This window comes from Stegodyphus dumicola, chromosome X1 (assembly GCF_044657685.1).
Source record: "Stegodyphus dumicola isolate Sdum_Otavi_A_Nest chromosome X1, ASM4465768v1".
Classification (NCBI taxonomy): Eukaryota; Metazoa; Arthropoda; class Arachnida; order Araneae; family Eresidae; genus Stegodyphus; species Stegodyphus dumicola.
The window spans coordinates 215,940,349-216,084,527 of NC_140780.1; the positions used below are offsets into that span (position 1 = coordinate 215,940,349).

The 144,179-nt window shown below is 34.5% G+C and overlaps 2 protein-coding genes across 5 annotated transcripts; both read left to right on the plus strand.

Moving 5' to 3' along the window:
- Positions 1-59,081: 59,081 nt before the first annotated feature.
- Positions 59,082-120,174, plus strand: LOC118181024 (uncharacterized). Of its 3 annotated transcripts, none has more exons than XM_085808457.1 (4): positions 59,082-59,299; positions 114,756-115,088; positions 118,455-118,714; positions 119,797-120,174. In XM_085808457.1, exons 2-4 carry the CDS (start codon positions 114,762-114,764, stop codon positions 119,966-119,968), a joined length of 759 nt encoding a protein of 252 aa, XP_085664583.1. In that variant the 5' UTR covers positions 59,082-59,299; positions 114,756-114,761; the 3' UTR covers positions 119,969-120,174. The 3 variants fall into 3 exon arrangements, with proteins under 3 accessions (XP_085664583.1, XP_085664581.1, XP_085664582.1); XM_085808455.1 differs by lacking the exon at positions 59,082-59,299 and adding an exon at positions 112,555-112,708; XM_085808456.1 differs by lacking the exon at positions 59,082-59,299 and adding an exon at positions 112,635-112,783.
- A 12,551-nt stretch (positions 120,175-132,725) lies between these two features.
- Positions 132,726-137,297, plus strand: LOC118181025 (uncharacterized). Of its 2 annotated transcripts, none has more exons than XM_085808459.1 (3): positions 132,726-132,796; positions 133,558-134,057; positions 137,011-137,297. In XM_085808459.1, exons 2-3 carry the CDS (start codon positions 133,567-133,569, stop codon positions 137,177-137,179), a joined length of 660 nt encoding a protein of 219 aa, XP_085664585.1. In that variant the 5' UTR covers positions 132,726-132,796; positions 133,558-133,566; the 3' UTR covers positions 137,180-137,297. The 2 variants fall into 2 exon arrangements, with proteins under 2 accessions (XP_085664585.1, XP_035205989.1); XM_035350098.2 differs by having other exon boundaries at positions 132,762-132,886.
- The last annotated feature ends 6,882 nt before the right edge of the window (positions 137,298-144,179 follow it).

Consider the following 144,179-nt stretch of genomic DNA (forward strand, 5'->3'; position numbering starts at 1 on the left):
TTCTTTCAGATGGTGGTGTTGTAGCATTTTTAATAAATCTAAAGATCCAAGATACGACCTTTATGATCTTTTCGAATTTTGAAATATTGTCAAAAAGGTTAAATTTATCTGTATTCGTGTTATTGCTGGCTGAAACCACAGTTCGTTTTCTCTCTCCATTTACTATATCGAAGTCAGTATGTTCTCCATCTGCAATAGGCCACTCTTGTGGAGGTCGATAAATCCAATCTGGTCCTTTCCACCATTCGGATTTCCTCAATTCTTTTGCAGAGCAACCGCGTGATGGCAAATCCGAAGGATTAAACTTTCCGAGAATGTGATGCCAGTTATCTGGGTTACTCAATTTTCGAATCTCATTTACTCGATTGGCTACAAAAGTGGACCAATTTTCTTTCTGTTTTATCCAAAAGAGAGCATTTTTGGAATCCGTCCAGTAAAAAACTGGAACCTCTTTTAATTTCAAGTCTTCTCTTATTGTATGAGAGAGCCTTGCTCCAATAGTGCAAGCGAGTATCTCTAGTCGAGGTATGGTGTGTGCTTTTAGCGGAGCAACTCTTGCTTTAGATTGTATCAATTGACAAGTGACTCCACGTTCACCGCTGTGTTTAAGAAAAATGCAGGTCGCATACGCGTCCTTGCTTGCGTCCGAAAATACATGCAGAGTGGTACTCTCGTCTATTTTGGGAAGCAATCTAGGAATTTTGATGTCTTTCAAATATTTTAACTGAGATGACCATGTGAAAAATTTCCTTGCTAGATCATTCGGCAGATTAGTATCCCAGTTAATTTTCTGTTTCCAGCACTCTTGCAGAATCAATTTAGGCATGAGAGTAACTGGACTAGTAAACCCAATTGGGTCAAAGATTTTACTCAATTCGGAAAGAACAGATCTTTTGCTCAATACAGGGTTTTCTTCATATTTTACGTGACAAGACAAAGTATCGTCAAACAAGTCCCATTTCAATCCCAATACTGACACAACATCTTCATAATCTTTATCAGAAAGGTTTAGAATTGAAGTTTCATTTTTAAGTCTATTATGTTTCCAATCTCTTAGGTCAAATTTTGCAGTAGCCATTATTTCTCTAGATCCTTTGATAAATAAGTTTAATTCTTCAATTGATTCCACAGTCGCTACGCAGTTATCCACATACATGGCTTTTTTAGCTTTGAAGCTATTTCCTGATGATGTTTTGGTACATTTTCCAAATGGTAGTTAATCGTGGCAGCGAGTAAAAAGGGGCTGGCGTTTACGACGATCCGCTGGATTCACACCTATCTGAAGAAATGCTCTTTTTATATCCGAAATAACTCCATACTTCCCCTCTCGAAATTTTGTCAAAATTTTGGGGATCAATGCAAGATAATTAGGACCCTTTTCCAGGCAGTCGTGCAGAGATACCGAATTTTTCTCCTTTGCAGATGCGTCGAACACTGGTCGAATTTTGGTAGTCGAATTTTCCCGAAACACTGCTCTATGTGGCAGATAATGCCCTTTGATCTTTTCTGCCTCCGCAATATCGATAGGTTCAATTATTCCCTCTTCTACCCAATCCTTTAAAACAGTTTCGTAGGCTTCTAAGGAATTCTTAGTCTGAAGGGTTCTCACGCAAGACTTCAGACGCTTTTCTGCAAGGATTCTATTATCTGGCAACTCAGGATGAATTTGAAGCCATGGAAGTGATACCTTCCAGCGTCATCTCTTTCTAAAGTACGGATGAAATAATTTTCTGTAGCCTTTTGTATTTCTTGTTTTGTTTGCGAAAGAGCTTGTTCAGTTATTCCGATAGAATCAAGAGACCACAAGTCACAAATTTTTCTGTCACTAATGTGTAGTGATAAAAGAATTTCATTAAAATTCTTTCCCTTTACCCTTGTTCTCCCTAATATTGTCCAACCAAGGTGTGTATTCGTCGCTACTAAACTCTCCGTTACGTGTTTTGTTTCCCCTGTAAAGAGTTTTCCGGCATAATCTGCTCCTACAAGTATGTGTATTTCGTTAGGGTGTTCTTCAAATAAACAAGAATTCTCATTAGTTACATCACTGGGAAAAATTTTGTAACCTCTAAGTTTCTTTAAGCATTCCCTATCCTCCAATTTTGGAATATGTGAGCATATGGTTTTTTTGCCTCAAAACTTCCATTTCGCATGTGAATCCTGTTTCTGGATTATTTAACTTAATCAGATACTTGTTGTGATTTTCCCTTTTTTCTGTCCCTCCAAAAAGCCCATGAGTCACACTTTCCTGACCTAAAGATTTTAGTTTTAATTTCTCCGCAAGAAATGTGCTGATATATGATCTGCTACTTCCGGTATCCAGAATTATTCGTATAAAATTGCTTTCACCATCTCCGTAAACATTGACAATTAAAGTTTGTAAGATTACACTTTCATAGGACGAATTATACGTTAAGGCCTTATTTTCAATTTGTTCTTCCTTAATTTCTCCGTTTTCGGTTTTAAAACACATTATAGTGGCATGTCGTTGTTTACATAATTCACACCTTATTCTAGAAGTGCAATTAAAACTAAGATGCCGTGGGTGTAAACAGCGATAACATATTTTTTTCGCTTTGCATTTCTCCCTCTTTTTCTCAGTAGACCATAAAGATGCTTGTTTACACGTTATAGACTCGTGATCAGAAGAGTCGCAGAAAACACATGGTGTTTGTCCCCCCCGCAAACTTGCGTTCGTCAACTCCGAAGCTGTGTGTTTCGCAATAGGTCTGGTTTCACTCAGTTTGTTATGCTTTTGCGGCGCCGCCTTTGGCTGGACCGTCTGGAATGTACGTTCCCGCGCAACTAACTGTTCAGAAAGAAATTCCACTAGGTGATTCAAATCGTAATTTGATTTTCGAACTGTTTTATTATATTCCAAAACCAAATCTGCGGGCAATGTTTTAAGCAAAATAGGTGTTAATAAAGCTCCATATGTTTCTGAGGTCATATTTAATGATTCAAGACATCGAATATGTTTCTGTATATAATTGAATAACTTACGGAAATTTTGAATGTCATTAGAATCCTTTAGAGGTCTTATTTTCAGTAATTTATCTATATGCGCGTTTATCAGTACATCTTTATTTCCAAATCTATCTGTGAGGAGTTTAACTGAAGTTTCGTAATTTTCTTCGGTTAAATCGAAACCGTCAATGGTGTTATAAGCAGTGCCTCCCAAAAAGGATTTCAAATAATTAAATTTGCTTATAGCGTCAAGCGTTTTATTTTGGTGTATGGCTGATGAAAAAGTGTTCCAAAATGTCAGCCATTCGCAGCTCTCGCCATAAAACTTCGGAATCGTAAGTTTAGGAAGCTTCACATTATGATTTTCGATTTTAACGTTTTCTATAATACTTTCACTTAACTGTTCAGTGCTTCTTAACACACTAAATTTTAGTTGTTCTATATTAATTTCTTTCAATTTTTTGTTAGCTTTGTATTTAAATGTAGTTATTCTTTCACGATATTCGTCAACACCGTTTAATTCCTGGTCTAGATCCTTTATGTCTATTAATTTTTCTATATCGGCATCTATTTGTTTTAATTCGTTCGATTTTTCATTTAAGAGTTCTAAGGAAATTTCTAGTTCCTCTGCATTCACTTCTGTTTTTGGTAATTCAGTTTCGATTCGGCCAATTAATTTTGTAACGGCAGCCCTTATGTGGCCGCGTTTCCTTTTCAATGTATCGATGAATTCCGTCGTTATTTAATATTCAACAAGTATCAGCAATTAAATAATTATTTATGCTTATGTATCATCTATATAACTGATATCAATTTAGACAGTTTCAATAGTTAGGAAAACAGCAGTTACTGGCAGTCCCTGTTCGGGCGCCATGTTAAAAAATTTATCAACTTTGTACTATTAAATTTTATCAACTTTGTACTATTAAAATTTTTAGATCATTAAATAGATAAGTGAAAGTTCACTTACCTTCTAAATAGGGCTGCCCTCAACTGCCTGCTTTTCCTTCTTGTCGGTATCCGTCTCTATGATGAACTTCGATTCACTGCGAAACACAGCTATAAACTTTTTAAGAAATTTTAATTCGTATGAAAGATATCTACAAAATATTTACAAGTTATAATGATTACAAGCATAATTTATACGGAGACGGTCTATCGTTATACATCTGTTAGACGCGTCAGCCGTTCAACTGACTACTTTTAGTCTCTTTCGCCAGAGGGCGTTCGTGGAAGTAAAGTTCTAGTAAGCAAACGCGACACTCCCACCTTGAGGTCCAGTATCAACAGAGGATGGACCTCAACTGACCTGTAGTTCAAGTTTTTTGAGATTTCGTCATACGTCGGGATCTGTACCTCACTTGCATATCTGACTCAGGTGTAAAGTTGAGTTCAAGAGGTATGAGGTTCTTAGTAGGTCTTATAATCTCCCCTTGTGCAGTTTTCAGTTTCACTAATCTAATGTATCCGTCCTGGGATGGAAAAATTTCCAGGATTCTAGCTAAGGGCCAGTTTATCCTTTTTTCGTTGTTGGACACAATTACAAGATCACCAACTTTCACAGAAGATGGTTCACGGATGAATTTTGAGCTTTGTTTTAGTTGCCCTAAATATTCTGATCGAAATCTTTTTCGTAAATCTTTTCTCAATTTGGCTCTGTAAAGGTATCTTTTATTGATGTACGAGTATTTAGAATCCAAAAGATCTAATTCAGGAACTCCAGTCTCTGGAATTTCTGTTAGAAACATTGCTGGGGTAAGAGCTCTTAAATCCTTTACGTCTTCTGACAAATACGTGAGAGGACGGTTGTTCATAATGCTCTCGCAATCACAAATGATTGTCAACAATTCTTCGTAGTTCAGAGAAGATTTTCCTAGTACCTTTCGAAGAATTCTCTTTAGTGCTCCAATTAATCTTTCCCACCACCCTCCCCACCATGGCGAGGAAGGGGGAATAAATTTCCATTCAATTTTCTTAACTGTTGCATTTTCTAAGATAGAATTCCAATTTATGGTCTTAAACAAATTATTTGATCCAACAAAATTGGTTCCATTGTCAGAGTATACAGTGACAGGTCTATCCCTTCGAGCGATGAATCGCCTGAACGCGTGCAGGAAACTTTCGGTTGATAGAGATGAGACTAGCTCTAAGTGAACTGCTCTATATATTGCGCAAGTAAAAATGACGATCCATGTTTTTTGGCCTCCTTTTAAAATTAAGGGACCCGTCAGATCAACACCAATAATCTCAAAAATTAAAGCATCTCTTATTCTGTCTTCAGGTAGTGGCGCTTGAGGAGTCTTATATGAATCAGAGTCGAACCATCGACATCGTACACAGTTTTGGATAACCTTGCGTACTGTCTTCCTATTCTTTATGATCCAATATTTTTCACGCAAAGCGCATATAACGAATTGTACTCCAGCGTGACTTAGCCTTTCATGTTCAGATTTGATCAGTTTTAAGACTAATGGATGTTCTGAGGGAAGTAAAACTGGGTAACGAAAGTCAGCGTCATCGTCTCTCTGAAAGATACGTGTCTTCACTTTTATAAGGCCATTGGAGTCCATAATAGGTTCTAGAGCACGTATTCTTTTATCTTTTAATCCTTCAAAAGATTCTCGTTGGATCAGTCGGAAAACCACTGTTTCAGCTCCTTTTAGTTCTTCGACTGAAATTCTCCCATGAGTTCTTTCAGATGGTGGTGTTGTAGCATTTTTAATAAATCTAAAGATCCAAGATACGACCTTTATGATCTTTTCGAATTTTGAAATATTGTCAAAAAGGTTAAATTTATCTGTATTCGTGTTATTGCTGGCTGAAACCACAGTTCGTTTTCTCTCTCCATTTACTATATCGAAGTCAGTATGTTCTCCATCTGCAATAGGCCACTCTTGTGGAGGTCGATAAATCCAATCTGGTCCTTTCCACCATTCGGATTTCCTCAATTCTTTTGCAGAGCAACCGCGTGATGGCAAATCCGAAGGATTAAACTTTCCGAGAATGTGATGCCAGTTATCTGGGTTACTCAATTTTCGAATCTCATTTACTCGATTGGCTACAAAAGTGGACCAATTTTCTTTCTGTTTTATCCAAAAGAGAGCATTTTTGGAATCCGTCCAGTAAAAAACTGGAACCTCTTTTAATTTCAAGTCTTCTCTTATTGTATGAGAGAGCCTTGCTCCAATAGTGCAAGCGAGTATCTCTACTCGAGGTATGGTGTGTGCTTTTAGCGGAGCAACTCTTGCTTTAGATTGTATCAATTGACAAGTGACTCCACGTTCACCGCTGTGTTTAAGAAAAATGCAGGTCGCATACGCGTCCTTGCTTGCGTCCGAAAATACATGCAGAGTGGTACTCTCGTCTATTTTGGGAAGCAATCTAGGAATTTTGATGTCTTTCAAATATTTTAACTGAGATGACCATGTGAAAAATTTCCTTGCTAGATCATTCGGCAGATTAGTATCCCAGTTAATTTTCTGTTTCCAGCACTCTTGCAGAATCAATTTAGGCATGAGAGTAACTGGACTAGTAAACCCAATTGGGTCAAAGATTTTACTCAATTCGGAAAGAACAGATCTTTTGCTCAATACAGGGTTTTCTTCATATTTTACGTGACAAGACAAAGTATCGTCAAACAAGTCCCATTTCAATCCCAATACTGACACAACATCTTCATAATCTTTATCAGAAAGGTTTAGAATTGAAGTTTCATTTTTAAGTCTATTATGTTTCCAATCTCTTAGGTCAAATTTTGCAGTAGCCATTATTTCTCTAGATCCTTTGATAAATAAGTTTAATTCTTCAATTGATTCCACAGTCGCTACGCAGTTATCCACATACATGGCTTTTTTAGCTTTGAAGCTATTTCCTGATGATGTTTTGGTACATTTTCCAAATGGTAGTTAATCGTGGCAGCGAGTAAAAAGGGGCTGGCGTTTACGCCGAATACAATCCTTCGGTGCCGATATATAGTCAGTTTTTCAGGCTGTCCTTTCTCCCACCATAGGAACCGGAGAAAATCTCGATCCGCTGGATTCACACCTATCTGAAGAAATGCTCTTTTTATATCCGAAATAACTCCATACTTCCCCTCTCGAAATTTTGTCAAAATTTTGGGGATCAATGCAAGATAATTAGGACCCTTTTCCAGGCAGTCGTGCAGAGATACCGAATTTTTCTCCTTTGCAGATGCGTCGAACACTGGTCGAATTTTGGTAGTCGAATTTTCCCGAAACACTGCTCTATGTGGCAGATAATGCCCTTTGATCTTTTCTGCCTCCGCAATATCGATAGGTTCAATTATTCCCTCTTCTACCCAATCCTTTAAAACAGTTTCGTAGGCTTCTAAGGAATTCTTAGTCTGAAGGGTTCTCACGCAAGACTTCAGACGCTTTTCTGCAAGGATTCTATTATCTGGCAACTCAGGATGAATTTGAAGCCATGGAAGTGATACCTTCCAGCGTCATCTCTTTCTAAAGTACGGATGAAATAATTTTCTGTAGCCTTTTGTATTTCTTGTTTTGTTTGCGAAAGAGCTTGTTCAGTTATTCCGATAGAATCAAGAGACCACAAGTCACAAATTTTTCTGTCACTAATGTGTAGTGATAAAAGAATTTCATTAAAATTCTTTCCCTTTACCCTTGTTCTCCCTAATATTGTCCAACCAAGGTGTGTATTCATCGCTACTAAACTCTCCGTTACGTGTTTTGTTTCCCCTGTAAAGAGTTTTCCGGCATAATCTGCTCCTACAAGTATGTGTATTTCGTTAGGGTGTTTTTCAAATAAACAAGAATTCTCATTAGTTACATCACTGGGAAAAATTTTGTAACCTCTAAGTTTCTTTAAGCATTCCCTATCCTCCAATTTTGGAATATGTGAGCATATGGTTTTTTTGCCTCAAAACTTCCATTTCGCATGTGAATCCTGTTTCTGGATTATTTAACTTAATCAGATACTTGTTGTGATTTTCCCTTTTTTCTGTCCCTCCAAAACGCCCATGAGTCACACTTTCCTGACCTAAAGATTTTAGTTTTAATTTCTCCGCAAGAAATGTGCTGATATATGATCTGCTACTTCCGGTATCCAGAATTATTCGTATAAAATTGCTTTCACCATCTCCGTAAACATTGACAATTAAAGTTTGTAAGATTACACTTTCATAGGACGAATTATTCGTTAAGGCCTTATTTTCAATTTGTACTTCCTTAATTTCTCCGTTTTCGGTTTTAAAACACATTATGGTGGCATGTCGTTGTTTACATAATTCACACTTTATTCTAGAAGTGCAATTAAAACTAAGATGCCGTGGGTGTAAACAGCGATAACATATTTTTTCGCTTTGCATTTCTCCCTCTTTTTCTCAGTAGACCATAAAGATGCTTGTTTACACGTTATAGACTCGTGATCAGAAGAGTCGCAGAAAACACATGGTGTTTGTCCCCCCCGCAAACTTGCGTTCGTCAACTCCGAAGCTGTGTGTTTCGCAATAGGTCTGGTTTCACTCAGTTTGTTATGCTTTTGCGGCGCCGCCTTTGGCTGGACCGTCTGGAATGTACGTTCCCGCGCAACTAACTGTTCAGAAAGAAATTCCACTAGGTGATTCAAATCGTAATTTGATTTTCGAACTGTTTTATTATATTCCAAAACCAAATCTGCGGGCAATGTTTTAAGCAAAATAGGTGTTAATAAAGCTCCATATGTTTCTGAGGTCATATTTAATGATTCAAGACATCGAATATGTTTCTGTATATAATTGAATAACTTACGGAAATTTTGAATGTCATTAGAATCCTTTAGAGGTCTTATTTTCAGTAATTTATCTATATGCGCGTTTATCAGTACATCTTTATTTCCAAATCTATCTGTGAGGAGTTTAACTGAAGTTTCGTAATTTTCTTCGGTTAAATCGAAATCGTCAATGGTGTTATAAGCAGTGCCTCCCAAAAAGGATTTCAAATAATTAAATTTGCTTATAGCGTCAAGCGTTTTATTTTGGTGTATGGCTGATGAAAAAGTGTTCCAAAATGTCAGCCATTCGCAGCTCTCGCCATAAAACTTCGGAATCGTAAGTTTAGGAAGCTTCACATTATGATTTTCGATTTTAACGTTTTCTATAATACTTTCACTTAACTGTTCAGTGCTTCTTAACACACTAAATTTTAGTTGTTCTATATTAATTTCTTTCAATTTTTTGTTAGCTTTGTATTTAAATGTAGTTATTCTTTCACGATATTCGTCAACACCGTTTAATTCCTGGTCTAGATCCTTTATGTCTATTAATTTTTCTATATCGGCATCTATTTGTTTTAATTCGTTCGATTTTTCATTTAAGAGTTCTAAGGAAATTTCTAGTTCCTCTGCATTCACTTCTGTTTTTGGTAATTCAGTTTCGATTCGGCCAATTAATTTTGTAACGGTAGCCCTTATGTGGCCGCGTTTCCTTTTCAATGTATCGATGAATTCCGTCGTTATTTAATATTCAACAATTCAACAAGTATCAGCAATTAAATAATTATTTATGCTTATGTATCATCTATATAACTGATATCAATTTAGACAGTTTCAATAGTTAGGAAAACAGCAGTTACTGGCAGTCCCTGTTCGGGCGCCATGTTAAAAATTTATCAACTTTGTACTATTAAATTTTATCAACTTTGTACTATTAAAATTTTTAGATCATTAAATAGATAAGTGAAAGTTCACTTACCTTCTAAATAGGGCTGCCCTCAACTGCCTGCTTTTCCTTCTTGTCGGTATCCGTCTCTATGATGAACTTCGATTCACTGCGAAACACAGCTATAAACTTTTTAAGAAATTTTAATTCGTATGAAAGATATCTACAAAATATTTACAAGTTATAATGATTACAAGCATAATTTATACGGAGACGGTCTATCGTTATACATCTGTTAGACGCGTCAGCCGTTCAACTGACTACTTTTAGTCTCTTTCGCCAGAGGGCGTTCGTGGAAGTAAAGTTCTAGTAAGCAAACGCGACACTCTCACCTTGAGGTCCAGTATCAACAGAGGATGGACCTCAACTGACCTGTAGTTCAAGTCTTTTGAGATTTCGTCATACGTCGAGTTCTGTACCTCACTTGCATATCTGACTCAGGTGTAAAGTTGAGTTCAAGAGGTATGAGGTTCTTAGTAGGTCTTATAATCTCCCCTTGTGCAGTTTTCAGTTTCACTAATCTAATGTATCCGTCGTGGGATGGAAAAATTTCCAGGATTCTAGCTAAGGGCCAGTTTATCCTTTTTTCGTTGTTGGACACAATTACAAGATCACCAACTTTCACAGAAGATGGTTCACGGATGAATTTTGAGCTTTGTTTTAGTTGCCCTAAATATTCTGATCGAAATCTTTTTCGTAAATCTTTTCTCAATTTGGCTCTGTAAAGGTATCTTTTATTGATGTACGAGTATTTAGAATCCAAAAGATCTAATTCAGGAACTCCAGTCTCTGGAATTTCTGTTAGAAACATTGCTGGGGTGAGAGCTCTTAAATCCTTTACGTCTTCTGACAAATACGTGAGAGGACGGTTGTTCATAATGCTCTCGCAATCACAAATGATTGTCAACAATTCTTCGTAGTTCAGAGAAGATTTTTCTAGTACCTTTCGAAGAATTCTCTTTAGTGCTCCAATTAATCTTTCCCACCACCCTCCTCACCATGGCGAGGAAGGGGGAATAAATTTCCACTCAATTTTCTTAACTGTTGCATTTTCTAAGATAGAATTCCAATTTATGGTCTTAAACAAATTATTTGATCCAACAAAATTGGTTCCATTGTCAGAGTATACAGTGACAGGTCTATCCCTTCGAGCGATGAATCGCCTGAACGCGTGCAGGAAACTTTCGGTTGATAGAGATGAGACTAGCTCTAAGTGAACTGCTCTATATATTGCGCAAGTAAAAATGACGATCCATGTTTTTTGGCCTCCTTTTAAAATTAAGGGACCCGTCAGATCAACACCAATAATCTCAAAAATTAAAGCATCTCTTATTCTGTCTTCAGGTAGTGGCGCTTGAGGAGTCTTATATGAATCAGAGTCGAACCATCGACATCGTACACAGTTTTGGATAACCTTGCGTACTGTCTTCCTATTCTTTATGATCCAATATTTTTCACGCAAAGCGCATATAACGAATTGTACTCCAGCGTGACTTAGCCTTTCATGTTCAGATTTGATCAGTTTTAAGACTAATGGATGTTCTGAGGGAAGTAAAACTGGGTAACGAAAGTCAGCGTCATCGTCTCTCTGAAAGATACGTGTCTTCACTTTTATAAGGCCATTGGAGTCCATAATAGGTTCTAGAGCACGTATTCTTTTATCTTTTAATCCTTCAAAAGATTCTCGTTGGATCAGTCGGAAAACCACTGTTTCAGCTCCTTTTAGTTCTTCGACTGAAATTCTCCCATGAGTTCTTTCAGATGGTGGTGTTGTAGCATTTTTAATAAATCTAAAGATCCAAGATACGACCTTTATGATCTTTTCGAATTTTGAAATATTGTCAAAAAGGTTAAATTTATCTGTATTCGTGTTATTGCTGGCTGAAACCACAGTTCGTTTTCTCTCTCCATTTACTATATCGAAGTCAGTATGTTCTCCATCTGCAATAGGCCACTCTTGTGGAGGTCGATAAATCCAATCTGGTCCTTTCCACCATTCGGATTTCCTCAATTCTTTTGCAGAGCAACCGCGTGATGGCAAATCCGAAGGATTAAACTTTCCGAGAATGTGATGCCAGTTATCTGGGTTACTCAATTTTCGAATCTCATTTACTCGATTGGCTACAAAAGTGGACCAATTTTCTTTCTGTTTTATCCAAAAGAGAGCATTTTTGGAATCCGTCCAGTAAAAAACTGGAACCTCTTTTAATTTCAAGTCTTCTCTTATTGTATGAGAGAGCCTTGCTCCAATAGTGCAAGCGAGTATCTCTAGTCGAGGTATGGTGTGTGCTTTTAGCGGAGCAACTCTTGCTTTAGATTGTATCAATTGACAAGTGACTCCACGTTCACCGCTGTGTTTAAGAAAAATGCAGGTCGCATACGCGTCCTTGCTTGCGTCCGAAAATACATGCAGAGTGGTACTCTCGTCTATTTTGGGAAGCAATCTAGGAATTTTGATGTCTTTCAAATATTTTAACTGAGATGACCATGTGAAAAATTTCCTTGCTAGATCATTCGGCAGATTAGTATCCCAGTTAATTTTCTGTTTCCAGCACTCTTGCAGAATCAATTTAGGCATGAGAGTAACTGGACTAGTAAACCCAATTGGGTCAAAGATTTTACTCAATTCGGAAAGAACAGATCTTTTGCTCAATACAGGGTTTTCTTCATATTTTACGTGACAAGACAAAGTATCGTCAAACAAGTCCCATTTCAATCCCAATACTGACACAACATCTTCATAATCTTTATCAGAAAGGTTTAGAATTGAAGTTTCATTTTTAAGTCTATTATGTTTCCAATCTCTTAGGTCAAATTTTGCAGTAGCCATTATTTCTCTAGATCCTTTGATAAATAAGTTTAATTCTTCAATTGATTCCACAGTCGCTACGCAGTTATCCACATACATGGCTTTTTTAGCTTTGAAGCTATTTCCTGATGATGTTTTGGTACATTTTCCAAATGGTAGTTAATCGTGGCAGCGAGTAAAAAGGGGCTGGCGTTTACGCCGAATACAATCCTTCGGTGCCGATATATAGTCAGTTTTTCAGGCTGTCCTTTCTCCCACCATAGGAACCGGAGAAAATCTCGATCCGCTGGATTCACACCTATCTGAAGAAATGCTCTTTTTATATCCGAAATAACTCCATACTTCCCCTCTCGAAATTTTGTCAAAATTTTGGGGATCAATGCAAGATAATTAGGACCCTTTTCCAGGCAGTCGTTCAGAGATACCGAATTTTTCTCCTTTGCAGATGCGTCGAACACTGGTCGAATTTTGGTAGTCGAATTTTCCCGAAACACTGCTCTATGTGGCAGATAATGCCCTTTGATCTTTTCTGCCTCCGCAATATCGATAGGTTCAATTATTCCCTCTTCTACCCAATCCTTTAAAACAGTTTCGTAGGCTTCTAAGGAATTCTTAGTCTGAAGGGTTCTCACGCAAGACTTCAGACGCTATTCTGCAAGGATTCTATTATCTGGCAACTCAGGATGAATTTGAAGCCATGGAAGTGATACCTTCCAGCGTCATCTCTTTCTAAAGTACGGATGAAATAATTTTCTGTAGCCTTTTGTATTTCTTGTTTTGTTTGCGAAAGAGCTTGTTCAGTTATTCCGATAGAATCAAGAGACCACAAGTCACAAATTTTTCTGTCACTAATGTGTAGTGATAAAAGAATTTCATTAAAATTCTTTCCCTTTACCCTTGTTCTCCCTAATATTGTCCAACCAAGGTGTGTATTCGTCGCTACTAAACTCTCCGTTACGTGTTTTGTTTCCCCTGTAAAGAGTTTTCCGGCATAATCTGCTCCTACAAGTATGTGTATTTCGTTAGGGTGTTTTTCAAATAAACAAGAATTCTCATTAGTTACATCACTGGGAAAAATTTTGTAACCTCTAAGTTTCTTTAAGCATTCCCTATCCTCCAATTTTGGAATATGTGAGCATATGGTTTTTTTGCCTCAAAACTTCCATTTCGCATGTGAATCCTGTTTCTGGATTATTTAACTTAATCAGATACTTGTTGTGATTTTCCCTTTTTTCTGTCCCTCCAAAAAGCCCATGAGTCACACTTTCCTGACCTAAAGATTTTAGTTTTAATTTCTCCGCAAGAAATGTGCTGATATATGATCTGCTACTTCCGGTATCCAGAATTATTCGTATAAAATTGCTTTCACCATCTCCGTAAACATTGACAATTAAAGTTTGTAAGATTACACTTTCATAGGACGAATTATTCGTTAAGGCCTTATTTTCAATTTGTTCTTCCTTAATTTCTCCGTTTTCGGTTTTAAAACACATTATAGTGGCATGTCGTTGTTTACATAATTCACACCTTATTCTAGAAGTGCAATTAAAACTAAGATGCCGTGGGTGTAAACAGCGATAACATATTTTTTTCGCTTTGCATTTCTCCCTCTTTTTCTCAGTAGACCATAAAGATGCTTGTTTACACGTTATAGACTCGTGATCAGAAGAGTCGCAGAAAACACATGGTGTTTGTCCCCCCCGCAAACTTGCGTTCGTCAACTCCGAAGCTGTGTGTTTCGCAATAGGTCTGGTTTCACTCAGTTTGTTATGCTTTTGCGGCGCCGCCTTTGGCTGGACCGTCTGGAATGTACGTTCCCGCGCAACTAACTGTTCAGAAAGAAATTCCACTAGGTGATTCAAATCGTAATTTGATTTTCGAACTGTTTTATTATATTCCAAAACCAAATCTGCGGGCAATGTTTTAAGCAAAATAGGTGTTAATAAAGCTCCATATGTTTCTGAGGTCATATTTAATGATTCAAGACATCGAATATGTTTCTGTATATAATTGAATAACTTACGGAAATTTTGAATGTCATTAGAATCCTTTAGAGGTCTTATTTTCAGTAATTTATCTATATGCGCGTTTATCAGTACATCTTTATTTCCAAATCTATCTGTGAGGAGTTTAACTGAAGTTTCGTAATTTTCTTCGGTTAAATCGAAACCGTCAATGGTGTTATAAGCAGTGCCTCCCAAAAAGGATTTCAAATAATTAAATTTGCTTATAGCGTCAAGCGTTTTATTTTGGTGTATGGCTGATGAAAAAGTGTTCCAAAATGTAAGCCATTCGCAGCTCTCGCCATAAAACTTCGGAATCGTAAGTTTAGGAAGCTTCACATTATGATTTTCGATTTTAACGTTTTCTATAATACTTTCACTTAACTGTTCAGTGCTTCTTAACACACTAAATTTTAGTTGTTCTATATTAATTTCTTTCAATTTTTTGTTAGCTTTGTATTTAAATGTAGTTATTCTTTCACGATATTCGTCAACACCGTTTAATTCCTGGTCTAGATCCTTTATGTCTATTAATTTTTCTATATCGGCATCTATTTGTTTTAATTCGTTCGATTTTTCATTTAAGAGTACTAAGGAAATTTCTAGTTCCTCTGCATTCACTTCTGTTTTTGGTAATTCAGTTTCGATTCGGCCAATTAATTTTGTAACGGCAGCCCTTATGTGGCCGCGTTTCCTTTTTAATGTATCGATGAATTCCGTCGTTATTTAATATTCAACAATTCAACAAGTATCAGCAATTAAATAATTATTTATGCTTATGTATCATCTATATAACTGATATTAATTTAGACAGTTTCAATAGTTAGGAAAACAGCAGTTACTGGCAGTCCCTGTTCGGGCGCCATGTTAAAAAATTTTATCAACTTTGTACTATTAAAATTTTTAGATCATTAAATAGATAAGTGAAAGTTCACTTACCTTCTAAATAGGGCTGCCCTCAACTGCCTGCTTTTCCTTCTTGTCGGTATCCGTCTCTATGATGAACTTCGATTCACTGCGAAACACAGCTATAAACTTTTTAAGAAATTTTAATTCGTATGAAAGATATCTACAAAATATTTACAAGTTATAATGATTACAAGCATAATTTATACGGAGACGGCCTATCGTTATACATCTGTTAGACGCGTCAGCCGTTCAACTGACTACTTTTAGTCTCTTTCGCCAGAGGGCGTTCGTGGAAGTAAAGTTCTAGTAAGCAAACGCGACACTCCCACCTTGAGGTCCAGTATCAACAGAGGATGGACCTCAACTGACCTGTAGTTCAAGTCTTTTGAGATTTCGTCATACGTCGAGTTCTGTACCTCACTTGCATATCTGACTCAGGTGTAAAGTTGAGTTCAAGAGGTATGAGGTTCTTAGTAGGTCTTATAATCTCCCCTTGTGCAGTTTTCAGTTTCACTAATCTAATGTATCCGTCGTGGGATGGAAAAATTTCCAGGATTCTAGCTAAGGGCCAGTTTATCCTTTTTTCGTTGTTGGACACAATTACAAGATCACCAACTTTCACAGAAGATGGTTCACGGATGAATTTTGAGCTTTGTTTTAGTTGCCCTAAATATTCTGATCGAAATCTTTTTCGTAAATCTTTTCTCAATTTGGCTCTGTAAAGGTATCTTTTATTGATGTACGAGTATTTAGAATCCAAAAGATCTAATTTAGGAACTCCAGTCTCTGGAATTTCTGTTAGAAACATTGCTGGGGTGAGAGCTCTTAAATCCTTTACGTCTTCTGACAAATACGTGAGAGGACGGTTGTTCATAATGCTCTCGCAATCACAAATGATTGTCAACAATTCTTCGTAGTTCAGAGAAGATTTTCCTAGTACCTTTCGAAGAATTCTCTTTAGTGCTCCAATTAATCTTTCCCACCACCCTCCCCACCATGGCGAGGAAGGGGGAATAAATTTCCATTCAATTTTCTTAACTGTTGCATTTTCTAAGATAGAATTCCAATTTATGGTCTTAAACAAATTATTTGATCCAACAAAATTGGTTCCATTGTCAGAGTATACAGTGACAGGTCTATCCCTTCGAGCGATGAATCGCCTGAACGCGTGCAGGAAACTTTCGGTTGATAGAGATGAGACTAGCTCTAAGTGAACTGCTCTATATATTGCGCAAGTAAAAATGACGATCCATGTTTTTTGGCCTCCTTTTAAAATTAAGGGACCCGTCAGATCAACACCAATAATCTCAAAAATTAAAGCATCTCTTATTCTGTCTTCAGGTAGTGGCGCTTGAGGAGTCTTATATGAATCAGAGTCGAACCATCGACATCGTACACAGTTTTGGATAACCTTGCGTACTGTCTTCCTATTCTTTATGATCCAATATTTTTCACGCAAAGCGCATATAACGAATTGTACTCCAGCGTGACTTAGCCTTTCATGTTCAGATTTGATCAGTTTTAAGACTAATGGATGTTCTGAGGGAAGTAAAACTGGGTAACGAAAGTCAGCGTCATCGTCTCTCTGAAAGATACGTGTCTTCACTTTTATAAGGCCATTGGAGTCCATAATAGGTTCTAGAGCACGTATTCTTTTATCTTTTAATCCTTCAAAAGATTCTCGTTGGATCAGTCGGAAAACCACTGTTTCAGCTCCTTTTAGTTCTTCGACTGAAATTCTCCCATGAGTTCTTTCAGATGGTGGTGTTGTAGCATTTTTAATAAATCTAAAGATCCAAGATACGACCTTTATGATCTTTTCGAATTTTGAAATATTGTCAAAAAGGTTAAATTTATCTGTATTCGTGTTATTGCTGGCTGAAACCACAGTTCGTTTTCTCTCTCCATTTACTATATCGAAGTCAGTATGTTCTCCATCTGCAATAGGCCACTCTTGTGGAGGTCGATAAATCCAATCTGGTCCTTTCCACCATTCGGATTTCCTCAATTCTTTTGCAGAGCAACCGCGTGATGGCAAATCCGAAGGATTAAACTTTCCGAGAATGTGATGCCAGTTATCTGGGTTACTCAATTTTCGAATCTCATTTACTCGATTGGCTACAAAAGTGGACCAATTTTCTTTCTGTTTTATCCAAAAGAGAGCATTTTTGGAATCCGTCCAGTAAAAAACTGGAACCTCTTTTAATTTCAAGTCTTCTCTTATTGTATGAGAGAGCCTTGCTCCAATAGTGCAAGCGAGTATCTCTAGTCGAGGTATGGTGTGTGCTTTTAGCGGAGCAACTCTTGCTTTAGATTGTATCAATTGACAAGTGACTCCACGTTCACCGCTGTGTTTAAGAAAAATGCAGGTCGCATACGCGTCCTTGCTTGCGTCCGAAAATACATGCAGAGTGGTACTCTCGTCTATTTTGGGAAGCAATCTAGGAATTTTGATGTCTTTCAAATATTTTAACTGAGATGACCATGTGAAAAATTTCCTTGCTAGATCATTCGGCAGATTAGTATCCCAGTTAATTTTCTGTTTCCAGCACTCTTGCAGAATCAATTTAGGCATGAGAGTAACTGGACTAGTAAACCCAATTGGGTCAAAGATTTTACTCAATTCGGAAAGAACAGATCTTTTGCTCAATACAGGGTTTTCTTCATATTTTACGTGACAAGACAAAGTATCGTCAAACAAGTCCCATTTCAATCCCAATACTGACACAACATCTTCATAATCTTTATCAGAAAGGTTTAGAATTGAAGTTTCATTTTTAAGTCTATTATGTTTCCAATCTCTTAGGTCAAATTTTGCAGTAGCCATTATTTCTCTAGATCCTTTGATAAATAAGTTTAATTCTTCAATTGATTCCACAGTCGCTACGCAGTTATCCACATACATGGCTTTTTTAGCTTTGAAGCTATTTCCTGATGATGTTTTGGTACATTTTCCAAATGGTAGTTAATCGTGGCAGCGAGTAAAAAGGGGCTGGCGTTTACGCCGAATACAATCCTTCGGTGCCGATATATAGTCAGTTTTTCAGGCTGTCCTTTCTCCCACCATAGGAACCGGAGAAAATCTCGATCCGCTGGATTCACACCTATCTGAAGAAATGCTCTTTTTATATCCGAAATAACTCCATACTTCCCCTCTCGAAATTTTGTCAAAATTTTGGGGATCAATGCAAGATAATTAGGACCCTTTTCCAGGCAGTCGTGCAGAGATACCGAATTTTTCTCCTTTGCAGATGCGTCGAACACTGGTCGAATTTTGGTAGTCGAATTTTCCCGAAACACTGCTCTATGTGGCAGATAATGCCCTTTGATCTTTTCTGCCTCCGCAATATCGATAGGTTCAATTATTCCCTCTTCTACCCAATCCTTTAAAACAGTTTCGTAGGCTTCTAAGGAATTCTTAGTCTGAAGGGTTCTCACGCAAGACTTCAGACGCTTTTCTGCAAGGATTCTATTATCTGGCAACTCAGGATGAATTTGAAGCCATGGAAGTGATACCTTCCAGCGTCATCTCTTTCTAAAGTACGGATGAAATAATTTTCTGTAGCCTTTTGTATTTCTTGTTTTGTTTGCGAAAGAGCTTGTTCAGTTATTCCGATAGAATCAAGAGACCACAAGTCACAAATTTTTCTGTCACTAATGTGTAGTGATAAAAGAATTTCATTAAAATTCTTTCCCTTTACCCTTGTTCTCCCTAATATTGTCCAACCAAGGTGTGTATTCATCGCTACTAAACTCTCCGTTACGTGTTTTGTTTCCCCTGTAAAGAGTTTTCCGGCATAATCTGCTCCTACAAGTATGTGTATTTCGTTAGGGTGTTTTTCAAATAAACAAGAATTCTCATTAGTTACATCACTGGGAAAAATTTTGTAACCTCTAAGTTTCTTTAAGCATTCCCTATCCTCCAATTTTGGAATATGTGAGCATATGGTTTTTTTGCCTCAAAACTTCCATTTCGCATGTGAATCCTGTTTCTGGATTATTTAACTTAATCAGATACTTGTTGTGATTTTCCCTTTTTTCTGTCCCTCCAAAAAGCCCATGAGTCACACTTTCCTGACCTAAAGATTTTAGTTTTAATTTCTCCGCAAGAAATGTGCTGATATATGATCTGCTACTTCCGGTATCCAGAATTATTCGTATAAAATTGCTTTCACCATCTCCGTAAACATTGACAATTAAAGTTTGTAAGATTACACTTTCATAGGACGAATTATTCGTTAAGGCCTTATTTTCAATTTGTACTTCCTTAATTTCTCCGTTTTCGGTTTTAAAACACATTATGGTGGCATGTCGTTGTTTACATAATTCACACTTTATTCTAGAAGTGCAATTAAAACTAAGATGCCGTGGGTGTAAACAGCGATAACATATTTTTTCGCTTTGCATTTCTCCCTCTTTTTCTCAGTAGACCATAAAGATGCTTGTTTACACGTTATAGACTCGTGATCAGAAGAGTCGCAGAAAACACATGGTGTTTGTCCCCCCCGCAAACTTGCGTTCGTCAACTCCGAAGCTGTGTGTTTCGCAATAGGTCTGGTTTCACTCAGTTTGTTATGCTTTTGCGGCGCCGCCTTTGGCTGGACCGTCTGGAATGTACGTTCCCGCGCAACTAACTGTTCAGAAAGAAATTCCACTAGGTGATTCAAATCGTAATTTGATTTTCGAACTGTTTTGTTATATTCCAAAACCAAATCTGCGGGCAATGTTTTAAGCAAAATAGGTGTTAATAAAGCTCCATATGTTTCTGAGGTCATATTTAATGATTCAAGACATCGAATATGTTTCTGTATATAATTGAATAACTTACGGAAATTTTGAATGTCATTAGAATCCTTTAGAGGTCTTATTTTCAGTAATTTATCTATATGCGCGTTTATCAGTACATCTTTATTTCCAAATCTATCTGTGAGGAGTTTAACTGAAGTTTCGTAATTTTCTTCGGTTAAATCGAAATCGTCAATGGTGTTATAAGCAGTGCCTCCCAAAAAGGATTTCAAATAATTAAATTTGCTTATAGCGTCAAGCGTTTTATTTTGGTGTATGGCTGATGAAAAAGTGTTCCAAAATGTCAGCCATTCGCAGCTCTCGCCATAAAACTTCGGAATCGTAAGTTTAGGAAGCTTCACATTATGATTTTCGATTTTAACGTTTTCTATAATACTTTCACTTAACTGTTCAGTGCTTCTTAACACACTAAATTTTAGTTGTTCTATATTAATTTCTTTCAATTTTTTGTTAGCTTTGTATTTAAATGTAGTTATTCTTTCACGATATTCGTCAACACCGTTTAATTCCTGGTCTAGATCCTTTATGTCTATTAATTTTTCTATATCGGCATCTATTTGTTTTAATTCGTTCGATTTTTCATTTAAGAGTTCTAAGGAAATTTCTAGTTCCTCTGCATTCACTTCTGTTTTTGGTAATTCAGTTTCGATTCGGCCAATTAATTTTGTAACGGTAGCCCTTATGTGGCCGCGTTTCCTTTTCAATGTATCGATGAATTCCGTCGTTATTTAATATTCAACAATTCAACAAGTATCAGCAATTAAATAATTATTTATGCTTATGTATCATCTATATAACTGATATCAATTTAGACAGTTTCAATAGTTAGGAAAACAGCAGTTACTGGCAGTCCCTGTTCGGGCGCCATGTTAAAAAATTTATCAACTTTGTACTATTAAATTTTATCAACTTTGTACTATTAAAATTTTTAGATCATTAAATAGATAAGTGAAAGTTCACTTACCTTCTAAATAGGGCTGCCCTCAACTGCCTGCTTTTCCTTCTTGTCGGTATCCGTCTCTATGATGAACTTCGATTCACTGCGAAACACAGCTATAAACTTTTTAAGAAATTTTAATTCGTATGAAAGATATCTACAAAATATTTACAAGTTATAATGATTACAAGCATAATTTATACGGAGACGGTCTATCGTTATACATCTGTTAGACGCGTCAGCCGTTCAACTGACTACTTTTAGTCTCTTTCGCCAGAGGGCGTTCGTGGAAGTAAAGTTCTAGTAAGCAAACGCGACACTCTCACCTTGAGGTCCAGTATCAACAGAGGATGGACCTCAACTGACCTGTAGTTCAAGTCTTTTGAGATTTCGTCATACGTCGAGTTCTGTACCTCACTTGCATATCTGACTCAGGTGTAAAGTTGAGTTCAAGAGGTATGAGGTTCTTAGTAGGTCTTATAATCTCCCCTTGTGCAGTTTTCAGTTTCACTAATCTAATGTATCCGTCGTGGGATGGAAAAATTTCCAGGATTCTAGCTAAGGGCCAGTTTATCCTTTTTTCGTTGTTGGACACAATTACAAGATCACCAACTTTCACAGAAGATGGTTCACGGATGAATTTTGAGCTTTGTTTTAGTTGCCCTAAATATTCTGATCGAAATCTTTTTCGTAAATCTTTTCTCAATTTGGCTCTGTAAAGGTATCTTTTATTGATGTACGAGTATTTAGAATCCAAAAGATCTAATTCAGGAACTCCAGTCTCTGGAATTTCTGTTAGAAACATTGCTGGGGTGAGAGCTCTTAAATCCTTTACGTCTTCTGACAAATACGTGAGAGGACGGTTGTTCATAATGCTCTCGCAATCACAAATGATTGTCAACAATTCTTCGTAGTTCAGAGAAGATTTTCCTAGTACCTTTCGAAGAATTCTCTTTAGTGCTCCAATTAATCTTTCCCACCACCCTCCCCACCATGGCGAGGAAGGGGGAATAAATTTCCATTCAATTTTCTTAAATGTTGCATTTTCTAAGATAGAATTCCAATTTATGGTCTTAAACAAATTATTTGATCCAACAAAATTGGTTCCATTGTCAGAGTATACAGTGACAGGTCTATCCCTTCGAGCGATGAATCGCCTGAACGCGTGCAGGAAACTTTCGGTTGATAGAGATGAGACTAGCTCTAAGTGAACTGCTCTATATATTGCGCAAGTAAAAATGACGATCCATGTTTTTTGGCCTCCTTTTAAAATTAAGGGACCCGTCAGATCAACACCAATAATCTCAAAAATTAAAGCATCTCTTATTCTGTCTTCAGGTAGTGGCGCTTGAGGAGTCTTATATGAATCAGAGTCGAACCATCGACATCGTACACAGTTTTGGATAACCTTGCGTACTGTCTTCCTATTCTTTATGATCCAATATTTTTCACGCAAAGCGCATATAACGAATTGTACTCCAGCGTGACTTAGCCTTTCATGTTCAGATTTGATCAGTTTTAAGACTAATGGATGTTCTGAGGGAAGTAAAACTGGGTAACGAAAGTCAGCGTCATCGTCTCTCTGAAAGATACGTGTCTTCACTTTTATAAGGCCATTGGAGTCCATAATAGGTTCTAGAGCACGTATTCTTTTATCTTTTAATCCTTCAAAAGATTCTCGTTGGATCAGTCGGAAAACCACTGTTTCAGCTCCTTTTAGTTCTTCGACTGAAATTCTCCCATGAGTTCTTTCAGATGGTGGTGTTGTAGCATTTTTAATAAATCTAAAGATCCAAGATACGACCTTTATGATCTTTTCGAATTTTGAAATATTGTCAAAAAGGTTAAATTTATCTGTATTCGTGTTATTGCTGGCTGAAACCACAGTTCGTTTTCTCTCTCCATTTACTATATCGAAGTCAGTATGTTCTCCATCTGCAATAGGCCACTCTTGTGGAGGTCGATAAATCCAATCTGGTCCTTTCCACCATTCGGATTTCCTCAATTCTTTTGCAGAGCAACCGCGTGATGGCAAATCCGAAGGATTAAACTTTCCGAGAATGTGATGCCGGTTATCTGGGTTACTCAATTTTCGAATCTCATTTACTCGATTGGCTACAAAAGTGGACCAATTTTCTTTCTGTTTTATCCAAAAGAGAGCATTTTTGGAATCCGTCCAGTAAAAAACTGGAACCTTTTTTAATTTCAAGTCTTCTCTTATTGTATGAGAGAGCCTTGCTCCAATAGTGCAAGCGAGTATCTCTAGTCGAGGTATGGTGTGTGCTTTTAGCGGAGCAACTCTTGCTTTAGATTGTATCAATTGACAAGTGACTCCACGTTCACCGCTGTGTTTAAGAAAAATGCAGGTCGCATACGCGTCCTTGCTTGCGTCCGAAAATACATGCAGAGTGGTACTCTCGTCTATTTTGGGAAGCAATCTAGGAATTTTGATGTCTTTCAAATATTTTAACTGAGATGACCATGTGAAAAATTTCCTTGCTAGATCATTCGGCAGATTAGTATCCCAGTTAATTTTCTGTTTCCAGCACTCTTGCAGAATCAATTTAGGCATGAGAGTAACTGGACTAGTAAACCCAATTGGGTCAAAGATTTTACTCAATTCGGAAAGAACAGATCTTTTGCTCAATACAGGGTTTTCTTCATATTTTACGTGACAAGACAAAGTATCGTCAAACAAGTCCCATTTCAATCCCAATACTGACACAACATCTTCATAATCTTTATCAGAAAGGTTTAGAATTGAAGTTTCATTTTTAAGTCTATTATGTTTCCAATCTCTTAGGTCAAATTTTGCAGTAGCCATTATTTCTCTAGATCCTTTGATAAATAAGTTTAATTCTTCAATTGATTCCACAGTCGCTACGCAGTTATCCACATACATGGCTTTTTTAGCTTTGAAGCTATTTCCTGATGATGTTTTGGTACATTTTCCAAATGGTAGTTAATCGTGGCAGCGAGTAAAAAGGGGCTGGCGTTTACGCCGAATACAATCCTTCGGTGCCGATATATAGTCAGTTTTTCAGGCTGTCCTTTCTCCCACCATAGGAACCGGAGAAAATCTCGATCCGCTGGATTCACACCTATCTGAAGAAATGCTCTTTTTATATCCGAAATAACTCCATACTTCCCCTCTCGAAATTTTGTCAAAATTTTGGGGATCAATGCAAGATAATTAGGACCCTTTTCCAGGCAGTCGTGCAGAGATACCGAATTTTTCTTCTTTGCAGATGCGTCGAACACTGGTCGAATTTTGGTAGTCGAATTTTCCCGAAACACTGCTCTATGTGGCAGATAATGCCCTTTGATCTTTTCTGCCTCCGCAATATCGATAGGTTCAATTATTCCCTCTTCTACCCAATCCTTTAAAACAGTTTCGTAGGCTTCTAAGGAATTCTTAGTCTGAAGGGTTCTCACGCAAGACTTCAGACGCTATTCTGCAAGGATTCTATTATCTGGCAACTCAGGATGAATTTGAAGCCATGGAAGTGATACCTTCCAGCGTCATCTCTTTCTAAAGTACGGATGAAATAATTTTCTGTAGCCTTTTGTATTTCTTGTTTTGTTTGCGAAAGAGCTTGTTCAGTTATTCCGATAGAATCAAGAGACCAAAAGTCACAAATTTTTCTGTCACTAATGTGTAGTGATAAAAGAATTTCATTAAAATTCTTTCCCTTTACCCTTGTTCTCCCTAATATTGTCCAACCAAGGTGTGTATTCGTCGCTACTAAACTCTCCGTTACGTGTTTTGTTTCCCCTGTAAAGAGTTTTCCGGCATAATCTGCTCCTACAAGTATGTGTATTTCGTTAGGGTGTTTTTCAAATAAACAAGAATTCTCATTAGTTACATCACTGGGAAAAATTTTGTAACCTCTAAGTTTCTTTAAGCATTCCCTATCCTCCAATTTTGGAATATGTGAGCATATGGTTTTTTTGCCTCAAAACTTCCATTTCGCATGTGAATCCTGTTTCTGGATTATTTAACTTAATCAGATACTTGTTGTGATTTTCCCTTTTTTCTGTCCCTCCAAAAAGCCCATGAGTCACACTTTCCTGACCTAAAGATTTTAGTTTTAATTTCTCCGCAAGAAATGTGCTGATATATGATCTGCTACTTCCGGTATCCAGAATTATTCGTATAAAATTTCTTTCACCATCTCCGTAAACATTGACAATTAAAGTTTGTAAGATTACACTTTCATAGGACGAATTATTCGTTAAGGCCTTATTTTCAATTTGTTCTTCCTTAATTTCTCCGTTTTCGGTTTTAAAACACATTATAGTGGCATGTCGTTGTTTACATAATTCACACCTTATTCTAGAAGTGCAATTAAAACTAAGATGCCGTGGGTGTAAACAGCGATAACATATTTTTTTCGCTTTGCATTTCTCCCTCTTTTTCTCAGTAGACCATAAAGATGCTTGTTTACACGTTATAGACTCGTGATCAGAAGAGTCGCAGAAAACACATGGTGTTTGTCCCCCCCCGCAAACTTGCGTTCGTCAACTCCGAAGCTGTGTGTTTCGCAATAGGTCTGGTTTCACTCAGTTTGTTATGCTTTTGCGGCGCCGCCTTTGGCTGGACCGTCTGGAATGTACGTTCCCGCGCAACTAACTGTTCAGAAAGAAATTCCACTAGGTGATTCAAATCGTAATTTGATTTTCGAACTGTTTTATTATATTCCAAAACCAAATCTGCGGGCAATGTTTTAAGCAAAATAGGTGTTAATAAAGCTCCATATGTTTCTGAGGTCATATTTAATGATTCAAGACATCGAATATGTTTCTGTATATAATTGAATAACTTACGGAAATTTTGAATGTCATTAGAATCCTTTAGAGGTCTTATTTTCAGTAATTTATCTATATGCGCGTTTATCAGTACATCTTTATTTCCAAATCTATCTGTGAGGAGTTTAACTGAAGTTTCGTAATTTTCTTCGGTTAAATCGAAACCGTCAATGGTGTTATAAGCAGTGCCTCCCAAAAAGGATTTCAAATAATTAAATTTGCTTATAGCGTCAAGCGTTTTATTTTGGTGTATGGCTGATGAAAAAGTGTTCCAAAATGTCAGCCATTCGCAGCTCTCGCCATAAAACTTCGGAATCGTAAGTTTAGGAAGCTTCACATTATGATTTTCGATTTTAACGTTTTCTATAACACTTTCACTTAACTGTTCAGTGCTTCTTAACACACTAAATTTTAGTTGTTCTATATTAATTTCTTTCAATTTTTTGTTAGCTTTGTATTTAAATGTAGTTATTCTTTCACGATATTCGTCAACACCGTTTAATTCCTGGTCTAGATCCTTTATGTCTATTAATTTTTCTATATCGGCATCTATTTGTTTTAATTCGTTCGATTTTTCATTTAAGAGTTCTAAGGAAATTTCTAGTTCCTCTGCATTCACTTCTGTTTTTGGTAATTCAGTTTCGATTCGGCCAATTAATTTTGTAACGGCAGCCCTTATGTGGCCGCGTTTCCTTTTCAATGTATCGATGAATTCCGTCGTTATTTAATATTCAACAATTCAACAAGTATCAGCAATTAAATAATTATTTATGCTTATGTATCATCTATATAACTGATATCAATTTAGACAGTTTCAATAGTTAGGAAAACAGCAGTTACTGGCAGTCCCTGTTCGGGCGCCATGTTAAAAAATTTATCAACTTTGTACTATTAAATTTTATCAACTTTGTACTATTAAAATTTTTAGATCATTAAATAGATAAGTGAAAGTTCACTTACCTTCTAAATAGGGCTGCCCTCAACTGCCTGCTTTTCCTTCTTGTCGGTATCCGTCTCTATGATGAACTTCGATTCACTGCGAAACACAGCTATAAACTTTTTAAGAAATTTTAATTCGTATGAAAGATATCTACAAAATATTTACAAGTTATAATGATTACAAGCATAATTTATACGGAGACGGTCTATCGTTATACATCTGTTAGACGCGTCAGCCGTTCAACTGACTACTTTTAGTCTCTTTCGCCAGAGGGCGTTCGTGGAAGTAAAGTTCTAGTAAGCAAACGCGACACTCCCACCTTGAGGTCCAGTATCAACAGAGGATGGACCTCAACTGACCTGTAGTTCAAGTCTTTTGAGATTTCGTCATACGTCGAGTTCTGTACCTCACTTGCATATCTGACTCAGGTGTAAAGTTGAGTTCAAGAGGTATGAGGTTCTTAGTAGGTCTTATAATCTCCCCTTGTGCAGTTTTCAGTTTCACTAATCTAATGTATCCGTCGTGGGATGGAAAAATTTCCAGGATTCTAGCTAAGGGCCAGTTTATCCTTTTTTCGTTGTTGGACACAATTACAAGATCACCAACTTTCACAGAAGATGGTTCACGGATGAATTTTGAGCTTTGTTTTAGTTGCCCTAAATATTCTGATCGAAATCTTTTTCGTAAATCTTTTCTCAATTTGGCTCTGTAAAGGTATCTTTTATTGATGTACGAGTATTTAGAATCCAAAAGATCTAATTCAGGAACTCCAGTCTCCGGAATTTCTGTTAGAAACATTGCTGGGGTGAGAGCTCTTAAATCCTTTACGTCTTCTGACAAATACGTGAGAGGACGGTTGTTCATAATGCTCTCGCAATCACAAATGATTGTCAACAATTCTTCGTAGTTCAGAGAAGATTTTTCTAGTACCTTTCGAAGAATTCTCTTTAGTGCTCCAATTAATCTTTCCCACCACCCTCCCCACCATGGCGAGCAAGGGGGAATAAATTTCCATTCAATTTTCTTAACTGTTGCATTTTCTAAGACAGAATTCCAATTTATGGTCTTAAACAAATTATTTGATCCAACAAAATTGGTTCCATTGTCAGAGTATACAGTGACAGGTCTATCCCTTCGAGCGATGAATCGCCTGAACGCGTGCAGGAAACTTTCGCTTGATAGAGATGAGACTAGCTCTAAGTGAACTGCTCTATATATTGCGCAAGTAAAAATGACGATCCATGTTTTTTGGCCTCCTTTTAAAATTAAGGGACCCGTCAGATCAACACCAATAATCTCAAAAATTAAAGCATCTCTTATTCTGTCTTCAGGTAGTGGCGCTTGAGGAGTCTTATATGAATCAGAGTCGAACCATCGACATCGTACACAGTTTTGGATAACCTTGCGTACTGTCTTCCTATTCTTTATGATCCAATATTTTTCACGCAAAGCGCATATAACGAATTGTACTCCAGCGTGACTTAGCCTTTCATGTTCAGATTTGATCAGTTTTAAGACTAATGGATGTTCTGAGGGAAGTAAAACTGGGTAACGAAAGTCAGCGTCATCGTCTCTCTGAAAGATACGTGTCTTCACTTTTATAAGGCCCTTGGAGTCCATAATAGGTTCTAGAGCACGTATTCTTTTATCTTTTAATCCTTCAAAAGATTCTCGTTGGATCAGTCGGAAAACCACTGTTTCAGCTCCTTTTAGTTCTTCGACTGAAATTCTCCCATGAGTTCTTTCAGATGGTGGTGTTGTAGCATTTTTAATAAATCTAAAGATCCAAGATACGACCTTTATGATCTTTTCGAATTTTGAAATATTGTCAAAAAGGTTAAATTTATCTGTATTCGTGTTATTGCTGGCTGAAACCACAGTTCGTTTTCTCTCTCCATTTACTATATCGAAGTCAGTATGTTCTCCATCTGCAATAGGCCACTCTTGTGGAGGTCGATAAATCCAATCTGGTCCTTTCCACCATTCGGATTTCCTCAATTCTTTTGCAGAGCAACCGCGTGATGGCAAATCCGAAGGATTAAACTTTCCGAGAATGTGATGCCAGTTATCTGGGTTACTCAATTTTCGAATCTCATTTACTCGATTGGCTACAAAAGTGGACCAATTTTCTTTCTGTTTTATCCAAAAGAGAGCATTTTTGGAATCCGTCCAGTAAAAAACTGGAACCTCTTTTAATTTCAAGTCTTCTCTTATTGTATGAGAGAGCCTTGCTCCAATAGTGCAAGCGAGTATCTCTAGTCGAGGTATGGTGTGTGCTTTTAGCGGAGCAACTCTTGCTTTAGATTGTATCAATTGACAAGTGACTCCACGTTCACCGCTGTGTTTAAGAAAAATGCAGGTCGCATACGCGTCCTTGCTTGCGTCCGAAAATACATGCAGAGTGGTACTCTCGTCTATTTTGGGAAGCAATCTAGGAATTTTGATGTCTTTCAAATATTTTAACTGAGATGACCATGTGAAAAATTTCCTTGCTAGATCATTCGGCAGATTAGTATCCCAGTTAATTTTCTGTTTCCAGCACTCTTGCAGAATCAATTTAGGCATGAGAGTAACTGGACTAGTAAACCCAATTGGGTCAAAGATTTTACTCAATTCGGAAAGAACAGATCTTTTGCTCAATACAGGGTTTTCTTCATATTTTACGTGACAAGACAAAGTATCGTCAAACAAGTCCCATTTCAATCCCAATACTGACACAACATCTTCATAATCTTTATCAGAAAGGTTTAGAATTGAAGTTTCATTTTTAAGTCTATTATGTTTCCAATCTCTTAGGTCAAATTTTGCAGTAGCCATTATTTCTCTAGATCCTTTGATAAATAAGTTTAATTCTTCAATTGATTCCACAGTCGCTACGCAGTTATCCACATACATGGCTTTTTTAGCTTTGAAGCTATTTCCTGATGATGTTTTGGTACATTTTCCAAATGGTAGTTAATCGTGGCAGCGAGTAAAAAGGGGCTGGCGTTTACGCCGAATACAATCCTTCGGTGCCGATATATAGTCAGTTTTTCAGGCTGTCCTTTCTCCCACCATAGGAACCGGAGAAAATCTCGATCCGCTGGATTCACACCTATCTGAAGAAATGCTCTTTTTATATCCGAAATAACTCCATACTTCCCCTCTCGAAATTTTGTCAAAATTTTGGGGATCAATGCAAGATAATTAGGACCCTTTTCCAGGCAGTCGTTCAGAGATACCGAATTTTTCTCCTTTGCAGATGCGTCGAACACTGGTCGAATTTTGGTAGTCGAATTTTCCCGAAACACTGCTCTATGTGGCAGATAATGCCCTTTGATCTTTTCTGCCTCCGCAATATCGATAGGTTCAATTATTCCCTCTTCTACCCAATCCTTTAAAACAGTTTCGTAGCCTTCTAAGGAATTCTTAGTCTGAAGGGTTCTCACGCAAGACTTCAGACGCTTTTCTGCAAGGATTCTATTATCTGGCAACTCAGGATGAATTTGAAGCCATGGAAGTGATACCTTCCAGCGTCATCTCTTTCTAAAGTACGGATGAAATAATTTTCTGTAGCCTTTTGTATTTCTTGTTTTGTTTGCGAAAGAGCTTGTTCAGTTATTCCGATAGAATCAAGAGACCACAAGTCACAAATTTTTCTGTCACTAATGTGTAGTGATAAAAGAATTTCATTAAAATTCTTTCCCTTTACCCTTGTTCTCCCTAATATTGTCCAACCAAGGTGTGTATTCATCGCTACTAAACTCTCCGTTACGTGTTTTGTTTCCCCTGTAAAGAGTTTTCCGGCATAATCTGGTCCTACAAGTATGTGTATTTCGTTAGGGTGTTCTTCAAATAAACAAGAATTCTCATTAGTTACATCACTGGGAAAAATTTTGTAACCTCTAAGTTTCTTTAAGCATTCCCTATCCTCCAATTTTGGAATATGTGAGCATATGGTTTTTTTGCCTCAAAACTTCCATTTCGCATGTGAATCCTGTTTCTGGATTATTTAACTTAATCAGATACTTGTTGTGATTTTCCCTTTTTTCTGTCCCTCCAAAAAGACCATGAGTCACACTTTCCTGACCTAAAGATTTTAGTTTTAATTTCTCCGCAAGAAATGTGCTGATATATGATCTGCTACTTCCGGTATCCAGAATTATTCGTATAAAATTGCTTTCACCATCTCCGTAAACATTGACAATTAAAGTTTGTAAGATTACACTTTTATAGGACGAATTATTCGTTAAGGCCTTATTTTCAATTTGTTCTTCCTTAATTTCTCCGTTTTCGGTTTTAAAACACATTATAGTGGCATGTCGTTGTTTACATAATTCACACCTTATTCTAGAAGTGCAATTAAAACTAAGATGCCGTGGGTGTAAACAGCGATAACATATTTTTATCGCTTTGCATTTCTCCCTCTTTTTCTCAGTAGACCATAAAGATGCTTGTTTACACGTTATAGACTCGTGATCAGAAGAGTCGCAGAAAACACATGGTGTTTGTCCCCCCCGCAAACTTGCGTTCGTCAACTCCGAAGCTGTGTGTTTCGCAATAGGTCTGGTTTCACTCAGTTTGTTATGCTTTTGCGGCGCCGCCTTTGGCTGGACCGTCTGGAATGTACGTTCCCGCGCAACTAACTGTTCAGAAAGAAATTCCACTAGGTGATTCAAATCGTAATTTGATTTTCGAACTGTTTTATTATATTCCAAAACCAAATCTGCGGGCAATGTTTTAAGCAAAATAGGTGTTAATAAAGCTCCATATGTTTCTGAGGTCATATTTAATGATTCAAGACATCGAATATGTTTCTGTATATAATTGAATAACTTACGGAAATTTTGAATGTCATTAGAATCCTTTAGAGGTCTTATTTCCAGTAATTTATCTATATGCGCGTTTATCAGTACATCTTTATTTCCAAATCTATCTGTGAGGAGTTTAACTGAAGTTTCGTAATTTTCTTCGGTTAAATCGAAACCGTCAATGGTGTTATAAGCAGTGCCTCCCAAAAAGGATTTCAAATAATTAAATTTGCTTATAGCGTCAAGCGTTTTATTTTGGTGTATGGCTGATGAAAAAGTGTTCCAAAATGTCAGCCATTCGCAGCTCTCGCCATAAAACTTCGGAATCGTAAGTTTAGGAAGCTTCACATTATGATTTTCGATTTTAACGTTTTCTATAATACTTTCACTTAACTGTTCAGTGCTTCTTAACACACTAAATTTTAGTTGTTCTATATTAATTTCTTTCAATTTTTTGTTAGCTTTGTATTTAAATGTAGTTATTCTTTCACGATATTCGTCAACACCGTTTAATTCCTGGTCTAGATCCTTTATGTCTATTAATTTTTCTATATCGGCATCTATTTGTTTTAATTCGTTCGATTTTTCATTTAAGAGTTCTAAGGAAATTTCTAGTTCCTCTGCATTCACTTCTGTTTTTGGTAATTCAGTTTCGATTCGGCCAATTAATTTTGTAACGGCAGCCCTTATGTGGCCGCGTTTCCTTTTCAATGTATCGATGAATTCCGTCGTTATTTAATATTCAACAATTCAACAAGTATCAGCAATTAAATAATTATTTATGCTTATGTATCATCTATATAACTGATATCAATTTAGACAGTTTCAATAGTTAGGAAAACAGCAGTTACTGGCAGTCCCTGTTCGGGCGCCATGTTAAAAAATTTATCAACTTTGTACTATTAAATTTTATCAACTTTGTACTATTAAAATTTTTAGATCATTAAATAGATAAGTGAAAGTTCACTTACCTTCTAAATAGGGCTGCCCTCAACTGCCTGCTTTTCCTTCTTGTCGGTATCCGTCTCTATGATGAACTTCGATTCACTGCGAAACACAGCTATAAACTTTTTAAGAAATTTTAATTCGTATGAAAGATATCTACAAAATATTTACAAGTTATAATGATTACAAGCATAATTTATACGGAGACGGTCTATCGTTATACATCTGTTAGACGCGTCAGCCGTTCAACTGACTACTTTTAGTCTCTTTCGCCAGAGGGCGTTCGTGGAAGTAAAGTTCTAGTAAGCAAACGCGACACTCCCACCTTGAGGTCCAGTATCAACAGAGGATGGACCTCAACTGACCTGTAGTTCAAGTCTTTTGAGATTTCGTCATACGTCGAGTTCTGTACCTCACTTGCATATCTGACTCAGGTGTAAAGTTGAGTTCAAGAGGTATGAGGTTCTTAGTAGGTCTTATAATCTCCCCTTGTGCAGTTTTCAGTTTCACTAATCTAATGTATCCGTCGTGGGATGGAAAAATTTCCAGGATTCTAGCTAAGGGCCAGTTTATCCTTTTTTCGTTGTTGGACACAATTACAAGATCACCAACTTTCACAGATGATGGTTCACGGATGAATTTTGAGCTTTGTTTTAGTTGCCCTAAATATTCTGATCGAAATCTTTTTCGTAAATCTTTTCTCAATTTGGCTCTGTAAAGGTATCTTTTATTGATGTACGAGTATTTAGAATCCAAAAGATCTAATTCAGGAACTCCAGTCTCCGGAATTTCTGTTAGAAACATTGCTGGGGTGAGAGCTCTTAAATCCTTTACGTCTTCTGACAAATACGTGAGAGGACGGTTGTTCATAATGCTCTCGCAATCACAAATGATTGTCAACAATTCTTCGTAGTTCAGAGAAGATTTTTCTAGTACCTTTCGAAGAATTCTCTTTAGTGCTCCAATTAATCTTTCCCACCACCCTCCCCACCATGGCGAGCAAGGGGGAATAAATTTCCATTCAATTTTCTTAACTGTTGCATTTTCTAAGACAGAATTCCAATTTATGGTCTTAAACAAATTATTTGATCCAACAAAATTGGTTCCATTGTCAGAGTATACAGTGACAGGTCTATCCCTTCGAGCGATGAATCGCCTGAACGCGTGCAGGAAACTTTCGCTTGATAGAGATGAGACTAGCTCTAAGTGAACTGCTCTATATATTGCGCAAGTAAAAATGACGATCCATGTTTTTTGGCCTCCTTTTAAAATTAAGGGACCCGTCAGATCAACACCAATAATCTCAAAAATTAAAGCATCTCTTATTCTGTCTTCAGGTAGTGGCGCTTGAGGAGTCTTATATGAATCAGAGTCGAACCATCGACATCGTACACAGTTTTGGATAACCTTGCGTACTGTCTTCCTATTCTTTATGATCCAATATTTTTCACGCAAAGCGCATATAACGAATTGTACTCCAGCGTGACTTAGCCTTTCATGTTCAGATTTGATCAGTTTTAAGACTAATGGATGTTCTGAGGGAAGTAAAACTGGGTAACGAAAGTCAGCGTCATCGTCTCTCTGAAAGATACGTGTCTTCACTTTTATAAGGCCCTTGGAGTCCATAATAGGTTCTAGAGCACGTATTCTTTTATCTTTTAATCCTTCAAAAGATTCTCGTTGGATCAGTCGGAAAACCACTGTTTCAGCTCCTTTTAGTTCTTCGACTGAAATTCTCCCATGAGTTCTTTCAGATGGTGGTGTTGTAGCATTTTTAATAAATCTAAAGATCCAAGATACGACCTTTATGATCTTTTCGAATTTTGAAATATTGTCAAAAAGGTTAAATTTATCTGTATTCGTGTTATTGCTGGCTGAAACCACAGTTCGTTTTCTCTCTCCATTTACTATATCGAAGTCAGTATGTTCTCCATCTGCAATAGGCCACTCTTGTGGAGGTCGATAAATCCAATCTGGTCCTTTCCACCATTCGGATTTCCTCAATTCTTTTGCAGAGCAACCGCGTGATGGCAAATCCGAAGGATTAAACTTTCCGAGAATGTGATGCCAGTTATCTGGGTTACTCAATTTTCGAATCTCATTTACTCGATTGGCTACAAAAGTGGACCAATTTTCTTTCTGTTTTATCCAAAAGAGAGCATTTTTGGAATCCGTCCAGTAAAAAACTGGAACCTCTTTTAATTTCAAGTCTTCTCTTATTGTATGAGAGAGCCTTGCTCCAATAGTGCAAGCGAGTATCTCTAGTCGAGGTATGGTGTGTGCTTTTAGCGGAGCAACTCTTGCTTTAGATTGTATCAATTGACAAGTGACTCCACGTTCACCGCTGTGTTTAAGAAAAATGCAGGTCGCATACGCGTCCTTGCTTGCGTCCGAAAATACATGCAGAGTGGTACTCTCGTCTATTTTGGGAAGCAATCTAGGAATTTTGATGTCTTTCAAATATTTTAACTGAGATGACCATGTGAAAAATTTCCTTGCTAGATCATTCGGCAGATTAGTATCCCAGTTAATTTTCTGTTTCCAGCACTCTTGCAGAATCAATTTAGGCATGAGAGTAACTGGACTAGTAAACCCAATTGGGTCAAAGATTTTACTCAATTCGGAAAGAACAGATCTTTTGCTCAATACAGGGTTTTCTTCATATTTTACGTGACAAGACAAAGTATCGTCAAACAAGTCCCATTTCAATCCCAATACTGACACAACATCTTCATAATCTTTATCAGAAAGGTTTAGAATTGAAGTTTCATTTTTAAGTCTATTATGTTTCCAATCTCTTAGGTCAAATTTTGCAGTAGCCATTATTTCTCTAGATCCTTTGATAAATAAGTTTAATTCTTCAATTGATTCCACAGTCGCTACGCAGTTATCCACATACATGGCTTTTTTAGCTTTGAAGCTATTTCCTGATGATGTTTTGGTACATTTTCCAAATGGTAGTTAATCGTGGCAGCGAGTAAAAAGGGGCTGGCGTTTACGCCGAATACAATCCTTCGGTGCCGATATATAGTCAGTTTTTCAGGCTGTCCTTTCTCCCACCATAGGAACCGGAGAAAATCTCGATCCGCTGGATTCACACCTATCTGAAGAAATGCTCTTTTTATATCCGAAATAACTCCATACTTCCCCTCTCGAAATTTTGTCAAAATTTTGGGGATCAATGCAAGATAATTAGGACCCTTTTCCAGGCAGTCGTTCAGAGATACCGAATTTTTCTCCTTTCCAGATGCGTCGAACACTGGTCGAATTTTGGTAGTCGAATTTTCCCGAAACACTGCTCTATGTGGCAGATAATGCCCTTTGATCTTTTCTGCCTCCGCAATATCGATAGGTTCAATTATTCCCTCTTCTACCCAATCCTTTAAAACAGTTTCGTAGCCTTCTAAGGAATTCTTAGTCTGAAGGGTTCTCACGCAAGACTTCAGACGCTTTTCTGCAAGGATTCTATTATCTGGCAACTCAGGATGAATTTGAAGCCATGGAAGTGATACCTTCCAGCGTCATCTCTTTCTAAAGTACGGATGAAATAATTTTCTGTAGCCTTTTGTATTTCTTGTTTTGTTTGCGAAAGAGCTTGTTCAGTTATTCCGATAGAATCAAGAGACCACAAGTCACAAATTTTTCTGTCACTAATGTGTAGTGATAAAAGAATTTCATTAAAATTCTTTCCCTTTACCCTTGTTCTCCCTAATATTGTCCAACCAAGGTGTGTATTCATCGCTACTAAACTCTCCGTTACGTGTTTTGTTTCCCCTGTAAAGAGTTTTCCGGCATAATCTGGTCCTACAAGTATGTGTATTTCGTTAGGGTGTTCTTCAAATAAACAAGAATTCTCATTAGTTACATCACTGGGAAAAATTTTGTAACCTCTAAGTTTCTTTAAGCATTCCCTATCCTCCAATTTTGGAATATGTGAGCATATGGTTTTTTTGCCTCAAAACTTCCATTTCGCATGTGAATCCTGTTTCTGGATTATTTAACTTAATCAGATACTTGTTGTGATTTTCCCTTTTTTCTGTCCCTCCAAAAAGACCATGAGTCACACTTTCCTGACCTAAAGATTTTAGTTTTAATTTCTCCGCAAGAAATGTGCTGATATATGATCTGCTACTTCCGGTATCCAGAATTATTCGTATAAAATTGCTTTCACCATCTCCGTAAACATTGACAATTAAAGTTTGTAAGATTACACTTTCATAGGACGAATTATTCGTTAAGGCCTTATTTTCAATTTGTTCTTCCTTAATTTCTCCGTTTTCGGTTTTAAAACACATTATAGTGGCATGTCGTTGTTTACATAATTCACACCTTATTCTAGAAGTGCAATTAAAACTAAGATGCCGTGGGTGTAAACAGCGATAACATATTTTTATCGCTTTGCATTTCTCCCTCTTTTTCTCAGTAGACCATAAAGATGCTTGTTTACACGTTATAGACTCGTGATCAGAAGAGTCGCAGAAAACACATGGTGTTTGTCCCCCCCGCAAACTTGCGTTCGTCAACTCCGAAGCTGTGTGTTTCGCAATAGGTCTGGTTTCACTCAGTTTGTTATGCTTTTGCGGCGCCGCCTTTGGCTGGACCGTCTGGAATGTACGTTCCCGCGCAACTAACTGTTCAGAAAGAAATTCCACTAGGTGATTCAAATCGTAATTTGATTTTCGAACTGTTTTATTATATTCCAAAACCAAATCTGCGGGCAATGTTTTAAGCAAAATAGGTGTTAATAAAGCTCCATATGTTTCTGAGGTCATATTTAATGATTCAAGACATCGAATATGTTTCTGTATATAATTGAATAACTTACGGAAATTTTGAATATCATTAGAATCCTTTAGAGGTCTTATTTTCAGTAATTTATCTATATGCGCGTTTATCAGTACATCTTTATTTCCAAATCTATCTGTGAGGAGTTTAACTGAAGTTTCGTAATTTTCTTCGGTTAAATCGAAACCGTCAATGGTGTTATAAGCAGTGCCTCCCAAAAAGGATTTCAAATAATTAAATTTGCTTATAGCGTCAAGCGTTTTATTTTGGTGTATGGCTGATGAAAAAGTGTTCCAAAATGTCAGCCATTCGCAGCTCTCGCCATAAAACTTCGGAATCGTAAGTTTAGGAAGCTTCACATTATGATTTTCGATTTTAACGTTTTCTATAATACTTTCACTTAACTGTTCAGTGCTTCTTAACACACTAAATTTTAGTTGTTCTATATTAATTTCTTTCAATTTTTTGTTAGCTTTGTATTTAAATGTAGTTATTCTTTCACGATATTCGTCAACACCGTTTAATTCCTGGTCTAGATCCTTTATGTCTATTAATTTTTCTATATCGGCATCTATTTGTTTTAATTCGTTCGATTTTTCATTTAAGAGTTCTAAGGAAATTTCTAGTTCCTCTGCATTCACTTCTGTTTTTGGTAATTCAGTTTCGATTCGGCCAATTAATTTTGTAACGGCAGCCCTTATGTGGCCGCGTTTCCTTTTCAATGTATCGATGAATTCCGTCGTTATTTAATATTCAACAATTCAACAAGTATCAGCAATTAAATAATTATTTATGCTTATGTATCATCTATATAACTGATATCAATTTAGACAGTTTCAATAGTTAGGAAAACAGCAGTTACTGGCAGTCCCTGTTCGGGCGCCATGTTAAAAAATTTATCAACTTTGTACTATTAAATTTTATCAACTTTGTACTATTAAAATTTTTAGATCATTAAATAGATAAGTGAAAGTTCACTTACCTTCTAAATAGGGCTGCCCTCAACTGCCTGCTTTTCCTTCTTGTCGGTATCCGTCTCTATGATGAACTTCGATTCACTGCGAAACACAGCTATAAACTTTTTAAGAAATTTTAATTCGTATGAAAGATATCTACAAAATATTTACAAGTTATAATGATTACAAGCATAATTTATACGGAGACGGTCTATCGTTATACATCTGTTAGACGCGTCAGCCGTTCAACTGACTACTTTTAATCTCTTTCGCCAGAGGGCGTTCGTGGGAGTAAAGTTCTAGTAAGCAAACGCGACAGAAAGCATGTTTTGATGTCCATCAAACAAAAAGTGGAATTGCTGCAAAAAATGGTTAAAGGCATGAAGAAAGTGACAGAGAGGTGATTTGTTTCTCTAACCATTCCGAAATCTGTTGATCAGTTTCGCGCTGCTCTGCGGGAGAGGGGGGGGGTACGTCGCAGCGTGTAATGAACTGGAATTTGATCTGTCAGCACTATCCTCATCTTCAGGGCAGATGTTTTTATTTTATTCGGCTTATAATTCCTCACTAAATGTAGTATTTCATCTCGATGTACTCCGTCTTTGATATGATTTAAATCAAATTCATCATTATAAATATTACAAATACACATGAAATAGTTTTCTGGTTGCAATTTTCTAATTTCGACTATGCGTAATGTATGCTTTACGCATGCACACGTTGAAAGAAAAGTTTAATAAAGTAAACAAATAGATATTAAACTTTTTTTTGTAAATTTTGATACCCTTTAGATCATAATTGCTCTTTATTTCATATTTTTAATTTTATTAATTTCTGCATGCCATCTTAAAAGATTTAAACTGATGAGCTATAATACAAAAAAACCGATAATCTGAAATCGCCGAAGAGTCCAAATTAAAGACTTTTAACTGTTTATGATAACCAAGTGAGCACCACAGCATTTAATGGGTTAATATATGACATAATTACACAGATTGGAATTTGCTAGCAAGTTTGCCCTTGAAACAGAAAAGAAAATTAAAAATCCTGCTCCAGAGGACATTCCAGCTGGCACCTTTATGAAATTTATATACTACTGTTACGAAATAATTTGATCCAGTTTTGTGAAATTAACAAAATATATGGCATTAATGAACTATACAATCATGTGATGCATATTTTAACTTTGAATGTCAAAACAGAATAGGGACTTTTTTTTGGCACTGTGGCTGATTCTTACCTTTAGTCATAAAGATGCAGTGGCGTAGCGAGGAGGGGGCAAGGGGGTGCATGATGCCCCGGGCGCCGCTCGTAGAGGGGCGCCAAATGGTCTCCAAACAAGATTTTCCTGAAAATTTCAGTTTTTATTTTGATCGATTTCTGGAAAATATATTTAAAATTAATAACTGTTGTAATATAATTAATTATTTATTTTCTTGAGTTTTCTGATAAAACGTGTAATAAAATGTTTGCAGTACATCAACCAAAACATTCTTTCTGACCACTTTATTTCTCCAAAGAAGAGATATATTTTTATTTCTTTAAACGAAATGCATGTATATCTCCCGCTTTTTATTTTAAAACGATAACACGACCTTGTCCGGAATTTCTCAAACATATTTAATTTTCAAAATCCGATTCCATAATCTGGAAATGACATTTTGGGAAAATCCTAACGCTTCCGCTACAATGGATTGCGTTTGACTCTCCTGTAAACGACTGATGGCCTTCCTGGCTACCGATTCAACTAAGTCATCTTGCTGAGACATCGTATATTCACTGCTACGAAGCATTCAACGCTTGTCAATTGTTTTTAATCTCCTTTTACAAAAGGAATACTGCAAGTGGCTCCTTACTCCTTATCTAAAACGCATAGTTTTCGACGTCCCAGACTAAATTTGCATATTCGCAACTTTGTAAACGTTATAGTTTTCCTTTATAATCTCTTCTATTTCCTTTTGTTCAAAAAGGTTGTCGATTATATGGTTATTTCATACCGAACCCACAATATTCCCTAATTGTTTTGAGCAGTGAATGTGACTGCATGGCGTTACTCCGCAGTAGAAAAGAAACGGAACCTAAAAGTCCACTACAGATCTATGGAGAAAATGTTTTTCAAAACCTAAGAGTCGCACTTCAAATACTCCTTACTAATTCATTATCAAATGCTAGCTATAAATGTTCGTTCAACAAATTAAAATAAATTTTCACATATTTACAATCAACGATGGGACAAGATCCCCTAAGTTATCTAGCATTTTTAAGTGTGCAAAGAGAAAAAGTTGAAATGATCGACTTCGATGAAGTAAATGATAAATTTGCTTCATCCAAGGTAAGAAAAATGTATACATAGTAATTAATTGTATTCATGTATTATATTATTATTAATAAATATAAGTTTCCGACCAAGTCGAGGTGCACGTGATTGAAGCGAGATGAGGGGAAGTAAAACTTTTTAAGTTGGCTGGTGGTGTGTCTGACAATTTTAGATCTTTGGCACTCATGTCCAGTTGCCTATGTCCTTTCGCATGCTAGGCCATACGAAACGTTGCTGTATCAGTTTCCTCGAAGCCTTGATGCCAGGATGTGACAGACGATGTAACTGACTAAAAATGGCATGCCAAAACCCGGAGGGAACATAAGGTTGAAATCTTGAATCCTGAACATTACAATAAAGTGATTTTTCAGGTGACAGCTGCATAGGCTGCAAGTTGAGATTGGTGGAAGATTTGCTTTTCGAAAGAGGTTTGTAGTTCTGAATCCCGGTGTTGCTTATCCGCAAGGGCAGCAAAGTTTAATTGGCGAAGGAACGGCTAGTTCTTCAATAGGAGACAAGGTGTCTGCAATATTCTGCGAACCCTCAATATAACGGATATCTGTTGAAAATTGCCCTATGAAGTCTAGGTGTCTCATTTGACCAGGAGAAGCTTTATCTGAACGCTGTTGAAAAGCATACGTTAAGGGGTTTTGATCCGTGAAGATCATGAAAACGCGTCCCTCTAGCATATGTCAAAAATATTTGACAGCTTCATAAGTTCCTAATAACTCGCGATCGTAAGTGCTGTATCTGGTTTGTGCTGGTCAGAGTTTTCAGAAAAATATGAAAGTGGTCTCCATAATTCTTGATCGTTTTGTTGTAAAACTGCTTCTATACCTGTTGTTGATGCGTAAACGTGTAGAAATATTAGGTTATTTTTTGGAAGCAGAAGAGATGAAAAATATGCAACGCCTTCGCCGGGAACCGAGCAGCGGACCTCTGGAGTACCGGCGGCCCAGCCTGCAGAACCACTACACCACGAACGCACGCTAGGAAAGCGGGAGAAATACCTTATATACTCTCCTTTTTAAAGGGCGACTGGGGCTTTAGGGGACCCAATTGCCAAATTCTGGGTGTGCAGAATCCTCATCCAACACCCCTTTTAGTTCGGGCGCCACTGTAGAGACATTAGGATACTTAGAAGCAAGAGAGATTGAAAAATTAGCAACCGTCTTCGCCGGGAATCGAATCGCGGACCTCTGGAGTACCGGCCCAGCGTGCAGACCCACTACACCACGAAGGCACGCTAGGAAAGCGGGGGAAATACCTTATAAACGTAGAGTGATAATGGCTTAAATACTGAAGGATACTACAAATTTGTTGCCGAAAGTAAATCATTCTTGCATTTTTGGAACGCTTCGCGAGATTCTCTGGTCCAGGTTATAACACGTTTATCGTTTTTCTTGCTTCCAACCAAAAAGGAATTTAGAGATGCTTGTTTGGTTGCTGCATGAGGTAAGAAAAGTCGATAAAATTGAGCATAGCAAGAAATCTTCTTAAGTCCTTCACTGTAGATGGTTCGGGCATATCGTGGATAGCAGTGACTCAGGAAGGGGTCGAACGGCATCGGCGGAAATTTCATGACCAAGAAAGGATGCACTTGGTTGGTCAAAAACGCATTTGGAAGGATTAAGACTGACACCTTACCTTTGAAAACGTTCAAAAACTATTCTCAAATGTGATAGGTGTTCTTGCTTTGAAGAGGAGGCGATTAAGACGCCATTAAAATAAGATACACAAAAGTCGAGGCCGATTAACACCTGATTCATGAAGCGTTAGAACGTTTGAGCAGCACTGCATAATCCGAAACTTAAATAGTCCAAAAGGCGTAATAACCGCAGTTTTTGTAATATCATCTGTGTTAAGGGGCACTTGGTGATACGCCCGCTCAAGATCAAGGGTTGTAAAAATAGTTTTTCCCTCTAAAATTTGCATACAGTCTTGAATGTGCGGGACTGGGTAACGATCAGGAATTGTAGCCGCATTTAACTGGCGATAATCGCCACTTACCATTTCGTTTCCGAACTAGATGGAGCGGACTGGCCCATGAACATTCTGAAGGATGGCAAATTCCCTGTTCCATCATGTATTGAAATTCCTCTTTGGCGGCTTTAAGCTTGTCCGAAGGTAAGCGTCTTGCTTTAGCGGCAATTGGAGGTCCGTTAGTTTCAATATAATGTAGTACATCGTGCTTAGGTTCGGAAATACCCATAACTGGGCGCGTGATTGTAGAGAATTCTCTGAGAAGTTCATGCCATGGGGAGTTACCCGAAATCACTTTAATGCTCAAATCTTGACTGTTGCGAATTACTTCCGGATAAGTTAAGTTGGTTTTGGAATCTATCAAACGGTGATTCTTAAGATTGACAAGCAAAGAAAATTTTTGTAAAAAGTCAGCTACAATAATAGAACTTGAAACAATAGCAATAATGAATGGCCATTGGAAGTTGCGGCGCAATCCTAAATCGACAGATATCAGGCGTTCACCAAAAGTTTGAATTGTAACTTGGTAAGATGCTTTTGTTCGTAAAAGTGTGGTTTGACGACAGAAACATCAGCCCCGGTGTCTACAAGAAACCTTAAGCCCGAATTATTTTCGATGACGAAACGGCGTGCAAAATTCCGTCCGCTGTCGTTCACGACTTCGAGCAACGGTCCTTCTCGTTTCCCTGGTCGTTATAACGACACGGTGGGCGGCATTTGTTTGCCTTGTTTCCAAATTTGCGGTGGTTAAAACAAATACCCGGAGGAGGGCTTTCATAACGTTTCCTCAGTGGTTTCATAACGTGTATTTCGACCACGTGATGATGAGCGGTTGCGCTGAAAATGTTCAGCTTGGATGGCTACTAACTGAGCAACCTGTTTGGACAAATCATCAATTTGAGCCTGTAACGCCACAATACCTGGACCAGGAGCCTGCGCTGCGTGTATTTGCGCTGGAATGGCTAGCTCGTGAATTTTATCAGTGATTTCGAGAAGATTTTAAGTGGCTCTCTACTGGCCGCTAAAATCGTTTGCATGTTAGATGGGAGTCTATTCATCGATAATGTTTTAAGAATGCTATCCGTTAGGTTACTGGCGGCTAATTCTGACATTTTAGACAGCAATTGAGAAGGCCTCATATCACCCAACTCTAAATCGTGCAACAGCTGCTTGATTTTAACTGCCTTGGATTCTTCATAAACACAAACATTTTTTTTTTTAAGTTTTGTATTTGTCCATCGCCGGTGGATTCAAAATTATTTCACGAGCTGATTGCAGTACCTCTGATTCTAACGCGGCGATGGCAGTATAAAATTGAGTTTCGTCGGCAGTAATGTGACTCAATTTAAAGTGCGCATCCAATTGAATGAACCATAACAATGGGTCTCGGCGACAAAAAGGAGGTGGCTTAACAACCACTCTCGCCATTTGTGAAGCAGCATCGTTTTCAACCACTTTAGATCAATCAAATATGCTCAATAATAATATGTATAGAAAAATAATCAATATGTATATAGTGACACAGTTTTTTGGTACTTGAAATCAGAAAAATTGGCGGTTCAAATGCAGCAGACGATACATATATCCGTTGAAATTATGACAGAAATATGTTGACTCACTCGAATGGGGCACAACGCTTGAAATCACAGGTGAAATGTCTTACTTGCATCTCATCACACTGGATAACTTACTGTTGCTCAGAATTTTGACATATAAACACCATATTCGTGCAACATTGAAAGTTGCTATTCATAATAAATACGGGTTACCAATTATGGTAGTATAATTTGAGACAGATCGTTAAATAATAATAACAATTGAATAGAATAAATATCATTTTATTTTTGCTTGCTATGGGTTACCAGACTGGCCGAGTTGAGTTGTAGTAGGCAAGTTGCCACATATCTATTTATCTATAATGTATATTAAACTTTTAATTGTTTAAAAATTGTACTTTTTAAAAACACTTATATAAATATGTAAAATAAATAACACGTTTTTAACTAATTCTAGATCGTCGTATGTCTGATTTTTCCGCCGACACAGATGCATTTCCGAATCCAAGGCTAGTGTACTTAGGTAGTGGCTATTCTTAATATATTTTTGAGTATTTTATGGCAGATTCAGCATTTTATTATTATTTGCATTATTTTCATATTATGAATGTGTTCTATACATTATATTACTGAAAGTTTTTTGTGGGGGGCGCCAAAAAGATTTTTTGCCCCGGGCGCCAGTTATGTTTGCTACGCCACTGTAAAGATGATTATTATGATGCATGTTGCTTTATCGAAGACCTGCCAATGATGGATTACTATATCCCCCCCACTTTACAGTGCTGAAATTTATTAAAAATATTTCCCTCATTTTCCACTTTTTTCAATACATTATTAGAATGAGCTTTCCTATAGTTTAAAATGTATTTGTTGATGTGGTAATCATTGTCTTACTTACAAAGACAAAATCCCATAAATACATACAAAGGTTACATTGAAGCTTTCTTCTTGTAATTTATTACCTTAATGCCAACTTAACACAACTGTTGAAACACAGTGAAGCAAGCACAAACTGACATTCATTCTATGATTTCAGCTGCATACTCAACTTCTCGCCTACGACTCTGCAGTTGTGCAATTCTAAGATGTTTCTTCAAGTAAAAAATTGGTCGATGTGTACATGGATACCGAGGATGTGTAATTCTTAAAAATGCGCCAAGCAGTGGGTGATTCTTCATTGTTTTTCTTGAAGTCCTGTTTTAGATATTTTTGCATGTTTACAGAATTAATTCAAATTTGTAACCGGCGATATGATGAGCACGAAAACAATCGATTTGGCAATTTTTTAAAAACTCACCAATCTGGACCATAATATCTAGTTTTACCATATTGCTGTTGTGAAAAGACATGTTTGAAGATGAGTACAAGTTTAACAATTTAAAAATACTGTAATCCTAAAAATAAATCATATGGACCATGGCAGACAAAAAAATAAAAAAGGCACTGCAAAAGCATATGGTTAGACATGGCCAGAATCTCATAAAAAATAGCATACATTAGCTTCCTGGCAAAACATACTTTGGCTCAACTTCGATGTTAATGTTTCTGGTTAAATAGAAGCAACATTAAAACTGGTTTGCAGTAAATGCTGCCAAATGAACACATAACTGAAATATTTGCTGATATTAAGAAAAATATTAATTTGTTCAGCTAGACATTTAGCACCAATGCTCATCCAATAACAACAAAATTATAAATTTGTTCACAGAATGTAATAAGAAATTTGTGTAAATAAGTACATAAGCAGCAGAAAAAAAAAGGCACATCAATATCACTGCCACACCACACAATTATGTTTGAATAAGAAAATAGAGTTATGCGCACAGCATTGAAAGAATACCTTTGAAGTACACCATATTCATTTCTTACCCTGAATCGAGCAGAACCATGTAATTATTTAATCTGCAACTACATTCTGAAATTTAATAATACACACAAATTATATACATTTAATACACATTTTGTACTGAAATTAAATAATTACAAATATAGTTTTTACTAACCTATACATGCAGAAATTCAGGGAAAAAAGATCGCCAGATCGCATTCACTAGTTTGCTTTAAAAAAATGAATTAACATAAATAATTACAATTGAAAACCTATTCATTTAAGCAAATAATGGATTATAAATTTTAATTTTACCTTACAATCAAGAATGAGAATAGCCGCATCACACCCACACCACGCTACATACAGGCAAGAGAACATTTAACTGGGCTTAATAACAAAACAACCACATCACAGCAAAAGCTACTGCTTCTTGCTGCAATTTTTAATTTCGCTACAAATAACAGAATAATACTAGAATTGCTTACAATAAATGTACATAGAATGTTAGGCTTTTGGTATTAATATTACACGCTCTAGCTCGGCTGAAGTTAATATGTTAACGTTTCTGGCTAAGCATGTTCAACTAGATGCATTATTAAAGCTGATTTCCAATAAAGTCTGGAAAGTTGAGCGCAGATAACCAAAATATTTGCTCAGCCAGATATTTAACATTACTATTAATACGATATCAAAGAGAACATGAAAAAATGAGTATATTTGTTCAAAAGAACACAGAAATAGAAGAATATATTACATTTCGCAGTATTTAATAAGAAAAATGGGTGAATAAGTACATAAACGACACGATTTTTTTTTTCTTCCTTTTAACTGCACACACACACCGATAAACTATATACAATTCATAAATAATTTTGTATTCAAAGTTAATTAAATATTTACAAAATCAAAAATAATTCTTACCTATACATTCAGCAGAAAAAGAATTATGCCTATAATTGCGGTCTGTGCAAAAAAAAAAAAAAAAAAAAAAAAAAAAAAAAATAATGATTAAAATTAATCAAAAAGACAATTAAATTAAAAAAAGACTATTCATTTAAGTGGGAAAAGCATTAAAATTTTAATTTATTTGAATTTCAACTTAAAATTTGGAACAATAGATATCACTCGTATACTCAACACTACACCATCCGACGACGTTCGAGAACAAAATGGCGCTCGATTCGCATGGCACATTGGAGGCATGTTCATGCGCAGATGGTCTCTGCGCAACCAGTCGTACGTTTAGCATTTTTACCATGTTTGAGCTAGCCGTCCGACGTCGTACGGGTAGACACTTCCGGGTCGCGTATTTCCAAACCCTACCCCACTTTTCGAATTTTTGACGTCACGGAAATATCGACTAGTTTCACCTGGCAAAACGGCGTACCCCACTTTTGACTACTACGGCGCGTTTTCGAAAGAATTGTGGTGTCGTCATGTTGATTAGTGTGTTTGGGTGCTAATTGTGAGATTTTCGCAATTTAAATTATTATGAGTGGAAATTTAAGCAAAATCTTTACTGAATGGTTATTGTTTATCGCCGTAGTGTACTTGAGGAAAGAGGAGAATAATTCACTGCTGATGCATTAACCGTATGAAAAATTTGAAAGACTCGGCAATAAATGTGATGCATTCATCGCAAAATTCAGAGAAGCCAGTAAAACAAACGAGTGTTCTCAAAACTTATCCACATCTGAAGTTATCAGGTTCAATGTTCCGTCTTACCTTCTTCGGGAACATGCAAGGACCTGACTCGGAACAGAGAGCTTACTAAAGCTATGTTCAAAAATTGTGGGAAGTAGACAGGATACACAAGAAGGGTGTACAAAACCCTTTATTTTCTCTATTTACAATAACTTCCGTACTTCGGAAATACACAGACCCGCTACTTGGGGTCAAAACGTAAAAGTATAAAAATAAAACTAAACTCTAATTTAACTTTAAAATAATAAACGTGGAAGATTGGCCTTATATTAACAGGAAGCCGTATGTAGTACAGAGAACTGTGAACACTACAATACGTTTAAAAATTATCAAGAGGATTAAAACCTCTGGCCTGGAAGGCGAACAGCAACTGCGTAACTTCTAAGGTAAGCGGCCTGCTTCGACTCACTGCTTCCTCTCTCTCGCTTGGCAAAAAGCCACAACTTAAATACTTGGCGTTCGCCAGACAAACTTTGCATAAATACATTAACGCTTATAATTCTGGCCGGAAGTAGAAAATAAGAAGTGATAGTAAAGATTTAAAATAAAATAAACGTTAGTAAAACTTAAGATCCTTACAAAGTCACTATACAAATATTGTATGTGTGCCAACACAGATATTTTGATAAATAAATAAATTAAAAAAAAAACTTGCAGAAAACTTTAGATCAAAAAATAAGAAAGAATTGCAGTGCCTCTGTGTGCTTAAAAACTACGAAGCATTCTGCAGACTTTTATACCAAAATCAAGGTTGACAAATAGATTAATAAATTTTAATGTTTCTTTTGGTGTATATATTTCAAAAGTATTAAAATAACTTGGACAGTTGTTTAATTGCTTAAAACAGCAATAAAGTTCATTTATAAAGATATACAAGGAACTTCATAATTATCAAAATATTTCATTGCTTTGGTGAAAAACTAAAATTACCTAACTTTTATAACATTAAGTATCTTCGTAACTGTAGTATTATGCTCTGTTTTATAACTTTATTCATTTGTTATACATTAAAATATTTTCTATTTTATTTACTAAATGTGTAATCAATTATCAGGATTACTAAATGTGTTAAGAATTTCCATACATGCTTGTGCAGTGTGATTGCATATTTGTGTAATGAACTTTGATTTTCATGAACGAAAAAGAAATACAATCTCCGAATACGTACTTTTTTGTTTTCCAGTTCCTGTGTTTAGCTGTAAAAGTAAATTCAGTTCAAGTGTGTGTCTGTGCAATTTTGACGATATAAATACTGAAATGAGTGTACAGTAAAAATTCAACTAAAAAACATCCGGAAAGCTCTGAAATTTTGGATAGTCGAGCATATAAAAAATGAAATACTGTAATAAGTGAATGGAAGAATAAACTACTAGTCTAAAATCATAAAAACAGTTCATCTTATTTGTATCAACTTGACTATCAAAAGCCAATATTTAATATTATGCACGATTTTGAAAAAAATGTATGCTGCTGATCTTTGGAATATGATAACGAGTTATTTTTACAATGGTTGTTAAGACTGCAAATTGAGACTTTAAATATATACAATAGTAATCTGAAAATTTGAAGTTGTAATTTTATATCCAACTATCTCTGCCAAATAACTTCCATGTTTTAAGCAATTAAAATACATATTTTTAACCACTTGTTATTAATTTTATAAAGTAAATTCTATAATTTAAATTTTATTTACTTTCATCTATTTTTAATGTTTGCCATTATAAATTTCATACTACTTTTTTAAGATTTCATTGTTGCTAATTAAACTTTCTTTACAATTTATTTAGTTATTTTATACGTACATTTATATTTTATGTAAGAAAGGGATTTATGTGCAATAGATATATAGTAAAAATCATTTAACACAAAACAGAGGGGACTGAAATATTTTTTCGTGTTAAAGAATATTGAGGAAAAAAAAAAAGAACATATATTCAACAAAATTAAGCTTATTAGAGTACACATTATTTATATAGATATGTATATATGCATATTTTTAATAAAAATCAATGAAACAAAAACATCCACAAGAACTTAATCGAATTTAATACAAAATTTTCAAGTTTTTTAGAAAACAAAACATTTATTGAGTTTTGGGAAAATAATCTGATATTTTTCTTTGCATTGTCTTTTATCAAATTGTTCAATGTCGAACATTTTGTTATTCATTTCACCATTGGAATGTGCGTCTATATAATTGTCCATACTTTTTATGATGTTCCTCATTTAAGATGATGTGGGAACAGGAACTGCATTATTCATTTATTTTCGTCATCAGAATCTGCATCAATGATATTTTTTTACCTTTGAACAAACTCTAAAATAACTTTGTCTGCCATAATTAAGGCTGTACACACATTATCGTAAACTACTGCAACAAATTCTTCCGATAGACAGTAAGACAGTTCATTAATACAGAAACTTTCTCAAACATTTCATTAACTGTAGCTCAGTTTCAATATCCTACTTCTCCATTTCTTTTGGTGCCAAAGAATGATACTTTTGAGAATCGTGTGTAATGAAAATAATTTTCATTCATCCTTAGAATCCCTGAATTCCGTGCAATGCATCATATGCACCAAACTCACTAATTTTTACTCACACTACCATGTACTCGTCACCAAATTCTAAAGCTAACTGATGAGAGATGAGATGTTTGTAGAGGTGGAAGGCAAAAGTAGCATAGATAAACAAAACTGGCTTGTATCACAGGCTATTCCGAGGGTATTTCAAAGTCAAATTAGCCTCTTTTCTAAGGAAACGTGAAACCACCTCTCTTTCATTTCACATCCCGCTTAAATCTCCCCTGCGATGCCAGTGTTTTCTGTATTTTGTTCATTTCCAGAAAGGATACCTTTTCATGTTAAGCAATTTTTGTTGTAAGAGAAACAAAATGCATGAAAATACATAGTAGTTTGTCGGAACCGTTGCATTATTTCGTGTTAACCAATATTTCGCCTTAAGCGTTTTCACGTTAAACGCATTCCACTGTATACAGATGTGTTTGGAGTATGTATATACAAATATTTTTTAAAGGAAAATTTATAAACCTTCCAAAAATTTTCTTGCATTATGCTGCTAAAAATTGATCAGTAAATATACAAAGAAAGAAATTTAGAACCAATTTTTCAGAAAGAATAAAAATTGAAATTCAAATTAACTTGATAAAATCCTGTAAATGTAGAATATCAAATATTCTTTTTAGACTAGTAAAATCTTTTTAAAAGATATTTTTAATGATTTTACTTTCTCCCCCCCTTATTTTCCTTTGCTACTGCTGTTTGATAAGAGGTTGTAGTAAAGTTTTGTATTAAGATTATTTTGAACTTTCAAAGATTTTCCACTGCAGGATTATAATTTTTTCTACATTTTTAAGGGCATGTTTTCATTTTTTTTTTGGAAGATTCTTTTTAGATTAGAAAAATATTTTTAAATTGGAAGATTATTTCTAATGATTTTCCTTCGCTTTGAGGAGGACTAGAATTTTCAGGTGAACTATTAAGATAAAAAATATATTGAAATGGTTCATCAGCTGATTCTGGATACAGAAAAGCAAGGATTTTGTTTTAGAAGAGGAAATGTAATTAAATTCGACATACCTCCTCTTGACGATATTATGTTGAAGGTGGTTGCATTCCTCGCCTTTCTTGTTCTTTTATACTTCTTTTTTGTTTTTCTTGTGATGGTTTATTTTAACATGTTGACTGCTGTGGGGATCACCGGTGACCAGCACTCGATTTGGCTACAGCGTCCCAGGTGCCACCGGCAATGCGACCAATAGTAAAATACAAACTTAGAATAAATATTGATACTGATAAATTTTTAAATAGTACCATTGTTGCTATAATGGTTTGAAGAATAATAAATCGTAAAAATTTAAATTATAAATCACAAAAATGGTCTACATATGTTTGGGGTTCGTCGGTGACCCCCAGCATGAAAAATGCATTAAGCACAATTATATATAACATTATGTTCTGTAGCTAATATTTCAACATAATATATATCGCATAATAAAAATTTCAAGTTGGCATCATGGGCAAATCACGTAAAATGCACGCGGCAGTCAACGTATTAATTTTTACATTTTAAAGTATTCTTATTCTACATTTAGATAGGATTTTATGAAGATCATTTGAACTTCAATTTTTTAGTCTTTGTGAAAAGTTGGTTCTAAATTTCTTTATACATATATATATCTAAGAACTCCTAGAAAAAACTTAATTCATATATTTATTTATCCCACATTTTCATTTTGAAACATTTTAGTACATGCTTTTCCTCAATATTTTAAAAGTTGATTTTTTGTTAACTGAAATATGTAATATGGAAAAATTCTATCAAGAAACATAATTCTACTCAACCGAAACAGGAGATAAATAGAGATGATAATAATGTGAGGTATTTGATCCTCTTCCCCTTATAGTCATTTGAAACATTTTAGCGTGTTTTTCCATTCAGCTGAAACAGTAAAAATATAGAAAAATTCCCACAGAAACATAATTCGGCTGAGAAACAAAACAGGCCAAAAATGGGTTGCCGTCAGGAAACTGGTCTAAAACGGGGCTTCTTAAAACTTTTTTTTAGTCGTGACTCTTTTTTATCACAGATTTTTTTCATGACCCCAAAATATTTACGAAAATTTTGTGGGATCCCATAAGCATTGCAAAAATCCGAAATGCGCGAGTGAAACTCAATTTTTTCACTTGTACTGTAAGATAGTATTGCAGTTTTAGGTCATTATCTTTAATTTCTCATTTTAAGACATAGAACAATGTTAAAATTTTAATTAAGTAACAGATGAAATGACTGCATCATGTGCAAAGCAAGTAAAATGAACATTTATATTATAAAAAGAATGCGTTGAAACATTTTTGTCTTTCTCCTTGTCTGTATTGTCTTATCTCTATCTATTTTCAGATACATTGTGTAAACACATTGGGTAATTGAAAATTATTATATTGAGTCTAAGAAATAACAAAACTACTAAAAATTTTTGCGACCCCCTGCTGTAGATGGGGGTTACGATCTACAGTTTAAGAAAGTCTGGTCTAAAATAACGTTACAATATTTGATCTTGCTAGAACATTGGATAACTGAGGCCACAGCCAGTGTGGTTATGGCAGGTGTGCAAAAGTTTGGAATTTACAGAAATATCAAGTAGCAAAATTTTTTAAATTAAAAAAAAAAAGTGAAAAAGTTTTTAGAATTTAGGACCCACGGAGATTGCATAGCACAACAAAATGTACCTGCAGAAGCTAGGACTCCAGTGCATGGTTGTCGCGAACGACGCACGCTCCGCTTTTGGGGAACGGGTTGAGCCTCCAGACCGACGAGAATTGAAAAAGAAAGTTTGTTTTTTGAGAACTGGCAAGGATAAGTGTATGCTTTTAGAACAGTGACGCAGTAGACTAATGACGCTGTTAGATATGTAGAACAATGATGCTAAGTAGTTAGATGTGTTTTTTGATAGTGTAATGATTTAGATATTGTTCAACTTTGTGTCAAACGTCAAATAAAGTGATTCATACAAAATAGTGCCAATTTTAGATGAGTTTGGAACCAAATCGGAGTCTACAAAAGCGGCGGACCAGAATCGAAGAAAGCGGATCATAAAGGTAAGCAATCTTTGTTTATTTGCTTATCTAGAAATTTGAATGATCTGTTTTTTACTGAATTGAAACGATATAAATTTTTTGGCGCCCGAACAGGGACCGCCGATGTAGACTATCTTGAAGTGAAAGATTTAGGAATGTTTAAAAAATATCTCCTTTTGATTTGAGAAGTTTATTTATGATTTGAGAGTACTGATTTTTAATTTGAAATATTTTCTATCTGAAATATTTAAACATGTCTACTAAAATAGAAGAATTAAAGAAAAGACGAACTGTAGTTAGGAGTATGACAACAAAGTTGATAAATAATTGTAAAGAATACCTCCAAGAAACAGAACACGATTTGTGTATTCTTAATGAAAATATTGATTTATTAGATTCAAAATATAACAGCCTAAAAGAATTAGATAAACAAATACAAGAATTAATTGAGGCTACTGAATATGAATCGGAATTTGAAACTTGTGAAGTTTATTCCGAGAAAATAATTTCCATGAAATCAAAACTGACATTTATGTTAAAAGAGAATAGGAAACCTGAAATTCCTGTTTCGAATACAATTGGTAATATTGTGAATAATGATATTTCAAGTATTTCTGTATCTCATTCAAAAATTAAATTGCCTAAATTATCGATGAATAAATTTAATGGCGATCCTGTTAATTGGTTATCATTTTGGAACCAGTTTGACAATGCGATACATCAGAATAGTGATTTAACAGATACAGACAAATTTAATTATTTGATATCATTTTTATCAGGTGCTGCTTGTAATGCTGTTAGTGGTTTTGCATTATCAAGTGAAAATTATTTTGCCGCAATCGAGTTACTTAAAACACGCTTTGGTCGAACAGATTTAATTATAAATGCACATATGGGAACACTGTTAAATTTAGAACCTGTTAGGAATGCTAACAACATATTTGCATTACGTAAGTTGTATGATGATATCGAAATACAGATAAGAAGTTTAAAATCACTTAATGTAACTTCTGGCACATATGGCACGTTATTGACACCAGTTTTATTAAAATTAATTCCGAATGAACTGAATCTTGATTTCCAAAGAAAAAGGAAATCGAAAGATAATTTCGATGTAAACGAATTATTAGAGTTCTTGAAAACGGAAATTGAGTGCCGCGAATCCATGCTACAAATTCAAGATAAAATAAACAACCATAATTCGAGCCACTTTCCTAAAGAAAAAAGAATAAATAAAATTTCTATTCCAACGGCTGCTGTGTTAAAGGTTTCAATTAACAGCTGCATATTTTGCGAGGATTCAGAAAAAGAAAAACATACTTCCGAAGCTTGCCCGAAGTCTGTAACAGACAGAAAGGCGTCACTTCGGAAACTCGGAATGTGTTATTTATGCCTTAAAAGGGGTAACCATTTGGCAAAAAATTGCTTTTCGAAGATAAAGTGTGATTCATGTGGGTGGAAACACAACAGTTTAATCTGTGACAGAAATAGTTTAGATGAGAAAAAATCAAATAAGAAGGATCTCAATTTGACGAACAAATCATGTTTAGAGAAAGTTTTATTACAAACTTTAGTTGTAAGAGTGCGTGGCAATGGTCCAGAAAAATACTGCCGCTGTTTAATTGATTCTGGGAGTCAACGAAGCTATGTATCTAAATTCTTAGCTAATGCTATGCAGTACGAATGTACTAACGAAAGCAGTGTGATTCATAGTCTGTTCGGAGGAACTGAAGTGGTTGAAACTCATAAACAGTTCGTTGTACGTTTAAGTAGTATCAAAAACGATTATCAGTGTAACTTCAAAGCTTTTGATCAAGCGAATATTTGTTCTGATATTCCACAATTGAACATCAAGCCTTATTTAAATGAGTTAAAAACCCATAACATATTTTTGAATGATGTTGAAGGTAGGCATAAAAAATTGTTGTTCGAGCATTCTCCTTCTGAAATTCATATCCTCATAGGCGCAGACATAGCGGGAAAATTGCTTACAGGGAAAATAAAGAAGTTAGAATGTGGATTAGTTTGCATTGAAACTTATTTAGGCTGGAGTATCATGGGGAAAATTCCCGCAGAAATGGAAAATAAATATGATTGTTCTTATGCATTTTCTATGTTAGTATCAGATAGTAAAATTTCTGATTTATGGAAACTTGATACTCTTGGGATATTAGACCCTTCAGAAAGTCAAACTAAAAGGGAATTAGAAAAACAAACAATGACACATTTTCTTTCCAATGTGAAAAGAGATGAAGAAGGAAGGTTTCAAGTTTGTTTACCTTGGATTGAAAATCGTTCCCTACTTCCAAACTATCGAGAAATAGCAGAAAAGAGATTAAAGAGCACAGTGAAAAATTTAAGGGATGAGGGATTTTTAGAAGATTATAACGCAATTTTTAAATCTTGGGAAGATGATAAAATAATAGAGATTGTTCCTGAGGAAGAAGTTAATAACCCCTCTCATTATTTACCCCATCGTGCTGTTATTCGAATGAATTCCACCACGACAAAAATAAGACCGGTTTTCGATGGATCCGTAAGAACTAAAGGATCACCCTCCGTAAATGACTGTTTGGAAAAGGGTCCAAATTTGATTGATACTGTTCCAGCTATAATAAATAGATTTCGACTGGGAAAAATTGGCGTGAGCGCTGATATTAAGAAGGCTTTCCTGCAGATAGCACTTAATCCTAAAGACAGAGATTATTTAAGATTTTTATGGTGGGAACAGGGAAATTCTGAGCGTTTGAAAATATACAGGCATAGAAGAGTGGTCTTTGGAATAACCAGCAGTCCATTTCTCATAAATGCAACACTAACGAAATTAATGAATGAAGTACCAGAAAATTATCGTGCGAGTGCTAATAAATTAGTAGAATCCTGGTACGTTGATAATTTAGTTACAAGTGTGAATGATGAATCAGAATTAAAGAAGTTAAAAAATGATGCCACTGAAATTTTGGCAAGTGCTAAATTTGAATTACAAGAGTGGGCATATAACTATCCTCGAAATAAAAGGGATGCATTTGTTGTTGAACCCATTTTAGAACAGTCTAAGTTTGATAAATTAAATGAGAATGAGTTTTTCGATGATCCTTGTGAAGCTAAAACGGTCAACATTTTGGGACTTCTTTGGAATTTGCATGATGACACATTAAGTTGTGATATTAAGGGATTAAATGAATCAAAAAACAAACCTGTTACTAAAAGAACAATTTTGTCTGAAATTCATAAAATTTATGACCCTATTGGATTCACCTGCCCTATAATTTTAATTCCTAAAATTCTGTTACAAAACTGCTGGGAATTAAAAGTAACTTGGGATGAAGCTCTTCCTGAAGAAATTCAAAGGAAATACATGAAATGGAAAAATGATGCAAATCGTTTAACAGAAATAAAAATTCCTCGACAGATGATGCTTAATATTGATTCTGAATTGAAATTATCCTTTCATATATTTTGTGATGCATCCCGAATGGCATATGCAACCTGCGTTTATTTAAGAAATGAAAATGAAAATAAAGTTTCGTGTCATTTAGTTCAAGCACGATCTAGAGTTGCTCCTCTAAAACCCACATCAATTTGTAGACTAGAATTATTAGCTTGTGTTGTTGGTGCAAGATTAATGAAATCTATAAAACAAGATTTGAAGGAAGAAAATATACCTACGTTTTATTGGACAGATTCAAGGAACACATTGTACTGGATTAAGAATGAAGAAAATTGGGGTGTATTTGTTATGAATAGAGTGAAAGAAATACGAGCTCTTACTAATCCTGATGCATGGAATTATGTTCCTGGCAACTTGAATCCTGCGGATATTCCGTCAAGAGGATGTTCTGTTGAAACTATTAAAGCCAAAAGATGGCATGAAGGTCCAGCATGGTTGAAGTTGAATCCAGACTGTTGGCCTACTTGTGATATTTCTCCTGACAAAGATATGATTGATCGAGAAAGAAGAAAAACAGTTGTATCCTCGTTAACAAATGTAGATGAAGAATTTTCGCATTTCTCACGAATTTCTTCTTTTGAGAAAATAATTAGAGTTACAGCTTGGATAAAAAGGTATATTGATAACTGCAGAGATAAAAACAGAACAACGTCAAAGAACTTAGAAATCGAAGAATTGAATGCAGCTGAAGTTCTTGTTTGGAAAATTGTGCAAAGGGTCTCCTTTAAAACAGAAAAGGATAAACGCTTACGAAATTTAAAACCATTTGTTGATTCATCTGGTCTTTTAAGAGTAAAGTCAAGAATATTAATGAGACAAGACTTCGAAAATTTTAGAACACCTGTAATCCTACCTCCTGAACATCCAGTTGTCTCTAAACTGATTATGGAAAAACATGAACAACAAATGCATTGCGGAACTCAGACTTTAATGGCAATGCTACGAGAAAATTTCTGGATTTTGAAAAGTCGTAAAACTATTCGTAAAGTGTTGAAAAACTGCACTAAATGTAGAAGATTTGATTCGAGGCCCTCCACGGTACAATCCGCACCTTTGCCAAAGGACCGTGTTAAAGATTCTTCTATTTTTGAAGTGACAGGTATCGACTTAGCTGGCCCTTTGTTTTTAAAAAATGGATCGAAAACGTGGATCGTTTTATTTACATGTGCTGTATACAGGGCAATTCATCTTGAACTTTTAACGTCTTTGTCAACAGATAACTTTTTATTGGCTTTCCGACGTTTTATAGCACGCAGAGGAAGACCTGAAATTGTCTACACTGATAACGGTAGTAATTTTATTGGTACAAATTCGCTCTTAAAAATGATTGACTGGGATAAACTTATTAAAAATCATGTTGTCAACCGCATTAAGTGGAAATTTATCCCACCAGCTTCTCCCTGGTGGGGTGGATTTTGGGAAAGAATGATTGGCCTGATGAAAAACATTCTCAGAAAAGTTTTAGGTAATGCCTCACTGAAATATGAAGAACTCTCTCTGTGATTGCGAAAATATCTTAAATTGCAGACCATTAACTTATATTTCCGAGGACTTGGAACTGGAACCCTTGACACCTGCAATGTTTTTTCGTGATCTAAAAGAAAGTGGCGTTCCAGATCTAGATATTATTGATGCCAAATACTTACAAAAAAGGTATGCATATCAGATGAAGGTTAGAGAAGATCTAAGAAAACGGTTCAGAACTGAATACTTAGGACAACTGAAAAACCATATTTTAAAAACAGAGAAATATGTTAAACTATCGGTTGGAGACATTGTGTTAATAGAAACACCTGAGAAAAGAATTAAGTGGCCTCTAGGAAAAATTATAACACTCATCCCAGGAAATGATGGTGTAGTTCGTTTAGTAAAATTACGCACCAAAAGTGGCGAAATCCTTCGACCCATACAACGAATTTATCCATTGGAAGTCCATTTACAAACGGATAATATAGGAGACTGTTTGAGAAAGAAGCATTCTGATCAAAAAATGTGTGATAAGCCTACAACTTCTATTGGATCTACAGAGTTTCGTGCCACTGACTAAGATCAGTCAGATGAACTCAATCAGAATCCCCTCAAAACAACCAGATGTGGACGAGTGATTCGAACTCCTGAACGATTAAACCTCATGAACTTTCAACCAGACTGTGGCTGAGTTTCAACTTGGTGAAACTCATCGGGGGGAGTGTGTCGCGAACGACGCACGCTCCGCTTTTGGGGAACGGGTTGAGCCTCCAGACCGACGAGAATTGAAAAAGAAAGTTTGTTTTTTGAGAACTGGCAACGATAAGTGTATGCTTTTAGAACAGTGACGCAGTAGACTAATGACGCTGTTAGATATGTAGAACAATGATGCTAAGTAGTTAGATGTGTTTTTTGATAGTGTAATGATTTAGATATTGTTCAACTTTGTGTCAAACGTCAAATAAAGTGATTCATACAAAATAGTGCCAATTTTAGATGAGTTTGGAACCAAATCGGAGTCTACAAAAGCGGCGGACCAGAATCGAAGAAAGCGGATCATAAAGGTAAGCAATCTTTGTTTATTTCCTTATCTAGAAATTTGAATGATCTGTTTTTTACTGAATTGAAACGATAATGGTAATATTCTTGTAAGGAGTGTATGCCTGAATGCAGAGATGCATTTTGAGTCATCATCGCTAGGTCACCAGCCTACACAGCATTGTGTGATATGTCATTCATGCAAATAAGGAATAAAATTGATTGCACTTTAGTTAAATAACCTAACTTGTTCCTTGTAAGTTTTATGCGAGAGTACTTTAATTGTTGAATAACACTTGAATACAACACTTGCTTTCTGTTCATCTGAAATCGGATAGATTTTCTAGCAGTTATTCCAGCAGAAGTTTGAAGGAACGGATCATTCTGTATTTAATTAGATAATCAAAATATATTAAACCATAATTCATAACATATTAAACCATAATTCACTTTTCACATTGGACAGCCAATGTTTTTTTTTTTACAAAATTTAAACCTGGGAGTCATGAACAAATTTGTGGGGGTCACCAAATTCAAAGAAATTTATTTGATAATAAAAGATATACAGAATTTGAAGAGAATTTTCGATGCTTTTTAACATTTCCATATTTTAATTTTCATTTTATTGCTTTTCACTTTATTTGTGTGTTATGCTTGATGATTTCCAAACAGCTCGAATCAAATTTCAAAGCAATTGCATACGCGCAGCTAAGATGTAGTTTTTTTTTCGACTATCTTAGTAGTATCTTGCATGCAATTTGTAATTATAATACGCATCATTTATAAACTATGTTTCTTATTTCTAATCAAATTTGTTGTCAAGTAAGCACCTAACATTTCCTAAGTATTGGAAAATTCAGTAGCGTCTAAGGATAATAAAAACAATTTCATTTTAGTTGCAATTTTGTTCCTGATGGTTAAATGGCCCAAAATAGATACCCAATGTTCACAAGAGAAATGGAATGGATGTACCAACATCAAATAAACTTAGAGAAAAACTATTAATGAAAATGCAAACAAAAATGAATCCACTGGTTCTCTTTCTGCTTCTAAAAAAAATTGAGTAAATATCAAGAAGAGTTTATTTTATACTGTTTTACATGTTGCATTATTAATGGAAAATGAATAGCCATTGTGTGTTAAATGCAGTGAAAACTTGGCATATGGAAAGCATGCAACCTGCAAAATTAAAAACACATTTAGAAACAGTACTTTTCCATTTTGCAAGCGCAAACGATAAAGTCGCCAACAATGGTACAACTGATGCCACATGGAATATCTTCGCTGGCAACCTTTTCCGCCTCATTTTCAAAACACGTCGCAGCCATTTCTTATAAGATTGATTGTTTCTTTCAATACTGGCATACAATTACATAGAATTTTTACAAGATAGTTAAATTTTATGCCCTAAGACCATTCATGGTAATTAAGTCAATTAGAATGCAATCACACCACTCACTCAAAGGCGAAAATATAGAAAAGGCAAAATCAAGGGCAAGGAGAATTGAACAAAAACGACAGAAACATGTTCTTCAGAATTTACTAAAGAAAATGATACAGATTTCTTGTTTAAAACAACATGTGATAAAACTGACAGAAAATGTTTTGAAAAATTTCCAAATAAGGAATTAGGTTGGATCTGTGGCCCATTTTGCCTTTGGTATTTTCAATCCCAATGTATCTCTAAATGAAAAAGAACAATTAATTAATATTTTAAGTGACAGAATACAATGTGTTCAAGTTAAGTCTCTAACTTGCCAAAAATTTTAGCTATCTACTGGAAACGAATATGCCGATTTAAAAGGAATGAAAGTAAATTATTACGTTTTTTACATAAAACTTCTAAAATGCTTATGTTACATCTTTCTGTTATATAAACATTGAAAGTGGTTTTTCTCACTGAAATAGAAATAATTTTTCTACTGAATCAACATGGAGAACTTTTTTATTGAAATATTTTTTTCTCTGTGACATTAGTTGCATCTACTACAAACTAAAGATTAAAGAACTGTTTTTAAAACATTTTGAATTTGTTGTCATATTGATCTATGAAGCACTAGATTAGTGAGTTTTTATTGCATTATTGACAAATATAGTTTTTAAACAATCAAAAAATTTTCTGCGGAGATAATTATTTGTCAAATATGAATGTGTTTTCAAGCGGAAATAAATAATAAGTTGTAAAAAGAAAATTCAGTTAGAACATTCACATCTCTAACAGTAATTTCGATTGATTTAATCTTTATAATACAATATATTTTACAATGATAAGGCAAACTCCAATGTGAAAGGTTTTGCGAAGATTACGATAATACCTACAGTATTCAGCATATCGTATAATCCTATAACCAGATAATAATAGTATTAAAATAAATTTTATCTGAATGAAGTTTTCTTATTACAGAAACAGTAAAATTAAGCCATTACATAAACGAATGCACTTTCAGACAATGGAGTTTGAACAATTATGTACAGACAAACGCCAAATATTTACGGGAAAGTGTACATTGCTGTGATTGGTTGGAGGGTTATCTTTTTCACGCCAAACTGGACACTGGCGCCAAATACGTAAATCTAGTAAAAATAGAAATCGACTATCGGCTCAAAACAGGGATGGCTGTGAGCGGCTCCTTACGGAAGGCCTGTTATGCGCATGCTCACGGACATGGTGAAATGTATTTATTTTCAAATGATTATTGGGCTACTACATTTGGCTATTATGCGTCACTTGGCGTTGTTTCTATCAATTATCGGAAAATTCGAATGTGAGAGTGGTTCCTTTTTCACTTTATATATAAATAATATTTTTCACACATATGATAACTGTTTTAAATGCTGAAAATGAAAGATCTGCTATTTAGACAGAGTTCATTGCGAACAATGAAAACTGAACAGTTAAATATTAAAATTCTTTCCGTGAAAACATTCACGTTCAGCTTCCGAGCCATCACTAGGCAGAAGAGACATTTTTCGAATATTATGATAGTGCTTCTGAGAACAAAATAAGAGAAATTCCTGTCATAAAAATAAATATTTTGGGTGCTAGTTTCCCTAAGAAAGGTCCTCCATGGAAGCATCCCTTCCCTTAGGCAGATAGTCCATATGAAGTTAACCTAACCTGAAAGTAATAATTTTATTATGGATTGATTTGAAGACATCTTTAACAAACTTAAAAAAAAAAAAAAAAAAAAAAAAAAAAACCCTACAAATTTCAGAATTTTTTCTCTGATAACCATAATCATATTTATTTAGTTTTGGAATAATCATTTGAGTATTTTCCATTCATATATAACTTTAATGCTCATGTAGATTACAAAAAAATATTTTCCTAAATTTTAAAATGTTCTATGGGAATCAAAGCTATTACATTTAAAGAGGTTTGCTAGTTTAATTGAGAATGATGAAATGTGTGCTAGCTACCTAACAGAAGGAATATCTTTACTGAGAACTAACGGATTAGGATTATTTGGATTATGTAAAAGTATTTTACAGATATCTGCCTTAAGGAGGAATGCCTCACGACCAACAATAGAAACTTCCACAGAAGCTCTAGGGTTATATCAGAATCTCCTTCTAAACAAACCTTCCAACTTCATGATTGAAATTCATCATTGCATAATATAGTAAAATTAACTTTCTTACATCAGATTTCAACCGCTTTATATACCTATTATGCAGTCATTTTATTTCTATCGTTATATTATTTATGCCCCATTTTAGAGAATTTTAAAAATGCAAATTAAAAAAAAATAATAATGAAATAGTGGCAATACATGTTTACTGACTTTCGTAAATGTTTCTCTTACGTAGCGTGATTAATTGAGTATGACGTACTTCTTCATTTATGCTTTCATCACCTATAAATTTAGATTTTAGAAGTATTAAATGTTTAAAAATTATTTGTAATAAGATGTTCTTAAACAAGTTTTGTGATTTCATAAAGTAAGAAAATTGCACAAATCAAAAATAAATTTTTATTTTACTAAAAAAACCATATAGTATATCATATAGTAATCATCTATAAAAATTTCATACAGTATTTTAACACTTGAAAAATAAGGAAATGTAAGAACTCAATAACAAGTTTTAAAGTACATAATAAATTACAAAAAGGGAAAAAAGAAAATTATCTTGCAGTTTCAGATACAAAAATTTTATCATAAAATGTTTTTATTTGATTTTCAGCTACACCGCATACTAATAATAGTAGCAAGTAATAAATTTCTTCAGTTTCATTTTCAAATAAACTGACTTAAATCAAACATCTGAATGTTAGACACATAATTTGAAAAGATTCTCTCTTTTTTTTTTTTTTTTTTTTTTTTGGCATATAACCATAACTTGATTTTTAATGCTGAGAACAAGCATAAAAGATCTAAATTATATATCCTAACTTGTTATACGATTACACTTAGATAAAGCAAACTTTGTAATACTAAAGACAGTTTTTAAGGTTTGAAATAATTTTCAAAGCAAAAACTTCAAACATCCAACTTCTAACACAAATGCGAAACACTTTATATTAGCTCTACATACAATAGTAATAAATAATTACCTAGGTTTGAAATATTTTTTCATGAATATAAATAAACAGGTATTTAATGTTCTGATGTCATTTTCAGGAACAACATGCATGAATAGATTCACATAAACTCTACATTAAATAATAGCTACATTATTTGAAAGAGTATTAATGCTATTAGTCAATATACAAAACACTTTCTTCAAAATTAGAAAAACTCCATATATGAGAATCAAACTTGTGATTAAATTCACATCAATTATGCATTTGGACATGGCAGATACAATCTGAAAAGGGCCTAATTGATTGAAGTGAATAACCGCAGCCTTGTGTCAAATGATATAAAAACCCTTTACATTCAAATTTTGTCAGAATCATACAACATTTTTTATAATAATTCTATTATTTACATCAGAGTTCCATTATTACCTACATTTGAAATTACCAACATATTTATAAATAAGGAGGATAACAGTTTTCTGATTTTATTCTCAGAAACATAATGTGCATTAATAGATTCATATACGCTGAATCTTGAACACACTAATTTAATGAACCTTAATGCCATTAACTAATTTCCAAAAAATTTTCTTCAATACAGCAAAAAATCATGAAACACTCAGATCAAAGCAGAATCAAATTTGTGATTGAATTCACATAAATCATGCATTTGAACATGGCACATACAATTTGAAAAGAAACGACATTGTTTCGACTGCTATAAAGGCCCTTATATCCAGATTTTACTCGAATCATGAAACATTTTTCAAAAGTTATTATTACTTGTATTAGAAATATACCTTCATGAATATAAATAAGCAAGCAATTTTTTTTTTTTTTTTTTTTACTTCATTCTAAGAAACATCATGTAAATAAATAAATTTTTATTAACAAATATTTTAAACTATAAATATACTACTTTGAGGGATTTTTAATTCTATAAAGTTATAACAAAAACACTGTTTTTCAGTAGCGAAAAGCATTTTAAACACCACGATTTTACAATAATTATATATATGATTAAGTTGACATTAACTAATTATTTTAAATTAGACATAAACTTTTGAAAAGGGCCTTATGACTTAAGTAAATAATTGCAGTATGTATTTTTATAGATACAAAGGACTTAAATAACTAGATTTTCATTTAAAAATACGGTACAATTCCGTTATAGGGACCGCAAAAAATCACCAAAACTATTGTTGATGCCAAAATAATTATGGTAACCTTAACTCAAGAAAAGCATAATAATAAAAAATAACTATCTAAGAGTATTATTTTAATTTAGATGAAAGTTTACTTTCATATAATACACTTTATTATTATAATTTAATATAAACAAACGGCTAATTCTAACTGTAAGAAAGCATTATTGTAACTATCTAAGATTATTAATTTAAGTTGATGGAAGGTTAACTTCATATATTACACTTTTTTGTTAATTTAATTTATTAAAAAAAGGGTTAAAAGTAAGTGAAATTAAACGGGAGGCATAAAATTTTTAAGATCCTGCAACATCGCAGAAAAAATTTCAGCAGTTTTTTTTTTTTGTGCAAATGTCTATACATAAACTCGGACAAATAAGAATTGAAATGTGCCCTGATGGTGTTTATTACGCCATTTAGCACTGCCCGACAGTCGCTGTATCGTTTGCATATGGTCCCCGTTTCGGGGTCCACAAAATTCTAGTTGTGGTTGACAGTAAAATGTTCAATGCCGACATATCGCAGTTCATCCAACTTATATGATTTCTAGCTGTCAGTATACATAATGCTTCCTTCTGTAACATTTTCCTTTATGATGTTCGAACATGAGTGGCCGAGCAATAAAGTCGCTGAACACTGGTAGTTCGGTCTGAGGTTTGAATCCCGCAAACGGGCTGGCTGTATGGACAATTTAATGGTTTTCTCTATGTGTAACGTGTATACAAGCCAGTTTCCTGTGGAAAGTCCTCCACGTAGGCCTCTCTTCCCTTAGGGAGATAGCCCTCGAGGCTTTGCTCTAATCACATAAACCAAACCAAACCTTTATGATGTTCCATAAGGTTTTCACCGATCGATCTGGAATAGCGACTAAAACATTCTTTTGATTCTCTGCACAATCCACCGAAAACCCATTGTGGCAGAAGAAGACGTCCAATGTTATTCTTGCTTCTACTGAAAAGGCTTTTGTCTGCTTCATAATTTTTTCCACATCCACCGAATTTCAACTTAGGCTGAGAAATTAAAGCTATGGCACACACCTCACGCATATCTTCCAGTCTACAGTTGTATTGTGGTTCATCTTCAGTTGGAGTTCACAAAATTCAATAAAATGTCACCTCCTGATACCAAAAATAGGTGAGCCTGCCTATCAGTTATAAGGAAGGGGATTTTCGTTCCTTCGATCCAATATCTGACTTCTTAATCCTTTCTTCAGAATACAGGTTTATTCCTGCACCTCCATTTCGCTATTGAGTTACCGCTAAAGCATAATTTCATCTCGTGGTTTTTCGATCATAATATTCTATAATGAATGATGTCTTTTCTTTGGAAAAATTATATTGCAGACATTTTGTCATTGGGCAATTCCCAAATTGTTAGATCCATATCATTATCAAAAAAGAATAAAAAAAATAAACCAGTATTCCAATGGTGACTTACAAATATTACCCCCCCCAACGGCGGGCCTTCGGCTTGGCCACAACTAAGGCCAGGTGGTGGTCACTTTATTATGGAGGCACCTAATAAACCAATAGGGGTGTGCGGAAAAATCTATGAAGGAACCAGCAGTTATAACCATGCCTTCTCCGGAATTCGAGCCTAGGCCTTGTCGTATCGCAGTCAGCTTCCCTAATCAATATATCATGTGGGCGATGACTTACAAATATAGAACTATTTAAATTTACGTGGTGTGAAATCGCCGCTTTCGTTAGATTTTGCGCATATATTTTTGCTGCAATTTGCTATGGCCCCTATAATGGAATTATACCACAAAATAGTACTTTTATTTGAATTGTGATGTTTTATACGATAAATAACACCAAGATTGAAAAATTCTTAAGCATACAAGTCTTGCACAATGAAAATATTTAAATTACCTTTGCAAACCTAACTTAACATACTATGTCACTTTATGTTTCTCTTTATATAAGTAATGTACAATTTTCATTATTTATAATATAATAAATTATGTTGATTTAGGGCCACTTTAACCCTGCAAGAAGTATAAATGTATACTTAAAACAAACAGTTTAAGAAATTGTGATTTTAAACATAGCATTAAGAAAATATCATCCAAATATAAAAAAAGTTGCTTTTTACTGATTCTTGAATTTTTTCAGTTTCGTTTCATTTCTTTCAAGTGAATTTGAAGGAATGTTTTGTACATAATTGTTCAAACATATATTTAGAAATCCTAACGACACTAATGTTTATTATCTTGTACAGCAAATTACATTCACAGCATCTTTTATTAATACGTACATACTATATTACAAAAATAACTGAGATGAGCCTCAGTTATTTTTGTAAGAAGCTGATGGTGTAGATGAAATGCTTTTCGTACTTTTCAGATATAATAGTCTGGAAAAGTAAATATGCAACTGATATCAATGCCACCATATTTTCTGCTGGGTCTTTGAAACCTCCCAAATTTTACAGTATCAATATATACATAATTTGTTTCCACTAATGTTCCATTTTTTCCGCCAAGATGCAGAAATCTATGCAAGCACTTTAGTTAGTTTCAATATTACTTGCACAATAAACAGCAATTGTATGTGAAAACTTCTGCAACAGTGTCTGAAACTGCAACCAATTTCACCGACCATTGGAAATAATTTCATTGATTAATACTTTTATGAACTTCTTTTACATCTGAAACTTCTGTAATAAACTGTTTTAGAGAGATGTATCGATAGGAATTAGAATGAAGCTGAAGAATAGACTTCAATTAAATTTTTTTTCTTTTATATTCCAGGATTTGCTGTACTGAAATATAGTAACTGCCTTCAGACATCTGATGAAAATCTGTACTCAAATTTGTGAGTTTGAAATTTACACGTTAAAATTAATTTTGACCTAATTACTAAAAGTTCTTAATTCTATCAATGATAGCATATATAGTGTGAAAAAGAGCAAAAAATATTTACTTGCGTAAACATTTAAAATGACTTTTTTTATTATCGTTGTTATTAATCTCACTGATAACACCTACGCTAATTCAAATGAAACGCGAAACGCTGGCGAGAAATTACAATATGTTTACCATCATTTGTTGGCGATAAAAAGAAACGGCGCATGCGCAGTTCGTTCAAAAGATTTTCTCATAGGGAGCCGTTCACAGCCATCCCTGTTTTGAGCCGCTAGTCTAGTATTCTACTGCAGTAGCGTCCTGCCGCATTCTTTGGCCTAGGTAAAGCAATTTAGGATGCAGACGCTACTAACGATGAGTAAAAGGGAAACGTTAAAACTGAGGAAGGTTATACAGGGAAGAAGTTTTTTTTTAAGTATCTTAAAAGTAAGTTTCGGTATTTTTATAAAACAGATAAAAGATAAACCCGGATAGTTGAAGGAAGGAAGTACGAAATGTAGAATATTTTCGAGCCCATCAATGAAGATGTTCGATTTCGAATGATGAGCGCAATTAAGATGGTTTGTGGAGAGCATCAAAATGGCAGGTGAAAACATTTAATTAGTATTCCAAATACATGTTATTGATTTTATGTTGATTAGTGCTCATTTATTTGCATGGATAAATGCTAAAGGAACTTAAGCTATCATCAAATTCCCTTGGCACTTATTTGTAAGTTTATACTCCAATCTTAGCGGTTGCGTCATATTTTTCTGGGGAGATTTTGAAGTCATAAAAATGAAATGCAAATATTTTCTCAAAAACAATATTCTGTTATTTTGAAATAATGATGTCGTGAGAGGATTATTTCTTAGTACATTATATATATTTTTTTATTTAATCAGCTGATTCCAGTTGTATATATGTTTTCCCCCAATTCTTCAGTGTCAGAATTCAGTTCTTTCATATTGTTATTAAATAATTTTTAAAAATGGAAACATTCCCTTTCAGTTGCTTATAAAGTTTGACTGATATAAGAAAATTAGCCATCCCTCTTCATATGGATTGCATTAAATTGTAAAAGATTCCAATATTTCAGAAACCTTTCTATAAATCTTGAGCAAATCAGACTCAACAACTACAAAATCTGTACAACTTCAATCTTTAGTTCTGCCCTGCAAAGTGTATTTAATGCTTAAAATGGTAGTTATTCAAATTATTTTTATTTCTAAATGTTTCATGATAAAGAACAACATATGTTTTCCATTCATAATCGGGAGCGTATGCTTTCGAAAAGTTAGTAGGTATTCGAGAGCTTTATTGCTGTGAAAATAATGTAAAATGTTGCCTCCTACTGCTAGGTGAACTAGATGGTGAAGTGACTACAGCCCTGAAACCCTTTAGTTTTGTTAATTTTAAGAAACATATCTGTATGTATTATCACAACCACCTTGGTAGAAATTGTGAGTGTCTCAGAATGTACTAGTGTGACAGGTCTTAATTTTTTTTAACAAATTTGATCATTTTGGTATGCCTTTATTATTATTATTCCAAATTTCTATAGACATATATTTTTTGTCTTGAACTAAATTAAAGTATGTATTTATTTGCCTGTATTGGAAAAACTGCAATAAAGTTTCTGCAGAAGTATAGTAAATCTGTAAAATGATTAATTGCTTTAAATCTCTTCTAAAGGCAATTGCCACATAATTTATACCAAAATGAAAGAAATGATAGCCGCTAAGTAGATTTATTAATTATATTTGGTAAAAATATATTTATGGGTGTCCCTTGGCGATTTTTGGTGGTACATGGATACCGAGTTTGTGCAGTTCTTTGACTTTTTATTTTGGCTTTGTGTAGTAGCGGCAATTTTTTGCAAAAAAATTGCCACACATCGACCTATTTTCACTTAAAAAAATATCAGAGAATTGCATAAAACATGTCATTGTGCACTCCCTTGACTTTGTCCATGTACACATCGATCTGTTTTCACTTAAAAAGTGAAAGGAACACCCAATTTTACAGCACAGTCAAACAAACATACACAGTCTTGATACATAATACAATATTTGATACATAATCTCAATAAACTACATTTTAAATCAAACAATAATATAACATAAAAAAGTAAATTTATCTTATACATCTAAGCACTACACAAAGCAAATTTTTACTTGCCTTATTTAGAAATCTCGGGGAAAGTGCAGAATCACCCACTGCTTGGCGCATTTTTAAGAATTGCACAAACTTGGTATCCATGTACACATAGACCTATTTTCACTTAAAAAAAAATCAGAGAATTGCACACTCCCTTGACTTTGTTCATGTACACATTGATGTATTTTCACTTAAAAAGTCAAAGACATTAACAAAAATCCAATTCTTCTTACTCTTGTAAAACGTTGCAAATATAACACGCCAAATAAGTGAGCGATTCTGCCCTTCACCCGAAATTTCTGCGTCTTCAGGTTGATCTTTGGATTATGGTAACTTGGCGAAAATTTGGCTACCAACTCTGCTACAGCAACCCTCTATTTTTTTTCGCCGCCATTTTGTCTCCACGAAGTAAAGACATGTTTTTTTTTTTTTTTTTTTTTAAATTTACTGAACACTTTTTCCAACAATCTCCTAGTCAAATTACACTTATGCTAGAAATTTTATGTAACAAAACTGCTTAATCATGATAAATATCAACTGCAAAATTGGGAAAAAGTGCACAATCGCAAACTCCTTGCGCGTTTTTCAGAATAGCACATACACATAAACCATTTATACGTCGACTTATTTTTACTTAAAAAAACATCCCAGAATTACACAAAAATGGCATTGCACACACTCTTAACTTTATCCATCTACACTGCTATTTCTCATAAATTACAAAAATTTGCACGAAAATGCAAAAAAATTCTGTGAATCTTTAAATCCGGTAAAAAGAACATATAAGAAATTACCTGATCGCGAAAAAGTGTATACCCTTTCCAAAGATGAACATTTCCACGTATAAAATAAATAAAATATCCAAAAACTTTTACCTCTAAATTATCTATTATATTATAAACGTCACCAACGAATTCATACCTCAAACATTACAAATGGTTACAAATACTTAGTGTTGAATATTTAAATTATTTCCATGAACGTTTACTTCCACTGAAATGTATACCAAATTCCTACAAACATATAATTCACAAAATAACTATCATTTAATTAAAATATAATTAAATTAAAAAAGACTACGGTACAACTCTAATATATGCCCTAATTTCACCAAATGTGGCGATATGTGTTCTGCGCTGGTTTTTGGCGCGATTGCGTGTTCTATGGCAACCCTGTTGACGTTGAAAAATCTTTCTCTGGAGCTCATTGGTTCGCCTTTGTGTCTGAGAAGATGGGAGGGAAAGATAAAATGGTAGTTGTTGAATTGAAGTTCGGCAAAAGGAAATATGATTGTGGCTATCCTGTTGAGAGGTAGTGGGTATTTGGAAGTGTGGAAAGAGGGTCTGGGAGATTATTTTTAATGGCAGTGCATGATAGAAGTAGGGATTTGTGATTTTATTTATTTGTGAACCAGAGTATAAATTTTCTGGATAGTGTGTCTGGCTGTCATGTAAATACGATAGTGATTACGTGGCGGCATGTTAAAGGCGGTATGAAATTTATATTTCTGCTATTCGAAAACGCATTAACTCATGGTAAGTGCATTTTATTTTATCCTTGTTCTTATTTTGTAGAATGCTATGTTCATTGGTTCTTTAGTATGAATTTCTGTCGTTATTGTTTTTTTTTAAATTGTTTGAAATTTATTTTAGTTTATTTTGTTGTTTAGTGTCTAGACTGTAAAATTCGTAGATGTTTTTTAAAGTTGAAACAGAACGCTGTGTACATGGTATTATTTGAAATTTATTGTTATGTTATTTTATTAAAGCGAGGAGTGCGTAGATCGTAAATTTCTTCCTTGCCTAACTTGTGCAATTACAATTCGTAGAATTTTTTAAGTTTAAATAGGATCCTGTGTACATGGTATTCTTTGAAATTTGTTGTTGTTATGTTAATTTATTAAAGCGAGGTGTGCGTAGTTTGTAGATTCGTTTGTTGCCTACATTGTGCAATTCGTAGATTTTTTTTAAGTTAAAACATGTCGCTGTGTACATGAATTCGTGTCAAATATTTTTGGTTAGTAACTTTACGTGTTTGCTATCTAAATTTTTTGTTTTTGTTTCGGATTTTTAGCTAAATTGTGTGTTCAAAACGTAGTTTTTGCAGGTGCGAAAACCGCGTTTTTGGAGACATTTTAGGCTAAAAGTTCAAAATGTAGACAAAAAATTTAGATAGTAATATGGCATCGTGAAGTTTCTCGTCAAAAATATTTGGCGAGAAATGTGGCGACTTGAGGGCACATATCAGAGTAGTTCCAAGACTACTTAAAATATAAATAAGCACATACATTAAATTAATAAAAATTAGCTTACAATCCTAATTACTTTAAACTAAATCATTGCTAATAACAATTTTCCCAATAATACCAAATTCCTTTCCACCTTACATTTAGAACAATGCATAAAAATAATATCCTCAAATAATTAAAAATACTAACTTACCTAATCTTCTTCAGAATCTTGATTACGTGGCGGATACACTTTTCTGATTCATTCAATAAAATTATTGAAAGATTTTTTCTGCGAATTTTTCCTCCATACTTCCTCCGCTAAATAAAAAGCAAACTTCTCTTTATCACAATGCCTAAATACCCATTTCGAATTCACTTTAGTTAGGGCCATGGGATCCAAAAATTAACCAACACTGTTTCACACAACACAGAATAAAGCTAAATACAAAATTTCCAGATTTTTTCCAGATTTCCCCCCTTTTCCGATTAAAGAACTGTAATTTGTCCATTAATGTCACATGACATATCTCATTATCTCTCTTTCCCTCACACAAAATAATGCGTAATCGGAACTGAATACTTCTCACATTATTACCAAAGTCCTAGGTAGTAACCTTTATCGCCTCCAAAATGTCGCCAAACTACCAGTTATCATATTCCAAAGATCAGCCAATTCTTTAACAGCATCCAAAATCTTTATAAAATTATCTGTATATCGGTTCGCCACATAAATTCACAAAAATAAGAGTAAAAAATATCCTCCGTAGTGCAGGTGTCGTCCAACGTTCAAACGTACGCATTTCCTTCCTACAAACAGGACACTTATAATGGTTACTAAGTAAACCTTCATTTACACACCAGTCAATTAATGCTCTTTTCCCCTTTCGTTCCAAATCGTACAGAAACTTCAAATTAATCTTACCACATTCAACCATTCTACCGTCTAAACCGCAAAACAAGCTATGTATTTCCTAACCAACACACATCACAAGCCTTTACAAATCTTTTCCATCATTCAGAATTTACCGCAACCACTCAGCTGATTATGTCATAATAGGGTTTCCATAATACTCAACTACTCAGGTTACCATAAATGAAACAACAACCTGGCGATAAACGAAACGACAACTTCGCAATAATACAAGGGACACCCTTCAATCTATTCCAACCTTTTTATTTTTATGCAAAATAATTTAATAATAATATTTTAGGCTGATCTTTAGAATATGGTAACTGGTAGTTTGGCGACATTTTGGAGGCGATAAAGGTTACTACCTGGGACATTGGTAATAATGTGAGCAGTACTCAGTTCCGATTACGCATTATTTTGTGTGAGGGAAATGAGAGATCATGGGATATGTCATGTGATATTAATGGACGAATTACGGTTCTTTAATTGGAAAAGGGGGGGAAATCGGGAAAAAATCTGGAAATTTTGTATTTGGCTTTATTCTGTGGGTACTTTTCCGTTTTGCCGGCGCAAGCGATAAAGTTGCCAATAATGGTACAACCGATGCCAAACGGAATATTCTCGCTGGTAACCTTTTACGCCTCATTTTGAAATCAAATCGCAGCTTTTCTTATCAGATTGATTGTTTCTTTCAATACTGGCATATAATTACATAGAATTTTTATCAGATAGTTCAGTTTTATGTCAAAGGCCATTTTCGGTAATTAAGTCAATTAGGATGCAATCACAGCGCTTACCCGAAGCTGAAAATATAGAAAAGGTAAAGTCAAGGGTTAAATTCATTAATTCTAATGAGAATGCATTAGCGAAGTAAAGCACTGCAGTTTTACATAATTTCTGAGTAAGCTATTCGTACGAATTAAAATATTTCTTGCATTTAAACTTGTGTTCCAAATTAAGATTTAACTTGAAATTAATGTAGATAATTACTGATAGCATTAGATTTTTGTAGAGTAGTTTACGTGAGATCTCTTGAGGGTCACGTGATATGAATCGCGAATCAGAATGTTGAACCATGAAAACATAGTAAATTCTTAAATTGATGTCTTTTTACAAATTTAATGTCTTTATTTATTGGCTTTTTATAAAATTTTAAGCGATATTAAAAAAAAGAATTCTTAGAACTAACATTTTTTTAATATTTTTTATGTGTATACTGTATGTTGTCGCCAATAAATTCTGCTTGGTGAGATTTGCGCCGGCGAAACGGAAAAGAACCATTCTGTGTTGTGTGAAACAGTGTTCGTTAATTTTTGGATCCCATGGCCCTAACTAAAGTGAATTCGAAATGGGTATTTAGTGGGATTGAAAGGGGTAGTAAGAAGTGTTTCTTTAAGGTTGTGCGAGATAGAAGTAAAGATGTTTTAAAATATTTATTTTACCTGGTACCTTGGTGTGAACTATAAGTATGATTTTAAAGATCCTGAAACAGAAATAAGAAAAGTTTATCGGACACGTAATCAAGATTCGGAAGAAGAATAGGTAAGTTAGTATTTTTAATTATTTGAGGATATTATTTTTATGCATTGTTCTAAATGTAAAGTGGAAGTAAAGTAATTTGCGTAAACGTGCATGGAAATAATTTAAATATTTGACACTATTTATATTTGACTACAAGTATTTGTAACCATTTGTAATGTTTGCAGTATGAATTAGTTAGTGACGTTTGTAATATAAGATAATGTAGAGGTAAAAGTTTTTGGATATTTTATTTATTTTGTACGGGGAAATGTTCATATTTGGAAAGGGTATATACTTTTTCGTGATCAGGTAATTTCATATATGTTCTTTTTACCGGGTGTAAAGATTCAGAAAATTGTTATGCATTTTCGTGAAATATTTCTAATTTATGAGAAAAAAGCAGTGTACATGGATATAGTGAAGAGTGTGCACAATGCCATTTTTGTGCAATTCTGGGATGTTTTCTTAAGTAAAAATAAGTTGACGTGTACATGGTTTAGTGATATTTTAATTAAATGATAGTTATTTTGTGAATTTTATGTTTGTAGGAATTTGGTATACGTTTTAGTTGAAGTAAACGTGCATGGAAATAATTTAAATATTTGATACTGTATTTGTAATGCTTGCGGTATGAATTCGTTGGTGACGTGTATAATATAATAGATGATTTAGAGGTAAAAGTTTTTGGATATTTTATTTATTTTATATGTGGAAATGTTCATCTTTGGAAAGGGTATAAACTTTTTCGCGATCAGGTAATTTCATATATGTTCTTTTTACCGGGTTTAAAGATTCAGAAAATTGTCATGTATTTTCGTGAAATTTTTCTAATTTATGAGAAAAAAGCAATGTACATGGATATAGTGAAGAGTGTGCGCAATGCCATTTTTGTGTAATTCTGGGATTTTTTTTAAGTAAAAATAAGTCGGCGTGTACATGGTTTATGTGTATGTGTTATTTTGAAAAACGCGTAAGGAGTATGGTATTGTGCACTTTTTCCCAATTTTGCAGTGAATATTTGTCATGATTAAGCAGTTTTGTTTGATAAAATTTCTAGCATAAGTGTAATTCGGCTAGTAGATTGTTGGAAGAAGTGTTCAGTAGATAAAAAGAAAAAAAACATGTCTTTACTTTGTGAAGACAAAATGGCGGCGGGAAAAAAAAATAGAGGGTTGCTGTAGAAGAGTTGGTCGCCGAATTTTCGCCAAAAAAACGCCAAGTTACCATAATGTAAAGATCAACCATATTTTATATGTAATAAATAAATTTTTATAATTACAAATCATCAGTCTGTTTGGAATAAATATGAATAATTAAAGATGAATTCAAAGAATTAGACAAAAATTTTCCCTTTTATTAAATATGTCTGATAGTTATAATTTAATTGACAGTCTTCATAGGTTTCTTTTTTGCTTATTCTTACAGCATCCTATTTAATTTTTTTTTTTTTTTTTTTTTTTTTTTTTTTTTTTTTTTAAGGATTAATTTGAAAAGAAGGTTCTTTTTCTGTTCACTAAATATAAACAGAATATTTGGAAAGAACTGAGCCTATTGACTAAGGTGAGCAATTTTTTTTATAATTTATGTTCAAAGTAGTTTATCAGCAAAATTTTCACTTGATTTAAAAGACTAAATTAACACATTGAGCGTGGTGCCGAATTTGCTGTCCTTTCCATTCAGCCGGCAGTGAGCTAAGCGGTATTTTTGTTTAGAATGTTTCAATAAATTTCATTAAAATTAATTTGATTACATTTCATTGAGACTATATTTATTTTTTAAATGTAATTGAAGCCAGCCAAATGAAAATTCCAGTGCCGGTCCCGAGGGACCGACAGCGCCCACATGGAAAGTTCACTGCCGGTCCCCAGGGACTGTCACAGCGCTCAACGTGTTAAGAAATGTAGTTGGGTCTAATTATTAGTAGTTAATGTAATAAGAAACTGCATATCTATAAATTTATCCAGTATTCTGTGTATGTACTTTTTACAGTTTACTTACTTTTTCATACAAATTTCAGGATATTCAAGGTTGACAGGTCATCAAGATGCGAAAGCTAAAGTTTTGTATCTTTCTGTATGTGGGAAAGAAGACCAGACCTTGATTAATTTTGGGATCATTCTTCAGCATTAAAATCAATTAGCTGTATGGATAGGTTATTTGGCTGCAACAACTTGGCTTTATAATGTATTAGGGGCAGCCTAGCAATAGCAGAATTGTACTTTGTGATAGTTCGAAAAATATCATTAAGATGCATTTCAGTTTTATCTTTCAGATGCTGCATGTATTATAATTTTAGATTTAATGATATAATTCTTTGTTTTTGTACTAGACTGCTCTACTTACTTGGCTTTTGGAATATTTGACTAAAGCTGTATAATTCAGCATATAGATAATTATACAAGAAGTAATTAAAAAGCATGAATATGAATTGCAAATTAATTCCAGTCTTGTAGTTTTTAGTATAAAATATCTAAGAAAAATTTATTGCTTTATTTCAATTATTTCTGTTTGTAAGATGTATTTCTCAGTAATCTCTTATGTAATACAAATCAAGGTACTATTCTTAAAAGTACATATGATGAAGGAGACTTTTTCTTATAGTTTCTAATAAAATTCCTTTTTCACTGGTCCATGAAATAACAGTTCAAGATTGTTCTGAAAACCCTGTACATTGTTAATATATGAGTAAACTTCTGCATGTTTCATATAGGTTTCATATATGTATATAAAGTAGTAGTTAATGTGTTTCCTAAAATTTGAGTTTTCTTTTGGAAGTTATCAAAAATCCATAGATTCAAAAGAAAATGCTTGTATAAAGGAACCTGTCTAATAACTAGAAATCAAATATTTGGTTGCATATTTGTTTTTTATGGTACTTGCGTATTTTTCCATTGACCATGAAAGTTGCTTGCGGCAATCATTCTGGCAGAAGTTCGAAGAAATGCGTCGCTCCTGCTTTAGTTATATTATCACAAATTGCTTTTTATTTAATAAGGTAGTTAATAGATTGCATTTAAATTAATTAGATAATCAACAGTTCAATAAGTTTATAATATAGCTTATAAAGACCTTAAATGAATACAAGTTCAAACTTTGAGATTTTCTAACAAGTAAAGATTTAATCATTCTTAACAGCATTTAAATAGCAATATTTGGTACTTTTCCGTTTTGCCGGCACAAGCGATAAAGTTGCCAATAATGGTAAAACCGATGCCAAACGGAATATTCTCGCTGGTAACCTTTTACGCCTCATTTTCAAAACAAGTCGCAGCTTTTTCTTATCAGATTGATTGTTTCTTTCAATACTGCATATAATTACATAGAATTTTTATCAGATAGTTCAGTTTTATGTCTAAGGCCATTTTCGGTAATTAAGTCAATTAGGATGCAATCACAGCGCTTACCCGAAGCCGAAAATATAGAAAAGGTAAAGTCGAGTTATATTCATCCATTCTAATGAGAATGCATTAGCGAAGTAAAGCACTGCAGTTTTACATAATTTTTGAGTAAGCTATTCGTATGAATTGAAATATTTCTTGCATTTAAACTTGTGTTCCAAATTAAGATTTAACTTGAAATTAATGTAGATAATTACTGAGAGCATTAGAATTTTGTAGAGTAATTTACGTGAGATTAGATCGCTTGGGGTCACGTGATATGAACCGGCGAAACAGGATGTTGAACCATGAAAGTATAGTAAATTCTTAAATTAATGTCTTTTGCAAACTTATTGTCTTTATTTATTGGCTTTTTATAAAATTTTAAGCGATATTAAAATGTTTATGCCTTCTTTTTTTAAAAGAATTCTTAGAACTAACATTTTTTAAATATTTTTTATGTGTATACTGTATGTTGTCGCCAATAAAGTCTGCTTGGTGAGATTTGCGCCGGCGAAACGGAAAAGTACCCAATATTTTCATTGGGAACTGGGTCCCATGTAAGTTGGCTTAAATATAAATCTAAACAGTGGTTCATTATTCTAAGTGCCATCTTGACGAACTCTACAGTGTAATGCTTTGAATATTGGTATCAGTATAGCCAGTCCCATAACTTTAAAAATATTTTTCTACTTGCTGTTCTGTACAAAGCAAGTCTCAGATTTTTATTTTTAAAATGCAATAAAAAAAAACTGAGGAATAGCTGTTAAGTTATATCCTTCAATACAGACATTAAAATGGATGGCTGAGAATTAGGATCACATAAAATCAAAGGCAGGATTTTTTGAGTGTGTTATGACATAGCACTCATACTGCCGGTAAATCACACTGCTTGGCAACAATTTTTATTTGTGAAAAATGGTCAAAAGGAAAATACATAAGTACATTTTTTATTTTTGTAATAAAATATTTGTGTTATATTTGTTATCTGCCTTAATTAAAAAAATTAATGTTATTGTAATATTATTATTAATATAAATCATATTATTATGACCATTAATTATAATATTATAATTTGTTATTGTAATATTATTAATGTTATCAAAAAAGCTGTTGTTCTTCCTTGTACACAGCAGTCTGTTTTCATTTAAAAAAAAGGTCAGAAAATTGTGTCAATTTGACATCTATACAAACTTTAGCATTGTATACTGGCCAAAACAGATGTGCTATGCATTTGAATATTCAGTTATTATACAGGCATTCAGCCACACTAAGTAGCTTTTTTCTGTAACCTTGGAAAATGCCATTTTGAGGGGCCTGAAGAATGAAAAGTTCTTGAGACAATCTCTCATGGCGTTATCTTGGGAAGGATGAAGAAAAGTGGCTGGTTTTGCCTTTGACCTCAAATACCTAATTTGAGCTAGCTATGTGCATACCTGGGTTGCAGCATAAACATTTTAGTGGCATACTGCTTTGCTTTATGAATACTGTGTCACAGTATTTCATCAGGAAAATTGATAATCTGAAAGTACCGAATTTTCAACAGTATCTTGTGGTGATGGTGATAATTTGAAACTAGGTAGGTCTAAAAAATTTCGTTGCACTGTTTGACAGTGTTTTCTTCATATTTCTGTGCAATAGGTGCTAAATACAATCAAACATGTCTGCTTCTTCTAGAAAGGTTCATGCTTTTGAAGTGGTTATAATATTTGGTTCTGTTCAATCACAATATCTTTTTAAAATTCATTCCATCCAAAAATTTTCATTTCCAAATCAAGTATTATTTATTTTTTTAAAATTTCATAATAAATAATCAAATTATTTCCATGCACCAAGAAAGAAACTGAACTTGTACTTAAACCATAACTTGACACAATTCGTATGGAAATTTTACATTAGCTTCTAAAAATAAGTGCACAAATAAAAACTTTCAGATAAAGAATTGCTAGTATTCTGTAAACTTAAAAATCAGTATTGTGCTGACTGCTTTTGTAAAATGACCAGTAAGTGATTATTTTTTAGTAACAGACCTTTTTTTTTTATCTGCAGTTACAGGGCCTAATGATCAAAGTAAGTGGAGATAAAAGTGAGGCAAAAGACAAAGTAAGTGGAGACAGCAGTAAGACAAAGTAAGTGGAGACAGCAGTAAAACAAAGTAAGTGGAGACAGCAGTAAGACAAGGTAAGTGGAGACAGCAGTAAGACAAGGTAAGTGGAGACAGCAGTAAGACAAGGTAAGTGGAGACAGCAGTAAGACAAGGTAAGTGGAGACAGCAGTAAGACAAGGTAAGTGGAGACAGCAGTAAGACAAGGTAAGTGGAGACAGCAGTAAGACAAGGTAAGTGGAGACAGCAGTAAGACAAGGTAAGTGGAGACAGCAGTAAGACAAGGTAAGTGGAGACAGCAGTAAGACAAGGTAAGTGGAGACAGCAGTAAGACAAGGTAAGTGGAGACAGCAGTAAGACAAGGTAAGTGGAGACAGCAGTAAGACAAGGTAAGTGGAGACAGCAATAAGACAAGGTAAGTGGAGACAGCAGTAAGACAAGGTAAGTGGAGACAGCAGTAAGACAAGGTAAGTGGAATACTTCACAGCCAGTGAGGAGAGATAAGAATTCATATGATCAGGAGCAACTTGTAGACAGTATCAAAAACGAGTAAGTAAAAGCTTTAAGTTAGTTCTGAATTAAACTTAATCCAATTCTATGATGCTTATTTCTAATACTGGGTTTGTATGGCATGTAGATGCATCTTCAAGCAAGATGAGTACACTGGGGGTTAATCCTGATGGAAGATTCAAGGTAAGGTAAGTAAATTTTCCCTAATTTAATATTCAAAGTAGTCTATAATGAAAGTTTTCATTTTATTTAAATAATCAAACTAAGGAATTCCTAAAACCAAATTTTGAGTCAGGATTTCATGTAAAAAGTGAAAGAACATGTATAAAATTCATGCTTTAAAAAGTATGCTGTCATCATTGAGATAAATTTTTTATATTCAGTATTGAAACATATCTTTTGTCATATAAAAATTCATTTTATCCTTGTTTTTTTCCTCTTCTTTAGAAAAGCTTAATGTTAATTAATTGTCTTGTAGTTAACATAAAAAACATGCCCAGGTTTATTAACCTCGCACTGTTTTTTTAAATTGTCTTGAACTGTTGTTTCATGGACTGGTGCATTCATGTTTATTGAAGACGTCAATATAAATGCTGCAAAAGATGTAGCCCATCATTTTTTAAAAATCTTGTATGATGAAGCGTTAATCAGGGTCCAGTATTACTAGCACTGTATCAGATCATCATTTTATTAGCTTCATGTAATATTAAATGATACTAAAGTGTTAGTGTTAACTTGGAGTTAGAAATAATTGTGGTGATGCAGAAAAAGTTTTTTTTTTAATATGCCAAATAATAAAATATATAAAAATTTTAAGGTGAAAAGTTAATGCTATTTTTCTCAGTCGTTTCCACTGAAGATAGAAAGGAAGTAACTAACTCTTTTATGCATTTTCTAGAAGTGTTTCTGTGATTTTTTTTTTTTTTTTTTTTTTTTTTTTTTAAGTATTAGAACTGATAGAGTACCACACATTGAAAATGCAAGGAAAAAGACGAGAATTTAAATAATTCTTGAATAAATATGTAAATTGAGTGATAAAATTACCAGCATTTTGAACTCAATGAGTAGAAATAAGGAACATAAATTCATCAAAACTAAGTATGCATTTGCTATATGTGTTTTAAATTGTTAAATAATTTTATGCAGATCTATAGAGGAAAACCTTCCTTTCAACATGTATACTTGCATAGTGCTTTTTTTTTTTTTTTTTTTAATTATATCATAAAACTGTTGAAAGAGAATTGCTAGAGTTTTTTCCTTAATTATTTATTATTATATTGTGAAATTTTGCTCAAATGGTCTTGAAACCGTTAAATAGATCAGTTTCAAATTTTTAGAAATGTGGAAAAAAGATTTTAAAGTCTTGAGGAAATCTAGGAATTTAAAAATTAAATATAAACATTTTACTAAGTGCAGTGTTCCAATAAATCAGAATATATTTATTTAAAGAAGTCGTAACACCTTTTTGTGACAGTTGCAAGTAGATGGAATACTCCAAGCACTAGGACACAGTAAGACATGGTGATGCAATGTTGTTGTAACCTAGTATCTTAACTTTTTGCAACAAACCTGCAAGGAAGAACATTGAAGACCACAACCAGGCAAATTTATCTTTTTGTCTTAAGTCATTGAATAAAACAAGAAATTATATTTATTGTAAGCAAATGATCATGCCATACATATTCATCTAAATAGGATTTTAAAGATATATTCTATAAGTGTTTTATCTTTTTGTGTTATTTAATTCATAGTGGACTCAAAAGATGCCCGTTTGTTAATTTTGATTATGGCACAGCATGCAAAATTTCTTGGATGACTTTCTGTGGAAAACTACATTTTATTAATCGTATGCATACAATAAACCATAGGAACTCCCAAGCACCTGCCTATTGGCAAGGAATGAAACCCAGGTTGAAATACCTCTTGTCTGGGATAAACCTAGACTAATTTGAGACCTGGGTTGTGTTGATTATTAGAAAATCTTTTTTCTGTGGTAAGGGAGCATTCAATATACATGGCAAGCCAAAAATTCTTGAAAACTCGGTTGTAGGGGAACAGGGATGGGAGTCTCTTGAACCACTCCCTGCATTGCCTTTCTCTCAAAATAAAGACAGAACTGCACAGTGACAGCAGCATTACTATACCTGTAAAACCAATGGGAAATTCTTCTGCCTTGTATCTTCTACGAGTTTTATCCAATATCCCCCCCCATATTGCTAATCAAGCCTACAGTTAGTCAATAAAGTCTGCGTACATCAAGAAAAGTAATATCAAATCCAAATTTTAAGGTGCGAAAAGGGTAGTTTCTTAAAGTTTTATTTTTTAAATATTTAGTTTCAATAAGGGACTTTGAAATTATTTAACTGTAATATTTTCATATCTAATAATTTATGCACACTAATTTTTAAAAGATAAGTGGCCAGAAATCAAAGCCAATAAAGTTTGCGTACAATGTGAAGGAGGCAGGGGATTTCTTATCTAACTTTTAAACTTCAAATTTGAGAATGCAAAGAAGGTTACACTTTCAAGGTCATTGACTTCTGAAGCAAATTTCACGTTGATTGGAAGTTATTTCTATTTTCTTTGACAAAAATGACAACCAATAAAGAAATTCTTTTAGTTATGAGACAACTGATTATCAAATTGAGAGATGAAGGTAAAACTCTTCATTATATTGGTAAAACCATTTTCTAGTGTGCAAAGAGTTATTCAAAACTATCTTGACACTGGTAGTCTTGCTGTAAAACCAAGATGTGGGAGACCGAAGAAGCTAACGTAGAGAGAAGAAAAAAATTCTTTTATGAATTAAACAAAATCTTAAACTTTCTGCTGCAAGCATTGCAAAAGACATTTTTTTAACTAGCAACAAGGAAATTTCTCCTGAAACTGTACGAAAAGTGCTGCGAAAGGCCAATTATGGATGCAAACCTAGGTCTAAGCCATACATTTCCGAGACAAATAGAAAGAAAAGAATTGCTTTTGCCAAAACATATTTAAACTCTTCGCAGGACTTCTGGAATAATGTAATTTTGTCAGATAAATGTAAATTTACAATGTTTAAAGTTACAATGGCCACCCTATTGTATGTAGAAAACGAGGAACAGAACTGAATCTGAGAAATTTAAATATAACTGTCAAACATAGAGCTGGTGGTGTGATGTATGGGGGTGTATGTCGTCGAAATGAGTTGAAAATTTTCACATTATTGATAAAGTCATGGATAAGTATGTTTATCTGGATATTCTGAAGAAAAATCTACGAGACAGTGCCCGAAATTTAAACCTTTCTAATGCCCTTTATTTTCTAACAAGACAACGACCCGAAACATACAGCTAAAATTGTGAAGGAATATCTCCTCTATTAACACTCCAAGACAGTTGCGTACTCCTCCACAGTTACCAGACCTCAATCCAATCGAGCATTTGTGGGCAAAATTGGAGAAACGAATTCGAAAACACAATATTACGTCGCGAAATGAGCTAATTACCAAATTGCAGAAACAATTGGGGAAATTTACGTCGGATGACACTGAAAAACTAGTTCAGTCATTGCCCAGATGTCTGCAAGCTGTTTTGAAGAATAAAGGATATCCTACAAAGTATTGAAGTAATGTAAAAACTTATATTTTGCATTTTTTTTAAGTGTACACAGACTTATTGGAGAGAATTTCTGAGTTTTTTTGAAAAAATGTAAAAAGTATTACACTGATATTGTTTACTTTTTATTTAAGCTTACAATTTTAGCTAATAGAAGAAAAAAATGCAATGATTAAAATGCATTTTTCTATGCTTTAAGTGTTTTTTTTAATTTAAAATTTAGTCTGTACACAGACTTTTGTGGCTAACTGTATATTGTCAGTATGTGTTTTACGATATTCTGTCTTTTCCCTCCTTGTAGAGAGCCCACCAGCGGCCGAGCGGTAAAGTCGCTGAACACTGGTAGTTCGGTCCGAGGTTTGAATCCCGCGAACGGGCTGGCTGCATGGGTGTTTTCGTGGTTTTCCCCATGTGTAACGTGTATACGAGCCAGTCTCCCTTAGAAAGTCCTTCCCTTAGGCAGATAGCCCTAGTGTGCTTTGCCATAATCTTAATAAACCAAACCCTCCTTGTAGAATAGCCCTAGGGTTACCCATTTTACATATTTTGGAAAAGCTTCCATTTGCTGGGCATCTATTTAGAGTTTTCTGAAAGCAATCTTCACATCAGTTTCTCAGCTATCTCTGTTGACAACTCATCCTGTACTATTGATATCCTTCTTTTCATTGAATTGATTATTCTTTTATATCCCTGTTTTTTGAATGGGTAATCATTTTCCATGCTTAGGATATTATTTGATATTCTTATATTTCCTTGTGTTCTTCAGTTCCATTTTCCCTTGTGTCTTGCGGGAAATGGACACTAATAATATATTTTTGTCTTCAGATTTATTTAATCATTCATTATTTGTCTTTACAGATTTTGTGATGTTTCAAAGCTTTTCCTTTTACAACATCAAAGTGTGTTCCGAAGGAGGAATTTATTTGTAGTATTTGTATAATAATTTATCTGTTCATTTATAATATTTGTAATTTATCTGTATACCCATTATTGACCCCAGGTTTTCCTTGAAATATATTCTTTTTTTAGAAGTATCTACTGCCTTTTTATATATATCACATTGAATTTTCCTATCTTCATTGTGAGCATTCTGGTATTCCGTTCTTAATTTTCTTATTGTTTTCTTTCTGTTGTCAAGTTATTGTTCTGCCAGACTTTTTTGTTTTTCGTTATTTTTGCTGACTTCAATGTTGGGAACTTTAAATTACTTAGATATCCATTTTTGAGCCTTTCAAAAATGTCGATAATTATGTTAATAATATGTTTATTGTCACACATTTCTGTGTTTTGAGCAGATAAGTTTGAGATCTCTTGTTTTAGCGAGAGCCAGTTTGTGTTGCTGGTTGTCTTTTTGCTGTTGCTCTTTTTTCTTCACTTACAATTTAATCTCGAAACTGATGGATTTATGATCACTTAGGTTGTTGTGTTTGTGTTATATTTGTGCTTTCAGAGTTCCTAATCATAATGAAGTCCATACAAGAGTTTTCTCTTGCTTTTATTTGTGTCATTAATTAATAAGAAATTTACATTTGCTAGGAAGTGTCCCACTTTGTTTCCTCTTGGGCTAATGATCCCTGAACCCAAAGTCTATGTTTTTTGCATTAAAATCCCTACATATTATTAAGGGGAGATTGTCATTTGTATTTACAAGTTTTTGATTCATTTAAAATTGAGTCTGTTTTGTCACAAGAAAGACAGTGTACTAAAATCAGTATAAATGGCATTGACCCTTCAGTCTTTTTGGCTAATATTTCTCTAGGTGTGACTATGTCCAAACTGGGATACTTTACTCTTTAATTAGGATTGCAGTCATTGCAGCTTAATTGGCATATAAGGGAAAATCACTTATTTTGTTTTTCAGAACAGTATGGTTCCTGAATATATTACATGCAATTTTTAACATGTCCAAATTTTCTTGGTCTAGTTTTAATTGTAGTATTGCAGCCGTGGAGTGCTGTAGATTATTTTCTATTATTCTTGCTAAGTTCATGATTTATTTTTCTTTTTAGAATTTTCAGCTACCATAATTTGCATGTGCAATTCTTATCTGAGTGATTGTGGTTTGTCTCCAGCTTTATATTATAGTAAATATTTGCTTTTTTGAAGTTAAAACTTTTTTTTTAACATGGCAATTCGTTTTTAAGTGTTCTGTTTTGCCACATTTCATGCAGCATTATTCTACCATACGTGTTCCGTTAGTGTGCCCACATGTTGCACATTTAATGCATTGACTTCTATAAACGCTCTTATGTTCCTTCTTTGTGCATTGTATATTTACTTTTTTAGTCTTCATTATTTTCTTTAGCAACTCTGGGTCTAGGGTTTGAACTCAGTTTTTCCTTGATCATGCATTTGATCTCTCTCTCTGCATCTGTTAATTTTGGATTTTGCTTTTTTAAATATTCTATGAAATTTTCCTCATTTATCTCATCACTGATGTTGTAGATAATTATTCTAGGAAAAGTATTTTTCATATGTTAGGTTTAAGTATTTCATTACCTCTTGCTTTTTTTATTTTATTGATTCATTGCTCTTGTATGGAGTTCTTAGTGCATGGCTATTTTGAAAATGGCTGTTGCCTTTCATGCATTATCTGCGAAATTTATTCCTCAACCAAAGAGCTTCTTAGTGGGGGTGCAGATAACAAGAATATACCGATAGTAATTCTTCAGCCTTTAGTTTTTTCTTAAATAATTTCAAAATATTTTGCATGATATTAATCATATTTATTAATTAAATGGTCTTCAGCTTCTGTGTATGTAGATATATATAAGTTTCTTTCATCCCTTGATTTCCATCTCTTGGGTCGATAAAATGAGTACCAAGTTTGCTTGGGGACTAAACACTAGGGGGTCCTGCGACAAGCTGACCACTTGTTCAGGGCATTTGCTTACACTCCCCGGCGCCCACAATCAAGAAAGCAGATTTCGGGGCACTGCAGGCCTTGTCCCATTAGGGCTGTTTGCACCACTGAGTTTAGTTATATGTATAAGTTTAAATTTTTATTAATAAATAGTTAAATTTTGTATTTTACTAATGTTTTACCAACTAAAAACATAGTCGTTTAAAGTTTATTATTATTCCTTTACTTTAATTTTTAAAAATATTAAATTTAATACTTTTCAATCATTAAAATTTATATTCTAGATTTTTTTTCTATAAATTTATAAATTAAAAAATTAATCAAAATTTAACAAACTGATTTATTGGAATGAGTCCAGAATCATGAAGGTGTATAATTAGTTTTCTCTACTTAAAATTAGTACTGATAAACTATGAACGTTATCAAAATGATCATGTTCAAATGGCATGTTTATATGATGGCAACAAATTGTGCAGATGCTAACTCTTAAAAGTAAGCACATTCTTATACATGCTCACAAAACCACATTTATTTTATCTGTAAAATATTCGCTTACTGTTATTAACCTAAACTGTTTTGAAACATCTGACAATTTCTCGCCTGCAAAATTTGATTTGTAAATGCTTCATGAATAGTGTATAATTCTGCTGAGTAAGGCATTACTTGATGGTGCACTTATTTTGTATGTATTATTTATTGTTGAAGTATTTGTAACTCTTGACATTGTACATATGGTATTCCTCTATGAGATATTGTCTTATATCATACTTCTGTGAAGATAATATTGTGTAGTGTGTTATGCAGTACTGTAAAGTGTTTTGAAATATTCTCTTGTGTAAATTTGTATAATAATTCTTTCAAGTATTTGTAATTACACCATGCAAATTATGTATAAATGTTTAAAGTTATTAAGAATTTATATTTAAGAAGTATTTGTAACTGATAATTATCTAGTAGTATTTGAACTGCACAGCATTATTTATATTGTTTCAGAAATGTGTCTGCTAGATACTGTGTATTTTGCATTTCATATCTGTTCTCTATAATTGTTGTGTGCTGTATCATACCCAAATGTTATCTAGATTTTTTGAACATTTATTTTTTGATAAGCGCATGCATTTAGTGTAACATTGTTGTAATTATGTCTACCTCAGCGTGCTATATCTCCCCCCCCTGTTATCCTCCATCTTTCACCACAGGAGGTAAATAGATTCATTTTCATAACTGGACATGATGGCAGAAGTGTGCATTTCTTATCAGCTATCTATTCATTGGTGAAAATGTCAAAGTAGTGATATTTTATGCAGAAATTTGATTTTATTGATGAATTTTTTGTTTTGATTGCAAGCTCAGTTTTCATAAAGTTTTGTCAAAATAACTAATTAACAATATAGTCCAGTTATAATTTTTAGCAAACCCTTATTATAGATAATATGTGTGAAAGCACCTTCCTGCTTGGCAGCTGTAATTATTCTTAATTTATGTAAGAAATAAAGATAAACATTAGTTGTTTCATTTCATGTCATTTAACTAATTAACAATATAGTCCAGTTATAATTTTTAGCAAACCCTTATTATAGATAATATGTGTGAAAGCACCTTCCTGCTTGGCAGCTGTAATTATTCTTAATTTATGTAAGAAATAAAGATAAACATTAGTTGTTTCATTTCATGTCATTTAACTGTTTAAGTATTAAGAGCTTTATGTATAAAACATATATTTCAATCAAGTTATTGATGCTGTGGGCGTTGCAGGACAGAAATATTCCAGCAAAAGGTAGATTTCGAGATTTTGTTCTTTAAAATGAAAATTTCAGAGCTACATAGGATGCTTACTAAAATATGTGTGAGTTAGAAGAAAGTAAGTGAATTCAGGTTGGGCATTGACTCAGAATTCTTGGAAACCTGTTAAATGAACTAAAAAGGCTTTCACAAAGTAATATAATAATGAAATAAAACAATCCAGGCTCAGAATAATGTGGAACATGAAGTTTTTTACCTGAATTAGAGCAAGTTAAGAGAAGTGAGTTGTATATATGAGAAACTGCAATAGTTATGGTCTTTGAAAAAGTGATTTGATGAGCCGAGTAACACATATTCAAGCAGAATTTTGGAGGAGGAGGTGGTACGTATCATGGGAATCCTGTTTACTGAAAGGGCTTACTTCTTGCTCCTTCTTTTTTTAAATAGAAATCTGAAGGAGCTTAATCTGGGCACTATCATTTTTTATTTATTTATTTATTTTTTGAAGGTAAGCTCACAAGTAAAAAAAGCTAAAAATCCTAATTGAAAAGAAAAGCAGTGTTGACGAAAAATGTTTGCACCATTGAATTTACTTCTAAAATGAAATATCTGCAATTATAGGGTATAGGGTTGTCAATTTCAGTTTATGTTTTCCTATTATTATTTAAAATAACACTCTAATCTAGAAGTAAATGTGCATTATTTTCAGTAATCACTCATCAAGGTGATTTTCTAATATCCCGCCTAAGGACCTCCCACTATAAGAACAGATTCTTTCTAAGGCACTTGATTCAAGAGATAGTTTGAATTCACTTAGAATTGTGTATATGGATTAAGCAGCACACAGTATCTAGACAAAGGATTCCTTTTCTTGTATAGACCCCCTTTTAAAAAATATAGTTTTCTTCATTTACATTTAAAAATTCTCCACCAAGTCATTATTGGTAGTTTTTGTTCATTTCCATGTTTTTGCTATTGGAATATTGTTCTTAATTTTCGAAAGCTCCATCACCTTAGAGTACCAGACTCAAGCTCACAGTTATATATTTTTTTATTAATCAGAGTCTACTGCATCATGATGACTTATAACAAACTTTCTGCAGAAAAAGCCTTGATAGGACATTCTGGTTTTTGCTGCATTTTATCCATGTTAAAGTCATTTTCCCATCACCCCAGTAGCTCTTTTTTTAGGGGATGTTAGTTTTTCTCGTGTTCTGAGATGGTGTTGCAATTGGTTTTTCTTACAACTTCTTAAATTGGAATGTTGTCCAAACATGTGGAATTGTTTTCAAAAGCTGCTTTGACCCAAAGTTTTTTTTTTTTCCTTTGTGATTTTCTTTCTTAACTGAAAATTTTAATTTATTTTCCATTAGCCATTACCAGGATCCAAAAGAAGTAAAATCCGTTTTTATTCATTGCATTTTATATAATTTGCTTTGAACAATTTTAAAGTCCATATTCTAAAAATAGTTTGAAAAACACGTGCTTTTGCTATTATTAGCCATTATCTACACTAAGAAAAGAATTCTATAAAATTACTATCAAAACTCCTGCAAACTAGAAAGCTGTGCTGTGTGTGATTATGGCATAGCCTCGAATATCTGCCTAAGGGGAGGGATGCCTTCGTGGAGGACTTTCTAAGGGAAACTGGCTCGTATACACGTTACACATGGGGAAAACCATGAAAACGCCCATGCAGCCAGCCCATTCGCGGGATTCGAACCTCAGACCGAACTACCAGTGTTCAGCGACTTTACCGCTCTGCCGCTGATGGGCCTGCAAACTAGAAAGCTGTGGACTGTTAGAGTAATCATAACAGAGACATTTTTAGTAACTTTGCAGGGCTTGTAAAAGATTATATGTGTAAAGTTAGATGTTTGACCTGTAGTGTTTCCATGAAAAATGTAAGCAAAACATATTTTTTGTATGTAGATTACCGAAGAATGTATCTGTAAGCATTGTAGATATTCAACATGTAATGTTTCTCAGAAACAGTGTAAGAACATATCCTTCATATGTGAATCCAAAGGATGTATCTGCAAAGATTGTTTACATTTTATTTGCAAGGTTATTGGAAGTAATTGTATAAGCAGACTGTCTTTTGTATATGAAATAAGCAAATGACATGTGCATAAATTTTATAGATATTTTCTTAAATTATTTAAGGTTGTAAAAATTATGTATGTAATACATATTTATCTTATGTGAAATACATAAATGATACATGGGCAAATATTTCGATTGTAATTCGAGGGTTACTCTGAAATTCTCGAGATGGTATTAGTTAAATGGTGTTAAACTTAGAAAATCGTAGAAGTATTCAAATTAGTTTCCTCTAATATCGATGAAACTTTTGTGGGCAAATTTTCTAAAGATCAAATGCTTGAAGTCATCCGTTTCTTCGAATCAATGAAAAAATAAGTTTTTATATCCTTATCAATCTCATATTCAAAATGTAAATGATGACCATGCAAATTTCGTTTTAGATTAAAAAGTAGTGAAAAGTCGTGTAAGATCAGGAGAATAGGGAAGAATGTTCAAGAAATTCTTCTGCCAAGTCCTTTCTGAATGAGAAGATCCATTATGATGGTGAAGTGTGAATCCCCCAATTTCCACGTATTATAGAATTTCTGAAAGATAGTAGTGAACCAGTTACCTGTAACGACTGCAGTTGTTGCTACAAATTATTTGCAGACATATAAGGTTTTTAATTTACACATCTAAGAAATAATTATCTTTTAACATATATCGTTTGACTCTGTCTCAAAAATTCCAGAGTTACCTACATATTTCTGTAAAATAATTATGCATATAGTCTCTGTAATGTTGGGCATATAGTCATGTAAAAGGTTAGATTTTTTTTTCGATGTAATGTTATGCTACTGTTTGTAATAACACGTGTTGCATTAAATTTTTTGAGCAAAGGTAATTTTGGTTATTATTATGTTTTAAATTGAAAATTATAAAATATATACAGCATTTTCCGTCACAGTATTGCCAATCTTGTGTTGAAAAAGAACTCAGTTGCTTTTCTTTCATCTCCATCACTTTCAGTGAATTTTAAAACAAAAGACATCTACAGTATTTTCTTCGATTACATTTGAAAATAAAATAAGACATCTGAAAATTATATGTGCATTATGGGAAATCTGGTATAAAAACATGTGTACCCTGCTTAATACTTTTGTGGCACTATATGAGTCATGGTCTAGTATACCCTCTACTCCAGTAGTGAAATCTAAATTGAGAGGGCAGATACATTTTCATTAAAATGTATTTTAAAGAAATTGTGTTTTTAATAAACAAATTTAAATATTTTCCAAATTTTAATGGTTTTACAACAAGGTTTTACCATTAAAACTCCACAATGAATCTAGTTCAGTTACTAACAAGGCATTGAAAATTATTTTCTTGCTTGATGTGAAGGGTTTCACTTGATACGGTAGTATTGTTTAGTCCAATAGCCCTAACAGATGTGAATGATAGCTATGTCTGAAACAACTAAGTCGTGAGAGAGTGGTAATGGGACAAATTAGATTTAAGTTAAAAGGTGGAAGAATAGTCAAAGACGACGAAATTAACTACTGTACTAGAAACTGGCTCACTACCGGAGCGTCAGAATTTAGCGTCAGCAGCGATAGAATGCAAGGCCGAATAATTGCCATTATCAGAGCTGGCAGGAAACTAACAGTAGTTTTCATGCTGTGCCCAAACATTACTGTTCAAGTATTGGCAATACGGAAAGGAGAAGTTCCATGTAGGAATATATCAATACTTGGTTAATTGACATAAAATTCCTTACATTTTCAGCCAGGATTTAAGTAACTTCAACGAAGGTCTTCAATTACATTGCAAAGATTTTCAGTTCTAAAACTACAACATAGCTAACTTTAAATTAGCTCATGTTGTCAGAAGTGTCAGTTTCGTTGAACAAAATATTGTCATCTCTGTTTAGTTCAAACTCATCTCCTTCCACGCATCTGGAAGGAAGAATATTTTAGCAAGGACATATTTATCATTTGTACGTATCAACGTCGTCTTTACCAACAACAACAAAAAAAAAAAAAAAAAAAAAAATTCTGACCCTTCTCTCTCCAGCACTGTAATGTATGTAAGTGCGTTTGCAAATGTGCAGAGTTTTTAACAAATTTCTTGCTAACCGAAATCTTAGATGTTAATAGCTTAGAAGACTAATCAGTGGCAACGCCCGGGGACAACTGAAGAATTTGCGCCCCTTTCTGTGTGCCAAGAATGGAAAACATTTCATTAAAAAATTTTGTAGCATCAATTTGGCGCCGCCTGGATGCTGCACCCGGGGACAGATGGCCCCACCCTAGCTACGCCACTGAGACTAATGTCACCTTGTTTAAAAAATACTTAAATGTTCTAAGCGTAATTTTCATTAAATGTTATATGTTGGCTTAAGAGATTAACTTTTAACTACTTAAAATCACTGTTTTAGCTTTTACTTCAAATCATTATCACGTGCTAGCTTGTGCTTTAAATTTATCCTACACAGTATCTGGACACTTAACTTTACAAAAAAGTTAACAGAATTCTTTACAAAATGTTGATGAACATACTTCATGGCAAAACATTTAAACTTAATTTACATTCAAAACATTACTCAGTTTGCACTTTACATCACAATGTACACAAATTGCTAATATCTTCTGAAATTGTGCGCTATTTTTTTAATACAGTCTCTCACAGTGTCATATTTATTCAAGACAGCTGTCAAGGAATCATTCAACATACATAACAACTGTTGCACCAAATTTTAAGTGAATAATCTCAAACTTTTCCGAGACTCTGCACCTTTTGTTCAATTAAAATTTTTCCATGGCACCCTGGCTTAAGTAAAAGTATAACTAATCGTAACTAAGAGATAAAAATAGACAAAACTGGTGTATCTTCATTATTTCACTTTTTTTTTTTTTTTTTTTACTTTATCAATATTAAGTTAATAATTAATGTGATGGCTGATCCTGCAAATCACTGCGCATTTTTTCAAATCGTTGAATTTAACTGGGCACGGCCACCTTCATTTTCGTTTCCTCATTCATTTTTGCTCTATACTTGCTTTTTACTACAGCAACCTCCGAAACCCAGGTTCGCACAAAGACGACGTTCAAAATGGAATTAAAATCCACTGATCCTTATCATTTAGAAGGGGATGATAATTTTTTTTTATTGAAATCCAAAATTCTGACAATTTCATACTGCCAAATTTTCAAACTGTTGTCGCAAGATAACTCGAAAAGATTCTCTTCTTCCACAGACGGAGCACTAATGTTAAATGGATCTTGAACATGAAACCAACCGAAATTTTCATTTTGAAAGTATTTATCAAACCAGATGAGATAATTAGCTGTGATATGCGCTTTTTAAACATGGTGTTTATATCTTGAGAAGATCAAGTACATTTGACGTCAAAAATTGCTGCGATATTAAAAAACAATCTTTGTCTGCATCTTCATTCAATTTTCGTCTCCATAGTGTGAGGTTTTATATATATATATATACAGTGGTGGCCAAAATTGTGGACACTTTTGGAAATTTTTATGTTTTTTGAAATTTGTATGCTTATAGAAAATGTTACGTTTCGCAAAATGCAAACTTGTATATATCATTTTAAAGAGAATTTATTACTGAATTCAATACAAAACACGAAATTCAATTATTTGCAATAAAAAAAAGTTATATGTACTTTAATATAAATAAAAAACACAAGTATGAAGTGGTTTGTAATGTCTAGCTTTCCTAGCCAATCACTGTTCTTGTTCTGAGAACCAATCAAATGTTGGTAACTGCCAGTAGAAGCTGACATCATGTTTACACTTCAAACAATTCATTATTTTGCTTTGTTCTGTAGGAGGACCTTTTTCTTATACGCTGCAATTACAAGTAGGAATTTTTGTAAAAATTTTTAATATTTAGTCAAGAAGCAATGAAATCAAATAAAAGAGTAGATTGGACACCTAGAAAGAGATGTAATATTATTGTGTTACGAAAAAGTGGTCTTTCCTATGCTGAAATTGCAAGACAGGTGGGTGGTTCAGTGACAACATCTGGAGGCCGAAAGTTTTGTCTACGATATCAGGAGACAAATTCAATAAAAAACAAAGAAGGAAAAGGCCGAAAAAGGTGCACCACATCTATTGATGACAGAAGACTATGTCTCCAAGATAGAAAAATATCATCAGCGGCCATCAGAAGTGACCTGAATGATGCTGGTGTTTTTGTCAATTCAAGAACAATCAGGAGAAGATTAACAGATGTTAGACTGAGAGGTAGAATTCCACGAAAAAAGCCTTATCTTAATTTTCAGCAATGAAAAAAAAAAAGACTGCAGTGGGCAAAGGAACACATTAATTGGACAGATGATCAGTGGTCATAAGTTATATGGAGTGATGAAACTAAGATATCGTTATTCGGTAGTGATGGGCGAAAATATGTAAGACGTAGAATAGGAGAAGAGTTACATCCTGACTGCATTCAAGCAACTGTGAAGAACCCAGTTAGTGTTATGATTTGGTCGTGCATGTCAGCAGATGGTATTGGTCGCCTTTCATGTCATCGATGGGACGCTGAATGCCAGAAAATACATTGACACTATTCTAGAACGAAAACTTCTACCTTCCATCAGAGATCTCTTTCCCAACAATGCTTCATTTATTTTTCAGCAGGATTCAGCTCCTTGCCACACGGCCAAAATATCGAAAGAGTGGTTTCGTACAAAGAGCATTAAATTGTTGTCATGGCCAGGAAACAGTCCTGACCTCAATCCTATCGAAAAGTTGTGGCACCGTTTGAAAACTCTTGTCCGAATGAGGCGCTCATCAAATAAAAGAGAACTAATTGAGGCTATGATTGTTTCCTGGCATCATGTAATAATGAAAGAAGAGCTTAAAATTCTTGTCAGCTCAATGAAACGTCAATGTGAAGCTGTAATCAAAAATAAAGGGTACCCTACTAAGTACTGATAACTCATTGCAATCATCACTATCTAATGTATATCCCTAACTATTATCACTTAACTTTTTTTGTATTGCAATTAATTGAATTTTGTGTTTTGTATTGAATTCAGTAATAAATTCTCTTTAAAATGATATATACAAGTTTGCATTTTGTGAAACGTAACGTTTTCTATAAGCATACAATGTTCGAAAACATAAAAATTTCCAAAAGTGTCCACAATTTTGGCCACCACTATATATATATATATATATATATATATATATATATATATATATATATCATAATAAAAGCAAAGGAAATGACGGAACACTGTAGATGCGTGATTAGACCCGTATTGAAGAAGATTTTGATTGCGTAGTATGCTAGTAATGCTAACTTGGTAACATCTAAAAAACTTGGCAGTCGAGGCAGTTTTAATTCCATTTTTATTTCCAATTGATATTTGTGGCCACAATCACTTGGCACTCTAGTCGTGCCTTTCCACAGAAGATTTACATTTTTGATATTGTTGAGATAGAAAGCAAGCCAGCGAAATTACATCTTAGCAGAGTAGAGGGCAAAAGCTGAAGTGCGTAGTTATGAAAGATGGAAGCACGCGAAGAGAAAAGTTTTGGTTTACAAGGTCAGTTTCAGTTCTTAATTATTACGTCATCAGAGTTGCGCGGGCCATAGAGTGATCTAGAAATGACGCAATGCAGAGAAGTTATTACGATTTTAGAATAAAGAGGAAGAATTGTTTTTAGTTATTCTGATTCATACATTTTTATCTTACACACATATATATATATATAAGCTGATATTTTTTCCGTTGACTTCAAAAGGTGCATGGTTTTTTCCCTTGCTGAGAGGTATTGAAGGAATTCAGCATTTCAAAAATGTAGCAGAAATATGTCAGTTTTATGGCATCCTTTTAAGAAAAATAAATTTTTGTTTTTTCCGCAATTCAAAAGTACGTAATAAAACATTACCATGAGACAGCAGTCACGTACTGCTATTAGTAGAACAAAGACAAATGTTCTGTTCCCATATCCTCGCACAGTTCTTTAAAAATAAATTTAAAAAAAAAAAAAACTGACATTCAATGGACGAGATTTTATGAAATTTACCACATTCTAACAGCAGATTCAGTGCAGGGCTCGGATGCGTTGACGCAAGCGCTTTTCTTTGAGCAATGCAATGGGTCCACAGTGCCATTGGTGGATTTGCTTCGAATGAGTGCTTGTAATCCTCCATAGCAGCCAAACATGGAGCGAGTTCCATCAGTACAGACACAACGCACTTAGGCCAATTCATATTATTTTCAGATATCAATGCATCAAAAATCTCGAACGAAACCTGAGCCTTCGCTACTGCAGTGATATTTTTATAAAACAGAAGGTCTTTAATATTATTGCCATCTATGAAACCTAACATAGCATATCAAATGAGCATCCCTATTATTATCCGTAGCCTCATCTACCTGCGATTCAAATTAAACGCCTTTAATTTTGCCAATTAATTCTTCTCCGCGATATGTTGTAATTCCGACTAATTGTATTATTTGATAAAGGTACTTTTAAAAGCAGCTTTACCAACCAGGATGTTCATAATTTCTACAGCAACTGGCAGAGTAAGTTCTGCGGTGGTATGAGGCTTTTTACATTTCACGATTCTGTGAGCCACATTGTAAGGTGCTAACAAAACATTGTTTGGTATTTATGCTGTCTTAAAAATTTTATTTTGTTATTTAAACTCTTTTACTTTCCTGGCAAAAAAATCACGAGGTTTGCCAGTCATGGTGGGGTGATTAGCTTCTAAATGGCGCTTCAATTTACTTGGAAGCATACACTTCGCTGCCAAAACTTTCATACACAATACACATTGCGGTCTCTTCAACATTCTTTTTTGTTGGCGCAAAACCAAACTCTGAATAATTATCATATTTACGTTATTTTCGTTTCTTAACAGTCATGCCACTGGCTGAAGAATACCTTTTTTATCTGCAGTATTGCGTTTAATACTGTTCAAAAATCGGTCTATTATCAAAGATACAAGAAAAAAGAATCACAAAACTGAGTATCAAATACAACAAACAAGAAGTAATATAACACTAACTATACTACATGAACTAATTTTTATATCACTGTTCATTTATATGAAGCGCTGAGTTGAATTTCACTAGGCTTCAGTGCTTAAATTGCGCCGGAGCCCAGCTCCGGTACTTCTCAATTTTTAAGATTAATTACAATTTTAGTCGGAGCGCACCGGAGCCCTAAATAAGATGAGCTCCGGTATTTCTTTTTATAAAACTGAACCACAATTTAAAGGGGAAAAAATTAGAATTCCTAACGTTTAGGTTTAACAATAAACAGATCTTGCAATACTCTAATTCCCTAGAAATACCAACTCATAAGAACATGAGACGTTCAAGTACAGTCCCTTCACTCATATCCGGAAACCTTTCCCTTTAGGAAGGGCAATACATTTGGGGGAGTTTGTTTAGGAACGCATAAATTTCTCGCTATGCCATCGTATCTAATGTATTTTTATCGATGCTTACAGTTATCTTCGCAGGAAAGAAAATTTGTATTCTTAAATTTGCGTTAAGTGACAGCGAGTACAATAAGAGTGAAATATTGAGATAAACTGCTCAAGCACGTCCTATACATCGTTTTCCCACAGTATCCACTAATGGGGGGAAGCGTAACCAGCAACTTTACATTCATTTTTTGGCCCACCAGCGGCCGAGCGGTAAAGACGCTGAACACTGGTAGTTCAGTCCGAGGTTCGAATCCCGCGAACGGGCTGGCTGCATGGGCGTTTTCGTGGTTTTCCCCATGTGCAACGTGTATACGAGCCAGTTTCCCTTAGAAAGTCCTCCACGAAAGGCATCCCTCCCCTTAGGCAGATAGCCCTAGTGTGCTTTGCCATAATTAAATACACTACACTACTTACATTCATTCTTAGGAGTCAGATTTCAGGACCCATTTTACCTTGACACACATCTGCTTGATGGCTATAATTCTATCAGCAGAGAACTGCGGTCAAAGGAAAAACGTTCTCTCTCACCAAGATTCCCCTCATTTTTTGTTTCCACCCACTCATACCTCCATTCTGTTTCGCCCTGGAATTTTCATCAGCTATACTTTAAGTACATTTAATTTTTGTGATGATAAAAGAACTCCCCCCCCCCTACGATCAGAGCTTAAATTGGGCCAGAGATTACCGGATCCCGGCACAGGTGCTTCTTAGTTTTTCTAGTAAATCATAATTCCAACCGGAACGCACCGGAGCCCTGAATAAGAAGGCTGCGACACATCTTTTATGTAACTGAATAGCAATTTCAGTAGAAATTTTATCTTAAAAATTTTATTTAAACAATAAAATTATATTAAAAATCGCTTATTAAATTTCAATTTATCTCTTTACATTTTATTTAATTTTAATTATTTAATTACTTCAATCTTTAATTATTCCAATAAATAAAAATTAATTATCTAATAATTATTGATTAAATAACAATTTATAAACATTAATTAAATAACTATTAATTAATTTGATAATAATTAACTATTTAATTTTAAAATTATTAATGAGTTTAATACTCATTTTATTTATTTATTTACTCTTGTTCCTCTTTACTGACAGTCTTCCATAGGGCTCCGGCATTTCTAATCTTAGAAATTAAGCCCTGCTAGGCTTAGATTCTAAACCAACTGACCGGATCGAGCTGGCAACGCTAAGTTGAGAACACTTGATATAAGGGCGAGTCAAATGAAAGTGAGCCAACCCCTCCTCAGCAAGAATGGTTCGGTCCATCATCTGCGGCGCATGCGCGTAGCACAGAGACAGCCTTCATTTACGAAAGTGGCGGGAAAGTGTGAGGTTAAAGTTCTTTAAGGCGCTCTTACACTGGGTTGAAGACGGTAGCGTGACATAATGGACGCTCCAAAAGAGGAACAGCGTGGTGTGGTCAGGTTTTTGACAGCTGAAGGTGTTTCCCAACATGAAATTAGTCGCCGTATGACTGCTGTGTACGGTGAACATTGCATCGCATTGGCCACTGTGAAGCGTTGGAGCAAACGGTTCAGAGAAGGACGTGAAAGTTGCAAAGGCGATCCAAGACCGGGCCAAAGCCACCTTGCAATCACCCCCGACACAATTGCACAGGTTGATGAACTGATTAGACAAGAATGGAGGATAAGCATCGATGAACTGGCAGAGCGTGTGAACATCAGTCACGGTTCGGTTCACACCATAATTCATGATCATCTCGGTTATCGGCTTTTGTGTGCTCAATGGATGCCCAAGATTTTGAACGACGCCAGAAGACGGAGAGGTTCGGCGCTGCTTTGACTCATCTCATCCGGTATCACAATGAGGGTGACAACTTCTTGTCTGCAATTGTGACCGGAGACGAATCATGGTGCCACCACTACGAACCTGAAACACGCCGGCAAAGCTTACAGTGGAAACATTTGAATTCACCACCCCCGAAGAAAGCAAAGGCTGTCGTTTCCTCGGGAAAGGTGCTATTGAATATTTTTTTCAATCGTCAGGGGCCATTACTGATTGAATTTGCTAAACGTGGAGAGACTATCAATAGTTCGCGATATTGTGCAACGCTGGATCGGCTGCGTGTCGCAATCAAGAACAAACGACCTGGAAGATTGACGAATGGTGTGATCTTGCTACACGACAATGCTCGTCCCCACGTCGCTGATGTGGTTAAGACACAACTGGAAAAGTTCAAGTGGGACACGCTGCAACATCCTCCATACAGCCCAGATTTGTCGCCATGCGACTTTCACATTTTCGGGAAACTGAAAAAACATCTCAAGGGTACCAGATTCGTGTCGGACGACGCCGTGAAGGAGTCGGTTACAGACTTTTTGAATCGACAGCCCAAGGAGTTTTATGAGACGGGGATCACGCGGCTCATTTGTCAATGGGATAAATGTCTCAATGTTCATGGAGACTACCTTTAAATAAAGTACTCTGTTTGTCATATATTCGCATTGGCTCACTTTCATTTGACTCGCCCTTATATATTAAAAAGTGTATGCGCCCACAGTAGAATAATAGTTCTACCATTTCGAGATGTCATATTGTAAAAATTACACTGTGAAATATGAATGTTGTTGAGCAAAGAGAACGGAATAAAAATATTTGTGAAATAATAGATTATGTTCAGTGGCGTAACTAGAAATCTTGGGTTCCTATGCAAAAACATTTTGCCCCCCCCCCGTAATTTACAGTACTAAAAAAAAAAATCTAAAAGCCTTCAGATTTTACATTACCCAAAGCATCGCTTTTTTAGTGTTTTGTGTGCTACCTTTATTTATTAAATATCATGTTCTTCGCACTTAAACCATAAAATTCAATTCAACCGCAATATCGCATGAGCATATCTGTAGAATTTCCGATATACAGTCTCGCACGCTGTAAATATAATTTTTTTTTTTTTTTTTTTTTTTTTTTTTTTTTTTTTTTTTTGTGCAGTATTGTCATTGCTCGCGCTTCGAGATGTCCATATTTAGTGGAAGATTACATTATTCAAAATTTGATGGCTCTAGGTACCGTTGTTTTATGACAGTGTGGGAAACATACACACATTTATGAAAATTCTTCATTATTTAATTTCTTTAAATAGAACACAGAGCTCTAACATTTGGTGGCAACAATTTGAAAAGTGAACCTACGTAAAATGCCAAAACGAAATTAATAGCCCGGGCTAACGACCTTTGGGCTAAAAAAAAAGAAAGAAAAAGAAGAGGAAAGAGTCTTTAAAGGTTTTAAATTTCAACAGCCACCCAAAGAGGGGTTTGTAAAGAATTTTTACGCTCTTGCTGAGTACGTAGTCTTTTCTGCTAACCGTTCCTTTTATTTATTTTTTTATTTAGCCTTTATTATTAAACATAATTTTTTCCGAACTTACCTCGTATGCAGTTCAGCACCAAAATCACAAAATGTTTATAAGCTGAATAGCAGCATATGTTTAGAACCCCCAATGCAATGTTAAATGTTGGTATACATTTTTAAAGTCTTTTTAGTCTTCTCCCAGTTTATTATATCAATATCCAGATTTTTTAGTATAATGACTAACAATTTATTTTTTGTCTCTTCATTATTAACTTTTTATATGTTTTTTTATTTATTAAATATCACGATCTCCGCACTCATGTCACATAAAACACATTCTACATTAAAATCACAATATGTTTTAAAACAGCATATACAGTACAAAGTCCGAAATCCGGACGTCCATTATCCGGAATGATCCGGACCTCAAAGCCACAAAAAAAATTTTTTTCGGTATGCTTTACGCATGCGCATTTGATTTTTCCTTCCATAATAAAACACGTGGAGATTTTTACTTAAAAATTTCGATTCTTAATTTCACTTAGGCACTAAATAAAATACCTCGTTAAGGAAAAACAATCATGCAAGCATAAATTTGTGAAATTAATAAACTGGCTCCGTAGCTGAGTATCTGTTTGGCATACATCTCAAACGTTCCGTTCCGTTTACCGCTGTTCGCCGCGCTTACCGAAACATTCACTTATTTTATATCCCTGACGCCGACCTGGCGAGTCATTATTTATTATATTTTGCTTTCATAACCGCAAGTTTATCAATACATGACAGCTTCAGTAATAACTCATGCAGTGATGCCTAAACTTTTTTTTATATTAGTAATTGAATAATAAGAGTATGGCAACCTTTTATGCTAACATTACGCTTGGCGATGATTATAGATTTTTAAATGGTCTAAGAAATGTTGACGAGGGAAAATTCAACAAAATTTCTTTTCATATGCTAAAAATAGATTTTTTTAATGAAACTCATAGGCCAAAAGATTATATTTAGTGTGCTATTTGAATCAAGAATAACTGCTATGTTATTCACCATAAACCCAGAAGCGGCGGCAGAATATGTCGGCACCGGACGACAGAATTCAGGGAAGACGAAATTTTTGGAATTTTGAGACTCTTCGTTTAACCCCTTACGGTTTTGTTCGATACCCTTTAGCCATTGCTCTTACTTAATTACTTCAGTTTTCTTAACGAAGTTGTGGAGGTAATTGCATTAAGTTGCAAAAGTACTCCGGAAAATATCGCCTTGGGCCGAGCGGGAAAATTAAGGGATGGGAAGTTTTTTGTGATTTAGGGAAAGCACTGGGATGCAAAGTTTAGGTCTGTGTGTGTGGTGTTGGTGTATTGAATTATGGCAAAACACACGAGGGCTATCTGCCTAAGGGGAGGGATGCCTTCGTGGAGGTCTTTTTAAGGGAAACTGGCTCGTACACACGTTACACATGGGGAAAACCACGAAAACGCCCATGCAGCCAGCCCGTTCGCGGGATTCGAACCTCGGACCGAACTACCAGTGTTCAACGACTTTATCGCTCGGCCGCTGGTGTGTGTGTGGTTATGGCAAAGCTTCGAGGGCTATCTGCCTAAGAGGAGGGATGCCTTCGTGGAGGACTTTCTAAGGGAAACTGGCTCGTATACACGTTACACATAGGAAAAACCACGAAAACGCCCATGCAGCCAGCCCGTTCGCGGGATTCGAACCTCGGACTGAACTACCAGTGTTCAGCGATTTTACCGCTCGGCCGCTGGTACCCTCAAAATTTAGGTGCGGTGAAAATTTAGAACTTAGGAAAGCGCTTTGTAGCAGAATTTAGGACCCGTAGAGACTGCACTATGCGGTATTTAGCGCCGGCCTTAGATAAAGCGTTAAGTATATGTGGGAGTTTATTTATTCAGGACTCAGATTAGTTTTAAGCATGTGCAAGAAATGAACGTAGGTATAGTAAACAACTAAACTAATACAATTGATGCTTAATTTCAGTACGCAATAGGAGCAAGACAAAATTTAGCGAAACAACTTAGCTTTCGTCGCCAATCTTGTGATACACAGCCAATAATGTATAACGGACGCTATAGCTAGGCTAAAATTATGTTTACTGATCCTAAGGCATTTCAGTTAATGTAGCGAACTGTGCTGCTCCCTAATCTTTTAGTTTGATCCAGCTTATTATTTTTTGCAGACTGTTATTATTACGGCAATTTTATAAAAACTGAGCTTGAACTTTCGATTATGTCGAAAAGAGTTCCCAATTCTGGAGCTGCCAAAGGATCTACGAAGCGAAACCCTGTTTCGATGTCCATTAAACAAAAAGTGAAATTGCTGCAAAAAATGGATAAAGGCATATCCGTCTCAAAATAATGAGAAGAGTATGGCATTGGAAAGTCAACTGTATATGACATAAGAAAAAAGAACTTTTTGAATTTTTTGTGAAAGCAACTTAAACAACTTACATTGAAAGAAATGTTTAATAAAGTAAATAAATAAATAATACGCTTTTTTTTTTTTTTTTTTTTTTTTTTTGTAAATTTTGATACCCTTTAGCTCAGGGGCGGCCAACGTTTTTGTATATAAGATCTACTTTTTACCTTAAAAGTGTTTGCGATCGACTTGTTGTCATAGGTCTAGTCTAAGGGGGGAGAAGGGCGCAAAATACATACAATGTTTATACACAGTGTTTCAGTAAAAGTGCATTCCTGCAAGGTATGAGTAGATAAGTAAAATATATGTTCAAAATTCTTTTTTATTTTTTAAATCACTTATTAAGTTTTCGAGATATAGGCTCATGAAGAAAATAAATTTCCAGACCCAAGTTTTAATAGCAGTGGGCCCGTCAATAGCTCAGTAAAACTCATAATTAAATAAATCACTTTACACAAAAACTCAAAATGTACTGTATACTAAAATTTATTGTTACTCAAAAAGCCGCATAGTTAGTTCACATCTCTCGGCGGCGTCTCAGAACACACTCAAAACTCAATACAAGTGGCCGCAAGGTGGCGCTATAAAAAACATCAGCGTCATCGTTTTAGAACACAAATATTACATATTTTTCACAGATGGCGCCTCTGGCGTCAACATCCAGCCCTTCCTTGAATGTTACATTCAACAATAAATTTAGAACACAAGTTATAAAATACAAGCACAACACTGCAAGATAATAATAATGACGGTTATAAAATTATACAAATTCAAACTTGATAATTAACTACAAATAAACTTTAAGTAACTGACACTTTTTCATTAACAAAAGGCAAAGGTACAATTTTTGTTCTTTTATATCTTTTATAGGTTCCATTTTTATCTTTACGTATCACAACTCGAATAATATATTATCTTGACCTGGATGGGTTTTAATAATTCGTGCTAAATGCCACTTTAAAGGAGAGTAACTATCCGAATCTTTTACTAAAACTAAATCTCCTTCTTTCATTCCTACTTTTCCTTTATACCATTTAGGTCTATTTAAAAGTTTGTTTCTGTTAAATTCAGACGACCGTTTTTTCCAAAAATTTTGATTTAATTTCTGAACCATTTGATATCTAGTTATCCGATTTATAGGAATCTCTGTAAAATTAAGTTCAGGCAATGCAATTAAAGATGAACCAATGAGAAAGTGAGTAGGTGTCAATGCCTCTACATCATTTGGATCATTTGATATGGGACAAAGAGGGCGAGAATTAAGTACAGATTCAATTTGAACAATTAGAGTAAAAAATTCTTCATAAGTTAGAATTGTTTTTTCCACCACACGTTTCAAGTGATATTTAAGGGATTTCACACTAGCTTCCCATAAACCTCCAAAGTGAGGAGTAGAGGGAGGATTAAAATGCCAATTTATGCCTTCAGTAGCCAAATAACCTTTGATTTCTTCCTCACTTTTATCCTTAAATAAAGATTTTAAAATCGCTCTTAATTCTCTATGGGCACCCACAAAATTTCTGCCATTATCACTGAAAATATCTGAGGGTTTACCTCGCCTGGCAATAAAGCGTTTAAGTGCTGCTATAAATGCTGCACTTGTTCAAACATTTACAATTTCAAAGTGCAAGGCCTTCGTAGTGAAACATACAAAAATACATGCAAATACTTTTCTTACCTGTTTACTTCTACCTACAAAATTTTTTACCACAAATGGACCACAGAAATCGAGTACTGTTTTAGCAAAAACTCTTGATATGGTCACTCTCGCAGATGGTAAATCAACCATCTGTTGCTGCACAGACCTAGAATTTACCTTTTACAAATCATACAATCAAATATAATTTTTCTAATTACATTTCTTGCAGAAAAAATCCAAAATTTACTCCTTATAAGTGATAGGGTTGTTTCAGCACCAGCATGAAATTAAAGAACATGGAAATGATTAATCACAATTACAGTAAAATTATGTTTAGTTGGCAGAATCATAGAATGTTTTCTCATTTCACTTAAGTCACTCTTTTTCAGTCTGCCACCAACTCTGAGTACTCCATCATGATCTAAAAATGGACACAAATTCAATAGTTTACTACTATTAGGAATAGGAGCACCCTTTTCTAAGCACTGGATTTCTGTCACAAATGAAGTCCTTTGAACGTTTTTCACAATACACTATAACGCACTAGAAAGTTCACTGGTTGTCAACGTTCCGCGTGTAGCATGCAATGGATGCCTGGTGTTATGCAAGAATCTCTTGCACCAAGCCACTACTCTTAGCAATTTGTTGTAAGATGAACAATTACTGATGACATCTAATGGCTCATAAGTGTTAATAAGTGCACATATTTCACTTACTGCTGGTGGTTTTAATTCGCAAAGATACAGTTCTTCGGACTCCTCAGGGATATCATCTTGGCACTTAGTCATCACAGGTTGAAGAAGAAATGGGGGACCACGCCACCACAGTTCACACAGTTGAAGTTTGACCGGATCAACACCTCTTGATATGAGATCCACAGGGTTCTGTTTAGATGGGACGTGATGCCACTGTCGCACCCCGTCATTTATTGAACCACCACAACTCGATTAGCAACAAACGTTTTCATACAACAGGGCTCATTTTTCAGCCAAGCCAAGACTATCGAAGAGTCACTTCAGAAAAATAGATTATTCACATTAAGTTTCAGAGCAGATATTTCTCGAGTCATTAACGTCGCAAGCAATACAGCTGCGCATAACTCTAATCTTGGTATGGTAACTTGCTTTATAGGAGAAACTTTTGATTTACTTGTTACCAGCCTTATCACCACTTCACCATACTGGGAGACGGATTTACAATAAACTACAGCTCCATAAGCTAACTCAGAGGCATCACAAAATCCGTGTAACTCAATAACAATTGCTTCTGCGACAAGAATGCATCTGTTAATTTCTAATTTACATAGTTGTGGTAGTTCAGAGAAAAACCGTTGCCATTCTTTGGCTTCTTTATCAGGTAGAAGATCGTCCCAATTGAGCTTCAAAACCCATAGTCTCTGAAGAAATATTTTTGCTTTAGCTATCACGGGACCCAATAAACCAAGTGGGTCAAAGATTCTCGCTATTGTTGACAAAACTTGCCTTTTAGTAATTTTAGACTCATTTTCTAGTTTCACTTTAAAATTAAAACAGTCTTTATCTGCTTTCCAGGAAACACCTTCCAGAAAACACCAAGGGCTGACACTTCATTCGCGCACTGAAATGTGTATTCACCATCAACGTTAACTGCAAGCTCCGGATTGTTGCTACACCATTTGTGCAGAGTCATAATTGCACTTTAAAATCTCAATTAATTCATGCTGTAGCTCTTTTGCCGAACTCCATGAACTGGACCCTGTTAAAACATCTTCCATGTAAAAATCACTCTGTAGAACTGCAGCTGCTAATGGAAAATTTGTGAATTCATCTATAGCAAGCTGACGTAATGTACTCATAGCTAAAAATGGTGCACTTACTGTGCCATAGGTGACCGTGTTCAACTCAGAAGTTTTAACTGGACCATTAATTGACTCTTTCCACAAAATGCTCTGTAGCTGCCGTTGAGTAGGATGAATCGATATCATTCGGTACATCTTTTTGATATCCGCTGTAAAAGCATAAATATGTTTTCGGAAACGTACCATAATTGAAAACAAGTCCTCTTGAGTTACACCACCGTTATACTGAATGGAATTCAGTGAATTACCTTTTGACGTTGCAGTTGAAGCATTGAACACTACTCTCAAAGGTGTCGAACTTTTCTCAAGGCGATAAATACCAAGGTGTGGAATATAATATTTCCCCTTTTGCTCATCTTCATCTTTCACTTCAGTCATGTGACCAAGTTCACTATATTCATGTAGAAAATCAGAGTACAATAATAAGTAATTTTCATCCTTACTTAAATGAGTTCAACCTCTTAAGCGCGATTTGTTTCGAATTCCCTAAACACATTGGATCTTCCTTAAACGGTATCTTGACTACATATTTTCTGGTTTCAGTCCTGTAATAGTTTTTGAGAAAATGCTATTCAGAAATTTCTGCTTCTTTACTCTTAGAAATCTCAGGCTCTCTTTCTACGTTTTCGATTTCCCAAAAATTTCTTACTGCTCTTTCTAACTCCAAATTATCTGTAATAAGCCCACAATGTAATTTACTTTCTCCTTTAGCAGGAAGAGTCCCACTTATTTGAATCCTGAAGGGAAATTTGACCTGGTTTTTAAAGCTCATAGAAATGTTCTGCACTTATCAGAAATTCAATTGGGCCTGGCTCAAAAAAATTTGTCATCTGCTAAATTGATATTATCTAAAGATGAAACATTAATTTCAAGAGGCCTAGAGGGCGTATATTCTGTTATTTTAGGAACCACCAAAAAATTTAAACTTAAATCGAAACTCTTGTCTGTATTTAAAATAGTTACACTAACTCTAGATTTTATATTCAAGGACAAATTATTTATTCCTGAATCAGAAATGTTAGTCTTTTCTCCCTTTAATTGAAGCAAATCTGCTAACCTTTTGCTCATAAAATTTGAATTAGCGCCGACATCTAACAAAACTCTAACCCTAAAAAAGTTACCAGATGCATCTTTAATTAAACAAACAAAAGTGCTGAGTAAGACAGCTTTTAATTCATTCGCGAGATTGCACGTTGTTGATAATAAATTTTGATCAGTACTCGTTTTAGCTTGCAGAGGTTCAAATGATGGCGCCGAAGCGTCCAAATTCGGAGGAATATTTTTATATTCATGACTCATGTCTTTGTTTATCTTTTGTTCGCGAGGGAAATGGAGAGTCACGTGATGTTTCTTTTTGCAAATACCGCAAGAGAATTTATTGCTGCAATTAATCACTTTATGATTTCTTAAACAGTTGAAACATAGCTGTTTCGATTTCACTAGCCCAACTCTATCGCTAACTGTCATGTTTTTATAAACAGGGCATTTGTACAAAGGATGAATTTTATTGCATGATAAAATACATTTCGAATTTTTTATATCAGTTAGAAAAACCTTTGACATATTTTTAGGATAACTGTTTTTATTACTTAACCTAGGATTATCCACTACAGGTTTTCCCTTTGATGTATAATATAAATCTATCTCCTTCGCCAATTCTACAGGTTTAAAGCAAGAATTTCCTTGCCTTACATTTATAAAACACATAACCTTTTTATCAAGTGCTTGACATATTTTATCAGAAACCATTGATTGTTTTAATGTTTTAAAGTCATTTACCTTTCTCAGTTTCAAATAATAATTCCAACTCGTAGTTAATCTAGACGCGAACTGCACATAAGTTCCATTCGTTGTGTGTTCCTAAACTGTTCTAAAGAAATTTGGGGGGATGGTTCGAATTCTATTAGCACTATTTCTTTAACCTTCGAATAATCTCCTAATTCGTCGTCTTTAATGTATGTAATAACATTTGTGGCTTTATCTCCCAACAAATTTAGAAGAATTTCCGATTTAAATTTCTCTGGAACACTTTTTGAAATGGACGCCCTTTCTAACGATGAAAAGAAATAACTCCAACCTTCCGGTCTAATTGGAAGTTTAGTTGTTAATGTGCGTATACTTTTAATAAGAGAGTCAAGAGATTCTACATTTTCTCTTTTCTCATATTCTATGAGGTTTTCACTTTTTGATTCTGCTCGCAGTTAATTTCGGCGTCTTTACGTGTCGCCAAAAAGTACAGTATATCAGGCAAGCATTTATTTTGTCCGCTGATGTAGATCAAGGAATTACAGGTAATGTTATGAGGTATTTCTCCCGCTTTCGTGGTGTAATGGCTAGCACACTCGCGTGTTCGAGAGGTCCGTGATTCGAGCGCGAGGGCATTGCACATTTATCACGTCTCCTGCTTCAAAAATAACCTAATAATTCTACAGAGGCTACCGAATTAAAAAGAGGTGGTGGATGATGATTCTCCATCAGCAGGGTTTGGCGATGAGGGTCCCCTAATCCCCAGTCGCCCTTTAAAAGGGGGATTATATAAGGTATTTCTTCCGCCTTCTTAGCATGCTTTCGTGGTGTAACGGTCAGCACACTCGGCGCGTATTCGAGAGGTCCGTGGTTCGAGTCCAACGAGGGCATTGCTCATTTCTTTAGTTTTCTGCTTTCAAAAAATACCTAATGACTGTGCAATCTTGTCTGAACTCTCCTGCAAGCAATATTAATGCGTTCCCAAATGGTCTAATGTTTTCATGCGAATATTGCAATTACCGATTAAGAGCTTAGAGCAATATTTTGTGTGCCATTGTGCATTTATCCCAAACAATAAGTTTGCATTTCTGGAATACTTTTTTCATGCCGAATGCTTTGGAAATGTTGGATGGGGGAGTTTCAATGAAATGCATGTTTAATGGCAATTTCAAAACGGAATAAGCAGTTCTCCCACCTGGTAACAATTCGCAGCTATTCTGGACGAGGCAAGAGCTGTCATTATGGGATCGAATTGCCGTTACTTTTGTTCCACTTTAAGCTTAAATAAATTTTTATGTAAATCAGTAACATGAAGAGGTTATGGGCCCAAATTAGCGCGAAGTAACGCTATATGAACGTTAAGTCGATCCATTATATTCTCAGTTTAGAATTCAGAAAACAAAAGTAAGCATTCATTGTGTCATCTACAAATAAATTCAACGGACGAAATTATTCACAATGGAAATTTCAAATTACTTGTGTCCTTAAGACAAAAGGAGTATTTTGTGTAGCCAACGGAATTAACGCCAGAAAATGATGAAGCGGTAATTAGCGAAATGGGGAAAAGACGACGCGATTGCAATGTTCACAATATTGTCTGCGATAGAATTTTTACAAGTTATGTTTATAGATAATTTATCTTCATCAAATGAAATGCTTAAAAAATTGGACGGTATCTTTAAATTGAAATCTGACTTCAACAAAATGTTGCTGCTTGACAAATTTCATTATTTGAAAATGGAATGCAATGAAACAGTAGTGCAGCACATTACAAAATTTGAATATCTTGCTCATCAAATCAAAGACTCTGGTGAAAGCATCAGCGACTGCCTGAGTTAAGCGGTTTTTACCTTTCAATCACTAGTGTGATTTCGTATTTCATAACTAGCTTATTTTAACTACATCTAAGCATATAAATTACAATGAAGAGTTTTTTTCCCTCAGTTATTTTAAATTTCGATGGGATAACAAAGAGGCAATTTTTAGCGACAATTTGATAAAATGGTGTTTTTCGTTGATCCCTAGAGGGTAGTTATAACGCGAGTAAACTGTCAGTAATTCAACGCACAATTTGTTTTGAGGAAGTTGTAAGGAAATGCGATATGACAATATTGATCGTCATTTGTAGTCTTTAGCCATTTTATTGTTTATTTATTTGTTTGCTTGCATGTACATGTGTGCAACTCTGTGAATATGAGCGATGAAAATACAGCCGTGCTGTCAGAGGAAATTGAGATCGTAGCTGAATATGTGGACAATTGTACACTAAAAATACAATACCTGCATTTAGTTCCTTAGATTCCTTTCTTCATATACACTCGATTGTCAACTCTGGGGAGGAGGCAACACCAAGTAGATCAAAGCAATGTAAAGAGTGGTAATAAGTTATCTGAACCACATTACAACGAAAGCGTCGAGTAGTTGTTTTTTCCCCCAATATCAATTCATGAAAATCAACCGTGCCTCGCCGAGAATCGAGTACAGTTTTTTCTAGTTCTTAATTGGATATACTGACCATATACCACAAGGGCACATGGGAAGAATAGATTGATCTTTTATATACTTATAGAAGGCCGAATAGAATTACTTTGTTCTCTGCAGGTGCTACTCGCTTTTCAATCCTAGTAGCTACTTAAACAGAGTTTCGTCGAATTTGCCTCTGAATCCTCACTTTTTTTTGGACATTATTGAATGTTTTTGAGGATTTTCTAGTAAATACTAAACAATTGTCGGAATGTAATTCTATAATGCTATTAAATTTAACTTAGGTTCTTCATATGTGATAATTTACTAGCAATGGCTTATTTACATTTTATATATTACCATTACTTTAAAATTTAGCTGACAACTGAAATTTAATTCATAAATTTCAGGTGGTTTGAAAATACCAGTAAATCGAATCCCTAGTTCACTTTGAGATCTGGTGTTATACAATAGTCAGAGATATATATTATTTGCAAAACCAAGATCTGAAAGATCTCTCAGCTTTTCATTGACGCAAATTAAAGAAAAAAATGTGCACTTATCTTCTTTAATTCGCATTAATAAGATGCTCTAACTGAAAAAGGAACTGCCAAAATTGGGATTATTTATTTCATCAGAAGAATTAATTTTACCCGTGGGTATTTTTTTAGATAGCACCCGATCAAAATTTACATTTAACTTATCATTATAATGCTTAAACAAAGTGCCGCAAGGGGGCTTTCAGAGAATCAAATTCTATCAAAAAACCTTTTCATTCGGGCTGCCTTGTGACATCATATCCAAGAACGCTTCTTAGTACAACAGAATACTTTATTTATTCCATACACCTGTCGATTTTTGGAAACTGCTGGCTCTGTGTTTCGACTGTAATACGGAAGAATTAAGGTATTTATATGTTTTACCAATACTGAGTTATGGATGATTAAATAGGGTATATAAAATATCCCAAGTATAAATAAGGTTCGTGTTTTTAAGTTGTTAATGCTGTATTGCTATTACTATTAAGTTGTACCATTTTTACGGGAGTAAAGTTCTTAATTAACTTTTAGTAAATGAGGCTGCTAATAATTAAGGAATTAAATAAACTTTGCATTGTCTGTTGGTAGGATTTGTTTGCTTCATGACACAAATAAATATCAAATGTAATTATGACTTTCGCAACTTGGGAAGTTAAGCTTTTGAGTATTATTCTGTTAAAACATTACATTCCTTCGCTTGATGTTAACTCGTTATAAGATGTCGTTTCATGAAAAAGAGTTTATCTTGCATTGCGTATATTTGTTACTTGAACAATGCTGGGGTTAGGGAAGCTGCCTCACTCACGCTGCCAAAAACGCGAGAATAACTTTTGACTCCCCAATAAGTCGTCGATTAACTTTTGAAAAGACTCGACAGTGCTATAAACGGTCCATAAACACACTTTACGTATTTTATGTACTGCTGATTTTATTCTGGCAATAATACAACTCCAGTAAAAGTTCAGAGAAAAGAGGGAGGAAAAATTATTTTCGTAGTATAAATTAATGGTAATGACGTGTTTATGCAAACTTATTATTAGTATTAAACTTAATATTAGGATTATTAGTGTTTTCGAACCTAAACTAGCATATATTTTCCCATGCGAGAAAGTTGTTATACGCATATAGGTAATGCTAGAAATGGTAAATTTTTAATTTTTTAATTGTATGTTTTAACTACGTAAATTTTATACGCGTCTGACAAAGCGTAATTTTCTCATTTTTCAATTAAGCTATTGTACTGACGTCGCTCTCCAACACATTTTTCTCTTGCTTTGGGTGGGTGGATGAGAAATCCGCGTTATGATTATCTGTTATTCTAAGTTATCGAATATAGACTGGAATAAATCTAATCTGAATTGAAAGGGTATACAATGTAAATTTCCTCAGCTTTGCCTTCATTAAATTATTTCCAGTGTGTTTTGCCGTAACCTAATTTATTGTCGTCCAATTAATCTATGAAAAGTAAATTGTTTTCGTTTACTAAGTGTTACTCTTGTGGTCCCTTACTATCGGAATTAACGCTATCGCCTCACTGGGCGACTTCAGAATGTTCTGTAAGTATTCGCCTAGAAAGCCGTTTCAAGTAGTCTTGAATGTAATATGAATTAAAATTTCAATGCTTTCAAGCAAAATATTGTAATGGTTAATTGGATCTTAATAATTTTTGACATAAAATGCAAAGCTGCTTATTTGATTAATCTTGGCGAATACATATCACTTGCAAACTATTTCACTTGATTGGCTTACTTTACACTGAGGAATTTCTGTGAATTCAAATATCTCTTATTTATTAAATAACACCTCGCCTCTTTTTTCAATACTTTTGTTCTAAAATTTGGTAGGGTCCTGTAATTAAATAATTTAATACATGAAATTGCAAAATGAGGGGAAGTTTCTTACCTAATACAATTATTGTTTAAATCAGCTTCACAGGTAATTGTTACGTATATAAACTGTAAAATACTGCCAGTTCTAATAGCCCCGCCTAAATGAAACTTCAATTTAGACTTGCATCTGGTACACTGTGTACTGATACTGATGCCAGAGAATAAATGTAATGTACACTTTACCAATTTTTCTTTCTTTACCATAGTATAATATTGCATTGTAATTTAGGTAAGTAAATTAAATTTATGTTTGGTATGTAATTTGGTATATTATTTGAACTGCCTATTTAAGATAAGAATTTTTCTAATCTGAACTAATTAAAACCAAATCTCATCAAATGTTCACCTACTAATTTCAGATTTTAAAGTGCGAGAGGTGTTATTTTCAAGAAATGCTGTAATGTTTTGATAGTTTATTATAATGCAGTATTCTTAACTTCATATATTACCCATTCAGCGAAACCTTTCATAAATAGCTTTTACTTGCAGAAACTTTTTGTAATTATATGCAACTTTTCCTTCCAGGTGACAATGAATTTCTTTCATCTAACAATATTTGGAGTATTAATCTCCTTCGCTCAATCAATAACGTTATCATCTTTGGTTATGACGTCGCTGACTTTGCTAAGTTTAAACAAACCAGGTTCCTGCTTCTTCGGAATATTTCGACGCCGCAGGACTACTATGTCTCCTATGATTCAGGAGCAACCAGAGGCGCCAGAAGGGCCTATACAATACTCTGCTCCTAGTTTTGCTCAGCCTGCAGGCTTTTCGAATCCATCCGCTGGAGGAAACTTTTTCCCCGGATTCCCGAATTCTAATTTTCCTGGCTCATTTTATCCACAAAGTTCATTACGAGTAAGTATGAAATTCAGCTTACGTGTGACCAATTAACTTGAATGTATTTCGGGGGTTAAAATTGAATAACAATATATATAATGGGCACAATGAAATCGGAAGCTCCGTATTTGTAACAAGAACGAAAAACCAGCCGCTCACAAAGATTGGCTATTCACGTCTGGTTGTATTGCCGAGTGTTAAATTGGCTGCCCGAGTTTTACCTCGTCTTGACGCAGACTAGTTTATATCAATTCTTCACGTTCCACAGAAGTGTACATCTCTAGTGTGGTTTGCAACGATTGAAATGATCCAATCCGATATTAATTTTCAAAGATGTTTAAAAGTTGATAATTTAATCGCTGGTAACAAAAGAATCGCATATTTAAGTTCAAGCTTCATCGAAATATATATATCGGAAGGATTTTAAAACTCTATTTCTAAATCGAAGCCAACAATCGCTGTATCTCGTGCCTGCTAAATACCTGAGTTTTTAGGCTTCGCTCATGCTAAGTTTTTCTTGTTTCAGCTAATTGCTTTGTATAATTATATGTATATGGGGCTAATCTTTGGAATATGGTAACAGGAAGTTTGGCGACATTTTGGTAAGGCGATAAAGGTTACTAGCTAGGACTTTAGCAGTGTACATGGATAAAGTCAAGAGTGTGCGCAATGCCATTTTCGTGCAATTCTGGGATGTTTTTTTAAGTGAAAATAGGTCGACGTTTAAATGGATACAGTAGAAGTCCGATAATCCGGCACGTTCGGGACCGGCTCGGTGCCGGACTACCGAAAATTCCGGTCTATCGGGCGGTAATTATAAGAACAATCAGGTTAATAATTAAACTAAAAATACAGTATGCAAATACATACAACAGTTTATTTTACATTTCATATAATGTATGTACACGTACTGTAAAACATATTTCACTTAGATTTAAAAAAGTCACGAATGTCTTTTTGTTTTCTTGACTTTTGGCGTTTAGTATAAAATTTATTTCTAATGATATGGAAATCAATAATTTCTGAAGCACTGTAGCTAGTACTAGCCTCGGCAAAAGAGACAAAAATTATTTAGTGATTCTGCAGCTTCTGCCCAGCTGATTTTTTCCTTTTCTTCCGTTTCGGCATCCGAATCATTTTCAAGATTTTGAGTAAGCTGAGGGTTTACTACAATGTTGATAATGTCCTCATCGGTTAGTTCTTGTTCAACAGGCTCATTCTCGTCGATTAAAAGCCACTCCTCTACCTCATGTTCAGGCAGGTTTTTCAAGGGATTGTCAGTACTTCTAACGACATCCAAAACTTTAATCAGAGCGTCTTGATGGTTTTCATCCTCATCGGTCTGTAGAGTTAGGTCAGATGCAGGGTTTGCAGCTGGCCAAAGTTTTCTCCAGCATTTTTGGAGTGTTGTATTTACCTGGTTCCAAGACTGTGCAATAGCATAGACGGCATCTTTTACTGTAAACGTTTTTTGAAAATCAGTCACGTTACAGTCGGCATTTAACAGGCCTTGAATAAAAGACCTTCTATAAAAGCATTTAAAATTTTGAATAACCCCTTGGTCCATGGGTTGAATCAAAGATGTTACGTTAGGTGGGAGCAGAGTAGCAACAATATTTCCAGAAACTAACTCATCTACTGGCGGATGGGCTTTGCAATTGTCCAAAAGAAGGATGGCTTTAGTATCTTCTGGTAGACCAAGGCTTTTGAAGGATTCCTTGACCTCAGGCACAAAGTGGTGAAAAAACCAGTCTTTAAAGAGGGCGGCAGTTATCCACGCATTTGATTGAGCATCGTATTGGACAGGCAAGTGTGTAACATTCTTAAAAGCCCTGGGTTTTGCAGATTTACCTATCACAAAAGGGGTCACTCGGTGGTTTCCAGACGCATTAGCACATAGCAAAACGGTTAATCTGTCTTTGTTTTTTTTTTAAAACCCTTGGCTGCTTTTTCTCCTCCCCCAGCTAGTGTAGATGTTGGTAAACATCGCCACAATAGCCCTGTTTCATCAGCATTGTAAATCTGTTCAGGTGTTAAATCATTATCAGCCACGATTTTCTCAAACTCGTCTTTGTATTTTTCTGCAGAGTTTTGGTTTGCTGAAAGGGTTTCTCCAGTTACATCAAGTCTTCGAATTCCATGCCGAAACTTAAAGTTTCTGAGCCAACCATCAGAATAATTACATTCACTTTCAGCAACTCCTAAATCTTGGCCGAATTTCTTTGCCTTTTCAACAATCATTGGCCCTGTTACCGGCTTTCCTTCAGAACGTACTGCACTAAACCATTTGAACAATACACTATCTAGCTGTTCCAGTTTTGGTTTTTTTAATGTTTGTCTAGAAGCCAATTTTTCAGTTGTTACCGATTGAGAAGCAAACTTCATTAGTTCATCTTTTTGTTTTTTAATGTCATAAATAGTTGATGAGCCAATATTAAACTCATTCATTAAAACATTTCTATTCTCGCCTTTTTCTAGCCGTTTGATGATTTCTAGTTTCTGATTGAGAGTCAGTGTTACGTGTTTTCGTTTCTCTCCTTTTGAACTCGAAGGCTTAGGTTTTGAAAACATGGTCACTGTACAGTTAGAACGAAAATAACTTTTTTTATAAACAGTTTCAAAAGTTACGTTTACTGCGATGTGAAAGGACACAAAACAACAACGCACAAAAAAATGGCGAAGACGCTTCGTGATTGATTAACGGAGCTGCACTGCACCTGAATTTGTTGTGACAGCTGAGACTAGCCGGCCGCTAATTGTTTCCGAACAATACCGAGCGCTTCCGGATGATCTCGAACTACCCCGAAAACTTCCGAATAGCTCTCGAGCGGTTTTATTTGCTTTAAAGACACACTTTTGGAGAAAACCAAAATTTTTAAAATTTTCCGGAGCGATGCCGGACTATCGGGCATTCCGGACTGTTGGATGCCGGACTAATGGACTTCTACTGTACCGTGTATGTGCAACGCGGCAAGCAGTTTGCGATTCTGCACTTTCTCCCAATTTGACACCTAATCTTCGTCATGATTAAGCACTTTTGTTCCATAAAAGTTCTAGCATAAGCGTAATTCGGCTAGCAGATTGTTGGAAAATGTTGAGTAAAACAAAAAACATGCCTTTACTTCGTGAAAACAAAATGGCGTCCAAACAAAAACTAGCAGGTTGCTGTAGCAGGGTTGGTCGCCAAAAAATTGCCAAGTTACCATAATGCAAAGATTAACCGTATAGTGTATTAATTTGATCAGTGCTGCATATTATAATAAAGCTTCACATTCTCTCGTGCAAAATCTTAATACTAACATTAGCAATCTTAAAAAACTTAATGTTCTAAAATCTGCATTTTGTATCAATTGTGACTATAATTCCTATCTCTTTTAATGTTAGTCACCGCAACAGTCGATGTCCTTCCCGCCCAACAGCCCTCAGTCTTTTTCAAACATGGATTCTGGTTCCCAGTCCTTCTCGGGAATGAATGGTCAAGGAGATGAAGGTCATCCAGCAATGAACACTGAAGAAGCTGAAAGTTTCTTCACTCTCTTGGCTGAAACTGATGAAAGCAGATGTATTTCTCGCTTGGTTTGTGAATTGGGAGCAAATCCAAATAGCGCTGGAGAGTTTGGACAAACCATAAGTGAAATCATTGGGTAATCCTTTTTAAAACTGTGTTTAGCTATGCTTCATATTAAATTTGAGGACTATTTAATGCAATTCCTTCATTGTGTATTTTTTAAAAACTTCATGTTAGCCTTCATTTCTGGAATTGGCTTAAAGGAATCTCAAACTCTAGTCAAGTTTTAAACAGCTTGCATCAGTAAAACTTAAACTAAAATTAAAGTTTAATTTTGGCTTAACTAAACTTAAACCAAAATTTTTTTAATTTATCACATTTTCTCAGTTTAGTATTGTAATGATCGTGCTGAATTACTTTAATCTGCAGATGGTCAATCGTTTATTTATAACAAGTAGCTTTTTTTCATTTGTTTTAATCAAATTTTGTTAAAAAAAAAGCTCTGGAAATGTACAATACGCCCAGAAAAACTCATCGCAATCGCGCATTCTTTCAACGACGCAAGTGATCAAGTCTCTGTATACTAGGAGTTCGACTCCGGTTTGATTCCAAGTGAATGTGCTGGCGGCCTGGTTAGTTTCCGTCATCTGTAACATAAATATCAACCAGTTTCCTTTACAAAGCCCTCCACCAAGGCCTACCTTCTCTTGGGCAGATAGCCTTTGTGTGGCTTGTCATTTTCAAGTAACATTCTTTCAAAAGGAATGGAGGCAGGAAATGCACATACCATTTCAGCCGTATGAAAGTAGCGAGTATAATGAACTTCAGCTTTCAATCGCATCTGAAAGGCCCAGCGTCTGAGCGGTAAGTTCGCTCAACACTGGTAATTCTACTTGGGTTCAGTTCCAGGCGAACGGGTTGGCTGCATAGGCGTTTGTGGTTTTATCCACGAGTAACGTGGATATGAGCCGGTCTTCTCTAGGAAAGTCATAACGAAGGTAGTATTCCTTAGGTATATAGTCCTCGTGAGCTTTGTTTTAATCAAACTAATAAACAGACGTGAACAGATTTGAAAAATTTCTCATTTAGTTGAAACTTCAAAATGTAACTTAGAATACCAACAATAATGCATGTGACTAATAGACAAGGCAATTTATTTTTGCACTAAATTGTCAGTATCACGGAACCGTTATTAATTGCTAAAATATTTCTTTACAGGTCTTTAACCAATTTCCCACCTGGAAGTAAAGTATCGGAGTACAATCAAGTTCTACAAAGAGGCAGAAGTCAGGGTTTGTCGTCTTGTCTATCGCAATATTCTTCTTGCGATGAAGAATCCTACCAAATGGTTAAGAAAGCTCAAGCGGAAGATTCACAGAGTGGTCGTTAAGACGAGTAAAATTAAGATTTCATATCTGCATCGCATTTTACTTTAACTACTTTTTAATTTACTATTTTTAAAGAATACAAGGCTTTTCCACTATTACTCAACTTCAGAATTTGAAATTCTTGAAAATACAGATGTTAAAATTATGAAACTTGTCTTTACTAAATTAAATTCGTATAGCCTTATGTGCAATAAAGTATAAATATGTATTTAGGCCTTGCGTTTTATTGCATTACCCCAGAAATTAGATTAGTTGATCACTGAGGTATCTAAATGATTCTCGATTTAGTCCTTCGTGAAAATCAAATGGTTTATTTCAACTTGAATTTAGATGAAACTGATTCATGCTTTTTCATTATAAATGATCAGGAAAGAACTTTAATTCATTCATTTTAACTGATTTTAATTCTTTAAATACAAAAACACTAAAGTGTTGGCTACTTCAGGATTTTGAAGCAACACACAAGAAATTCGAGTGGGGTAATAAATTTTGCTCTATATTTTTTGTAGATTAAGTATTCACTGTACTTGAATTATGTTTAACGCAAGGTATGCCACGTGGCAGTCTTAACTGCTGTCTAAGGAAAGAATACTTGAAGTAACCACACTAGGATATGTAAAGTTGTCCATGAAATATTGCACAAATAGTTCTTTTAGAGATATGGCATCACGCCCGACTAAATTTTAAATCATTAAATATTTATCAAATTTAATGAACATACAATACACCTACGAATATTCACGGTAGAGACGCTTGGTCGATAATTCAAAATATGCTGAACTCTTGCTTTGAAGATTTGAATCGTACGAAGTGCGTAAGATACTCGATTACACATTGAAGCAAATGAAGCATACTTTTGTCGATCACGTGAATTCTGATTGAAGACTCTTAAGAAAACCACAAAGTTAATTTTCAGATATTTTCGACAAAAATGGTATAAATCCACAATCTTTACAGATCTTGAAGCATAATTTCGCCAATTATGCGTAGAGTAAAATGAGTTTTGGCCTTTAATTTGCAAAACTTCACTTTAAGGAGAAATGCTCGCATTAAATGACTGTTCTGATAAGCTGGCATAAAATTTTGAAGTGTTGGATGTCTCTAATAGTTTATTTTGCCCGCAAGGCATCTTTGCATATTTTGCATTCCTATGTAATGCTGAGTTTTATGCATGGAGTTTTGCAAAATTATGCGAAGGGTGAAGAATAGCTGTCGAATGGTGAAATACAGGATCCGTAAATTTGTACATGTAGTTGTCCAAAACACTTGGCATAAATTCATACCACACCTCAGATTTAAAGTTTCTTTTAAAGTTGGCATAAATTCATACCACAGCTCGGATTTAAAGTGTTTCTCTTAAAGAAATCTTATGTAAAGGTGCGTTATTCAAGTTAAGTCGTTGGAAAATACAGTTTACATGCAAGTGAGCTAAAACTAATATGCCCGATAGATATTCTCAATTACAGTGGAATGCATTTGCAACAAACTAATTATTCATCTAACTCGTTTCTTAATCTGGCCCCCAGAACATTCTTGGTTACGGTATTATAAAGTATGGGGTTTGAATATATTTTTTAATCTTCCATTAATCCGCATTAAATTTGAAGTCTCATTTCTTAAAATAATTCTGTTTCGAGGACCAGCATTTTCCAGAAACTATCGATCGATGCTATGATCGATGCTAAAATGCATTGGTGCTAACTGAGAATACACTGCAAGAATATACTTTCTATTTTGCCCTAACACTTCAACTAGCAGTCAAATTTTCCTGCATCAAGTAGATGCACCATTAGAGGTAACCTTGCGAGTTCCACAAGGACAGTTTCAAATCTCACAATGACAACGTTGGTTAAAACAGCTCGGTAAGAATTAGTGGAACAGCCCTTGTGACTAAAAAAAGTATCTAGTTAAAGATGAGGACCGTTTTCTTCGTAAATTCCTGTCATAAATATGTTGGGATTAGACTAATTGCGACCAAGCGAATTCCAAAACGCGCCAGCGGGGGAGGAATGATTTCGTGGATATATTTGAAGGAAATGGGCCTGCAGTTTAATTGCACATGAAAATCACGGAAGCCAGGACAGGTTCAAGTACTTAGTGGTTTGAAATATTCGACCTGTGGCTCGGCCGATCTAAACACGTCGAGTCGTGTTGCTTTATTTTTAATATTTTGTAGTTTCTAGTAAATCGGTTTGATAAAGTAACTTGAGAATCGATGCTCTTGAGAAGCTTCAATTTATCAACAATTAACAGTACATTTTCAGTACAAAATGCCCTGTTTTTTTCTTGAAACTGCTATGTGGTATTTGGAGTCATTTTTATGTCTCTCTGTAGGTTCTCTCATTTTACATTGTCACTCAGTGCAATGAGATAATTTGGCCTTCAGTTCACCTGTTTAATTGGTACTAATAGCATTTAAGATGCTCAAATTGTTTTGCGCATATAGTGAACTAGTAGCCCAACTGAATAATTTGTTTCGCGGTCGGTTCCGTATGACTGCACTGGCTGGTTACATGGAATTTTCGTCATCTGCGCGTACATGAATACGAGCCAGTTTTGCTCATAAAGTCAGTCATGCTTCCATAAAGAATCCACTTATCACTTGACTACTTTACAATTGTAAAATAATCAAACCTATGCCGGCAGAGTCTATCCATGTCGCAAAATGCTCTTGCATAAATCTCTTGCACTTTCTATAAAATCCTTTAAAATGTTTCCTATTTACGTTGCCACAAATCATTGCCTTTCAAAGATTTAAATTAACTATGATGAAATATATTTCATAAACTTCAAAAAGTACTGAGGACAAGTTCCTGTGTGGAAGTGTACAGTTAGCGAAATCCGTCTCCATCTCCAAAACGTTTTAATAAAAAGTGTCATGAAATACATTTGCATATAGTGATTCAGAAAAACGTTATGGGGGCTTAAGAAACTTTCAAACACTTACCGATCAAAATTCAGACATTGTACCAAATCTAAATATTTTTCATTGCTGTGTTTAAATACCATACTAAATCTATTACCAGGAATAATATTAAATAACACTAAAGTGAGATTTTAAATACTAAGTTAAGGTAAAAATAGTATTAAGGCACTGCAGTACAGATGTTATAAAGCGCGAATTCTAGCAGGTTTTTCTTATAAAACACCTGGAAGAATGTTTTTAAACCTGGGAAAGATACAGTTTAAGGTTTAGAAGCTGTTTTGTTAGCATGGGTCAAAGAACTGCAAGCAAACTTGCAATTTTTAATTGGAATCATTAATGATCTAAAGAAAATAGCTGAATTTGAAATAAAATCTTCTGTTCAAATTAATTCTGAAATATTGTGAAACAAATTTGTTCAAACCAAACCACGGACATGGCACCCAAGGATATTAACTGAAAAAAGTGGGTCGTTAGAAATGATTTATAATTCTACAACCAATGAAGTTATAAAATTGACCTTAAATCTACAATGAACATTTAGCGAATCTAGTAATGCAGAAACTTAGGAATAGGTTGAAAAAATGCAACTTTTATGCCCGAATAGCTAGAAAAATCCATTTCTCAGTACAGCGAATGAAAGGCTTTTTTTTTTACTTATTACGTGCTTCGCCCTTAAACACTACGCGGAAAAGGAGGGATACCAAGTGGAGGTGGGGAAACTGGCTCGTATCCACGTTACACATGGACGACGACCATGTGTAACGTGACACATCGACCACGAAAACGCCCATGCGGCGATCCCGTTCGCCGGGACTCGAATCCTGGACCGAACTACCAGTATTCAGCGGCTTTTATCGCTCGGCCGCTGGTGGATCGCCCGAATGGAAATTTTAAAATTTAGCTACATTTTCAAGTGAAAGTAAATTTAATATTTTAGAGGTGATTTAAGGCAAATGGCGTGGGGGAAACCTAATACTGAACTTCAAATGAAGAATCTTACTCCTTCAGTAAAACAATGGGGAAGTAGTCGCCTGGTGTAGGCTATATGAGCGCTTATGGCGTTTAAATTCTACAATTTATTAATAACACAATTGATAATTTTAGATATCTGAATATTTAAAAACCAAATTTGAAATACAGCACACAATTAAATTGGCATATTTCGCAGGAAAAAAAAAAAAAAAAAAATTATCAAGACAACGATCCGAAGTAAATAATGCTCATAATTGCAAACTGTGGACTTTATACGCCTATACCTATATAATCAAAAAGCTTGTGTTTAATCAAGACTTTTCATTCCCATTGAGTATATTCGGAGGTCATCTACAAGAAAAAATTAACCAGAACAAAATTTGCAACAAAAATGCAGCCAACCAGCGGCCGAGCGGTAAAATTCTTGAACCCTGGTAGTTCGGGCCGAGGTTTGAATCCCGCGAACGGGCTCGCTGCATGGGCGCTTTCGTGGTTTTCTCCATGAGTAACGTGTATACGAGCCACACAAGTCTACATGAAGGCACCCCTTCCCCTAGGGAGATAGCTCTCGAGTGCTTTGCCATAAGCAAATAAACCACACCAACAGAAATGCACTTGGAGGGAAACTCACCTGAAAATGGTAAAAAAATAAATGCAGATCTCTCTCAAAATCTAATGAAATCCAAACATAGAAAATTTATTGAATTCATGAAAAGGAAGGGTGATTCGGTACGTTATTAGAATAATTTAAAGATTTCTTTTAATAATATGTTTGGGCGCGAATACTTTCTTTGACAATAACTTTATAGCTTTCTCGTTTGTAAACGAAAAATATAAAATTTAACTTTACTTTCAAATATTTTTAAGATTTCCCGATTTCGATCAGATTTAAGACATGACATGCAATAAAAGTATTCCGTTTAAATTAAGTATTTAATTATTCTTTCCCCCAAAAAAAGTTAGAAAGCATTTTGTGCCTTAATACTTTATTGATTTACTGCATATAAAATCTTCAGTTTTTCATGCTATGTAATAAACATCGGATGTCTTGTTGAAGAAATAAGATTAGAAGTTTATAAAAAAAAGTTAGCTTTATGCTGCAAGCGACTTACTTATTATTTCTGAGCTTATTCGCTTGTCACTGTATATTATCAGTAAGAAGATACAGTGGGCAAAAAAGTATTTGCACACCTACATTTTTGTTTGCAATTCATAAAAAGAAGCATTAAGAAATAAAAAAATTGGTATTGCCAAATCAGAATAAGTTTAATAATCCAAAACAAATAGAAAAATTACAATAATATAAATAACAATGCTTTTTTGTAACAAAACTAAAATATCTCGTATCAAAAAAGTATTTGCACACTTGCATGAATACAAAAGAAATAAAATATATAAGCAAATTTCAAATAACTAATATTTAGTATGCATGCCTTTAGCATCTATTACTGCTTGTAATCTTGCTGGCATTGATTTAATTAAATTTTCTGTAACAGTAGGCTCAGTATTCGGTCACCCTTCAATAAGGGCTTGTTTAAGGGCAGATTTGCTTGAAATATTCCTTTTTCTTATTTTTAAATCCAAAGAATTCCACAGATTTTCCAAAGGATTTAAGTCCGGTGATTGTGGTGGAGCGGCAAGTTTTCTGGGTACATTATAAAGCAACCACATACGAGTTATACCGGCAGTGTGCTTGGGATCATTGTCTTGCTGAAAATAGTACGAATTACTGATACCCAATTTTATTGCACTTTGTGGCAAGTTATCTTGCAACACATCAATATAGGTTCGAGCTGTCATATTCCCATCAATGAAACACAAATTACCAATTCCTTTGCTAGCCATGCACCACCCAAATCATAACAGAACCTCCTCCATGTTTAACTGTAGGTAACACATTTTTGGTATGAAAAGCAGCATAAGGTTTTCTCCAAACAAATTTTCTGCTATCTGATTTAAAGATATTGAACTCACTCTCGTCGGAGAATATGACATTTTTCCAGAAATCGATTGGCTTATTGATATATTCCTTACCGAATTCAAGTCTCTTCAGTCTGTTTCGTTCAGTTAGGAGAAGTTTTTTCCTTGGTGATCTCCCATAAATATGTACATCGTGCAGGACATTTCGAACACTTTGGGCACAGATTTGAACTCCAGATGTTGAAGCGACATCATTGGCTAAAGTAATTGCACTAACAAATGGATTTTTTTATGCTTCTCTTATGATTTTTCGCTTCATTCGCAGTGAAAGTTTCTTTGGGCGTCCAGAGCGCAAGTTATTTGATGTAGATCCTCTTTCTTTGTAACATACCAAATAGTAGAGAAGCAAACATTTACTTTTTTACCTATTTCTTGATAACTTAGGCCATTTTCACGTAGAGAAAAAAAAATTTCTCGCAATGAAATCGACAATTCAGATTTCTTAGGTGCCATTACAATTTGAATCGGCAATCAACTGATAACGTTTTGACAACACCTCCTTTTATAGTCGTCTTACATATATTATTTACTACGGGATGACTGTCAAACAATAGCATAAAATGCAAATTTGCTAGAGTTGAGTTGAGTGTGCAAATACTTTTTTTGACATAAGCTATTTTAATATTGTTGCAAAAAATGTTTTTTATTAATATTATTGTATTTTTTGTAATTAATTTAAATGAATAGGCTTATTCTATTTTTAAATGCCAATTTTTGTATTTATTAAAGCATTTTCTTATAAATTGTGAACAAAAATGTATGTGATGCAAAATTATTGGTAACAGTAAATATTTCAAGAATAGTGAAGGTGATGAAACGAGTTATTACTGAATGAGGAATCGTTGCATTTTTCCGTGCGTACTCTCAAGGAGTAAGTGTCACACGTTCAACTAACAAGTGAAAGAGTTGGTTCAACTAACAAGTGAAAAACCTGACCAGGTTGGAATCCTGGTCAGGGTACGGTTGATTTTGTGTTTTCGTTTCTTGCTGTGAACAAACTAATGTATAGTGGAAAACTCATCACCACCTAGATTTGGCCGATTGGTTCTCGTATCTCTTCCCAGTCTCCTTTCAACGGGAGGATTGGTTTGGTTTATTAGATTACGGCAAAACACTCGAGGGCTATCTGCCTTAAGGGAGGGATGCCTTCGTGGAGGACTTTTTAAGGGAAACTGGCTCGTATACACGTTACACATGGGGAAAACACCCATACAGCCAGCCCGTTCGCGGATTCGAACCTCGGACCGAACTACCAGTGTTCAGCGGCGTAACCGCTCGGCCACTGGTGGGCCCAACTGGGAGGAATATAAGGACTTATCATTATTTCCCGTATGAGCTTTTACGGCGTACGGAGTTGGCACGTCCAGCTGGCGACTGGAAGATCCGTGGTTAGCATCTCGCCAAAAGCACAGTTGATTTTGCTTTCCTGTCCAGAAAACTCAATGTCTTTATAATTGAAAGTGGTGATAATTGGATGCTAAAGATCCAAAAGATAATTTACTGCAAAGAATTTAATTATTTGACAGGATTTTAAATAGTACTACGTTAGTATTTAATGATTAGTGACAGAAAAAATCGCATTTGGCTGAAAATTAACTCGGAAAATATAGTGCAAAGAATTTAAAAGCCTCTTGTCAAAGAAGATCCTGTGATAAAAGAAAAAACTTTTTAAAGCCAGGAAAGAGATTTTTTTAATGCCCAGAATCTTGCAATATTTGTAGACTCAAGCTGGCATTTTCGCGTGTGTTTACAGTTGTGGGATGCTTTAGACTATTGCTTTATTTGAAACTAACTAGCCATAACCGACTGAGCATTCCTGGAGTTTGAATTAAGATAACCTCCCATTTAAAAATTTATAATGTAGGAAATAGCGTATGTTACGAATGATTTAAATTTTATTTCCTTGCGAGCACGTCATTTATAGAAAAATTAAATTTATTATGATTAGTAGTATTAAGTAGCTTTCTCAAACTGAATCTTGAAAAAAGCAAATGTTCGATCATTGCATTGACTATTATTCTTATTCGATACATCGAATTTTTTAGTCGCGAAGTAAGATTGCAAAGTAATAATTTAATAAGACATAAATAATGAAAGCTATACTACTACTCGTAATATTGAGCATCCATAAATGTTCTTAAGCTAGGATTCCTCAGTCTACCGTCTGTGAAATACTAAACTTAAAAGAGAGTTCTTGAGAGAATTTTACTAAGCCTGCCTTTCCAAAAATCCTATTTGAGTTAAGCTGGCTATTTAATATAAATTTGCATTTTGCTCTTAGATTTATGCACCTAGCAGTGGCTCTGTAGCTAAAGACGTGAAGCGTTGGTAGTTCGCGTCAGATTTCTTATCCGGACAGTGGATTATTTAGATTACAGTAAAGCAGAGGGTTATTTGCTTAAGCAAAGTGATGCCTTAGTAAAGTACTTTGTGATGGAAACTGGCTTGCACTTGCGCAACATATATGGAAAACTCCCATGCAGTCAGCCTGTTCACCTGGAGTTAACCCGTGTCGAACTACCAGTGTTGAACGATTTTACCGCACGGCTGCTGGTGAGCCTTTCCCGTAGTAAACACGGTTGACTGCATACACTCATCCTCATGTGTTGCTTTAATATAAGCTAGTCTTCCTTAAAAAGGTTTGAAAGCAATCAAATAACCCAAATCTTCAGGTATGAATTGATTTCAAGAAGAAAGAAAGAAAAAAGAAAAAAAAAAAAAACCTAAAGTTGGTTTTTCTTTTTTTTCCCCCCTTCCCATTTCCAAGAAAATATTTGCTCAAATGCGATTTTTAGTTTTGAGTGGAAATTTGCACATATTATATAATATCTCACAATACGTGCAAATTCTTATTATAATTGGACATATTATACAGTATCATCTTATGAAAGCTTTGTGATTAAATTTCATACCTAACTAAAAAAAAAATCAAATAAAAGTATAACCGGCTATTTCTTCCCGTTACCAACTTGCATTAGAGTTAATTTTTTCCGAACTGAAAGAATAGTATGAAAAATAGACTTGGCAAGTTGTGTAAAATAAAGACTCCTTGGAAAAGTACTATATTATATATTCAAAACTGTATCGATAATGCTTGGATTATACTAATAATTTATAATTTGTCTTGATTTGAGATAAGGTTTTTGCACGTATGGTATTCTAAAGACTATCTCAATAACTATGATATTAACTCGAAAGTTTAAAATAGTCTTTTAAAAAGTTTTCTTATATTATGAAGTTAATTTTGAATTTTAAGCAGGCTTACATTTTAGAATTCCATTTTAATAGATGATATAAAACTTTGATCCTCATAAATATTTTTCGGTAATTTTGCTTTTGAATTTTCAGTAAACGTATTTACAGGTATTGTGTATTTCATATTTCTAAATTTGTAAAGATATTTCCAGTTCTAATATTATGTTATAAATTAATTTTTCTAAGCAGATACTTAAATATAGAAAACCTAAGAATCTTATTGCTTTCAGTTTCCTAAATCATTGTCTAAAATTCTGTATAGCTCAAATAAATAAATCTTTTCAAAGACATGTATTCTATCACTTCGGCATGACGATTGTTCTATTAAGATATATCCTTTCCATTATTTGGTTTCACTGAAACGTTCAAATTTTAAAGCGTAAAGAAGCGCAATGTATTGAGTAAATATAAAAAAAGTTACAATAGGTACATAGTATTGTATGTGAAAAAGGGTGAAGAAAACTTCTTTAGAATTAATGCAAGCTTGGCTGAATACTAAAGAATCATTTTCCTTAAAATATTTAATGCTTCGATAACGTTAGAACAGTCCTGAGAACTGCAAAGAATTAATGTATTCAAATAAAGTTTACGGATAAAAGAATAATACCTCAAGCGTATAAAACAACACATGAAGCACGAGACAGCTTTCAGACTCTCTCGTGCTTCAACCATTCAACCTAGCTTAAAGCCGACAGACATCTCTCCTTAAGCAATTTCCTATTTTTCTTCTTAAGAACTTAAGCATGTTTTAAAGAACTGTTATAATTCAATATTTATTTCTCTAAATACATATTTTATTCGTATGTTTTTGAAAGTGACATTTTGAATATAGCACCCAGTCTAAGAATGTAAGAAAGAACATATATTGTTTAGAAAAAGAATTAGCTCTAAAAGCAATAAGTCTAGTACTTCAAACCTCAACAAATTTGATGCTAAGCATACTAATAATTATACCTAATAACTAACCTGATAGTTAGCATACCTTTAAGTTACATTTGCCATTATTTTAATATCTGTCTTCCATTATTTCGATATAAATACTTAAAAGTTACGTAGGAAATAATTCATTCATTGCTAGTGGTTGCAGCATTTTTCATTTTTTAAATTTATTTAATTAATTAATTTATTCTTTAAAGTTTGGTAAACTAAATATAATCTCCTCCTATAAGAGTTCATCTGCCTTATAGCAGATAACTGTCATATATCCAATTGCTCTCGACATTTTCTTTGATGACAGTCTTTTATTTCTATATGCACTATTTTCGCATGTAGTGCTTTTTGACCTGATTATTGGAAAAGGTAAATAATTAATGATAAGTGCTCAAAGACTATGTTCCTAAAGATTACTTATACCTTCGAAGAGAAATTCCTAGCGAAACTTCTAACTCGTATTTAAACCTGCACATGAAGGGAGGAAAAAAAAAAATAAATAAATAAATAAATAAAATAAATAAACAAATAAAAATAAAGCGCTGCATTCTCCTTGATCTGCAGTTGGATACAGAAATCACTACATAGCATTGGTCGAAGAGGGCTTCGAAAATAAGTAGTTCGTCCCGAATTCGTTTCTCGGCGGCTGGCCAACTTCGTTGCAAGGAGATTTAATGTACCCATAGATTATTTTGTGTACCTAGCGATATTGCCCTGATTTTATAAAGCCCACCAGCGGCCGAGCGGTAAAGTTGCTGAACACTGGTAGTTCGGTCCGAGGTTCGAATCCCGCTAACGGGTTGGCTGCATGGGTGTTTTCGTGGTTTTCCCCATGTGTAACGTGTATACGAGCCAGTTTCCCTTAGAAAGTCCTCCACGAAGGCATCCCTCCCCTTAGGCACATGGCCCTAGTGTGCTTTGCCATAATTAAATACACCACACTACACCACACCCTGATTTTATAGCCACAGGCTCAGCTATTGTCCATAATTCTTGAACATAAAAACTACTCGAGTGTTCTTGGTAGTTGCACACAGTTGGGTATACCATCTCAATTAGTTAAAATAAGATTGGAGGAAATAAAAGGATTTTTGTTAGTTAATTTTACAATGCACGCTAAAATATCACAGAAACGTATGCTTAAATTCACTAAATAAAAGCGCTTAGATTAAAATTTTGAAATAAAATTAAAATTCATATAAATATTTATATTCCTTATTTTTAAATTGCAAAGCATAAAGATCATAAATATTGTTATATTATAAACTTTGCGGTAAAATCCGAAGCATTATAACATTGAAATGTGAAATATTCTAATACTTTGCTGTAGGAAAGCAACAAAAAAAGTTATTATCTACTAACAATTACACAAAAATATAGATTTTATAGCAAAAAATTTAAAACATGAATATCCCTAAGTATATTATAAATGTAGCTTATTTATACATACAATCCAGCTATTTATTAAATTAATTCTATCAAAGATTTTTCTTCATCTTTCGCGCTAATAACAGTGTAAGGTATTTCTCCCGCCTTCTTAGCATGCCTTCGTAGTGAAGTGGTCAGCACTCTTGACGCGAATTCGAGAGGTCCGTGGTTCGAGGGCATTGCTAATTTTTCACATCTCTGCTTCGAAAATCCTAATATCTCTACAATGGCACCCGAACTTAAAAGGTGGTAAATGATGATTCTTCACCACCAGGATTTGGCGATTGGGTTCCTTAAAGCCCCAGTCGCCGTTTAAAAGGGGGGGTATCTAAGGTTAAATTATTGCAAAAGAGTATGAAAGAATGAGTATCGTGAAAATCGCGTGACACATATAAAGAAACACTATTCATATATCAAAAACCATTAACTATGGAGTTCTTTAAAATGCTAATATACACTGTTGGCTATGACTATGAAAGAAGCGTGCAATAAATTCGAAATTTGCCACATGCGAAGACCTCGAGGGGATATACAGATGATTAGCATCGCAGAGATTATGTGTGGTGCTAAAGTTACCTAAAAGCAGTATAACAAAGGAGACTGTTTTAAGTACTGAAACAAAAGCATATATAACATTATATATATTAAATATATATAAATTAAACTTAAAGTATCACAGTTTACTTTAATACTGCAGCTATAGCGCAGGACTGGATAAAATCGTTTTTGTTTTTAATTTTTGGCCTATTACCATGTTTCTTTTTATATATAGTTTCTTTTGCATATATATATATATATATATTTACTATGCCTCTTTTCGTATATATATATATATATATGCTTTTGTTTCCCTTTATTGCAGCTTAGCACAAAATTATATACCTGATAATCTGTACACTTTTGTACTTTTTTAATATATCAAAAATGATTTCTATAACGTGACTTTCATAAGATAAAAGAAGATTAAACACAGTATAATCGCTCAAGAATGTTCTCGATGAAGATTTAATGCGCTCAAGAATGTTCTCGAAATTTAATTAATGTTTTAATCTTAAAGAAGCCTATGATGTCTGTTTAGTTAATCACAAATACTTGTAAAGTAAGTAAGAAAGGAGTCTGTGCTTAAGAGTTATTTTGATGTTTAAATTCATTAGTAACTGACAAGTCGCAACCTGGTAATGGAAATATATAAGCATCTAGCCTGTGGCAATACTATGAACTCCAAGAATTAAAATTATGCTAAAATGTACCAAAACAGCTAGTTTGCGCATACCGTAACAGAAATAAATAGCTCAGTCAAAAAGTTGTTGTTTTAGTTGCTCGCTTAAGGTGACCGGAAGTAAGTTACTATATTTGTTTCGTAAGAATTATTAGGTGGAGTTTATATTGGCTTAGCTGTGTATGTTGTGAAACTTATCGTAGGTGAATGGTAAAGTGTAAAAATCTTTCCTAACGTGAATAATTTCTTGTAATGTTACTTACATTATCAAATTTACTAAATTTTGGGAGGGAAAAAAATCGTAGTCGCAATAGTTTTTTACCGAATCTCTAAGATGCTGAAGTGTTTGAAAACAGATTATTCCAACCACTTAAAATGAAAAGTTAGCTCTTTAACGAAATTTCTTATATTTTCTTTATTTCAATTAACTTCCATTCCTAATCTAGCTCTGTTATCTGTGAAACAATTCGTATGCTGAAAATGAGCTTGAGTATCTGTTCTTCATAAACGGCAAAGACAGCTTAACTCGAACCATTTATTTCTCAACCCGTCTTAGCTTGCTCATATACGAGTATTTTAAGTATGTCTAGGAAATATCCCAAATTATACTGTTTTAATAACTGCACCCTGAGTATTTTGCTGGACTCTGTGATCATGCTATTAACACATGCGAATATATTTCGTACATCTTCTGAAGTAGACTCTCTTTATTCTACAGCTCTTAGAATTACTTAAAAGGTGAACAACTATTCATGCCTTTACGTGTAATGTTAGTACCTCGAATTGCGAAAATTAATAATGAAGGTCTTTGTATTTCAAAGTATAAATATCATCTATAATTAATTTATAGAATAATTAAAGAAATTTTCTTTTATTTACAGTTTGGAAAAATGTTGGCCTTTATCGGTTTCTGCTTGGCTTCCTTACTGCACGTGCCTGTCCATTCATCTTTCACAGTACCTGCTGAAATGTTATCCCCACTTGGTGTTCCTGGAGCTATGGGACCTGCTGGGATGACTGCTGTTAAGCTAGCTGTTGGAAGCCGACTACTAAATATGATAGGCACGCTAGGTGTTGGATCAACTGGAAGCCTGGCGTCTAGCCTTCTAGGTTCTCAGAAAGGCCCTCAGCAGCTGTTCGGTGGAGGCATTCCTGGGTTTCCTCAAATTACTCCAAAAAGTAAAGAATTTTCTAAAAGGAGAGGACCCAACATACCAACTTCCTTTAACATTCGCGAAGCAACTCCAGCTGAAATCGAGAATTTCTTTGGCGTTTTGCACAGAGTTGATGCCAATAAATGCATATCTAGACTGGTGTGTGAAATTGGTTCAAATCCAAAAGTCTTGGAAGGTCTTGGGCATAACATAAAAGACGTAATGGGGTAAGTGTCTTCAAATTTAGAAACTAATGAAATTCTTACCTTAATTTTCAGTGAGGATACCTAGATAATTTAGTGTAGTTATTAAACTTCAAAACACTAACTGTTAATAAGCTTCAAAAATAACTCTTATGCTATATATTTAATACTGGCTGAAGTTAAGCCATGTCTGCCTAGAAATGATAGCGTCCACCTAACTGGAAAGAATGTTTTTGTCTTTATTCTTCACAAAATCGTAATACAAATTACTCTTGATGCTTAATATTTAGCTGTCAAGTTCTATCTTATGAAATTTGCTCAAACTGAGCAATCTTTCAGTATAGGCGCTATGCATTATGAAACTTTAGTAATTTAGTAGTTAGTGTTTATTTTAACCCTTTGCATTCGCAACTACCGTCGCTTTTGCTTTCGTCCATATAGCGTATATATAATCTTAAATTTATAATGTACATGGCAATATTCGTAAACGAATGGTATAGTTCATAAACTTGGTAATTGTAAATGCTATAACTTACTGTAGCAAAATCTTTACGATTAACTAACACATTTAAGGTTAAAATGCAAGGGAGTTTCGTCTAGGTAAATTAGAATTTTGTTAATCCAGTCCCGCATGCCGTATTTTTACCTTTCAAGACCAACTTTTCTATCACCTTTAACAACTACCGTATATTCCTTTTCAATCTGTCGTTGTTAGATTTATGCAACTCAATTTAGTTATTAGGTTTCAACAGTTGGACATGATACCTTAAAATCATTTATTAGCTCCTTAATTCTTTCGATGAGAACTCTAGTATTTCACCGGACTTTTACCGCATTGGGTGAATCTAGGACCGCTGGTAGGCTTCTGCGATCGGTTCCTTACGGATAAGCAACTAGATACATTTAATTTTTCTAATGTTTGACTAGAAAGTGAAAGTTTAGTAGTTAAATACCATGTTCCCTAAACAGAATTGTTAACAATTCTTTACAATAAACTACGCGATACTAAATATACTTATGTCCATAAAGTTATTTACCGTTAAACATCGAATGAAGGTAATAATAGCCCTGAATGAAAATTACTAAACCACTTCGTCTCTAAAACTATTATTCAGACTACTATACCCTGGTTTATTGTGAATACGAATTCTAGAAAAGCCATCCCGAATATATTCTCTTCAGGTGGATAAGTGTGCTTTATCGTACTCAAAATGGACATTTACATTGCTACTCTCCTCAGTTTATGGTAAGCGTCTTACTAAGCCTTTAATGCTGAAGAGTCGCTAAATGCTAATATAATTGTTACGAAATTAATCTTTCCCTTTTTAGACCCTGTAGTCTTGGAACTAATTTGAACACTTGATACCTGTAGAAAGATCATAAAAAGGTAGTGTAGTACGTTACTGTTAATCTTAATAGTTAAGCAAATTTAGAATAAACTATAGCGTCCACTAGCTACGATTTTGTTATCGGTGAAACGAAGTGTTAAATTCTTGCACGGTTTCGTTTTGGCATGAATTCTCCTATAATCCTTCAATCTAATCCGAGTTAAAATCTGTAATTAAATGTTCACTTTCAATCTATTCTAAATTCTTAATAGAAACAAAAGCCTTAAATTATGAAGTACCTAACGTTTGGGCATTAAAAAAGCTTACTCATTAAGCACCAATTTTGGAGGAAATTAGTTTTCTAGACCTTAACGCATTTTCCAATAAATGTCTAGGCTCGCAGGGAAAGTCAAGCATATATAGCGTAAATACGTGCCTCACCTTTAGTACTCCACGTGAGTTTTGCCGTGGTCATTTATAAACACTCCTGCATTTTAAACGAAATTTAGTTGCGAAAAATATGAAACATAAGAACATTTATGCTAAAAAATTGCCGCTTCTTAACCATTATTTAAATTTCCACGCGAAAACAAGCATGCAGGTCAGTGGCGTAGTTAGGGTGGGGCATCTAGGGGGCTCCAAATTGATGCTACGAAATTTTTTAATGGTGTTTCCCATTCTTGGCACATAAAAAGGGGCGCAAATTCTTCAGGTGTCCCCGGGCGCTGAAAACCCTAGCTACGCCACTGATGCAGGTGTTTTAATAACTTTCGGATTGGTCTTTCGAGTTATTGAACTAGTTATCACAATATTACCTGACATATTGTTTGTATTTAAACCATTCACGCTTTTCACCTCCAAATTTCTGTTTGTATACTCTAAAGTGAAATAACTGAAGATTAAACGATAAGTATTTCGTAATAAAATTCTCGCAATGGAAATCTTATCGCTTACCACGTTGAGCGCGGCACCGAAGTTGCTGTCCTTTCCATTCACCCGGCAGCGAGCTAACCCGTATTTTTGTTTAGAATCTTTCAATACATATCGTTAAAACTAAATTTGATCACATTTCATTGAGACTATATTTATTTTTAACTTTAATACTGTCGGTTCAACGGACCGACGCCAGCCAAACGGGAAGTTCACTGCCGGTCCCCTGCTCAACGTATTAACTGCTAAATAATCTTAACTGAACTATTTAATTTGTGGCATTTGGAAATTTTCCCGAGTTTTATTCAAGTCTGCGCTTTTAGTTGCCAGCTTTTATCTGTTGGTCACTGGCTAATGCTTCAAAATTAGTTTGCTCCCTGCAACGGGTCTTTTCAATGAAGTACGAAAGCTCCGCCTTACGTAGGAAATGCATGCCAAATGGGCCGAAGGCACATAAATTGTCTTTCCGATTAATTACGCAGAGCAATCCTCCGCCTAAACCAAGATATCCGTCTTCAATGTTGTCCGAACATCTGCGTAGCTGATGTCACGTTTCGTTTATGAAACCGCGTTCTGAACAAATACTTCATCTACAGTATTTATGTACAAATATTGCTAAATAAAGCGGGTTAAACTAAACGTTGGTTTTCTGATAGTTACTGAAAAAACAATTTTTGACCGAAGTTGTTTTAAAATGTATCTATTTTATTTCTTTTCAGCTCCCTTAGGGTTTTAGAAAAGAACGCCCTTTCTACGAAGTATCGTCAGATCATGCTGCAAGGTCAAAAAAATGGCGCTGAAAGTTGCGTCCGCAATTTTTCAACATGTGATCAGAAGTCTTACCGCCTCATCAGGACATTTGTTCGAGCATTCAGAGTTAGACAATGATTTTGGAATTGGTGCTATTCAAGAACATGTATAAAACTTCAAAAGTTAATTTGTCGGGTTTCTTGTAAAAACTTGAGTTTTGTAGCTTGCAAAATAAATCTAAAATATTATAAGCGAATGTTTTAACTTTTTTGTTTCTACTTCTAGCAGACTAGAACTGCGAATCCTCGCCTACTCTTTGAAGGCTACCATACAAATGCTTGGTGATTTAACAAAATATCACTCAACCGTTTTGTTTCGCTCAGATAGTGTTGAAAGGAAGGAGGGCAGCTCTTAAAGGAAAGCGAGTCAATTGTGTGCCATAAACAATAGCAAATAACAATATAAACGGTCTTGAGCAGACAGTTCCATTTATAACGTTGTATTAAAAGTGCGAGCGTCGTGTGGTTTTAAGGTAGTGTATCCTGCGAGAGCTCTAAAGATGCATGTTCGTTTGAATTTGTGCACTTCTCTGGACTACCGGAAATTAAGAAACTGAACTCTGGTATGTTTTAATTTTTAGGAAATGTCGTAGTACAAATTTAAGCAATATAATCTACTTGGCATTTAGCTGTACTTTGCTGCATCCTACTTAATTTTCTTAGGCTGTAGTAATTAAATTGCTTTCAGAGCTAGTAAACCCCAAATTGGAAGTAAATTTCAGTCTTTCAGTGTTGCAGATAGGAAATTTTTTCATTACTAGCACGAGCTTTGTTCAAGCAATGCAATCTCACTCTGGCACTAGCGCAACTGCCGAAAGGTAACTTCTTAAATAAAATTTCTAATTGCGAAAGCGAAGAAATAAAAGTATACAACAATGCAATTAGTACTTTAAATTTTCTGGAAGATTAATGATTTTTCATTGTGATGTGCGCCTGTATACATAAGGTTTTCAATTTACAGTAAATGCTACATACATAAGGTTTTCAATTTACAGTTCACACTTGAGGGAATTCATTTACCTTCCTACGACCGAACTTGAAAACTGTTAGTCTAGTTGTTGCATTACATTTCAATGCTTTAGAAATGAACTTAAAAATGTTATGTTGGTTAAAACTGCGAAGTTGAGTGCCAACGGGATAGTGTACGGGAATTAAAAATTAACTTTAACTAATAAACTTAAACGATTAAACATCTCCCGGGTAACAAATCTTACCCATTTCTCCTTTCATAGGCCTTCACGAGGGCGTTTCTACACTTCAGGAAGTATGTAACTTTAGTACGCATTTTGTAATCAAATGTTGGACCTTGGTTTCTGTCTTGCCATGGGATTTTTATCGCGGACTTGCTAGCGTAGTAGACTTTTAATTCCCATTTCATAGCGTTCTAGATGCGATTGTAAATGAATACTGAATATTTCTAGATTTCTACCGCAAGAAAGATGGACCTTCTAAAATCATTCTACGATGCTAGTCGGTATTGGATATTTCAGCATAAATGGATTTCTTTTCTTAATCAGTGTACTGAACTTTTTCAAATCTTTACCACCACCCAAACTTCTGTTCCCTACCTGGTTTCCATGGGTTTATAATGAAATTTCACAATCGCTACATTCTATTTCGGTGGTTAAAGAATTTGACAAACTTCAAAATTCAATATAGCATACCGATTTATTTTAACTTATACGTACGTATTATCTCTTTACAAATAACTTTCACCTAAAGCTTTCACAAAAGTACTTTCCCTAGGTAAGTAAATATTGCATGCTTTGATATGATAGGGCAATGAAAAAAGCCTGTCTTTTGCTACAATGTTTCCTTAACATTTTTAATTACGTTGATGCATATCTCGCCGATTAGGAGGAAAGCATTAGACTGATATCTCAACATTCAAGAGTGGAAGGTACCTTGACTGTTGCGCAAAAGAAATCTCAATTCAGCACTTCTTTGAACATTCGGAAAGTTCACCAGCGGCCGTGTTATGAAACAAATGGACGCTGGTATTTCGACATGGATTCAAATCAGGCGAACGGTTTGGCTGCAAGGGAGTTTTCGCGATTTTCCCATGTGTAATATGGATAAGAGCCAATTTTCCTCGGAAGTTCTACATGAAGGTCTTTTTTTTCTTTTGGACAGTTAGGCCCACCAGCTGTCGAGTGGTAACGTCGCTGAACACTGGTAGTTCGGCTTGGGATCGAATCCCGGCGAAGAGAGCCAGCTTGCATGGTTGGTTTGCTCAACGTGGATGAGAGCCAGTTCCCCTTAGAAAGTCCTCCCCATATGCAGATAGCCCTAGTTGCTTTGCCTTAATTAACTTAATCTTTTGGTAATCTTTGTTCGATTATAGATAGCCCTTGCGTGCTTTGCTATAATCGAACATTCGAAGACCGTTACTAACTGAAATCATGGAAATTCAAATGCCTTTGAGCTTGAGGGGAAACTAGCCTCCAAAGACCACGTCGTTCAATGAATAACGAATCCTTCTGAAGAAACCAAAAAAATCTGCTTAAAACTGTTAGCTGTATTTGATTTAGGCCAAATAATTTCATTTTACCCTCAGTAGAGGTAGTATCATATACGAGAAACGCGGGCAACTAATCATTTACGTCAGTAAAGTAATAAAACAGTTTACATATATATATTACATCTCTTTACTAACAACTGCCATAAACAGACTGATGGTGTTTATATAGCAAACTATGCACTTTTAACTCCACTGATCGAAAAAACATTTTTAGAGAAGCCCAGTCTAACGCGCTAGGTTAATTTTATGTAGTACACTTGTAATCCTATCTAACTTTGATCTGACTGAAATTAAAGTAACGGTATTTTAGTTTGTACGTATATTTTAGCACTTTGTGCAGATGGATTTTTTTTTCGTCAGTTTCCATCATGTTGAATTAATTCATTCTTTTAAATTTAGAGATTTAGATAGCTAAAAAATCAAATTACAAATTAAACATAACTGAAACGAAGTCTTGTAATTGAGCTAGGTATTCTTATATTTAAGCAAAATAATTGTTTCACAACAGTAGTGCTAGATAACATTTTCATTTGAAAATAGATTTATCTGTAGGAAAAAAATCTAGGAAGAGCTCATCATTGACGATATTCCCGTAATGAAATATTTTTTCATAAATAAGTTTGGTTTCTGTAAGAAAATCTCATTTGTTACAAATAAATGCTTTCACAGTAAAAATTTATCGATATCTCTTATCAACAGAATTTTTATAAAACAAAGAAGTAATCCACACTTGATGTTATAGGAATTTGCCTGTTTCTCCTGTATGCAAACATTTCCCAAGTATGGGTCGTGGAAAGTTTTGAAGCATTCTTTTTTTATTAGTTAATTGCATATATTTAACTGCAGTTAAATTAAAAATTGTTAATAGTTATATATGCTTATTTATTTTATTTCATTATTACATTCTTTCTTTTGGTTAACTCTTCCACCTCTTCTCTCAGAATAACAATACGCATGTGGGTAGCCATAACTTGTAACTAGATCCATATGGGGTCCCACAATTAGGTTATTTCCACATGGTAAAGCCTCGAGGGCTATCTGCATAAGAGAAGGGATGCTTTCGCGGAGGACTTTCTAAGGGAAATTTGCTCGTATTCACGTTACACATGGGGAAAACGAACATGAAGGCAGCTCCTTCGCCTGGAATCGAACCTAAGCCAGGTCGAACTACCAGTATTCAGCGGTCTTAACCATTCGGCATATGGCAGGCGTTTGCGCGATTAAAGAGTTTGGGAAACCCAGCTCTCGAGATAAAATGAGACGGGTGATTTTCAAATTTCTCTTTCACACGCAGTAGCTGATCTGAGAAGTATGAGAATAATTATGAACCTCACCATTTTAATGAATATTTCAAAAATGCAATAAGGAATTTAGCTTTAAATAAAATTGTATATCATTCATCGCGTTCCATTTAAATCCTTCGACATCCGAAAATATTAATTTATGCTTTAGAACTTTGTGCAGCGCCCGGGTCGAATTTTTATGCACAAAAATTACTACTCAGAATTTTATTCTATTGTTTACTGTAATCCAGCATTTACAGCTATCAAAATGTTTGCTTTCTGATTTGATTAAATTAAAACCTGTCACAAAATTAACTCGAATTTACATTTTCAGGCAGGCAACATTCAAAACATACATTTTGCGAAAATTTATCAATGAAGACTAGAAGGAAATTTCAGCTTTTTCTGTGGCTTTCATTCACAAATCAATGCATCGCATTTGACACTGGTCATGAAGCATCATTAAATTCATCTGAACGAACGATGACGCTCAATGTTAACTTAGGATCAGCAAGTGAAACTTCCTCAACTGTACTCACCATCGATCCCGTGAAAAGCATACTAGTATGGACTGTTATTGAAGCTTTAGCACTCGGATTTATTACAACTGCTGCTATAAATTCGCTCCAGACTCCAGCTTACAGCCATCCAAAATTTTATCACCACTTTTATCACGCGCCTTTTGAACATTTTAGAGAGGACTTTGCAGAACCAGTAAAGGGATATAGAAGCACAGATGCCGGATCCTTTTTGGCTTCAGACTCTCTTGCATCAGACAGCACAAAATTAAACGAATTAGAAAATCAATTTTATAAGTTATATCTTGCACCTTGCTCCAAAAGCAATGAGACTAAAACTGTATTAAATGTTTCTAACAACCCTAATGTTTAAAGTTTTGGGGAAATTAGAGTTCTTAATAATTATATGTAACAAGCGTGATGATGAACTGAATATTTTAAACTTGTTCACAAAAATAGCAAAAAATTACTTCTCATCTTAGATTACTGAAAATCAAATGAAATAAAACAGAAAATCTGAAGAAAAATTTTGTTACACCATGGTGTTTTCAAAAGACTACGTGACATGCAGTCATTTGCCGTATTTATTATTACATAGTTGCATCAAAAAGGTCATTTTTCTTTGTCTTAGACATTTTTTATGCTTGCATGAGTAAGTACAGCCTGTATTAGACGTATGCAACATAATTTTACATGTAATTGCATAAAACTACAAAACTAATATCGATGCAATGAATTATAAATGCAACTGGCTTAAGAATTCATTTTTTTAACAGATTACGTTTCTGCTTTTATTTTTAGTTATAGCTGCACAGTTGAAATCTTTTATTTATGTCTTACATAGCAGTTACTCAATTGAATTCAGATTAAAATCATAGAAAAACAGGTAAGATGTATTTATATTTTCGCTGATAAGTTAAAACATTTTAGGCATGTTTAGAAAATTAAAATATTAATTACTTTATTAATATTACATCTGTGTTTGTTATAAATTTTGGAATAAGATAGTTATTATATTATTAGAAAAAATTTTGTAACTGATATGATGATTTAAAGAATTCTCAACAAATTGGAAAACTATAACAAATGACAAGGGCATTCCATAAACACTAAATGAAAACTCAAGAGGAATTATTATCTTCTTGGGTGACTAAGGACTGAGAATTATTATCTTTCAGGTTGGAACTAAAACCCGAACTAACTAGTCTCGATACCGAAGTTTTTCCAACTTCGTTTATGAATACGATTTCAGTTTTTCTTTTTACCTTCTTCATATCTGTAAACCGTATGCCCACTATTTACTAACCTTCATAACGTTTTATTGAATTATATGATGATTTGAAAAACATGAATAAGGTGTTGATTTTCATAATATCGAGCTACGCAGAAAATTTATTTCATGCCTAGTTGAAATAGAAAGTTAGGATCACTCTTCAAAGGCTGCGAGTAAACTAAAACCTACAGCTTTATCATACAAATAACAGCCTTTTTTATAAAGATTTTTAGTGTGACAGAGCTCAAACACTAGCCGAGCGGTTAAAGATGCTGAACATTGATAGTTTGCCTTTGGGTTCAACCCTCATGTGTAACATGAATACGCGATAGTTTTCATTAGATAGTCTTCTACGAAGAAATCATTCCCTCTTAGGCAGATAGCCCTCCTGTGCTTTGCCATATTCCAATAAACAACTTTATTATGATGGAAATCAAAACAGTTGATGGATTAGTTGATTAAAGTACGCGAAGGCCGAGTCGCCATCGTAGTGGATTTCAGAGAAGATTGGTCCATATTACGGTATATTAGGGTAAAACCACCAAACAACCCTGCAGCCAGCATATTAGCCGTGACTTAGCTAGCAATTTTCGACGGTCTCATCCACTCGGCCAAAGGTGGGAGAAGCATATAAAAGAATATATTAAAAATTAATTAACTAGTAACGATTAGTTAGAAAAGAATAGAAATTTTTTAAAAATGCTGAAGAAAACACATTGAAACATATAAGGGATGTCTTAGCTTTCCTCGCGATTAATCTGACAAAACAGAAACATTGAGCATATATGGATGACAAATACTGCTGAGGAAGCTCTGAATACTTTTGATAAAAACAGACGCTACTAATCACAAAAGTGTTCTTCATAGCCGAATTTGTTAAAAAAGGATCCAGATAAAATCAAAGCTAAAAATGCCATAAAAATTTTTGAGGACCACATACAATGTAGTTAAGCTTATTTAGACTTCAAATATGAATTTCTGAAAGATATTTTTAATGTTAGCAAAACATTAAATCAGAAGCACGGATTTCAAATTATCAACCGCAAGAATAGACACTTATTTAAAAAAAAATTCAGTTTGTTGTAACCTTTACATCGCCATCTCCTTTTCATCGCATAAAAAAGAGGTTTAATTCATATAATTTTGTCAATTTGTTTCACGGAAAATTTTGCATATTACAGACCAGGCTTTTTTCTTTGAAAATATTTTTAACAAAATAAGGAATGATCAGTTAATTTGAACTTTTTTCCGTATATACCATAAACAGATATTTACATTTCGTATATTTTTTAAAAGAAGGTGTCTTATGCGAAATTTATCGTACTTTAAAGGCCTCTCTTGTTTGATTAACTTCTTAAATCAGAACACCATGTGCCTGCGACTATCCGGCTAAGAAAAGATTTAGTAACGCAAATCTCCTTGAAACATCTTGTATGTAAAAATATGAAACAGTTTCTACATTTGCACCTTCCAAAATACTTTAA

Bases quoted from the DNA above. Each gene is read 5' to 3' on its own strand.
- LOC118181024 (XM_085808457.1), top strand. From the start codon at position 114,762: ATGAATTTCTTTCATCTAACAATATTTGGAGTATTAATCTCCTTCGCT. The intron at 115,089-118,454 runs GTAAGTATGAAA...TTTTAATGTTAG, and splicing joins ATCCACAAAGTTCATTACGA to TCACCGCAACAGTCGATGTC. The intron at 118,715-119,796 runs GTAATCCTTTTT...ATTTCTTTACAG, and splicing joins ACCATAAGTGAAATCATTGG to GTCTTTAACCAATTTCCCAC.
- LOC118181025 (XM_035350098.2), top strand. The intron at 134,058-137,010 runs GTAAGTGTCTTC...ATTTCTTTTCAG, and splicing joins AACATAAAAGACGTAATGGG to CTCCCTTAGGGTTTTAGAAA.